The following is a 123,006-nucleotide window of genomic DNA, read 5'->3' as shown; positions in this document are numbered from 1 at the left end:
TCTTTAATCTTTTTTAAACAGGAAAAGAAGCTGCCACACCAGCAAATATTCCTGTTTAGAGGCAAAAGAGGATCCTTGTTTTCTCTGTTTCCTTGATTTTAGTTCATTAATAAATAAAATGAAAAGTACCACAAACCAATAATTTAGATAGAGAAAGATAATTTTAACAATGAAGTTTAAGATAAGGGAAAATAAAAGCATAACATGAGAGAGACTTAAGGCTCTGCATTCAGCTCATAACCATTACAGCTGGAAATTTACCCCTTCTGGTTCTGTATAGTATGGAACATATATTTATTTACTGGATTTATAAGGCTGCCCAATGCAAACAATCTGACTCTTCTAGAGAAGGGAAAAGGGTGAAAAAAGCAAATGGGATGGAAACTGAAGTTAAGATGTGGCAAGATGTGGACAAAAATGTATCTTGGCTTTTGACAGCACAGGACATGCTAGTTGAAATGGAAGCCTATTTGATAGAGCCAGTGAAGTCCCCAAGTTCTTTGATGAAGCTTCTGGAACTCCTGTAATTGTGTGTTTTTAGCACGTTGATATGTTACAAAAATTCAAAAACAATGACTGCAAAGACTCCATGGTTTGAATCGGAAATTCACTGGTCTAAGAAGTTTTGAAAGTTCAACCTTGTTGATAATGTGCTATTCTGTTATTTCTTGCCAGCCCTTGGAACTCCAAGAGGGTGCTAATTAAGTGTAGAAAGGTGTCAAAATGCCTTTCTTCTGAGGATTTGATTTTTCCACTGGGAGAGCTCCGGCACAAGGATACGGACAACTGCTTGAAAGCTGGATTGTTTTATTTTTCAGGAAGGTGGTGGACAGCGAGAAGTCTGTGTTCCTGGGCTAGCTGGCTTCTTATGGTAAGTCCCTGGTTTTTATACCATTTTCTCCCTTTGTGAGTTGATTTCGTGTGAATGTTCGTATTTGTGCTTAATGTTTCAAATCCTGTTTGAGTTTGTCTTTATTCCCGCCAGAGGGCCAACTCCGCGGGGTGGTTAGATTGTATTATTGGGTTTTCCTAATCTCTTTTAGGTTTGTAATGGTTTTTTTCATATTTGTTTTGTGGCCATCTCCTGTCTGTCTCTTTTGTAATTTATATTTTTTTGTGTCTTTTGTCTGTTTGTTTTGCTTATTTTTGTATGTCCTGTGTTTGTACGGGTTTCCTTTTCTTATTTGTCTAGTTTTCTTAATTACTTAGGCTTTTGTCTATAGGGATTCTTTAATACCTTTTATTTGATTCCTTTTCCTATGTAAGTTTGTTTTATGGCTGGCCTGATGTTCCTCTTGGGCTTTTCCTGTTTGAGTGACACTACTGTCTGCGTGAAGTTCCCTTTCCACATAAGGAATGCACTTCACAAAAGCCAGAGGTACCTTGCAATTTTCCTTCTAGATAATATGCCCTTCTCTCTCTGCTAAGAAAAAGAAAGGGATGGGAAGTGTTTTCAGACTGATTTAGTGTGTGTAGTTTCACACAGAAAGAATGCTAGAACAGTGACCCTGATTATATTTTTAGAATGTGTAACAGAAAATGTTTGCTGCCAGTTTGATTTAGAAGAGTAGCTAAAGAGCACACAATGAATATTAATAGTGGAAAAATACAAATAACAGTGAATGATGATAAGATAAAGAAACAGGAGGATAGGTTCCAGGATGACAAAGTGGAGAAGACACTTGAAAACATATTTATATTTTCAGGGTTCCCTGCTTTTCCCATTGGATCTGATAATTTTTCATAGTAAATTACTTATCATAATTTTATTAGGGTTCTTTCAGACTAAACAAGTCAGCTCCAGTGGGGAAAATAATTGAAGGTTGCAACCAAGTTTGAGTATGAAATGACTGATTTCTTCTCAAGTGTACATTCAGAAAGGAAAAAAAATGGTAGTGAAGATTTAAAACCTAAAAATCATGCAATTTCATTTTTCTTCACCAAATCCTAATTGTAACAGGAGAGACAGGAAGCAACAATAATTGTGACCAGTGATGTTTGCTTCTGTTTTTTAAAAAGCAACCTCTGTGAGTGCAATGATGACACAATGATGTAAATTGGAAGGGGCAGGACCAAACATTTTGTTGCATAATCTATTTTTTTGTGGACATAATGTACCATTTGTTTCTTATTGGATGTGTATGTAGGGGGTGGGGAGACTGCCAACATTTAATAAAATATTCTAGGCGCTCCAGTAGCCATAAATAAGATTTGGGAATGAAGTATGCTCAGTGGGCTATGAGCTGCCACATGAAAAGCAAGAGGTCTTTAAGTTAGACTTATTTTTATCACGTGAAGTGTTGGTACCACTTTATAATGCCTTGGTATAAGACCATGCTTGGAAAACTACATCTGGGTTTGGTCACCAAGATGTTAAAAAGAAGCTGAGGTTCTAGAAAAGGTGCAGAGAAGAGCAACAAAGATGATTAGGAAACTGGAAGATGAAGCATACAACGAATGGTAGCGGGAACCGGATTTATCTAGTCTAACAAAGAGAAAGACTGGATAGCAGTCTTCCAATATTTGAGGGGCTGCTACAGTGAGGAGAAGTTGACCTATTCTCCAAAGCACACGAGGGTCAAACAAAAAATAATGATTGGAAACATATCAAAAAGAGACCCAATCTAGAACTAAGGAGAAATTTCCTGATAGTAAGAACTATTAATTAGTGGAATGCCTTGGCTTCAGAAGTTGTGAATGCTCCATTACTGGAGGTTTTGGACAGGTATTTGTACAGAATGGTATAAAATCTCCTGCTTCAGCAGGAAGGTGGACTAGTAGGCCTCCAAATCCCTTCCAACTCTGTTGTACTGTTACATACATGCATGCATATCTCAGTGTGTATATACGTATATTTGTTTGATATATTTTGCAGATACATACATACATATATATATGTAATAGTGTATGTATGTATGTATGTATGTATGTATGTATGTATGTATGTATGTAAATGTCAGGCTTCCAAGTGATGAAATCCATTTAAAAAGAAAAGAGCAAAGTCCGTTTTCCAAAACTGTTTCTTCTATTTAGGAAAGCATCAAATTGGCAAAGTCTGTTGTAATTCCGGATCTGACACAACCCGGAATTACACCACATAATATGTATGTAGTGTAAGTATGTATGTATATATTGTAAATTGTCCAGAGTCACTTGATAGACTCTTCATTTATTAGCTAGTTGTTTGATCATTTTAGGATATGTAGTATTTTCCATTTTGTGACTAGGTACCCACATTTGGCATGGACATTGCAAGTTCAGATGGTTCTCTGTGGTGCTAGTATCATTGTCTCCATTTTGAACTCGGGGCAAAATTGTCCTGCAGTTTAAGCTGCTTGCGTTCCATGCTGCTCAGGCTACTTCTTAAGCCAAACTTGAGAATCTCAGTGTATGTTGCAGTGGATAGGAAGGGAACTAGGCTTGTGGTAACACCGGGCTCCAGCTAAAACTAGATCTGATTGGTAATTCCATTGCTTCTTGCCCTTCCCGTCCATGTAGAAAAGCCTTGAGTCCTGTGTGCAGTAGTGGTCTACTACTGCTGTCTTTTCCTTTCAGGGATTGTTGCCTCCTCACTAATCCCCATGTATTTCTTTTGTTTTCCCCAAACAAAAAGAAAGTTTGTATGGATGGATGTCTTCAGCCTACTAACCAGTGGTGGGATTCAAAATTATTTATGAATGGTTCTGTGGGCATGGCTTGGTGGGCGTGGCATGGCTTGGTGGGCATGACAGGGGAAGGATACTGAAAAATCTCCATTCCCTACTCACCCCACTAACCTGCTTTCCAGCTCCATTCTCCTGTGCAGGGCAACAAAAGAAGACCAAGCCAATCAGCTGAGACTTGGGAGGGAGAATAGATGGGGGCGGGGCCTGTCAGAGGTGGTATTTGCTGGTTCTCCGAACTATTCAAAATTTGGGCTACCGGTTCTCTAGAACTGGTCAGAATACCACCTCTGCTACTAATCCCTCTTTCTATATTATATTCTTTGATATTAACACAAAACTTTCTTTTTTCCTCTTTCGGTATCATTGGTAGCTCCAATGCTACAGTAGTTAAAACAATAAAGGAGTAGAATTCCCCAACTGTTCTGGCTTTGCGGACCAGCAAGGGGTGGTGTGAAAAGGGGATGGTTCTACAGTAGTGGCTGGCAAGTTGCATGCATGCACACAGTTCCATTTGCGCGAGCAGAGGGCACACACGCCTGCCACTCACACAAATGGAATGTGCATGCACACGCTTGCCTACCTGCCCCTTCCATGGTCTGGTTTCGAATGGCTCATGGCCCAGTAGTGGTCTGTGGTCTAAGGCGGTTAGGCATCCCTGCAGAACCGAGGTTTTCTGATTTGGCCTACCTTAAAGGGCAGATACAGTTGCAGACAGGGCAGCTACCGGGATGTGCTGGAGAAGTTTTTGAATTGAACCTAGAAGAGTGGATATGAAATGCATTTCCAATGGGATGGGAGTGAGTGGAGTCAACGTCATCTGTTTCTGCACTTGGCAAGGAGGAAGTGGCCATATTTGTGACAGCCAAGCAAAATGTGCAGATCTATCCTCAGTTTCAGAATCTAAGTAATATTTGAAATGAGTTTCAGGACATGCATATGAAGTACAGAATAAACTTTGTTTTTTTTCTTATATTTTGTTTGATATATTTTGAAGTTATTGGGGATTTGGTCAAATAGATAAAACTCTAGAGGAAATGCTCTGTGCTTTCTCGTCCTTTCATTTACTTCCAGTACCAGTGTGAGAAGCTCAACACATATTCTAACAGCAAAGGACCACAATACGGATTTTCTGCAGGGCTGTCCTATGACATTTCTAGCCAGATGGTTTTAATCTTCTGTTCAGTCCTTTGTGCTGTGTAGGAGGTCTTTGTTCATCTCCAGTACAGCCAACTTTTTCCTCTTTTTTCCTTTTCCCATTCTGAATAGATGTGTGACTTAACTCCCCATTTTTTAATCTGCAGAGGGAAAAAAAATGTTTTCGGTCTATTTTGAAAGATCCATTTTTTTATTTGCCATGTTTAATAACGGGGCCAGCACTTTTCAGGCAAACAAGTTGGTGCCATAAAAAATAATGTAACAGTTAATTCTGGGCCATTTGTTTTTTTTCTTCCAATTATCTGAAATCATTGAATATTATGAGTTGCATTAATAATTGCTGCCTTTCCCAATTCTATATTATCCTCTAAGTTTCCTGTCTGTCAGCTCTAAATAGTTTGACTTCGGGTTCCCAGCCTGACTTGTTAGCTTGGAAGAGATCCAGTGTTAATTCCTCAATATCTTTTGGATTCTTGTAAATTGGACAGAGCAGGTGACTTTTTGGTGACCTCTCAGAGGGCAAAGCACTGAGTAAAAAGAAAATTGGAAGGGAAATGATGTTTTTGATCTTACAAAATCTTAATGGGTGTATATGAGATTTCAATAAAATTCAAGCTGGTTGAGTTAGAAATGTTATTGTTGACAGTTATATCATCCAGGCCAGTTTACCTCATTTGTAATCAATGTGTGTACCCTTTACTCTGAATTATTTATTTCTCAACTAACGTTTGTTGACACTGAGATTTATTTTCATAATTCAGAAAACTGGTTTAGATCAGAAAAGTGATTTAAAAGTGAAATCTGCTGTGATCTATAGAACCCCTTGATTTTCTGTTTTTTGAGAGACTACAGACCTTTTCATCAGGTGGATTTAATTTCTCCCAAAAGTACGGTACCCTGGGAAGATATTTGAGAAATTGTTGCTGTAACAAGAGAAGAAAAGGCATGTGATTGCTTAGACCTAGTCATTCTCAGGAGGTTGTTCCACCACAATTTATTTAACTGTCTACCTGCTTAATTCTCATCTCTATTTTCCTTTTTGGCTCTGGCATTTGCTATTTGGTTTACATAAATGCTCTGAATCAGCATCTGACACTGATTAGTTTGAATTTTAATCTACATTGGATAGAGGTAGAACTGCTGGTGTGGAAAGATGAAACCAGTTTGTCTTAGTTGGCTAGAACTCAGAGATTCAGAGTTGTGGTCTAGAGGTATCCTTGATCTGCCTTTGGTACTGTTGGGTGCTATATAATTTTAGCCATTCAGTTCCTTTGCCCTTCTTAGCTTGGTACAATAGCATATCATTTCAAGAAATTCTGTGGTCCCCTGTGACCAAAGTAGGTAATAGCTGTGTAGAACAGTATTGTTCATGGGCAGTGCTTAGAACAGCTGCTCAATATCTTTCTCTCCGCTCTCTTTTAATATATAATTCAAGCCATGTATGATGTGACATCATAGCACATTGTGCAATTCCCCCACCCTGACATCTTATATCACTTACGGTTTCAATCTCAGTCTCTTATCTAAGCTGACCTTTTATTAGCACAACAGTGTCCAGAGGAAGAAGCTTCATACAGAGTATTCCAAAACTAAAATCTCAGTAAATCCTGCTTAATTGTGGAGCTTTCAAAACTTGAGTGAAGCGAGCCATCCAATGGTCCTTTGGGATTGGGGTGGGTTATACATGTTGTTAAATAAATGACTAAATAAACAGTAATAACAAACGAGTCATTTTCATGGCTGCCTATTATTACAATGAGTGTGTAGATGTATAAAGCACTGGTAGCACCTGGTGTAGCATTGCTATAAGTCAGTGGAGAGTGCTTTCTTACATGCAGTAATCTGAAAATTGTTCCTTGTTGTTTTACCCCTAAGCTCACTGATCATAGCAAAGAAAAAAATGCTTGAGAAAGTTTTCTTTAAAAAGGGCAGATTAGAACAACAATATCAGTGCTGATCTGTAGCATGACATGGATGCTTACGTAATTGGGCCAGTTCATTGCAACTGTAGTTCATTAGTAGTTTGAGCTTGGGTTGTATCTGTGAACAACTTGAGAAGTAGAAGCAGGAAAGTATGTCCAAAGTTTAGACTCTTGTCCACTCCCTGGAGTTGGGCTTTTTTTTTGGTGTTGGATTTTGTATTCATTTTAGTGAAAATCTAAACAAAGCCATAATTAAAGTGGTTGCAGAGAAATGCTGGATGAGTTTAAAAGTGGGGCTTTCATAAATGGGCATTTCTCCAAAGTATAGGACAATCTTGAGTTTCCCTCTAGTGTCTGTATTATTAACAGCATCCATCTTAATAAAGAATGATATTTTTAAAGGTTTCGTTTGCATATTTTTATAGATCTCAAAATCACTTTTTCTCTGTCTTAACTCTCTGTTCATAATAAAAAGAATTATAACCCATTTTGCAGCTACCCAGAAAAACGAATATCTGAATACTTACTACATTAAATGTATGATTAATATTTTAGATTATTTATATATTTATTAACACAATTTATGATGTTCTTCATTAGAGAAGAATCAGTCTCTTCTAAGTTAATAGACTTTCGTAACTGAAATACTTGTGTTTTTTTTTTACTAATATTAGAAAATCTAGAATTAGTTTTGTTTGTCTGAGACACACAGTTGTTCCCAACAAAGGATGGTGGGGAATGGATCCAGTCAGAGCTGAAGAAGCTTCTTGGATGAGAAGCAAAATGCCTTCAAAGAAAAAACAGAAAGTCTAGTTGCCGCTTGAAAAAGCAGTTTTGGGACAACCATGACTTGCACGATTGAGAGTCTCCATAGACATATAGAAGAATGACTTCCTCAAGTTCAGTTTTTGAATTCTTAATGGGTATCCACTGGATTTAACAGAGGCCAAAATCTTAAGGGAAGTTACTCTAAACCACAAAAGGGATAGAACGATTTTGGGATAGAGAGATCTTTTGTTTTATTACTTACATCATTTCTGTTCAACTAATTTGTCAAGGTGTTTTGTGACCTATCCAGCTAGTATATCTAGTTCCAGATTTTAACTTTTATACAATTAGTAATGATCAGTGAATTAATTGCTTATACTTCCACCTGTTATTCAGCTTTGAGAAGGAGATCCCCATGCTTCCCAGATGTATTTGTGTAACATAATTCTTCCTCAATTAATCTCTCCTAGCTGTGATATGACTGGTTCTATATTCCTTATTTTATTTACTATTATCACTGAAAAAATTAATACAATATGTTCCAAAGCAACAAAATTACAGGAAGGTTCTTTCAGACAGCTTTCACAAATTGTAAGAAGTGTGTCCTCTTCATTTCCACTTTTTAAAAAATGTTTTCTATCACTACTGTTGTTGGTTGTTGTCTTGCATGCATAGAAATCTCAGATTTTTTTTAAAGTCAGCATCTTATTTAAAACTAGACAAGTTTCCAAAATATTCTTGGCTAAGAATAAAAGCAGTTATGTTGCTATGATCTTGCTGCTAGAACTTTAGAAAGTGGGAATGAAAAGAGATAAATATCCCATTAAGTATCCTAACAAAGATATCTTTAATTCTGTCCTGTGTTCCAGTGTTACTTGAGATGGTGTACATGGAAGGAAGTGAATCCTTGTCAGTAGAATTTAAAGAACTTTGCATACACACACACACAAAAACACAATATGTATTTTGTTAGCATGAAATAGCTTCATTCGTTCAATTTTATACAACTAGTGACGCTGGATAGTGAACAAAATTATTATTATTACAATTTTTTTTTCAAAAACAGATCTTTAACCACTTATGAAAAGACAGCAGAGTCAAGGCCGTCCTGATTTCGGGAGGGAGAATATTCTATAAGGCAGGTGCTATGGCAGAAAACGCATATCTTCTAGGCTCCACCCAACCAGTATTCCTTAGTCAACAGGGCCTGAAGTTTGCCCGCTCTGCCTTACTGGATTAGATGGGTTGAAACAACTGACTTACCTCTCTGTGGAGAAAAAAGTCATTTTACTAAGAGTGGATAAGCACATCTGTCTTCTTTGTATTTTAAATTATACCCTGCACTCTCATTTTCCATGCAGCAAATATAATGTTGGCCTGTTTTCATTATATAGACATTTGGATCTCTGCATTTTGAGAAGAGAGCCAGCTTGGTTAGTAGTTAAGGAACCAGGCTAGAGACCATGAATTCTAGTCCTTTCTTAGGCATGAAGTCAGATGGTGACCTTGGGCCAGTCAGCCTGGGGAAGTAAGTAGTGGCAATCCCAAATATCTTTCCAAGGAAACTACGGGGATTAGTCCTGGCAGTCACCAGAAGTCAACACTAATTTGAAGACACACACACACATGCACGCACGCCAGGGGAGGAGGGAGGGAGGGAGGGAGAGAGAAAGTTTTGCGGAAAACTACTAGGAATGATAACGCTTTGTCAAACTCAAAATGAGGCAAAGGATCTAAAAGAGTTATATTTGGTTCCAGTTTCCAACAGTATAATTGCTGATTAATATTGATTTTAAGCACTTCTTAACTGCCTATTGACTTAGGATAGCTGGTAGCCTGAGCAGCAATAAAAAGAAGGGAGAGAGGGAGGGAGGGAGGACTGCCTTGTGAAGGGCTAATAGCCAAGATGAAGTCTGACAGGTCCACACAAGTGTGTTGCTTTTCCAGTTGGGAGTTTACCAGGTCTTGCCTGATATGGTCACTTCTACTTACTGGCAGAAATGAAAACCAGATCCAGCTTTCCCAGCAGCAGCTGCCACTGCCAAAGCTTTGCATAACTCTTGCTCCTTTGTCCCTCCGTAGGGAGCTCTGTAAAATAAACAGATTCATTACATACGGATTTCCTCTTTCTCCCCCTGGTTAAGCAAAGTTCCTGTTAGAAACAGAAACAAACACATAGACTCAAAGGGGTACTACATTCATAGGCAAAAGAAGTGACGTGTAGGTAACTATGGAACCATGAAAATATTCATAATGGTGTAGGAATGCAGACAGGTATGAAAATGTTGAAGATTATCGTTCTGGGCACATTGTGATATACTTGTCTCTTAAAGAAAAAGTGGTTATAACTTCATTCCAGATGTGATGGCAGAATACATTTGGCTCAGAGTCTCCAGTAACTGAAAAGTTTGTCTTTCTCTTCTTCTGACCACTGAGCTTTATGGTTAGTAGATTCCCACCCTGTTTCTCTTGTTACTTAACACAGAGCTTTGTTAGATTGTAAATAATCACAGAACCCCTTAGAAACCTGCTCATTATGGCGGACAAAATGGCAGGAGGGCAGCATCTTGGTTTGCTTGGCTCAGAGCAATGGCATGATCACAGAGATGAAAAAAGAAGCAACCAGTTGAATGCTGGATTCCTTAAAAAAAGCAGAGAAGCAATATGACTGTGACAAAGTTTATCTGTGTGGTCTTAAAACAAATTGACATTGCTGCTTGGAATTCAGAGTTCACTCAGTGCTTTTGACACATTCTGGTTAACCAGGAACCCTAATCAGTTCCTGCCAGTTTTGTCCCTGTGAGTTTGCCTCATGGTGAAGAGATGGTTTGGCCCCACTGGAAGAGGATGAGGTTGTTTTCCTGGGAAAAATGTGGAGCTGACTACGTTTGGTTGTCTACAAGATCCAGCTTTTTCTTTCCCACAACTGTTCTCTCCAATCTGTGGATGCTGAATATCAGTTTTGAAATTGATTCTCCATCTCCAACAACTTTTCAATTTTCAGCTAGAAGACAGAAGTATTACTGGATACTGAATGATGATTGTGCTGTGCTGCTTGGTTGATAAGATCAGATTGATTAAATCTGTAGAGAAAATGGTGACTGAAATTCTTCTCTATCTTAACAAGTAGAAAGCAGGGACACCTTTTATTATATTTATCTCTCTCTCTCTCTCTCTCTCTCTCATTTGATTATTCTTAAAATATGTAAAAAGAGTATTTGCAGTTAGTACATTTTCTACAGCTAGCCATATTTAATATCCATCTATAAAATGAAAGAGGAGCATGGTGGCTCAACAATTAAAGACACCGAGTTTGTCAGCTCGAAAGCTGACAACCTGGGTTTGAGATGCGAATGCCACTCGATCGGGTAAGCTCCTCTTGCCCACCTAGCAGTTCAAAAGCATGACAATGCAGGCACCACTTTGGTGTGAAGGTAACAGCGTTCTGTGCACTCCTGTCAAATCTTACTTGAGTTTGGTCAATCAAAGTAGCATCATTCTGTTCTGGATTACTGACCAATAATTGAAAATCTAGTATGTTTCCACAAACTCTGTTCTTACCTTTCTTCTGCTTTCAGATATCTTGATTTGCTATTAAAATGCAGCTTTAAATCTTCACAGGAAATTCTGATAATTGTCAAATAAGGGTTCATTGCCTTCAGTGAGAGGTGCAGCTTATTTGGCTGTCCTTCAGTCAGCAGACTCAGAACAAAATATCACTTTGAAGCAATATGGAGAAAATCCTGCTGGCTGACTTGCCATAAATAATTTGCACTGAGTTGTGAAAGTCAGAAGTTGACCTTGTGCTCTCCTGAACTTCTCTGATGAGCTTTTATGAGTGTGCAGAAATATAGGTTGGGCTATTGGTTCTTAAACAAAGTAAGCTTTGTCCCAAATGGTGTGTGAATTTTACCACGGCATTGTTATTTGTATATCCTTTTGCTCATTGGAGCTTCCATAAGTTGTTCTTAGGATGGTGGAGTGCCTCGTAGATCTGATGTGCATTCAAAGGCAAGGTTCAATGCCTATTTGTATAGAAAATAATGAGGCTTTCAAAACTGATTTAAGCTCAGTAAATAGAAACTACAAGAATAACTAGAACTCTCCTTATTGTTAGAGGATGATAACAGAATTTTGAAAGCCTGATGGAGATCCTGTTTCTCTTCTCTTATATTAAAGAGATTCAAGGCTGAGCAATTTTTAGTTTCTTATTTATTCCAGTCTCTCTTTCCAGGCTAAGCTGATGTTTATATAAAACCTCTTGAGTACCTTCTTCAGTAGTCCTCTGCTGTATGCCAAAGATATCTTGCTAGAAAAGGCAGAGAGCTGGGAACCTTCTTGAGACAACCTGCTCCCAGTCTCTCACTAATGCTTTTTGCTGAGAATATGATTAGCTGAGTTGTCTATGGTTTTATTTATTTTTTGGATTGTGAGCTTCCTGGAGGCATTTACTCATGGAGAAAAAGCATACTGGAACAGATAGGCTTTTGATTTGCTCCAGCAAAGTTCTTCTAATGGTCTGAATCCTGATGTCAGAGTTGTATAGCTTTTCTTCTCCATCTGTATTTATACTGTAGTTGTCTGTGATTACACAAGTATACATGCTACTAAAGCTAAAGTGCAGCAATGTGGCTTGTGGGTGGACTATATCATGAATTTGTCTGATAAAGGGCGGCCTACTCTAGTGTGATCATTTTCCTTGTCATTAATTCTAGTATCTCACAGCTTTTAAGGGATAAAGAGAGTTGAAAGCTAGTCACAAGTCAGTTTAGCTAAATGAGTAGTTAGTTAATTCTCAAGAAATTATTTCAGAATGTTGAAGGATTGTGTTGGTAAGTTTACCTGGAAATCCAGGACTCCAGTAGGGTTACATTATTTAGACATATTTACTAGTGACCACTAAACTTTTAAAGTGGATCACATGATTTTTTGGGCTTAGATTATGTGTATACAGTAATTGTTTTAGTTAAATGTTAGTTATGGTATTACAGTAATCTGTCACATCTTTTTTAAATTAATGGCTAATTCTATTATTTTTGTAAACAAAATATTTTCTCTTTTTAAATCCACCCCAGCTTAATACATACCAAAAACAGATGTGCTAGTTTAGCATTGTAATGAGCTTGTGGAAAATGAAAAAAAACACCACATTTTTTTTACACTCACAAGACACTCATTATGGAGCGAGGAAACCATCCATCAGTTGGAGTACTGTGACTGGAATGAGGAAGATCTGACTTCAGGACTCCGTTTGCCTTCTTTAAGCTTTCTACTCTCAAGCCCATTTGATATCTCCCAAGTTTAAAATAATGTGAAATACAGAGTCATAGGGAGAAGGTGATAGGACAGAAATAGCACAGAGAGGAGGGAGGGAGTCCTTGCCCTGGGTCTACAATGAACTAAGCCTTGAGGTGGGAGACTAGCTGCTGAGCACCCACTCTTTATCCTCATCAGAGTAAGTACCAAATGAGTCCAAACATTCCTCCTCTTCTTCCTGAAATTAAATGGCAGAAGCCACCTCCTCTTTCTCTCCAGCTTGACTAAAGCCCAGAGGAAGCTGGTCTCAAAAACAAAAGAGTGGGGAGGTGAGAAATATATAAAGGGACAGAAGTGGCTGAGTTGGAGGCTGGTTAGAAACCACACAGGAAGGAGTGTGCCCTCACTTTCCAGCATGCACAAAACATTTCACGCCCACTATTGGTCATTTGACTGAACTTCAAACAGTCACATCATCAACAACTTGCTATTTTTCTAGGTTCTTCTCTCAGACTGAACAATTCCAGATGAGTGACTTTTGAGAACCCAGGAGGGCCAACAGGTTTTGTTGTGGGTTGGCCTTCTTTGTGGTCCCTATACAGTCAAAGGCACTTCTCCTTGAAGTTTAGGAAGGGCCAACTTTACATTCTTTCTTTGTCTCAGGAAGAACCCTTATCTTCAGCCAGGCCTTGTCTGCGTGGCTGCTGGATGAATGGGTTTTTGGCCTCCTTCCCCAGTTTTTTTTAATGAGTCCGGGTTTCATATGGCTTTAATTTATTTTATTATTTGTATGATATTTTGTAAACCACTTCAAGATGCATATACTGTGTCACATGATTTAATGTAATAACTATGTTAAAGAAATAAAATGCTTGCTGGCTTGTCATTGGCTGTTTGTTACTTGGATCTATCCTGATTCTAGATCCTGTCAAGACTAGGAAAGGTAGATTCCTTCCCAGGATAAGCAGCGGTCAGTTGTGCTGTGACTCTACTTTTTCTTTTTCTTTTCTTGGGTGGTGAAAAGAAGTTGGATTTATAATATCTAATTTCTTGGTTTGGGGAAAAAAAGGTTTTAAGACACTACACATGCACACATACACATCTATATAAAGGGGTGCAATTATATAAAAATTATGAACTAGGGGAGTTTAATTTTTTTAAAAAAAAACATGCTGGGAAGTGGTGATTTTCTTCTTTTATAGAACTGGCTGTAGGGAAAGGAAAATCTTTGCAAGCAACAAGTCAGGATACGGATTTTTTTTTTAATGCATTCACAACCAACTGATCATTTATCAATACCATGCTATGTAAATTGGAAGAAACTTGGTAACTTTGGTATGGGTGTGGTGAGCGACAGCAAAATGTACCCATGAAATCAAGTCACAGTATTTTTATCCAAGAAGACTCAGGAAACCATTGTCAACTTTTATTTTCTGCCAGCGGTGATGCTGCCATTGGTGATGCTGTACTAACGTTAAGGAACAACCTGAGAAAATTAAAAGATCTTTGTTTCATACTAGAAAGACAGGATGCCACCATTGGCCAGGCCTTCTGCCTCATAACTTATCCTTAGTGACATTGATGTGAGGTAAGGAGAAAAAAGCCTTTAATAACAATCTCAAAATTCAGACCAGAGTACAGATAAAGAGAAGGCTTTGTTTGATCATCTTATCTTAAATCCAGCAAATATTTTAATAACGTTTTTGCTTTGATACACATTGAACATATATATTTAAAGATGTTTTCTGCATTATATTTACCATTGGTTGAACCTTACCAGAGTTGCTTCATTTAAAACTAAACAGATAACAGATAATCAGAGTCGGAAGGGACCTTGTAGGTCATTTAGTACAGCGGTTGCCAACCGGTGGGCCACGGCCCACTGGTGGGCTGTGAGAAAATTTTGGTGGGCGCAGAGAAATCTCACACCCAGAGCACCCCCACAAAGCAATTAATCCAGGCTGTGCAAAAACACAAGACTGCGCCGCCCACAAGGCCCACAGGATTTTGTAAGCAAATTCAGTGCAGACTCACGGCAAGCAAATTTGAGAGACTGAGCTAATGGCAGATAGATAGATCACTGAATGATTCTGTGAGCAACTCAACCTGCAACTCAATCTGATATTAGGTAAAAGTTGCTCTTTTTTTTATAAAAAAATCAATATTTACATGCATGGTGTGTTGTGAGTTAATTTTGTGAGTTTGCTTGCTAGCAAATTTTATGAGTGTGCTTGCAAGCAAATTTTATGTGACAGTCTGAACTAGCCAATGGCAGATAGATAGATCTCCAAATGAATCTGTGATTCTGTGAGCAACTCAGCCTGCCTGCTTTGCCTGATTTTGGGTAAAAGTTGCTCTTTTTTTACAAAAAAAATCAATATTTATATAAATATTTATAATGTTTACATACAAGCTATACCCAGCCAGTCACATGATCACTAAGCCACACCCACAAATTAGGCCATGCCCACAGAACCAGTTAGTGGTCCCTGGGATCTAAAATTATGAGTTTGGTGGTCCCTGAGGTCCAAAAGGTTGGCGACCCTGATCTAGTCCAACTCCCTGCCCAAGCAGGAGACCCTACACCATTTCTGACAAATGGCAGTCCAATCTCTTCTTGAAAGTCTCAAGTGATGGTGCTCCCACAACTTCTGAGGGCAAGTTGTTCCATTGGTTGATTGTTCTTACTATCAGAAAGTTTCTCCTTATTTCCAGGTTAAATCTCTCCTTGTTCAGTTTCCATCCATTATTCCTTGTTTGGCCTACAGGCACTTTAGAAAATAGCTTGACCTTTTCCTCCCTGTGGCAGCCCCTCAAATACTGGAAGACCATTATCATGTCTCCCCTGGTTCTTCTCTTTACTAGACTAGCCAGTTCCTGCAACTGTTCATTGTGTGATTTAGCCTCCAGTCCCCTAATTATATTGGTTGCTCTTTTCTGTACTTTTTGTAGAGTCTCAACATCTTTTTTGTAATGTGGTGAACAAAACTGGATGCAGTACTCTAGGTGTGGTCTTACTAAGGCTTGATAGAGTGGTATTAGTACTTCCCTTGATCTTGATTGTATCCCTCTGTTAATACAACTTAGGATTGTATTAGCCTTTTTGGCTGCTGCTGCATACTGCTGGCTCATATTAAGACTCCAAGATCCTTCTCATAGTAACTGCTATTGAGCCTGGTTTCACCCAGTCTATATGTGTACTTTTGGTTATTCTTGCCTAAGTGTAGGACTTTACTTTTCTCTACATTGAATTTCATTTTGTTAGATATGGCCCGGTGTCTGTCAATATTCATCTGGATCTTGAGCCTATATTCTTGGGTGTTAGCTATTCCTGCCAGCTTCGTATCATCTGCAAATTTGGTAAGTTCCCCTTCTATTCCCTCATCTAAGTCATTAATGAAGATATTGAAAAGTACTGGGCCTAAGACGGAACCTTGTGGCACCCCACTGCTTACTTCCCTCCATGTAGACTTAGACCCATTAAGGACTACTTGTTGAGTACGGTTTGCCAGCCAGTTGCGAGTCCATCTAGTGGTGGTGCTATCTATTCCACTTTTTTCCAGCTTACTAAGAAGTAGGTTGTGGTCTACTTTTTTGAATGCCTTGCTGAAATCTAAATATATTATGTCCACAGTATTTTGCTGGTCTACTAATTTAGTCACTGTGTTGAAGAATGAAATAAGATTGGTTTGGCATGATTTGTTCTTAACAAACCTGTGCTGACTGCTAGTTATTACTTTACTTGTTTCTACTTGTTTGCAGATCTTTTTTTTTACTATCTTTTCCAGTATCTTCCTGGGTATTGATGTTAGTTTGATTGGTCTATAGTTTGCTGGGTCTGTTCTTTTTCCTTTTTTGAAGATAGGATCCACATCAGCTCTTTTCCAGTCCTCTGGTAGTTCCCCGGTGCTCTAGGATTTTTGAAAGATACGGTGCAGTGGTTTTGAGATGACCTCTGCCAGCTCCTTTAAAACCCTGGGATGTAATCCATTAGGCCCCGGCAATTTGTTTTCATCAAGATCAGACAGGTGTTCTCTTACTATTTTTTTGCTTATTTTAATTTTTATTTCTGGTCTGTCTTTTATAGTTATGTTTTTGATGGGTTGAGCTATAGTTTCTTTTTGCGTGAAGACCGATGCAAAGAATGAGTTAAGCAGTTCTGCTTTCTTTCTGGTTCTATGTCTGCTGTTCTTCAGAGCTACCGGTTCGACAGAGGTGGACAGAACTGGTAGAAACCCACCCTTGGGCACTCACTATTAAATGCTTGATTTTGGCATCAAGGTTGATAATCTTACCTGCACAAACATCTATTTTGCATGCACTGGTATCCTTATTAGTTTTAGGTTGCTGGGGATAGAAATGTTCTGAATCCATTAATTCTCCGTCCCCGCTGTTCAGTTTAAATGTTTATCCGGGAAATCTGTGAATTTAATGCCAAGTAACTCAGTCCCTTTCTTTGATGGATGCAAACCAACTCTTTTGTACAGTTTTTCATTGGACCAGCTGCAGGCACCATGACTAATAAAACCAAAGCCTTCCCTTTTACACCACTCCTTTAGCCACACATTAAACTCTGCTACATGCTGCCCTTTTGTATACTGGTAGAACCTCTGAAAAGATAAGCCTACAGCCCATATTACTAAGTTCATACCCCAAGCTCTGGAAGTCTTTCTGAACAGAGAGTACATCCTTCTGGGACAGGTCATTTGTACCAAGATGTATAATAGCATCAACATCAACAGCCCTTGCTGGCATTCTTGACTATCTTAAGAATACGCTTCTTGTCTCTGCTGGCAGTAGCACTTGGTAGACACCTGACCTCTTTCAAAATCTCAGTATCCTTTCCTAAATTTACATCCCTTATAATTGAGTCCCCAACCAGAAGGTGGCTTCTCTTTTTGGATGCCTTGCTCTTCTCGTGTGACTGGTGCGTAATACCTGATTCACACTTTCTCCTTTCCAAAGTAAGTTCTTCTTCTAGGACCATGATCCCCAGCTTACTTGAGTTATCATTATCACAACTACCTTGACCTGTCACTTTAGTCTCCCTATTAAGGTCAGCAAGGGCATTGTATCTGTTATGCTGGGACACAGCAAAAGCTTTGTGTTTATGGTCCACAGCTCCCACCCTGCCAGATCCCACGGTTATCCATACTGCCCTTTTCCTGTAGGATCTTTGTGGTAGTGAGTGCTGGTAGCACAGCAGCTCAATAGATGGCTGGATTGGGCACCTAATTTCTGCTTGGAGAGCACAGATCAGAGGTTCTAGATAGGTAATCAGTCAATGTAGACTGGTATTTTTTTTTTTACAAAGAGGACAGTATCTAAGTTTGAAAAGAGTACTGCAAAAGACAGCTGTAAAACAAGTATTACACTGAACTAATTAAGCTGGTCATTTTGAAATAAAATAAAATCATGATCTCAAGCGCACTTACCCTAAATGTATTATTGCTATTCTTGGTTTATAGTTATATGATTCGCATGCTGTTAGGCATGTGGGCCTCTATCTTTCTCCTTTCTACTTACCCTCTGCTTCCTTCACAAGCAGCCAGCAGCTCTTCCCACAACCTCTGGGAATTTGAAATGCAATGGAAGCAATTCAAACTGCCTCTCTCTTTTCTACTCACCCTTGGCTTCCTTCACAAGCAGCCAGCAGCTCCTCCCACAATCTCTGGGAATTTGAAATGCAAACCTTTTCTTTATACCATCGACTTGGATCTGGCACCAATATTTTCCTTTGCCACAATTCTATTACATTACAACTGAACCCGCAATAAATCTACTTGGTTCCTGGATACAGATGATGTTGTGAGATTAGATGGCATGGAAGATACTTAGCAATATAAAACCACTATATACTGTTTCCAGCTAGTTAATTGACATATTAATTCAAATGAATGACTTTTTGATGTACAGTATATAATAATTACTCATATGTCACGATAAAAACATTTTTTATTGCTCATAATGCTACAAAACTTGTAAAACTCTATAAAGTAAATAATTGAGTTGAATTAATTAAAATGTCCAAAGGCAGCCAGGATGTTGCAAGAATGTTATGTAGTAGTTTCCATGGGCATTTCTGCTGATTCATTTCAATGATTCAATACTTTATGTTTGTTTTCCTGCAAATCCATCCAGAATGGTGGAACAAGACAGAGGGCAGTCAAGTAACAGAGGTGCAATTTTCTGATTGAACTGATTGACATGTCGCTTCTCATCCAAGAAGCTTCTTCAATCAAAACTGAAGAAGCTTCTTGGAAGAGAAGTGAAACATCTTCAAGAAAAAAACAAGTACAGTTGTCTTTGGAAGGAGCATCTTTGGGACTACCATGACCTGGATAACCGAGAATCTCCATAGACATGAAAACAGACAAATTTTTAGAAAATGGTTTGGGGTTGATTGTTCACTGCCAACTTGCCATCTTCCTGGAAATCTCCTCAAACAGTTTTATCTCTGCTCAAAAGTATCTGCAGCAAACCATGATGATGTTACAATGTCAATCTACATGCTGTCATCATGCGTGTACTATGCTTAAATGCTTGCATTCAGCCACATGAGGAAGGTACATTAAATTGTGGATTTTGCATGATGACTTTTGTCACCCATGTTTCATCATTGCCTCCATCCACCTTTCCATCCAAATTTAAAAAGAGCTGAAAGAGTACAGAGTTCAGGACTATTTCCAGTACTATGTAAATTTATCTTTTTGTGGGTGGGTGGGGTGGGTGGGTATAGGTCAAAGCCAAACATTGGACATTAATCACCCATCTCTTTTTATTTTCATAATTACTGAAGCCCATATGAGAATGAGAATGCGTTCTCAGAAATAAAAATGCTGCTGCAGGCTAATGGTTTGTTTCAATCTTCTTATTTCATTTTGTTTGTGATAATTTTCATTTTTGTTTGTGATAATTCTTTTTAAAGAAATACATTTATTGATTGAATTATTAAAACATTGGACACGGTGTGATCGTCCTGGCATTTTTGCCATGCATACTACAGTATATGATACATATCTTATATACATTTATACAGTTAACTTATATCCATTGTCTTATCCGTCATATTCTATTATACTTATTTATATAACCTCAATTATCCATTCTACAAATCCTACTCATTTTTTTTATTCTGGATCTCTTCTTTCTGTTCCCTGTGATCATTGTTAAAAATAAAGTCCAATGAAGAGGAAGATGTTATTGACAACATTATCATTTATTTATCAGATCAGGAGATATTGTTTTTGATACAATATGTATCATGTTTATCACTTCTTCCATGCATTCTCCATTTCACTGCTGTCCTAGTGATTTACTTTTGATGTGCTAGTTTTCTGCTTAATGTTTTAATAGTTCAAATAGTTTTTAAGCAAAAATTGAACCAGGCAGGGCAGGAGTGGCACCATTTGGAGGATGCAAACTTTACACAAAACAACAGGTACAGTTGTAGTTCATAGTAATTATTGTACTAGTATAGGATTTTTGACTATTGAACAATGTTAAAAAGCCTTTTAAATAAAAGTGCCAAAAACAGTGATAATTCAAAAAAGTAATCTGTTTACACTATTGCAAATTCACCAAAGGAGACAAGTTCTATCCTGATCATCTTGAATGTGTTGCTCATGTGGTCTCTTTGATTATGTTTTCTACTGTTTGCAGTCTGTTTTTCAGTGCAAATGGAAGTGCAGAGATTATTTTACAAAATCTTGACAGATGTGATCTTTTCTCATGCATGGTAATACAAGATAATGATGAATCATTTTAGTTCTGAAGGTGCCTAGAGCCAAGCTAAACACAGAAAGTACACAGGAAAAAGAACAAGGTTTTAAGACTATATAGAGTAGGGAGGCAAACTCCTTTCTTATCCATCATCTTTAGCATCTTAACAATTAGATTAACTGGATTAAAAGTATTCTTATTTTAACAGTTTGCAAGATCTTCTTTTGTTTTCATCACCTTAACTTGTGTCATATAACCACACCTGTTTTTAACTTATATCGCTACCTCGTTGTTATGTATTGATACTTTTCTTTTATGCCTTATAATATATTATTTATCTTTGGTCAATCCAATTATACCAACAATTCCAGCTGTCATAGTATAGTGAAGTGTCTTTGTTTTTTAGCGCCAAAGTCAATTTATCCATTTCTGCGCATTTTAAGATTTTTTCAATAATCATTTCTTCTGATGGAATTTGGTGTTGTTTCCAATGTTGAGCGAAGGCTAATCTGGCCGCTGTTAAAATGTGTATTGTTATGTATTTGGTTTTTTTGGAAATTTGCTTATCAAAAATCCCTAGTAGGAAGGACTCTGGTTTGTATTCGATCTGCTCTTTGGTGATTTCTTCCAACCAAGTTTTGATTTTCTTCCAATACTTTTGGGTTTCTGCACAGGACCACCACATATGGAAAAAGGTTCCTTCTTTTTTCCTACACTTCCAGCAATGCGGACTCATGTTGGGGTGCATCTTCGCTAACCTCGAAGGGGGAGATGCCATCTATAGAACATTTTATAAAGATTTTCCTTGTATGCTGCCGATTTGGTAATCTTATTGTTTCTGCCCCAAACTTTCTCCCATTCCGCTAATGTGATGCTGCGCCCTACATTCTTACTCCAAGCAATCATATTTCCTTTTACGATTTCTTCTTCTAGTTCTGTTTCTAATAAGTAGTTATAAAATTTTGTTATGTTTTTTTTATTTGATCCTAATAAAATTTTATCTAACTGTTGCAGTTTGTTATTAATTCCGAATTCTTTTTTGTCTTGTTTATATCTGCTTTGAATCTGAAGATAAACCCATTGATCAATTTTATGTCCTTGCTCTTGAAGATCCAGCCTCGGTTTCAAATTTCCTTGTGGGTCTAATAAGTCTTTGTATTTAATCATTTTGGTAAGCTCCAAATTGTTTGGGTGAATCATTGCCTCCATTGTTGTAACCTCTTTCTTTCTTTCTTTTCTTAAAATTCTTTCCCTCTCTTCCTCTTCTCTTTTCTTTCTTTTCTTTCTTTCTTTCTTTTGCTTATTTGTGTATGTATTGTGACTGGTTTTAATTGTAAAAATTAATAAACTATATTTAAAAAAAAACACAATTAGATTAACTGTACACAAATCTTAGCAGGATAAATAGAGGAAAAAAGTTTTAAATGCACACATCTTTAGGGAGGAGGCAGCTATATTGCTGGCACTGTGCTGAAGAAAATGTGGAATTGACACCAATGTGGAGATTAATACTGTCAAACACATTTCTCATGAGTGAAGGGAAATCTGGTTTCAGTATTTCCGGAACTAAATTTCCAAAGCTCAAGTCAGGAAGGAACGTCAGTGGAGATTCTCAGTCACCCAGATTATAGTTGTGTCAGAGGTGCTTTTTTCTTCAAAGCCAACTGGACTGATTTTTTTTTTCTTGAGGAAGAAGAAGATAACATTTTGCTTCTCATCTAAGAAGCTTCATCAGTTCTGATGCCAGGGGGATGGAAGGATAGTTTCTGATAGGATGGTGATGATGGGGGGAACGGAAGGATTACAATAACTGTCAGTACCAGAGGTGGTATTCTGCAGGTTCTGACCAGTTCTGGAGAACCAGTAGCGGAAATTTTGAGTAGTTCAGAGAACCAGCAAATACCAGCTCTGACTGGAGATTTTACAGTATCCTTCCCCTGCCAGGCTCCCCAAGCCACACCCACAGAACCGGTAGTAAAAAAAAAATGAATCCCACCACTGGCCAGTACCTATCCTTTCATCTTCCTGCTATCAGAACTGATGAAGCTTCTTAGATGAGAAGTGAAATGTTTTCTTCTTCTTCCTCAAGGAAAAAAAATCAGTCCAGTTGCCTTTTGAAGAAAAATGCACCTTTGAGACAAGTCATGAAGGAGTTGCCTACAATTATAATACATGGTTATTCCATTCAGTCCCATTTCAAGGTGCTTTTCTGTGTCCAAATTTTTACATTGTTCCTTTACCTGCAGGAGTCAAGACTGACTCAAAGGCAAAATAATAAAATTAAATTAAAAAAACAAGATCAACATTAATTTGAGGAATACAGTACAGTAGTTGATAAATATTGTGCCAAACTGTTCAGATTTCTAATCTTTATGTTCTATTTTATTCTTGTTTATCTTGTCCATAGCTATATTTTTTTCAGATTTATGACCCCCAAATTATAATGATTAATGAAAACAAGATGGAAGCTGTAACTCAGTGACATCTGGTAGTCTATGCCAGTGATGGCTAACCTATGACACGCATGTCACTCGTGACATGCCGAGGCACTTTGACTGACACGCCTGTTGGCGTGGGGAAAACCTGCACATTTAGAGGCTGCCTGTGCTCTGCTCCAATCCCTGCTCCCTGCTTGTTGCGTGGAGGCGTGGTGTCACCGCTGCCGCAAGATCTTTGAAGCAGAGAACCAGTTTTAACTGCCATAAACTGAGGTTTGTCAGTTTCATTACCTCAGGAACGCTACAGGAGGAAAGGAGATCCATGAGGTTCACAACCCTGTAAGGTGGCCTTCCGATCCCCACATCCTGCACCTGCAGCCCTGAGACCAGGGAGACGAGTTTCACAGCCCTGTGTGATCACCCCAGCCCAGTCCGTCATAAACCAAATTATTGATATTTCTTGAAGTGACACACGACCCGAGGAAGGCTACCCTTTTTCCCGATTTTCGACACACCAAGCTGAAAAGGTTAGCCATCACTGGTCTATGCTTTCTCTCCAGTTGTAGGTGAATGAATATTTCAGTACTTAAACATAATACCATCCTTTTGAAGATTATTTTCCCTATATGTAAAGATTACTTGTTATAGATTGCTAAAGGTTTTTAAGTGCTTGGAGTTTTGGAATATAGCAAATAAAGCTGAAAGAATTTAATTGGTGACTACTGATGTTTGTGGTCAAAGATTCCAGGAACAGCAATTCTTGGAAGATGTTCAAAAACTACTGGAGTCTGGACTCATTTGTCACTCCAGTCACAAGTACTAGTTGCCTTGTGGTTGTTAAGCTTCTGTTTCAAATAAGGCTCTGGTAAACCAAAGGATGACATTGTAGTAATATTAGCTTTCCAGAAAACGTCATAGAATATAATTAACAAATTACTTGTAAATACATGAGTAAATGCGGAGGTGGGGGGAAGCCCTACCATCAAGATACTTGCATTGAATAATTGGAAAGAGGTCATTAGCAACAATGATTCCATCCAAATGATTCCTAGAAGTTTTTAAAAACTAATTTTCCGCAGCTAGCCTAACCATAATTGCTTTTAGGCATCCAGGAATGAAACAAAATTTAACTAGTCCTTCACCAAAATAGCTTTTCCTAACTTGATACTCTCTAGATGTTGGAAATCCTAGGTAGGAAGTTGCATTTCCAATGAATCTGAAGGAGGATAGCATTGGAAAAATTGCATTAGTTCGGAGCAGAATTATGGTATATAGTACCCAAAAAAATTGGCCATTGCAAGAAAACTGCATAGACAAAAATTTTCCCTTTATAGTTGCCAATTTTATTTCATTTTCCTTGCAAAGAAAACTTCTTTATTTTCTGTTTCTGAGAAGTTTTATATGCTACTTGTTTTTCTAGATACCTAGTTTTCCAAATATATAGAAAGAAACCTCCTTTTTCCTACTTAATACAAGGTGTTTCCGATGTACATGCTTTTTCCAACTCGAGCCCAGTTAAGTTGCTTGGTTACATATATGCAAACATTTTAAGATGCAGATACCTGAAAGTGTACTATGTAGTTGTTATGTAAAATAATGCTGTAGTATCAATCAAGAATCAATACAACTCTGTGACTAAGGGTGCTTCATAAAAGGATTCTGCAGACAGTGTTCTTTCAGAAAATCCTTTAGGTGAGCTCCCCATAGAGGAATGGTTCATTCCAAGGTCTTTCAATTTCAACAATCCAAGTAACTGAGAAAATGGGAAAGGAATAGTCTTGTGTATCAGGAGAGAAGGGAGAAGAAGGTCATTTTCCTTGCCCAAAGTTCTATATTGATCCTGGCAGTCTCACAGTAGCAGTCCCTCTATTTTTCAAGCTTGGCTGCAACCTTTGAAATCCAGTATAATTCATCATCTATATACATATAAAAGCCAAGTACCACTCACTCATCACAAAATCTCTAGAACCGTAAAGCGTACAAACTTGAAATTTGGCATGCATGTTCCTCTTGGTTTCTAGATCCTCACTAAGAAAGGATTTTTAGAAATAACCATCAGATCATTACTATTTCTTAATACAGTAATTAACATGCTCTGATGCTAAGGAGTTCTATTCCCCTCCTCACCTGAAAAGAACTCGGTTCCAACTGCCAGTTGCCTTCTATTAACATGCTCTGATGCTAAGGAGATAGACCTTCTATTCCCCCTCCCCACCTGAAAAGAACTCTGTTCTAACTGCCAGTTGCCTCACAAGGTTGCAGAACAGCAGTAGATAGCATTCTTCACCATCACGCTCCATTATCCTGTAGATGTAAAAGTCAGCAGAAGACACGATCTTCTTGAGAGGACCCTTGGTCTTTGTGTCATACTGAGGTATATTGATATAATAGCCATCTTCTCTACAGCAGAATATCAGAGGGTCTGGGGCTCCTTACAGTACTAAATGTCAGTACCTCGCCAAAATGTCTATGCCTTCCACCTATGGAACTGCTTCCGGACTCAAGGTGGTGGGAGCAATATTCTCTTTGTGTTTCAATCACTGACCACTACTGAGCCAACTGATTGTGAACTGGATTTCTTCTGCCTAGCCCAATCACATAGTGTCATTGCGAAGCACGGGTATTCAGTTAGTAAAAGTATATTTTAGAACTCCAGATCTTAGCAGTGGTTTGCAAAGATCACATCTATGTGCCAACTCTGAAGTGAACGTGGCTGATGCCATCTTTTGCTACCTCATAGTTGCCACGAACCCTAAGAGGAGGGAAGTAGAGGGACTGTTTAACCATCAAAACAAAAAGTTTTCCTGTGGGAACCAAGGCCATCTTAACAGGTGCTGTGAGAGGAGGAGAGGAGTGATCAAGCAGCCTGCCAGCTACTTCCATTGGACAATGTGACTGGTGACAACTGGGAGGGGGAAATTTTGCTCTTTTAATTAGGTGGAAACAATGGGAATTTTTAGAGTTGGTTTTCACCGGCTGTGCCAATATGATGTATCCAATAAACATGTTCTTTGAGGAATCTACTTGCCGCAGAGTTCTGTTTTCAATGGGTGCGTTAATTGGAACGCTGACACAATGGAGATTCTCAATCATCCAGGTCAAAAAGCACCTTTGGGACAAAGATCACACCTACGACTGTCCTCCTTCCAAACTAGCTAGTATAGTCAAAGAGCATTCACAGTTTGTCTGCCATCTCTGTCTGCCCAATCACGATCAGAATGCCTTGCTCATGTTTTCACCATCTATCTAAGAAACTTGTCTAAGGAAACCAATAGGGGTCTGATCTGAAGGATTGCTCTGATTCGAGGAGTAAATCAAATCCTCTATTTTCTTCCCTTCTCCACCAGATGCTTCAATAGAAGTGCCAAAAGTTTTCCTTCTTTTAGGTGTAGTCATGGTGGTGCTGTTGTTTACACCATGCTGGAACTCTCAAACAACAAATTGGAATAGAATTTCATGGGACGTGTTGAATAAAGTCTGATATATTAGCTTTTTCTGCTCCACCTTGGGTACAAGACAATCTATTTGGAAAGATCACAAGTTTGGAAACTACAGAAACACAGCTCTAATTTGATTTCAAAAGTCAGGGTGTTTTTCTCCATTAAATTAATTTTTATGCAGGAAAAACAGGCTTCACCTCATGGAGTTTGATAATCAGTCACGTATTAAATTTTAAGAGATTAGCTGTGCAATCTTAAAATGGGTGGGGAAGAGAACTGTCATAACTTCTCTACCACTTTGCCAGTTTCTTCTGGCCAGAGCCTCTGAACAAGGAGGAGATGTACTTTCCCCCCTTTTCCCCTGATTGTTATTTTTTTTAAACAAAAATTATCTCGTGTCTTTTGTTAAGGCTAAAAATAAATCTGTGTCAGGTAAAAATTCACAAGGAATCTGAAGAACTTTGAATCCAGTGGTTCCAGAACTCCTTTCGCTTATTTTGACATTTGTTTCATACTACTAAAGCGCCTGTAGGCCGGACAAGGAACAATGGATGGAAACTGAACAAGGAGAGATTTAACCTGGAAATAAGGAGAAACTTTCTGATAGTGAGAACAATCAACCAATGGAACAACTTGCCCTCAGAAGTTGTGGGAGAACCTCACTTAAGACTTTCAAGAAGAGATTGGACTGCCATTTGTCAGAAATGGTGTAGGGTCTCCCGCTTGGGCGGTGGGTTGGACTAGATGACCTATAAGGTCCCTTCCAATTCCGATTATCTGTTATCTGTTACTGAGAGGAAGAAATTTGGATGTATTACATTAACCTCTAGTTCAGGGGTTGCCAACCTTTTGGACCTCAGGGACGACCAAACTCATAATTTTAAATCTCGCGGGCCAGATACCCTGGGAAAATCCCCAAAAAGTCTGCAGGAAAATTCCCCACTCCGTTTTCTTACTGATTGATCATTCTTTATTTCGAATTACAGGATAGCGTCTCCAGCTCCATTCTCAGGGAGGGGAGAGAGAGAGAGAGAGACTTTTGGCTTCATACAAGGAAAGCAGCAGAATCAGCAGAAGTCTTTCATTCTCTCCCCCAATTTCCACAACAAATGAGTCTTCGTGAGACTTGTCACACTGGCACAGCTTCTTGGAGCAGGATGCCTTGTAGGATCCCAAAAACTCATTTCTGGTAGAATTTGGAAAAGAGAAAGAAAGACTTTTGCTGCTTTCCTTTGTCTGCAACCAAAAGCAGAAGAAGAAAGAAGTGGAAAGAAGCAGCCCAGTGGCCAGGCGAGGCACATGGGGTGATTGGGGCAAGTTGCTCCCCTCCGCCCTTTCTCCCCTCCCCTCACTACTTCATGTTGTTCGCAATGCAAGCGACGCAAGCCTTGTGTTTCCACGGGCCATGTGGGCGGCACATCCTTGTGTTCCCACGCAGCCTGGATTAATTGTTTTTGGGGGTGACATTTCTCTGCAGACCACCAACATTTTCTCATGGACCACCAGTGGTCCACGGCCCACTGGTTGCTGACCACTGCTCTAGTTTATGAATAGCTAGCTTGGACCCTCATAGAACTGAATTAAATTTTAAATTTAATTTTAAAAAGAATTGATTATTTTTAAGTAATTCCTTTTAAAACAATATCAGACTTCCTATTTAATATTTTACCTGTACATTGTTTCAGTGGTGAATATCAAGCTAATTAATAATCTAGAGAGATTGGGAAGGCTATGGAAAACTCATTTATGACCTTTTATGTCAAGCTTTGTCATGCAGCTTTGATAGAAAGAGGATGCAATTGCAATGATAAAGTTCAAGTGCCATATGTTCTTTGACAGATAACTTCTATTATGTTTTGCCAAATACAACAATACACAGGATGATTACTGTATATTACAAATGTGTCTGATGTGTAAGCCTTTCTGGCGAACTGTGATGCATATAAACACATTACTAACATTATTTCCAGTTTTATTCAGTGCTTTTTGAAAAAATGGGAAAATATTTTGAAAGATAGAAATCAAGATATCATATACTGGGCTACTTGTGCTACATTGGGGATGGAAGTCCAACTTATCTTTGCCAAGTTTAGCCTTATTTTATTTTATTTTATTTATTATTTTATTTTATTAAATGTATGTGCCATCCATTTCCTTATACATTAATGCGGATTTTGTATTTTCACTTGTATTTGGATCTTTGCCTCAACACGATGTTCTTATGAAACAAATACAGTAGAGCAAGATTTGTAATTTAATCTCCTCCTAGTGCCTTATAAATTTCATTTGCTTGATTGGATGCAGAACTAAGCCAACTTGGTAAATTTGCCTGTATAGTATTGCCAGATGTCTATCTTATAGGACAAGTAGACTCCTGTGGCTGAGTACAAACTGGACCAATAAAAAGCATGGGACATTTCTATAAGCTCAATATTATTTCCATTAGTGAATTAAAAAAACCAATATTATGATGCACAAAGTGGCCTAATTGGGTTTATGAAGCTTTTGAGAGAAGAGGAGAAAAAGGTCTAAAGCAGTGGTCGCCAACCGGGGGCCCGTGGCCCACTGGTGGGCCGTGAGAAAATTTTGGTGGGCCACAGAGAAATCTCACCCCCAGAGCACCGCCATAAAGCAATTAATCCCAGCTGCGCAGTAACACAAGGCTGCGCCGCCCACATGGCCTGCAGGAACCCTCCCCACTCACTCACTCCTTACCTGGTAAACTTGCCTGCTAAATTGCTATTTTTCCTTTTTCCGACCATCAGCTGTTCTGCTGTGCCGGGAGATTTAGATTAGCTAGGAAGCAGGAAATGGTTGGATTTCTTGCTTTCTAGCTAGTCTTTAGATCTTCAGCTCAGCACAGCTGAACCTCCCTTAGGACTGAAGGTTTGCTTGCAAGCAATTTCAGTGCAGACTCTTGGCAAGCAAATTTGAGAGACTGAGTTGATGGCAGATAGATAGATCACTGAATGATTCTGTGAGCAACTCAGTCTGCCTGCTTTGCCTGATTTTGGGTAAAAGTTGCTCTTTTTTATACAAAATTCAATATTTACGTGCAAGGTCTGTTGTGAGTTAATTTTATGAGTTTGCTTGCAAGCAAATTTTATGTGACAGTCTGAACTAGCCAATGGCAGATAGATAGATCTCCGAATGAATCTGTGATTCTGTGAGCAACTCAGCCTGCCTGCTTTGCCTGATTTTGGGTAAAAGTTGCTCTTTTTTTGTAAAAATTCAATATTTATATAAATATTTATAATATTTACATACAAGCCATACCCAGCCAGTCAGATGACCACCAAGCCACACCCACAAATTAGGCCATGCCCACAGAAACCGGTTAGTGGTCCCTGGGATCTAAAATTATGAGTTTGGTGGTCCCTGAGGTCCAAAAGGTTGGTGACTCCTAGTCTAAAGAACCTGGGGAAAACATTGACAGTATTCTACCTTCTTCATTGGATTTGCAGCAACAACAATGGGATGAAACCGTCAAAAACATATGGTGATGGAATGACTGTATCAGTATTGCTACTTAAAGGCTCTATTTGGAATCAAACTTTGATTCCAATGCTTATAAATTTAATAAATGAATAAAATGAAACCACTCATGCCCCTAGGGTCAAAGTAATGTGGTGACATAACAATTTCTTTTTTTAAAAAAAAGTTTTTTATTTTATTCACATTTCAAAAACATCTTTTCTTAGTGAAAAGCATGATTGCAGGTTTTCACATTTCCATACAAACATCACCTTGATTACATTTTCCTCTTTCACATTTAGTTTCATATCTTATCATTATTTTACATATTTTCTATTAATTTTCTCAAATGTTTTCCTCAAACTTATTTTATATATTTTCAATTCATTTCTTAACCTATTTTTTTAACTTTAAATAATTCTCATATCTTCATATTCATTGTACTTTATACTTTTATCTGTTAGGTTTGCAATTTCATTGCATATTCTTATTTCATCATTTCAAAAACTCCATCTCAATTCAAACATTTCAAAAAAGTTTTCCCCACAATTACTAATTAGAGTATGCCAACCCTATACCTTGTATATCATTTGGCTAGTTCCTCTTTAATTCCTAATAATCATTTAACTTTTTAATTATCATCTTAAGAATTAATAACAATAATTTCCTAACAACTGCATAACACATATATTTTTTAAGTCAGATTCTGCATGGCACTTTCCCCTTCAATTACATCAAATCATTTATAATTTCAAAATGAAAAATTAGTCTATTCAATTAATCATAAAAACTGATATTAATCTCATTACAGCAATCCTCATAATTCATTTCAACTATATTTTTACATTCATTAAACATAGTTAATAAACTTATCATAGGTTCTCTTTTCTACATTTATTCCATTTATCTCTATATAGTTTAGTAAAAAACAAGTATTCTAATAATAAGAAGGTATCAGTTCCAATCTGTCCATTTTAAAATCTATATTTTCCTATTTTCTAAATAGTTTATTACTTCGAATACTTTTATACTACACCACATCACCTTGCAGAATCCCCTTTCTTAATCCTTATCTAACCATTATCTCTATGTCTTTTAAATAGACAATTTCTTTTCATTTTTTTTGATTTCCATATTTCTTTATTTCCTGGTTCTTTTTCTTATTACTTCTTTTTTCCTTCATTTTTTCCTCCTTTTCTTACTCCAGTTTTTATCCCCCTCCCTCTTTAAAACTTCCTTCTGCAATTCCCTTTTCTGCTGTTTCCTTTTACTTTGTTTGATTTTCAAAACATTCCCCTTCTCGAATCTCCAGGTTTTAATTCCCATTCTTTCCCCCCCTCACTTTAATATTTGTTGCTCCAACTGTTTGTTGAAGATGGCCTCTTCTTTAATCAGCTCCTTCTCTTCTGGTACTCCTTGTTGTTCTTCATACTCCAAAATCGCCATTTCTAAGAATTGTAAGGCAGAACCAAACGATTTGCCTCTATCATGACATAACAATTTCAGTGTATTCATGAACCAAAGAGACAGTGAATGCGTGGCATATAAGATAGTACTCATTTGAAATTATGAGGGTGCTGGATACTTGTGATGGACCATCATAGTTGCAGCCATTGCAGTGATCCCACGGTCTCATGATTGTGATTCAGGAGCTTGGTGTCCAGCCTGCAGTTATGAGATTGCAAAATCCCATGGTCATGTGATCACCATTTGCAGCCTTCACTGATGGCTTCTGACAAGCCAAGTCAATGTGGAAGTTGATAGGATGTCACAAGTGGCACTCAGGTGATCATGCGATGCTGCGACCAGGTAAGATTTACCTAACAATGGTAACAGACAACTGGAACTACAATCGTAATTGGCATGATGATGGCCATCCTGCCTTATGACTTGTGTTGCTTAACAATGGAGTTCCTTGAAAGTCTTCCCCATCCTTATGTAAACCCTGGGAATCTGGCTGGATAGTAACCAAGTTCCGGTATTCATCTCAATGCATGGGGCTTGAAAAGAGACAATGAATATGGTGTGCAAACTGTTCTTGGTCCTGCCCTTGGCTCATGTCCATTCATTCAAAATGGAAGGTCTAAAGAAAACCTATGCTCATATTCACTTGAACGTAATACAATTCACGTATAATTTAGGACTTATATTAGTATGTAAGGTCCTTTGGATCATGGTACTTAGTTTCAAGTGAATGTAATACACTTATCATCATACTTCATATTTAGAGAAATGGAGGGGGGGGCATCACCAGATAAAGATTAGGGGGAAAACTAATTATTAAGTATTATTAAGTTTAAAATTAATATTACCTGATTTAATACTGGTAAATCTGAGGACAACTTAACAGTACCACAGGGGTAGGTTGTGGTTCAAGTGAAGTCAACATCATGGAGACCCAATATGTTGCCTGGGGCATGTTTGACCTACGGTTAGATGCAAGAGAGACAAAGCTCAATTGTGAAAGAAACTGACTGCAGCCACAGGGAAGTTGGGGGAGAGATCTATTCAAATCTCTTTGGTTGCTCAGTAATCACTGTCCCAATAGTGATGAAGCCTGAATAAGGAATTACTATGCCCTGAAACATTTTACTACCGGGAGATGTGGTAAGAAAGCGGAGGGTGGAGGCATCAATTTGATACTAGTCATACTTTTATATATATTTATAAAATGAACATGATGAATAAATAAAGGCCATCTTCCCAAATGCGGATGGTTTGGTTCCTTTAGGTTCATTCTACTCTCCTGTGTGGCTTGGCTAGACACCCTGCTATTTCCAAAAGCTGTCATGACACACATGAAATCTTACGTCTGCAGCCGTAATAACTCCAAACCGGGTAAATGGTTGACTCATGTCTGGAAACATACGTGAAAAATAGCCTTGCTCCAACTCGGAACAAGCTGCATGTAAACGTGCTTCCAGGCCACACACACCCTGCATTTTGAATGGCAGAGAGAGTTCTCGGAAGCAGAAGTTGGAACTTCCTTTGTTTCTGAGACAGATGAGAAAGTTGAATGTCAGTGCATGATGAAAAGGATTTGCTGGGGTTTTCCATGAGTGAGCTGTGGATTACAGACTATAAGTTTGGGTAATCAGTGAGAGGTAGAAAAAAATTGTGGGAAATAAGCCAGGCTAAAGAAAAAACTGAGAGACTGACTCTGGAAGTTGGAAAATGAAAGTGATCTGGTTCCTGTTGTCTGTAGAACTATAAACAAAACTTAATAGGATATGTATGAAATATCCTATTTCCACACACAGCTATGGAATTAGCAGAAAAAGTGCTGATTTAGGGTGGGGAGATATTTAAAAGTTTTGGGGAATTTCAAGATATATCATGAAATGTTTGGAGGTTTTGGGGGAGTGGGGAAAAATCAATCTCCTCTCCACAAAACAAACAAAAACAAAAATAGCCCCCTCTTACACCCATAGCAATACAAAACAAAACCTTACAATCAGGGGTGGGATTCTACCAGTTCGCACCTATTTGCTAGAACTGATTGTTAACATTCTAAGCAGTTCGGAGAACCGGTTGTTAGTAGAAATTACTGGCCTAATCCTGTAAGGAAGGCAGGAAGGAAACATTCTGGTGTTGCTTACAGAAACTGCCTCTCCGTTAACCCTTATTACATTCTTGGCAGGACTAGATTTCTTGTCTCTGGAACGTCTCTGGAGTTTTGTTCCCCTCCTTTGCTCGTACTTTCCTTGTGTGGAGTGACTATTCAAAGTTACAGTGGCACTGAAAAAAGTGATTTATGACCATTTTTCACACTTACGACTGTTGCAGCATCCCCACAGTCATGAGAGGCCAGGCAAGGAGATGCATGCCTCGATGGGAGTGATATTGAGTTGGCCACACCCAGCCAATAACATGACCACCAAGCCATTCCCACCTAGTCACATGACCACCAAGCCATGCCTACCACCTAAGCCATGCCCACAGAACCGGTTGTTAAAAATTTTGAATCTCACCCCTGCTTACAATAGATCCATTTAGCCTAGCAGAGAGCATAGACATTTCATAGGTATGGAATGTGTGAATGAAGGTAGCTTCTGAACAGATATTTTTCTCATGCCTGGGGGAAAATATCCAGTAATGCCTAAACATTAGGGGAAAAAAAGTAAATTTATAAAAGACAGGATAGTAGGGTAGGTATGAGGAGGAACAAAAGTTACTACTATTTCATTACTAGTTACAATGAATTTTCAAAGCCAATGAAATATTTGTTGAAGATTCTATCAGTCTTTGCTATTCTATTAAAATGTCTTCAGAGTAACAAATACCATTTGTTCTTTCTGTTTTCACTGCATTGAATCTTGCTTATAGCTTGCTGCAAAATTCATACTTGTGGGAATGGAACTTTCTGGAGGATATTGAAATTTTCCTTCCAATATGTGTCCAACCGGACATTTATTTAGTAGCTTTCCAAAAGTAAAACTTCAAGAACAGGAAGTGGTTTATAATGTTCTGGTCATGCTCTGACACATTCTGCGGGGAAAAAAAGTGATAGTTCTGGTGTTCCTTGAAAAAGTGCATGAACTTTGCCCATTCTTGTGTATTATAACTTAGATCTGTTTTTATCAAGAGTACTTAAGAGATTTCAGTCATCCGCATGCAATGCAATCCCTTCCTTCAGAAGGTATCCAATAATTCCACAGTATAGCCTTATGGCACAACATTAAGTGTATCTATTCATATGTGAAATTGTATTAAGTAGACATGTCAAAGTAAATATGCATAGTTCTGTGTGAGGTTTTCTGATGTAGGACATCTTCTGAACTCAATGTGTTTTATTCCCAGGCTGTGGCTTTAGTCCTTCAATCTTCAACACAGATAAAAGATTCCTTTTTATTTGAATCATGCTGTTCCTTTAAACCAGGGGTGTCAAACTCAAGGCCCGAGGGCCAGATCCGGCCCAGGGGGTGCTTAGATTTGTCCTGCGGAGCTGCCCTGGAAACAGAGAAGGACTGGCCCATGGTGCCTCTGCCAGTGAAAATGGAGCACGGGAGGGCCACAGGTGGCCCTCCTGAGCTTTGTTTTCGTTGGCAGAGTGTTGCAGGAGGCCGTTGCAGCAAAAAATGGAGCTTGGGAGTCTGTTTTTGCTGGCAGAGCTCTTAGGCCACCACAGGCATCCTCAACACAAATGACATCGAGCTGGCCATGCCCACCCTGGCCACGCCCCCGCCTCCTGAGGTCAAACACAACCCTGATGCAGCCCTCAATGAAATTGAGTTTGACACCCCTGCTCTAAATGGTCTCAAGCGACCATTTTGTGAGTTATGTGACTAGGGAGTGATTGACATTATACACATGGAGGCTGCCAAAATGTCTTTCCCTTAGCAACTTTGCAGTGTAGTAAATTTCCAGGAAGCAGTTTGGAGAAATAATATATAATGAAAGCATTAAGGACACCTTTTGCTTTGTTTATGGAGTTTCTCAATCATTCAGGTCATGGTTGTCCCAAAGGTGCTTTTTCAAGAGGCAACTGGACTTTCTGGTTTTTCTTTGAAGACGTTTCACTTCTCATCCAGCTTCTTGGATGAGAAATGAAACATCTTCAAAGAAAAACCAGAAAGTCCAGTTGCCTCTTGAAAAAAGCACCTTTGGGACTTTGCTCTGTTGTTCCCATATTCCAATTGCCTTCCATCTGGTCATAAGATAGAGAGGTAGAGAGAGAAACAGATGTAATTTGTACTTAATTCCATGTTTTCTTAATGTTCTGGTTAAGGATGGGATCTTTCAGAATACCATCCTTTCTTTCCTCCCAATCCTAGTAAATCCAGTTTAAATCTCACATGAGGTTGATTCAGCAGAATACTATAAACACAAGGTTGTGATCAGTTTAGAGCTCACACAGAACCAATAATTTGTCAGGAGCTGAATTTAGAAGACTGTCAGTCAACCAGGGCTTAGTTGGTGGCCAGTAACTCAATGCCTTCCTCTTCACAAAAGTAAAAGAGACCAAATAGCTAGACTTTCTTCACATTAGCAATAAAGCTCCATTATTTTCCAAATTCTTCTTAGATACTTCTAGAAACTCCACAAACTAAGGCTTTCTACTTCATACAGGAAACCGCTATGCTGCTGGAATTGGTCGATTGTCTTGAAAGATGGATAGAGCCACAAATTTAGCCATCTCTGAAAACTCATTGTGGGTTTTTCCAATACTTTTTCTGGGTAAGACTTTTATGAGCTTGTCCAGACAAAGTAGGAATAAGTTTTGACATGTTCTTGTTTTGCCTGGTAAGCTTGATCATAATTTTAAAAATGATGTTGATACCTTATTAGTTGCTTATTATTCTCTGGGGAATTGCAGCTCACAGTTCAATTCTGGCATAGCCCCATCACTTATTTTAGTAGCAATAACTGTTCTTTATTACGCCTTTAAAAAAAATCTGTATGCATAAGTTCAAAAATAAATAGCATTTTCTACTCAGAGGTGATTCTTAAAAATGGGCAGTTTGTAACTGTCCATTTTAATTAAAAATTAAATTAAACCAATATTTAAACCAATGCCCTTGTCAAAAAAGTTATACAATTCCAAGCCTGATATAAAAGCACTGAAACTGAAATCCCGGTTGAATGTTTTGGAGTTTATTTAATATAATAAAGGATTACATATTTTTGTTAGTGTCAATCACTGGAGAAGGAATGGTTACATAAGCAGTAATATCATCATTTTCGTATTACTTGTTGAATATTATCTTGTGACTTGAAAATTTTGAGTCCTTGGCACAATTTTATTTGGAAAGGAAAGGAGAAAAAATGCTCTCTGTGACCTCCTTTGCAATTTCTTTGCTCCACTTGAAAACTATAATGCTCAAAATGATTCTTATTTTATGGACAGAATGGGGTTTTCCTGAATATTATTATAGTGCTGAATTTTAAAACTATTCAAAGTCACAAAATTGATTTACTGCAGGCTCAGATTTTTGCTCCTTCATTCAATATCACGTAACTCTTTCATATCAATTGTATTCTTTCATATACCCAAGTGAAGAAAATTAGGTCTGCTAAATTGGGTCTTCTTGTAATCATACACATTTCATACCCTACTATAGTCTTCATTGATCTGGTGATTTCTGGACACGTTCAACTTCAACTTCTTAATTTTAAGATAATTCTTTCTAGAATGTATGGAAATTAATACCCCAAAAACTTCCGGAGGGAAACCTCCAGGTTGAAGGAAAGCTTGCTCAGGGGACCAGTTTTCCCAAGTAGCATTTTGTTTGAAGAAACATGGAGGAAATCTCTGTGGCATATCAGTCTGTGGAACTTTGTATATTATCCATTTGATTTGACACTTCAAAAGGAGAATAAAGTTCATCCAGTTGGAAACATTCCCCTCACCTAATGCAATCCAGATATAGAATTGAATCCTACAGTTCCACATGTGTGTTTCTGCAGTACTCCCTTTGGATGGACTCAAAGACGGGTGCTGTCATTTATCATCTTGGAACTTTTGTCAGCTTCAGCTATGATGATTAACCAATGAAATTTTGGGAGAGGCCTTTTTGACTGCCATCCTGAATTGTTTGTTTGTTAATAATAAAAGATCTATGCCATAATTTCCTTTCCTTCATCTAACCCAATGAATACATTGAAAACAGCTAACAAAAACAGACCAATGTTCCTGCAAACAATTAAAATATAGCAGGACTGCAAAAGAACAAACTATGCTAAAAAGGCAACACAATGCACATAAGCACACACACAAAGAATGATCCAGCAAGCAGGAAATCCAAAAGTTTGTTAAAAAGAATAACTTTCAGATATTAATAAAACTTGGATTGATCATAATTATTCCTTAAGTAGATCAGCTTGAGCTCTAAGGTATAATTCTAAGTGGATAGTTTTACTGAAATACATTTAACTGTAGACACTGGGACATACTAGCAAATAAATGAATCTGTGGCATGATTGTAAACCAGAATATTTCAAGGAAACCAGACTGAGGAAGGATGCCTTCTGGTTAACAAGCAGAAGGACATCAGAGTCTCAAAATGAGGGGACTGTTACCAAGATAGCTTTCTTCCTTGGATATATAGCAAGAAGTGTTGTGTCTGCAACTGTACTGCCATATTGGATTTCTGAGGACACTTTGTTATTGTGTATTTGTGAGGTTTGCTATGGGATGGTCATAAGAGGAGTCTCAGTGTAGGGTTGATAGGGGCAGGAAAGTATATTGATAAGAAAAATGCCTATGAAACAGTTATATCTTCTCTCCCAAGTTTGAAACATGCCTATTAAAACTTGTTTTGTTGATTATATTTTGTATCCAATACAGGAAATAGGGACAACTTGCTTCACCAGAGTCAATGTACAAAAGTAGGTTCTGTGTGGATGATGATGGGAATATGAAGGAAAAGTCATGAGAGAAGCAGACATACTGCTCCTGTAGTTGACCAGCTTTTCTCGGTCTGAGGGAGGCCTCCTCCCAAACAATAGTTTGCCTGTGAATAAGATCTGAGTATCATCAATTGATAGGAAAATTTACCACCTATTGCAAAACACAAATGTGTGTTTTGGTTTACCTTGGGCTTTGCTGGAGCTGTGCAAATGAGTCTCATGCAGTGGTTTTTTTTTTTTTAAAAAAGTTCAGACCACAGACACATCATGTCTTAATGTCCCATTGGATAAAATCAGTATAAGATTCTTAGCTTCCAATAGAAGAGAAGTGCCGTCACGAAACTCGGTTATTGAGCATAATAAGAGAGGAAGGGTGGCATACAAGTTCAGCAGAGCTTTTGGTTTTCAGTCCCAATGGAATTATTGACTTCTTGGAATCAGTACACCAGTCATGGCACTGTAATCAGTACACCAGTCATGGCACTGTAAGCAGGTTGTGCATATTAGCTGCAGAAGAAAAAGAAGCCAGGCGGGAATGTGCCCTTTCCCTCTGACTGAGGCCGGGCCTTCTTCTCATGTAGTCAGTCAGTGACAAGTAAATAGAATAGATCACTTCACACAGAGATGGATTATTTCTAAATTTTTGGAAGGCTAGAAAAAAATGAGAGGAAGAAGTATCCATAGGATTTTCAAGATATCCTACCGCCTTCAAATGTAACACACTGTCCTGGATGAGGAAACTATGCCCTTCCAAATTTTGCTCAATGCCATTCCCAGATAATTTTATTATTAGTCATGCTGACTGAGGATCCTGGGATTTGTAGTGAATCAACATTTGGAAGACCACAACTTCCTATTCCTGCATTTTCCTAATACAGAGGGCAAGCTGGTATAAAAACCAATCCATACCCTAGTTTGCCTGTGGATGGCCATCTAGATGGTTATATAAATGTATTAGAAATAAATATGTACTTGAACAATAATTGTATTAAATAAGTATATATATATAAGTATAATAGTATATATAACTATTTAATGTTAAAATGATATACTATTTTCTCTTTGTTGTATTTTTTTCACTAATTCTTTGCTGCTTGAGAACTCAACGGCTAGTGCCCGAGAATGCTCTTATCTGACACTTCAACTACAACCAGAAAAATCAGCATGTTGATAATCATTAGGCTTACTTATTAAATTTATATGCTGCCCATCTCACCATGTGAAGCCCGTCTGAGTGGCTTACAATGTAATCTGAGTGTCCTGCAATGTAATAGAATAGCACATTACAAGAAATGTGGTCATGGACATTATTTTGGGCAGTGCATTTCAGAAGACTAATAGAGTACAGTATTTTCTCCTCTCTGTAGATGTGGTAAGAGCATAGTTCCCACAATTCCCAGTCAATAGACTGTTTTTTACACTTTAACACCATGTGCCAGCCAGGGAACTTGAATACACTACAATCAGGGGTGGGATTCAAATTTTTTAACAACTGGTTTTGTGGGCGTGGCTTAGTTGGTGGACGTGGCTTGGTGATCATGTTATTGGCTGGGCATGGCCAACTCAACAACACTCCCATCGAGGCATGCATCTCCTCGCCTGGCCTCTCATGACTGTGGGGATGCTGCAAAAGTTGTAAGTGTGAAAAATGATCATAAGTCACTTTTTTCAGTGCCATTGTAACTTTGAATGGTCACTCCACACAAGCAAAGTACGAGCAAAGGAGGGGAACAAAACTCCAGAGACATTCCTGAGACAGGAAGTCTAGTCCTGCCAAGAATGTAATAAGGGTTAACGGAAAGGCAATTTTTGTAAGCAACACCAGAATGTTTCCTTCCTGCCTTCCTTACAGGATTGGGACAGTAATTTCTTCTAACAACCGGTTCTCCAAACTGCTTAGAAAGTTAACAACCGGCTCTAGAGAATAGGTGCGAACTGGTAGAATCCCACGCCTGACTACAATATATCTGATCAAATTTTCTATTCAATATTTCGTTCTCCAGTGGCCAAAGGGATGGACTTTTAAAATTTAAAATGTATCATTATGTGGAAAGTGTTGTAATAGTAGTCTTGTGTGATTTTATTTTTTTAAAATGACACAAGCAGTGCTTATAAGTCAGGGGTATTTTATCCATAATATGAAAACCTATACTGCACATTGGAAACAGGAACTTGACTAAAGTCACCCAAGTAAATAATAAGTGGGAGAATTCTTGTTTTATAGGCTCATGTTTTTAACCACTCTATTTGCCATTCAGGTACTGCTTTGATTGCTTAGAAGTAAAGAAAATGGGGATATTAATCCAATCTGTTCTTAGAGTCTTGTTTGAGATTGAGCAGCATATAATTTGCAGAAATAAAAAATTGTTACTAGGCTGGAGGCCACATAAATGTAAATAGAAGCAATTAAAAACAAATAAATTCCATTTCTCAAATAATGGGGCCAGGAGAACAATTAAATATGATTTCATTTCTTTGACATCTGAAATGTAAATAGAATATAGTATAGTAAACATTCTCCCATCATACATTTAGTTGCTCATTTTTACATTGAGAATTACAATTGGACAATATATTTTGGAGGCAGGAATCTCCCTCTCTCTGTTTATATGAGAGTATGTTTCCAGGCTTAATGAAGCTATGGAAAGGAAACATTCCACCACAGAAATGACCAGCTGTGTAATAACTAGGGGTGTGGAAAAAAATGGTGACATGTTCCTGCTGGAGAGGAAAACAGATAAATATAAATGAAAGGACTCCAAAAGGCTATTGGAATGCATGCCCAAATAGGAAGGAGATGAGGGCAGGGAACCCCTGACAAAGCAAGATCTTGGGGTGTTTGTTTAGAAGAGGTCCTAGATATTCAAAGTATCAACATTAATAAGACATTTTTACTGAATGGCATTTGGCCTCTCTTTGCTGAAAAATTACCTCAGCAGAATGTACTACTATAAATAACAAGCTGTCTCTTTCTGCCTCTCTTTTTTTTTGGAATAAAAATTCCAGGAAGTCTAGATTGATCTGAAAGCCCGCATCTGACAGAAAGAAAAAGGAAGGAATCTAATTTCACATAGGAATATCATGGACCTTTTCTTCCCAATGATCTCCTAAATTATCTTTTGCCAATCTGCTACTCTCCAGATTCATTAATTAAATTAAACCAAACTCTCATCCTCCCAACTAGTAATGGCCAATGGAAAATGAAATACACATACTGTACACTCCCACCCCCAGAGTATAATTTTTTATTAGTAACCTAGATGAACTTATGCCAATGTTCTTTCTTGTTCTTAACTGTAGTGATTAAAAGCACATTAAAAAGAATTATTTTTAAAATGATAAATTATAGCATTTGTCATCTCGCAATGATCGGAGGAAACTATGACACCTCCACCTGAAAAATGCTATAAGATTTTTCTGATTTCAGGAAGGCTCCTTCTGGCTCATTCTTCAGAAACATCATGCCATGGATTTTGTCAACTGCATACTAGTCAGGAAAGTGAGAGTTGAACCCTGCCTGACATTTTTATGCCTTTTACAACTAAGAAGAGAACAAGCTCATTGCCTGCTCCAGTCAGACAAAGGCCAGGGGAAATGCCCAAGCTGGAGTTGGCAGCTGGGTTCATTTGTGTGTGAAAAACTGCAGCTTGTGGAAGTAGGAGAGCAAATAGGCATTAAAGGGGTGGAGTGGGATGATGTCGTTGTAGTTACTGAGTACCAATATTCAGACAGAGATCAAGGTAGAACGAAGAGCATGGTGTAAATAGGAATGGTGCTTGCATCATTGCTTTAACCGGATATCCTCCCAGCCCTTCTCAAATATGTGTGTAACGAAGATAGGATCAACTTAATTTTTTACAGGTTAATTGACTCTGTGACTCTTGATGCCCTGACTAGATGACAGAGGATGACAAAATAGCGATGAATAAATCCAGGATGTGACTCAGACTGATATATCACAAACAAATTTCATCAAGGTCTAGTTATCAGCACACCATTGTCTAAACCAAATGGTGAACCATTTTATGGGTGAATCATATCTTAATCTGTGATCTGCAGCAGCAACTGCCTCAGCTCATTTTTCATCAGGCCAAGCCCACTCCAGGTAGTAAGACAAAATGGTACTACTAGTTTTGTAATACTACAGTAAAGCTCAAATGTGGGATTTTCTGGCTCCATATAAAGGATGTGGGAGGTGAATGGGAGATCTCTTCCACAGCAGGATCCAAACACACTTACAAAACTCAATGAACTTATTGCCTATAAAAGAAGAAGTGAAATCAAGAAAGAAGATAGGGATGGAGAATGAAAGTATTCAGCCTTATCGACTCTAGAGAAGATCTACCAAAAAACAACAACACAGTTCATGTAACAATCTATGAGGAAGAGGTTGCCTTGCTCAAACTTGCTGGATGATATAAAAAGATTATATAAAAGCAATTACAAAATAATATAATTATGAAAGGAATATAAAAAGATTACAAGAATTCTGACAGAGTGGCACAGTGGTTAGAATGCAATATTGCAGGCTAATTCTGCCAAGTGCCGGAGTTCCTTCCTGACCGGCTCAAGGTTGACTCAGCCTTCCATCCTTCTGAGGTTGTTAAAATGAGGATCCAGATTGTTGGGTGCAATATGCTGACTCTGTAAAATGCTTTGAGAGGGCTGTAAAGCACTATAAAGCCGTATATAAATCTAAGTGCTATTGCTGTATAATGTCTCAGTTTTTAGAACAGTGAGAAAAATATATTACAATTTTAAAAAATGACGAAGATCTCAAACAGAGAAAGCATAGCAAATGAAGTTAGTTAGTTTTCATTCATAGTTATAAATCACCTGAAGGTACATAAGGTTGATAGGGGGTATAGAAATTTTATAAATAAATTAATAAACACACATTGGAATTTGTGCTCTAGCAGGACAAACAGATCTAAATTTGTAATACTAAAATACTGCTCTATGAATGTTGAAAAGCGCTAGGTTGCTATAACATACAATGTGCTGGAGCTGGAGCTATTTAAATCCCTGGCAATAGTTGAGCTGTAATTATATGTTAGTATAATATAATGTGAAAGATTCCCCCCCCAAAAAAATTAACTTCCACAATTCAATTATCTAAAATAAATGCACACTATGCTAAACATATAATAATTACAGATTTGTAACTTCCGTATTTGATTTGGATATTTGATTTCAATATTGCTACATTTGCAACATCTGCTAGCTACATACAATTGATAAACTGATATTTTTTGAGATGCCTGCCAGAACCAATGCACCAGCAAAGCCAAACTGTTCACATTCTGAATTTTAAAGTAGCATTTTACATTCAGAATTTTTGCCTTAAATGATCTGAAATTTTGCATTCAAAATCTTCATGTTAAAATGGAGAATGTTAAAAAGAAATTTTTATATCAATGTTTTATCTGAACACTTCAAAGGCTGTTTAATAAGGTTAAAATACCACGGAACTGGAGTCACTTTGCAAACCCAAACAATGAGCAGAAATTGAATATGTTGATGATATTCAGTCATCCTCAACAGGCAGTCAGATTTTGTCAATTATAATTCCACGGAGAATTTCTGTAGCTTTTGCAACCGTAAGTTCCAACCCAAGAATGGCTTTTTTAGAAGTTCTGCCAAGTTGTGATATTTTGGAGAAGGCACAAGAAAATAACAGATCAGTTATTTTATGCCAGTGCTGTTTGCACCCATTTCTTCTTTAGATTAGCAAAACCTGGGACCAGACACCCTTGGCAAGTGGGATGCTTTCAATGTTTGTGTACATTTTTATAAACAGAAAAATTGAGCACTTGGTTGGCTGATGGTTCTCTCCAACCTCTAGATCAGCCTTCATCAAATGGTTTCTGCGAGAAGTCACTAAGGGTACCATCAGTAGTGGGATTCAATTTTTTTTACTACTAGTTCTTTGGGTGTGGCTTGGTGGGTGTGGTGTGCCTTGGTGGGCATTGCTTGGTAGGCAGGGGAAAGATACTGTAAAATCTCCATTCCCTCCTCACTCCTGGGGGAAGGTTACTGCAAATTCTCATTCCCTCCCCACCCCACTAACCTGCTTTCCAGCTCCATTCTCCTGTGCAGGGCAACTAAAGAAGGCTCGGCTGATTAACTGGGACTCGGGAGGCAGCGAATAGATGGGGGCAGGGCCAATCAGAGGTGGTATTTGCTGATTCTCCGAACTACTCAAAATTTCTGTTACTGGTTCTCCAGAACTGGTCAGAACCTGCTGAATACCATCTCTGGGTACCATCAGAGATTACGAATGAAAAAAAAATAAACTTCATTTTTTGGATATAGTATGCCGTGTAATGTCAGCACCTGCAGTGGTGGGAATTTTTAAGTTTCAAGGGTCAGCTGCTAGTCTGCTGGTATAATAGCAAAAGCACTTAGACTTATATACCGCTTCACAGTGCTTTTACAGCCCTCTCTAAGTGGTTTACAGAGTTAGCATATTGCCCCCCAACAATCTGAGTCCTCATTTTACCAACCTCAGAAGATGGAAGGCTGAATCAATCTTGAATCTGGTGAGATTTGAACTGCGAAATTGTAGGCAGTCGGCAGTCAATAGAAGTAGCCTGCAGTACTTCATTCTAACCACTGCACCACCAGGGCTCATAATGTTATAATATGTGGATTGTGTAGGTTAAAAGCAAAATGTATTGTAAAGTGTTCATGTTTTGTGATTTTTTTAAATACAGCATTTCCCTGAAATGTGAAAATTATTTCAAGGGTGAATGGACCTTCTCTAGACTGCCAACATAAAAACAAGGCCACATTCAAAGTCTTGATCGGTGGATAAATCTACAAAAAGTCATATCAATCTGGATCAATCTCAGGATTTATGGGAACTGGAAGGTGTGAAAGACCTCTCGTCATAAAAAGGAAGACAAAGCAACTCCACTTCAAGAGAAATTGTATTGTACTGTATTGTACTGGGGCTTCCCAATGCAACCAAGCAATGTTGCACTACATCAGGAATGAAATTAACTGTCACTAGAAGTACAATAGTTTAATATGCTATATGATTAAAATGGTATAGGCTTCTAACTTTTCTTGTATGGTTAGCTACATTTTTCCATTTCTTTGTATATTATTTTTCTAATAAGTGTGCAAATGAATGAATTATTTCTCAGTGTGTGTATGAGAGAGAGATGTTGGTGGTGAAAAACCTAAATATATGATTGAAATTCATTTAGTTAATTTCAGTATGATTGACAGGGCAGTCCCTCCCATTCTATTAAGAAGTCTGAGATACTACCCAGATTTCAGAATATAGTTTGTATCTTGGCCAGAAGTAATTCAACCATGATGGCAACCTTTCTACTCTGGCACCCACCATACTTACTAAATCTGCAGTTTCTAGGATGTTAACAATTATTATCTGTTTGCCAAATAGTTGGCAGCATATAGTGACTTGGATAATTGTAAAAGGAAGCTGCTTCAGGTCTAGTTGCCTCTTGGGATGAAAGATTGCCAGGCAAACTCCCAATATGGCTAGATTGGGTCACTGGGGGAAAAAATTCTACAAAAAAGCAAATCACTTCCTTTTGGTTTCCAGGACAATTATGTGGACATTTTCATGAAGTAACTAATAATTGAGCTCATCTGACTTTATATTTTTATAAGTTCAATTATTTGGAGGGCACCAGGTTGGGGAAACATGCTTTATTATAAGTCTTCCTTGCTAAGCTAGTTGCGTAGGTCTTTAAGGGGAAAGCTCCTCATTCCATCTGAATAGGAATATCAATTGAAAACAAAGTGGCAGTGTCCTCATTTGCATGATACAGGATCAGTAGACATGCTCCTTGCTGGGTGGAAATTTAGTACAGTAATAGCCTGCTGTGCATGACAAACAGGAGGACTGGGCCCCTTGATGCTGGGGCAGATTCTTGATGAGAGATTAACAGGACACCAGAAAAATGGCCACTCTGTGTGTGAGTTTCAAGGCTTTTAACAAGGTGGATACCTTAAGAAGCTAAGTGCCTCCTCATTAAGGGAGCAAGATTTCAAAGGGGTCTCACTTTTTTCTCCCACCCAGCCCTGGATTCAATAATAGTAAAAATGAAGGGCAATTATATGTTTTGTCTGCATGTTCCTTAGAAATTCCTTTTACTGACAAGAGGCAGAAAGCATTCAATATGCAATTTAGACAGAGAATATCAAGGTTTTTTTTTAGATCAATGTTTTTCAAACTTGGCAACTTTAAGGTGTGTGCACTTTTCCTCCCAGAATTTCCCAGGAAACATGGAGAGTTGAAACATGCAGATTTAGACTGACCCTTTGGAGTTAGCTATGAAGCATCAATTGTAGGATTTGATCATACTGGAAGGAAGGTGGCAAGGCTGATTCTGGTTCATTCCACGCCTGGTTTCTGATAATGCAGCAGTCCTGCTCTGCACTCTGACCCTGCTTAGTTTACCATTCCCTTGGTTCTTGAAAGTTTTCATTTATATTTCAAAATAATCCCTGTTCTGTGGAAATATTGAGAAATTCTGTTGGATTAAAAAATGGATTTGTTTCAGCACAATCACAAGGGACTCCCTCGGACACATTACAAGCATAAAAAACAAGTAGAAAGCCAGGTATGAGGAATGAGGGATAGATTCCTGTAGCAGTTTTAGGGCTGTGTAGTGAGCTATTTTAAGTATTTATCTGCTGGTCAACTCTATACATCACCCATCTCACTATCTAAGTGACTCTGAGCAGTTGACAAATAAAAGCTATGGCAACATACCACAATGATAGCACCGGGGTAGAAGCAATACATCCTGTGGAAGGAAAATGGAGATGTGGCCTCATTAAGTAACATTCATATTGTGACTAGACACGGTAAACAAAGCAGCTGCCAGACAGAAAAGCCAGACACTGTAGCTCTGGATCATCTTAGAGAAACCAGACAATAACAGGAGCCACACACTTATACAGGATATAAGGTAAAAGGCAATGCTCAGGATCATTCAGATCCAGCTTTTGTTGACAAAACCTCAGGGTATGGTTGCTGTGACACATTTCTCATGTAAAGTACATTGGGATGCATTGCCTGTGCTGGAGGGTGGGGGGTCTCCAATGTATAGATCTTCCCATCCTCCCTTCCTCTGTTGGACATTTAACTAGGGGATGAGTAAAGTCTCACAGTTGGATATCTACATTGGACAAAAGTAGCAACAGATGTATTATTTTAGGGGGGGTTGCATCGTTTCTGTTGTATGGAGGCATGCAATTTAGCTTTCATTACAAGATTATATCATGTTACAGAAAAATGCTAGCCAACATTTTTGATTGTTTCTTTTGAACGGTATATAAACCATAGTGTTAAAAGAGCCGTGGTGGCACAGTGGTTAGAATGCAGCACTGAAAGCTACTTCTGCTGCCTGCCTGCTATTTTGCAGTTCAAATCTCACCAGGCTCAAGGTTGATTCAGCCTTTCATCTTCTGAGGTTGGTAAAATGAGGACCCATATTGTTGGGGGCAATATGCTGACTCTGTAAACCGCTTAGAGAGGGCTGTAAAGCACTGTGAAGTGGTATATAAGTCTAAGTGCTATTGCTATGCTATTGCTAAACATTGTTTTTTTTTTAAAACAATTTTATTGGTTTTTTTAAAAACAAACAAAACAAACAAAGCATAAAAACATCAGCTCTCTTCCATACATATATACAAGCAGTGTGTCAGTTGGTTCATCAGTTTTGTGCATTCATTTCGTAGTCTCAATTACGGTTATATTACATAATAACTTGTTTTATCAACCCAAACTTATATGTCCTCATATCATTATTAAAAAATCATTTGACTATGATTTTATTCATTCATACTTTATGAGATAACTATAATTTAGGTAGTTTATTCTATAACAAATCATATAATCATACCAAATCTATCCTAAAAAACACTTTATAGATATGATGTCAAATAACAAAAGGAAAAGAAAAAACAAAGATATTCCTTATTATCTAACATTCTAAATATTCTATTATTGTATTTTATCATCCAACCATTGATAGAAAAGGTCCCAAATTTTATAAAATTGTCTATCCTCTTGCTCTCTAATTTCAAATGTCAATCTACTCATCTCAGCACATTCCAAAATTTTCTTAATAATTTCTTCCTGCAATGGAATTTTCTCATTTTTCCAATTTTTAGCAAATACAATCCTAGCTGCAGTTAATACATTTACAATCAGATATTTCAAGTCTTTACTGTATGCATCTGGTAAGATTCCCAATAAAAAAACTCCGGTTTCAAATCTGTTTCTTTGTCATTTTTTCCAACCACATGCGGATTTTAGTCCAATATTTTCTAGCATCCTCACAGGTCCACCACATATGGTAGTATGAGCCAGGTATCTGATGACATTTCCAGCATTTTTCAGATTTATTCTTGAACATTCTTGCTATCCTTGTCGGGGGAAAGTGCCACCTGTAAAACATCTTATACAGATTTTCTTTATAAGCTGTTGACATTGTCATTTTATAATTTTGCGACCATAGTTTTTGCCATTTCTCTAAATCAATCCCATATCCAAAATTCCTCCCCCAAGCAATCATAGTTTCTTTAACTTGTTCTTCCTCTAGCTTAATTCCCAGTAAATAACCATATAGTTTTTTAATCACCTTTTCATCAGTACCTGTCAAAATCTTATCTAAATCAGTCTGTTTATCATAAAATCCCTCTGTTTTAGAATCTTCATCATACCTTGAGTGTATTTGCACATATGAAAACCAATTCATCTTTATACCTTGTTCCTCTAGATTTTGTATCGATTTAAGTTCACCCTTTTCATCCAATAATTCCCCATATCTAACTGTTTGTTCCTTCTTATAGATTATAGGATAGGAAAATGCTTCAATAGTCGATAACCAAACTGGAATTTTCAGATAACATTGTTTTTTTATCTTCTCCCAGTTTAACTACAAAGACTCCCGTATATAATGTCTTCTAAAGTAACCCTGTGTTTTAGTTCCCTTATACCATAAAAAAGCGTGCCAACCCAACAGCAAATCATGACCTTCTAGTGTCAACAATCTGGTCTTTCTTAATGTTATCCATTCCTTGACCCACATCAAATTTGCAGCTTGGTAGTTCAACTCCCAATTAGGCAGGCCAAAACCTCCTCTAATTCTAGCATCTTGCAAGAGCTTTAGCTTTATCCTTGCTTTCTTACCTTACCATATATACTTCAACACAATTTTATTTAAGTCCTCAAAATAGTCTTTTCCGAGCCTAATTGGTATTGCTAAACATTGTTTATCTCTATTTGCCTGTTGATTGTCTGAGTGCCAAGCTTTCAGGAATTCTCTAGCATTTTTGGATTTAGCTAACCAATAACCAAGGACTCCATAGTTCAATCGTGAGGTACAAACATTCTCTTCTAGATCTGGAGTTCTGGGAATGGTTATTTTTAACTAACTAAGTTGGAAACTCCTGAACTAGAGAAGCTTTGGAGCCTCTGGAGCAATGTACCAAAATGAATGTTTAAAAGTTAGATTAGTAAAATTAATTGGTGGGTTGAAAAAGTATAAAGCAGTGTTTTTGAACCAATGAGCTTTCAGATGGGCTAAGACATAACTATATCCTGGAAATGCTAGAGATGATGTTTTAACATACCCTTATAACCAGAGGTAGTATTCAGCAGATTCTGACCAGTTCTGGAGAACCAGTAGTGACCATTTTGAGTAGTTCAGAGAACTGGCAAATACCACCTCTGACTGGCCCTGCCCCCATCTATTCTCTTCCTCCTGAGTCCCAGTTGATTGGCTGGGTCTTCTTTTGTTGCCTTGCACAGGAGAATAGAGCTGGAAAGCAGGTTAGTGGGTGGGGAGAGAATGTGATTTTGTAAGAATCTTCGCCCCAGGAGTGGGGAGGGAATGGGGATTTTACAGTATTCTTCCACTGCCACGCCCACCAAGCTACGCCCACAGAACTGTTAGTAAAAATCTTTGAATCCCACCACTGCCTATAACAGGCCATGTTAATGAAAGCTGCCTGCTGGCCAGGGAATTCTGGGAGTTGATACCCATGGATGTTAATATTGCCAAGGTGTAGAGCAATAGCTTGGGAGAAGCAACTTTAGATAATGTTTTTGTTCTAATCTGTTCTCCTATACAGTGTTTCAGTTGTGGGGAAGAAAGCTCAGATAGCAGGCCTGATGGTCTGAGTTCACTCCATTTGGGAGTGGGACAATCTATAAGCATCGGGACCAAATGTACTTTTCTGATGATGAACTTTTCTGATGTGACCCAGCTCAAGTATTTATTTTTGGCTAAGTGTGCCTGAACCAATGGGTGTCCTTGATTCTTTGCCCATTCATGCGGGGTGGTGCAAGAGTTTAAAGGGGAAGCCCTGACCATAGCTTGAGGAAATCCCCTTTGCTGAAAGACGTATTGCTGCAAAAATGTTCCTTTTTTCCAGGAAAAAGCCATTCTGTACATGGAAAGGAACAGCAATCTTTGGAGGGAGAAGGAAGGTCAGGAGAAACTTGAAGTCAGCTTGACTTGGTCAGGAATCATGGATTTGGCTCTCAGCAAAAGCCCCAACCATTAATATGACTGGCTGCCCGAGGCACCGTGAACTGGACCTCAAATGAGGCTGATTCTCATTCCCTTTCAAAAAGATCTCCCGTGGCTATCCTACACAGGGTTTGAACAGGATCCAAGTCTTTCCATTTTATCAAGGTTATTATTCTTTAATAACATTCTCTCATTCATTTCTAAGGCTTTGTGTAGGTTGAGGGGTCTGGGAATTCATTTCCTTTTCTCTGTCTATTCTGAGCAAATTCCAAGCCAAGTCAGTTTTCCAGTGGGACAGGGGGAACTTAAAGGCGCATCACAATAGTGGAGGCTGAGGTCAGGACACCAGTCAGGAGTGGATTAAGCAACGGGAGAGGGGCTTTCTGCTCTGGCAGACTCCAGAGCCTTACATTTCTCTGAAAAAGATATAATAACAGTCTTAAGGAAACTCTTATGCTAGCTGTCACATGAAGAGCTGAATCCTTCATTGTCTTACAAAGGCAGAGTTTTCCAGCCAGTATTATAAATTCTTTCCTGTTGTGGGAGATTGGTTATTTTTCCTTACGAAATGATACAAAATTTGGTAACTTCCCCATCTTGATTATTGAAATATACTCCATGTGTGGCTGTGGTTGAAATAATAGTTGAAGCTACCAATTTTAACTGATCTGGAAGATCTATACAAGGGTTTGATTTCGGAAATAGCCAGTAAATGGCAGGATGAAAAGTGAACATATCTGATTTTTTTTAAAAAAAAGAATGTCAAATTCAAAATTTAAATTCAATATAAATTAAAAATGTTGATTTGGATTTCATCTTATAATTGTTACATTTGTATTATTTTCATGAATACAGGATATTTGGCTGGCTTCAATACTACATTGAAAGTCATCTAGTGATTTTGGTTTGGCTGGACACAAGTTGAATGTTCAACCATGTCTTTTAAAAAGTAAATTAGAGTTTCTATAGTCTTATAAGAGAGCTACCTGGAGAAAGAAGCCACATGTATCAAAAGCACACCAAGAAGCAGATTCTCATCTCATCTAAATTATGGCACTCATCTCTTGTAATTGCTCTTTTGTAGGCGACACAGTAAGTGACTTAAAATTACCTGCATGAATGATATTTCTTTGTTATATTACCTAAAACACAATTCAATATAAAAACTATCACAGTTCTACATTTAAGTGCACTCTAATGTCACTGCTGCTATTTTTGTACAGAAACTTCAATACAGTTTGAAAGTTGTAGTTCCCCAAAAGCTACTGTACATTATACATGTCACTTTGCTGCTTCTCTTCCAAATTTGGACAACCAACAAGTGAAAGAGTCACTCAAAGAGGATTGAAGCTTCATTGTGACACCAAAAGGTCATCATGTACTATTTTGACTACCACTAGGCTCTTTGGGCTTCTTCCCAAATCATTTTGTTGATTTCCAATAAGAGAAACCAAGACGATACGTCATTTACAATAACCTGAAGGAGAAGCCACACTGCCCTAAGCAGAAAATTACCAGGCATGCTTTCGAACCCACCAACCGCTAAGGGGGGGGGGAGGGGAAACGTAGTTGAAATATGCACTATAGCTGAGTTACTAAATAGAAACCACTTTTGTTTTTTTAAAAAAGGGTCTACATCTCGCCAAGTCCAAGAAGCTTAAAACAAGACTTGACAGGCAAACCACAATTTTCATGATTTTGGGATGGAAGAAGTTGGGAAATTCTTCAATTTTGCCAGTCGAGAAGTGAAATGAGGACACATACTGAGTTCTAAAATCCCAGGAGCAGGACAGGATGCTATGATGTGTTCCTTTTCAGGATTCTTCTGTCCTATTAAGCAACAAAAACAGAAGCCTTTGGATCCAAGGTATACAAAGAGGTGAAAGGAACTATGGGGTTATTTTGCTTCCCAGGTAGGGTAATCGTGGTACCAAGGGCAGACTGTCATCTGAAATGACTGGGTTTCAAGCCACTAGACAATAAGAGACTGTCTTTTTCAAGAGGTGTGTTGCTTGGAACTCAGCCTTGGCACGGGAAGCCACAAGGAAAGTCATCCTTAACAATGGTGCCCTTATCCTTCTCGTTCATAGATTTTGACTTAATTAAATGACACAATATATTCTTCTCTTTTCTTCAGTCGCAAGGGAGAAAAAAGAATGTTAAATAGTATTCATTAAAAACATAGGATGATATATTGCAGGGATCTTCACAATCTAATTCCCAGATAATGCTGATGCATGTCCTCTGGGGACAAAAGGATGGAAAAAAGCACTCATGATATTGAATCAGCCATAGTATCGAGACAAATTGGCAGACTACTTGTTAGTTTTTGAAGGATGCCACAGATCTATGACTAGAGTATGATATGCTTTGCGAATGGAAGAACAGCTGCTAGTTTCTGTTCCCTCCACAGTTCTGATGGCTCTCAAGGCCAGGTCCAGTTTTGGAGGAAGGAGGAATCCACTGGATTGTTTTCCTAACATTCCGTGAAATGCTTTTTTGTTTTACAAAATCCTATTTTTTTTTTTACCCATTCATCCCTTCTCTCATCAAACCTGTATTTCCTAGCGCTAGAAAAAAAATCTTAATAATGGAGAACTGATAGGTAAAGGAGAAACAGCAGTGTTTCCATCCATTGTTTCTTGTCTTGCCCTCAGCGTCTTTTTGGTTGACACTCAATGCTTTGGAGAATAGCTTGATTCCCTCTTCTTTGTAACAACCCCTGAGATAAAAAGGTGACCAAAGGAAATGAGATGCCTGTGGAAACATTCATGTCTTCATAGCTTTTCTAAAGGCAAGAACTTGGGAGTTGATGGCTTTTAACATGTGAAATGGGTGCTTTAAACACTGGAATTACCCAAGACACCATTTCACTGCTTAACACTTCTGAATTTCCTTCCCAATAGAAGTCCTAAGTGAGAGAGTAGATGCGTAAATCTAATGATGGCTTTAAGAAAGTTTAATTAGGAAGACTAAAAATGACTTTGGTTGTTATCCTTTATTTCACTTGAATGAAAAAAAACAAAACATGAAAAAAGGTATGCAGTAGTCTTGGAGCAAACAAACAAACTGAATCCAAGGCTGGTGCTACAGTCAGACAAAAGAAACTGTTATCAAGACTGCAGCATTTCAGATGGAAACAGTTTTATCCCAGCAGCTATGCGTATTAAAAGTACATTAATTGAAATTATCAGACTGGAACATCATAATAACCAGGTTGTGTTTCCACAGCATATTTGCAGAAATGACTAAATTAATTAAACTAAATCTAGAACATTGGTTTGAATGGGAAAATATTTATTTCTTGAGCATGCTCAACAATCTGGGTCCTCATTTTATCAGCCTTGGAAGGATGGAAGACGGAGTCAACCTTGAGCGTCGTCAGGATCAAACGCCAGGCTGTGGGCAGAGTTTGCTTGCATTACAACATTCTAAGCACTTTACCACCAGGCACCTTATAGGATGCTGTCCTCTCTCCTGTTTTTCCTTCACTGTTGGGATGGAGGAGGAGAGGAAAAGAGCAGCCAATAGCAATCACCTGAGGAAATCACCCTCATCTTCAAAGCTCTGTTTCCATTCCTGTTACTGCTAGCTGAGACAAAGGCTGACTCAGGAATGAAGTTGAAATAACAGTAGCAGCAACAGCAGTGCTGGCAATTCTTTCCCCCTCCAGTTTCCTTCACTACTCTTCCACTATGACTGGTGTCACACTCCATGCTTGGGACAGTTCTTTGTGCTGCAAAAATCCCAAGAACCCTTACAAAACAGCAAAGATTTTGAGTTTTCTGGATCGCCATCCCTTCCTACAATGATCATACCAATTTTCTAGCTCTATTCTACACAGTGAGGTTTCTTGAGTATTTGAGTCAAGGAATGGCACTGTGCCTATAGACCACAGGTTGTCTGCTTCCCCTGCCTTCACTATATTTACACTGATTCATTGATATCTTTTTCAAACTCTAGACATCCTTATGTGATCTCATGCATTGGCATAGGGGCTCCTATTAATTTTCAATAAATTGCCTGAAATCTTGTGAGTGCATTAAGACATATTATACAGTACATGATTTGATACACTTGCATATTATATTGTGAAAGAACTAGTGAGATTTCAATATTCTTGCCTAAAATCTCATAAAATCACCAATAAAAATGCTAACACTGTATATTTAGTTGTCTTACAAAAAACTTTTTTTTTTAAGAAAGAGAATAAAAATACTTAATTGTGAGAATCTGGACATGGTACAGGACCTGTTTTTGATTTATTAGTTGGCTTTGCATAGAATGCTAACTAGCAATTTAGAATTATTAGTGCCCATAAATCAATACTAAAAATATTGGTTTATGATATATTCTCTCTCTCTCTCTCTCTCCCTCCCTCCCTCCCTCCCTCCCTCCCTCCCTCCCTCTCTCTCTCTCTCTCTCTCTCTCCACTTGCATATCCATGTGTACATAATATGGACACATGGACGTGCAGAATACTGTCTTCATGATTAATCAAAATAGTGTACCATCTGCCCTTTTACATAGATACCAACAGTGCTTCTATAAAACAAAATAGAGTTAGGCTCATTGCTTTGGGTGTCAGCACTTATAATGTACTGATTTAAATAAGCATATTGTTATGTCTGTCTTGGAATAATGTATACATGTGGATTTTAGTACCAAGCACTGCTGAGAAATATTTTTTTTTCTAAAATTCATGCAGTCCTCAGTCTGAAAACAGCCAGATAATCTCTTTTGACTATAAAATCCATGTCTTGTAAAAGACAAAAAAGCAACAAGTTTTAAATAGTCTAGCAGTCAGAAATTCCCTTGGGATGAATGAAAAGAGACAGCAAAGTTTAAATCCAGTGTAACATTTTTTTTTCTCACACACAATTCCCTTCCTCAGTAGTTTTTGAGATGGTTGCAGTAGCTCTGAGAACAGAAGAAAAAATAAATAAATAGAAAATACATACCCTTTTCTTGTGCCTACTGTTACATAATGATTTGTATGACTTACGGAACTGTACATAAAGGTGTTTCCAAAAAGGCTACTTGTAGATGAACTGGCACCTTGAGCACCAATTCTGAGCACCAACAATCCCTTTGCTTATCCTGTTCCCCAATTACCCTTAACAAAGTGGCATAACTTAATTTAATAATTGGTTCTTCCTTTTTCAAGAACTGGATCAGGCCAAAAGCTCATTCCCGGTCAGCCTGTCTAGAAATTTGGAAGCAGAATGATCTGAATCACAAGAATATCTTCCTACTCATGTTTCTCACTAATTGATAAAGTCTCTGATGCTAGAGGTAATGTATTTTGCCTTCAAGACTAATAGCCAGTGGTGGGATTCAAATTTTTTTATTACTGGTTCTGTGGGCGTGGCTTGGTGGGCGTGGCAGGGGAAGGATACTGTAAAATCTCCGGCCAGAGTTGGTATTTGCCGGTTCTCTGAACTGCTCAAAATTTCCGCTACCGGTTCTCCAGAACTGGTCAGAACCTGCTGAATACCACCTCTGCTAATAGCCATTGATGCAGGTCCATTGTTTTTCTAAAGCCATTCAAAGTGCTTGTGGTTACATGTTGGGGTAACCCATTCTATGGTTTAATAATGTGCAATGTTTCTTTTATTGCGGTTGCTGACATGGAAAAAAATTGAGAGGGCTCATTCATGACAATGCCAAGAAGTGTACTTTAAAGCAGTTAGCTAGGCGGAAAAAGGCCGTGTCTTTAACTGTCTCCATCTTAAAGTCCTACACATTGTTAAAATATATTGGCCACAAAATCAAATCCCATCATTTGTAAGGTTACCAGGGCTGAGCTACAGAAATCCAGACAATCTAATAATGAGCTTTCTGTATCTTTATGCTGCCATCTTGCAACTCAGATCTCATACGTTATTGCTAATCAATAAGTTTTAATGTGGTGTTCCTTTCATCCTTCCTTGATAAAACACTGATGAAATCTCATTTTACTCTGATATGACAGTCGCAAGTGAACTAAGCAACTCTTTGGGGCATAAATTCAGACACTCACTGAATTGTCATTGCCTGTATTTCATTTCCCTCCCTCCCCTGTCCCAGCTCCATGTACCTATAGCCAGGGATAATATTTCCTGCATATCAAGTAGTGGATTTAGAGTGTGATCAATGCCTGCCATAAATTAATGTGTGCGTTTTTAAGGTGCTTTTTGTTCTGTTCCTGAAGCACAGCTGCCCCTCTGAAAAGAACTAGAGACACATTTCTTTTCGGAATCCTCCCCCCGCCCCAACTATGATGTCATTTAGGTTTGGCTGTGAGAATGGACAAAGGAAAACTGTTGTTTGAGCAAGAGCCAAGGGAATATCAAGAGAGGGCCGAGCCATGATTAGTTTTGAGAGCAACTAGGGAGGTAAAAGTCTCTTTCTCAAGGTGAGACCTCTTCCCAAGCTCAGTTATTATAAAATGCAGCAAAGCTGGGATATTTAGAAATGCTGGAAATCTCTAATAACCCCCTCAAAGGAAATCAAATCCAGGTATATACACTACATCAACCGCACGGCTTGTGGAACTGGGAAGCAGACTGGCTGGAGTCAAGCTCAATTCGAAGATGTTAGCTTTTATTCCTTGGTTCGGCTTGCCCTAAGGAGTTCAGCCATGGCCTTTCTAGGAACAGCAGTGCAGTGCCGGACACCTCCCCCCTCGCTTCCACAATGATAGGTGACAAGGTCCATCATACAACGGAGGGTCTGTGTGGCACATTTGCTCCCAATAGGGTTGCTATAGGAAAGGGCAGAAGCTGGGGGGAATGCAGAGGGCCTATTCACACCCCAGCCCTAATTCAAAGGTAATGTTTGAGTGGGGGTTGGGGAGGATCTCACAAGGGATTAGAGAAATATTTGCTTTGAATGGGGGGGGGTGACTTTAAGAGATGGGGAGGACAAAGGCAACTGTTTGAAAGAGAGACAAGATGAGGCTGCGTGGAAAAATCACCCACTTCTATTCATTGCAACTGAGGGCTAGAATGTAGCTTTCACCTTTGCTGTCAAAGAGGAAGAGGAGACAAATCAAGCAAGCGATTTCTGCAACTTATCCTGCTCCTGTTCTCAGACAAGACAATGTCAAAAAAGGCAAGACAGATGAATATCTCTGAAATTATGAGTGAGAGGATGCTGTGAGTGTATATTATAATTCCAGGAGTCATCTGAATTTTGGGACAGTGATTATGCGTTAAACCTAATGCACTAAGAAACCGTGCTGCATATAGTGCAGATAGCCCTCGACTTGTAGCAGTTCATTTAGTGATCGTTCTAAGTTACAATGGCACTGAAAAAAGTGCCTTATGACCATTTTCACACTCGTGGCTGTTGCAGCATCCCCAGGGCCATGTGATTTAATTTCAAATGCTTGACAACTGGTTCATATTTGTGATGGTTGCAATGTCCAGGAGCCATGTGACTACCTTGTACAATCTTCTGACAGGCAAAGTCAATGGGGAAAGCCAGATTCACTGCATAGCCATGTTACTAATTTAACAACTGCAGTGATTTACTTAACAGATGTGGCAAGAAAAGTCGTAAAATGGGGCAAAACCCACTTAACAAATTTCTCACTTAGCAACATAAATTCTGGGCTCAATTGTGGTCATAAATTGAGGACCATCTGTACCTGACTCAGCTTTTGCTGCTACGGTGAGGCTGTAAAGGAAGTATTTCTGTTCCTGTAGGGCTAGCGCCAAATAGATTCCTTTGTGCTTTGGGTTCAGCTTTAACAAGATCTTTTTCTGTTAAATCTTGACAGAGCAGACTAGTACAGCTGTTGGTAATTGAAATCACTTATTTGCAAATTTATATTTAGTTTCTTGGCAGAAGTTGTAATCTGGATACAGGGGGATTTCTGAGGAAAAAAAATAAGTAAATAGTCAGCTTAGATTGTCCTTCAGCACGATGCTATGATATATGCTTGAATCCAACACATCTTGGAATTCAGGACTACATGATGGGAAAGGCTTGGAACCTGTTATCATCTTAGCATATAATAACCCCACTGAGACATTCAAACAGCAAGAGCTCATTAACTAATCACTCTAGTTAAGCTCTGACCCTCACCATTATCAGTCAAATTATCCCAAGTCTTTGGAAGTACTTGTAGGACCACTGGGGCTGTTTACAGAGACAAAGACGGGTGTTGTGCAAGTATAATATGAAGGCCTTCCTTCTGCAGACCTATGACAGCAATTCAGTGGGAGGGAGCAGTTATCTGGTACATTTGGCTCCCAACTATTCTGGTTCTTGAAGATATGAACGTTAATGAAGAAAGCCCATTCACCTTAGAGAAGTACTTCCTGAAAACTCAGTAAGCTTTTAGTTTTGAGATACACTTTGAGTTTTTGATTTAGAGATGGGAACCCAATAGCTATTAACTCCAGGGGTCCTTATTAAATGAAGATAGCACCAAGTCATTTATATCATTCCTGGCTTTGTACAGCTGCAGTTAAAGAACAACCACCCTCAACATCCTTTCATATAGACTGCTGAGCCTAATTCAGTAGGCTCTAGTTCTAGTTCTAGTAATTCTAGTAGGCTCCAATTCCCCAGCCTCATATTTTCAGAACAGTCCAAGAAATTGGGCTTTTCATGAAACACAATTATACTACCTTCTGACTAAGATAAATATTCCCCTCAAAGGCTAAATGAGAGGAAAAAAGAGGTATATGGGCTTAAATCTCCTGATTCTTTAATTTGGGGACAATATAAAGAATTAGGACCCAACCCCAGGAGGGCCTGACCTAAATCAGATTAAAGTTTTGGGTGTGTGGAGATAATCCTTCTCTTCTACCTTCATAGCCCAATTTTTCCTTTCTTGTTAGAGAAATTATGCCTTAGTTATAGATTTATCCAGCAGAGCAGCAGACTTGGTGATTCCTAGGGCAACTAGTAGGTGAGGAAATAGCACTGATTAGATTCTTCATACTTCAGTGCTTTTTTTCTGATGTAGTATCTTTACTAGTGTTGTGTATGCATCACATAGGAGAAATGAGAATAACCACTTAAGCAATGTTTACACAGAAAAGAGCATTCTAATTATCCTCCTTTTGAGGGATTAAGGATGATGAGAAATGTGGTTGATAGCCCGGTTGAATAATGCAGCTAATTCATAGATAATTTCACCAGAGTTTGGAAACGGCCTTAGCTTTTTGCATCTACCATCTCACTGTATAAATAGAAAGACCCTTTCCCCCACACTATTCTCTTGGGAAGTTCTGGACGATGGTACAGGCAGGGTCATAGGGGACACAGCTCCCATTCAGTTTGCCTGAGAAAGTCAAACTGCATGTTAATGCTACATGTTTTGTCATATCTTTCCATTTGATGGAAAGGCATTAGGTTTTTCCTTCCTTTTATTAAAATACGTTCCTAAAGTCCATGTTTAACGCCCTGTTGATTGATGGAACTTACACCTCCTTTAGAAACAACTATTGGCCAAGGAAATTAGGTTTGATTTTTTTTATTTATCTGCTAGATACAGTTCTTTGGATCTAGCTGAAACCTTTGGTTTCAACCTCTGTCTGGTATAGATCCATCAAGAGAGACCCTTGCCAAATTTGCCATGTCCCTGTCACAGGGCACATGGGATTTCCCATACATTAGCTCCCTTAAAATGTGATTGTAGCAAGAGAAAATTGCGATCCAGCACAATAGTAGATAGTCCATGGTATTTTCATGGGAATGTGAGTGATAGGGATAGTTTTCCTCACTACTGAAAGAGATCTCCACCTCAATCTGGAAAAGCACTTTGAAAGCCAGGCAAAAGTGGGAACAGGCAAATTATTTCAGCAAACAGTGAAGACATTTAGACACATTTTTTTTCCCCCTAAGAACAGCATATTATCAATTCAGTGTCTCAGCCAGTAATGGAAAGACTTCAAAATGTCTCCCTGACTCTCGCCAAAAAGCTATAGTGTATTGGGCAAGACAGAACTTTACTTCAAGGACTTCTTAATAAATAATATTAACTGAAGGCCCTTGGCTCATGTTGTGTGAGAGATAAGATGATGTGAAGCCATTCCTTCTGGCATTACGATCCAAGATTTATGAACTGTTGCTATTACTGTTGTATAGCATAGGTTCCAGGAACTCTATTCAGAATGAGAGGACAGTATCAGTGTCCATTTTCTATTCTGCTTTATCCTCAAAGAAAATATTACGAAGAGAAAGGTGGGAAAAATATTGGGCTGACCATGGCTAGAGTGATATTAAATGTGGTGGCACTCAACCCATGTTTTTGAACCACTGTATATTGGGAAATGTGATAAGAAATCATAGATGTTCCTCCAACTCTGATTATCTGTTATCTGAAATATCTGTTTTTTTATTTATGCATATAAATCATCCCTTGTTAACAAAACCTTGCAAATATATAAGAAGTAAAAGAAGATGGAGATTATGACATGTGGGCAAAACATTTCCCTTTTCCAGAAGCTAGGAACAGCTTCAAGAAAGCTCACCTTGGTGCCATTCCTCTTCCTTGTCATTCTTAAGAATTGAGCAGGGATTCCATTCTTTCAGTGGCTTTACTCTCCTGTCCCTGGTGTTTCAGTTGCTTTATCTGTGTTGCAGTCCAAGTCCGATACTGTGGAATACCCCCAACCAGTTTGGAAGTTACTTCAATTAGGAAGTTCCATAAGAAGGCTCTATCCCAGAAGGGCCTTATGTATTACAATGGCCAATACATTCATATTAAAGAATACATTCATTTTACTTCTAATATAGAATTCAGAGTGGCAAATGTGAATTTTCTATGTGGTTTCTCTCATCTATTCTTTGACCAGGAGGCTCAGACCTGAGCATAGTGGTGGCATCATGTCTTGAATTCTCCAATATTGCAACTAAGATCCCTGCCGTCTATGCAGCCAGTGGGCAGGTTCTTCTGGAAGAAAATAGTCTTTCAATTGCCCTTGAAGAACAACAAAGCAGAGTATCTTTGTATGGGAAATGTCTGCTGCCTTAGTTTGAATTTACTGCATTTTTATCAGTTAGGCTAAATATATTCCAAACAGAAAATCATGGACTTAAAATAAGTTTCCAAAATATTTCCTGGACACCAAAGACTACTTCCCAGCCATGATCAGAGGCCCTGAGAAATCTGTTGTGCAAGAATCTCTAAAAGCATCAGTTCTCCCCTTCTTTTGACTTTTGGCAATTTTTCCTTGAGGCTTCTGGCTCCAACTATCCGTGGCTCTTTACATTTAATCTATCATTGTTATTATCTTTCCCTCCCTTCAGACATTAGGAGTTTTTTCCTCTAGGTTTTTATTTCAATGTAAATGTTTTACGAAAGAACATCAGGCCCCAGAACTGAAGGATGGCAGTTTCTGTTCCAGGCAACTGGACAGAGATGTCCTTATGGTACAGTCAGAAAAGGCATGATGGCAGCTGTAATGATGCAATTGAAGCTCTGCCCGTTCTGTAAAACACAGGATGGATGGAGCTTTGATTGCACAGTGGCGTCTACTATCTTACTTTTTTTTTGACCAAATCTTGTGGACACCCCAGTAAACGGGGATGCCACTTAGGTGGACTACCATAGCAAGCAGACCCCAAAAGAAGCTTCTGCAGATAGTTTGCTTCCCTCCTACGGTTCTATGAAATATAAAGCAACTGTGACCCAAAGGAATGTTACTTTCCCTTCTCCCTCCAAGTTGTTATAGTTTATAGATTGTGTCCTTCTTTGGTTGAACTTTAAAGCAAAAATGGTTCTCCTAAATATTTTAGGGGGTTCTCATCTTGTAGTACATCTGTAGAGAAAAGGTGATTGTGGCTTATTATTCTGTTTGCTTATTTTATGTTTCTTGTGTAAAGGCTGCCCTTCTATCTATTTTTCCATACGTTTAAATGTTACAAAGAGGATATCACACTAGCCCCAGGGTTGATCCATCTCCAGGGTTTAAAAGTACGTTGTAGTCTTCCACTGATATCTCATTGGGATCTGGCACCACAGTCTTGTTTCTGCCTCAGGTAAGCAGGCTTAGTTTTTCAAGAGCACCATAAACTGGGTTTGGATGATTGCCTGTGCTATTAGTATTATGCTAGAGGACAAGGAATCAGCTTTGGTGGGACCTGCTTAGGTACCATATATATCCTCGGCAATATCCCAGTATTTCAGATATTTTAGATGCTAGGTTATATGAAGAATATAGAGAGCTGTAGGACAGTTTTAAATCTTTTATTTGTAACATCTTCCTCTTCAAATCACTGGGAAATGTTCAAAGTGGTATTTGCAAATAGAAACTGTTTAAAAATCAGGCAAGAGTCTATACACAAATGATTTATTCTAGTTGTTTCTACAATCTCTGTCTCCTTCTGGCATTGTCTGTATTATAGTGCTGAGAATGTTCCTGATAGTTGATTTCACCAATTCTGTGTAATTGATCTAATCTACTTTACCTGTAAACTACCACAGCAATTTCATTGAGTGCCATCAATATTGTTACAAGAAACACTACAGCTTGAATTTGCAGAACTGAAACAGGTCGAAATGAATTTGCTCGACGTCTAAATAATAAGAACTGATCTAACGTCTTGATATAATTATCTTTCCATTGTACTTCTCTGAATTTTGCAGTTCTGTTCTTTGATATAAAGCACATATAGAAATGTGCACATGAGTAAAAACAGGCACATTAAGAGGAATATATTAGGAAAATGTTTGGAAATAATGTGCATATTAAAGGAAAGTGCTTATGAATTTCATACATAACTAAATGTGCTACAAAACAAATATGAATTTTCATATGGACTTTTAAAAAACGTTGTAAACATATGTTGTCATGGGCTGGAGTAAATTTATATTTGGAAAAAATTCAAACATTAGAAAATTCAAAACAGAGAGAATCATCAACTTCCAGTTCATAAAATTACCTTCAGTATTTTGTCACAAAGTTGATACCGTATGAAATTTCATGCAAACACTGTTTGTGTTTATAAGAGCCCTTAATTAATCTGCCACCACAGCAGGTAGAACTATTGATCCCAAATCATTTCCCACAGACTGTCAGCCAACTCTGAAGGCCTCTATCCAAATACCACCCTCTCAGTGTCACAACTCTTTAAAATGTTGGTTTAAACCACAATCATTAACAAGCCCATAAAAACAAATCTCGGGAGTTGAGAAGTTGCCTTTGTCATTTCTAATGAATGAGAGAACCAAGATAGAATGGATGAACTTGTTTTTATGAATGAATGGGATGACCAGCCTTTAAGAAGAATCCCTTCACAAATCTGCAGTCTGGCAGATATGTCATTCTCTTGGATGTTTGACAGCAAGACCCTCTTTTCATTGCTGGGATCAAGAGACAAATGACAGATGCCGGTGCACATTCTGCTTTCCAGGCAGCCAGCAGAGGTCATTGTATCTCTGACAAAACCCAGTGCCATCTTTATAATTTTGGCTGAAGCCTTATGCTAAGTACGTTGCCACTGTTTGACTGCCTTCCAAATAACTTCCTAGAAATGGTTAACAAAACTTCCATCAGTCAATCAACGCTGGTCTTTTCACTGGCTTTGAATTACTTACTTTCCTTTTTGAAAAAGCCAGGGGAGAGCAAGGAGAGAGTTATTAATGTTTTAGAGGAACTGATTTTAAAGGCAGGTTATAGCAACGGATTTTGCTCTGCAGCTAGACAGTAGGGCTCCAGAAAATCATACTATTTGAAGCCAGAAGTCCATCTTGTATGGACAGAAAATAAATTCTGCAAGCTGTGTGCAAGTGCGCCCACAAACACATGCACACACAATACTACATTTTTATTATTTGTATTCATTACCTTTTTTTGCAGGAAGTTTTATACATTGAGATTCTGCAATGAATACATACAAAGGAGGCATGTAATTTAGGAAATATTGAGACCCCATGTTTATAAATATAAATTGCATGTACCACAGTATAATGTGTGACTGACAAGATTTCTAGATGAGAAGGAGGAAGGAAGATTTGAAACTATTTGACCCTCCTTCCTATGTCTAGAAGTCTCTCTGTCCTAAACAAAGAAGAAGAAGAAGAAAAAGAGAGGATCATTTCCAGTGAAAGAGGCTGCCATATTGCCAAGCAAATTTGTTCCCCACAATGCAAGTGGATAATCTCTGCAAATGCTGTCCCAGTCACAAAATGAAAGGAATCACCCTTCCTCCCGGTGATAAGGTTCATTGCATAGGCAATGAATTTCAAACTTTTCCCAGCTCCAAAATTCTCTTATTTTTATATTTTCTTCTAACAAAGAGATGTGAAATTATCTTCCATCATAGAATAAGCGTGCACATGTTGGAGTTAACATGAAAGCAAAATTGGTTGCAGTGCAGTGCTTGGGATCCAAAAGGTTTCACGACCTTATGCTTAGATGGACAAAGTATTTGAAAGGAAAAGACCTCCGTCTGAAATCCTAGGAGCTGATCCTGGACTAGGTGGAAGCAAGATATGAAAGCAGGCCAGCATATTCAGGTGCTCAAAGGGGGATATGAATGGCAAGAATGCTACTTATAAGAAATGTAGTGGCATTCAGCATCAACAAATCAATTTACTGTACAATGTATTTACTTCATCACGTGCATTTCTAGGAATTACTGATTGCACGCATTTATGCTTTGAACATTAGGTGCATTTAGGGGCTATGGAAGAGTAAGTAAGGGCTTAGTATTAAAAGGGAGGGAAAAAGCCAATTTCTTTGTTGGAGTTTTTAAAGAAAGAGTCAACTATATCAAACATTGTAAGAAAAATGCTCATAGCAGAAGAACTATTGTATAGATTCTATGCTAAATGGGTAGCATAAAGTCCTACTTGAGGATGGAAGATAGTCACATATGATGTTTGTTATGAAGCATACAAGTAACGTTCCCCTTCCTGCCGTGTCCCATTTAATTGTTTCAACCTCCTGACACACTAAAGCGAAAATGATACAATAATCCAACCAACCAAGCATTTTGCATGTGTAATTTTACGTCATAAACCCATTTCAATCATGCTATCATCCTAACTGCCAGAATAAAGTGGAATCTGTTACTTGTACTGTATACTGAACACAAATATTTGGAACTGGAAGACATACGAAACTGGAATTAAATTTTCAGGGAGAAACAGCTTCTGATGGGCTGATGATTTCACTTTGGTGGCTAGAAGCAAGAAGACTAGGAATCATTTGTTGAAGGTTAAAGAAGACAGCACAAAAGCTGGCTTGCTGCTCAGTATTAAAAAAAACAACCCAAGGTTGTGTCAATAGAATATGCAAAAACCAATGACAAGGGGCAGAGAAAAAAGTTTCCTGTACTCAAAAATTAACAGGGATACCAATTATAATAATGAAATGAAGAGATATCTGCTACTTGCGAATAAAAAATCAGGAACAACCTGGTAGCATCTCCTCTGACTAACAAATTACTTGGGAGAAAATATGATAGATCTAGGCAAAATGTTAACATGAAGGGACCGGTCACTGTCATTGATGACACATGCACTAGGCACTAAGAATTCAACGAAGCAGTTACTGACAGGCAATTCTGATGAAATGAGGTCCATCAGGCCATGGAGAGTCAGAAGCAATTGAAGGCTGAACAGCAGCAGCAGCAGCAGCAGCAACACAATCAAATCGGGCTGACCTCCCCCTTCAAATGGCGCTCTTGGAGTGCCCTTCTAGTCCTTCTCCTTATTCAATTATTATCAGTTGAGGGAAGCGGTGGAAATGCACTCTCAATTTTATGTGAATTGCGCAATCACACTCCCATCATGAACTGAGAATGAGATGAGGGAGAACCTGTTGGTGTGGCATAGACTTGTCAGCTGACTTGAGTGGGGAATCCAGATTCCATCCCAGATGGAAGAAGGGTTTCCTGGTTGAAACTGGCTAATTGCATGAGAGATGTGGCCAGGCATTCCCTGCTGCCTTCTCTCATGACTTTTGTGGGTTTGCATTAAGCTTGTAGTGAAGGCAGTCTGTCTGTGCTCACAGTGCCTCATTCTTTTGGAAATAAATGGCGATCATATAATTATCATAATCGGCAGAAACACAAAAAGGGTGTGGTATAACTTGGGAGAACAAAAGGAATGTATAGAGTATTTTGTTAATATAAATAAAGCTGGAGTCAATGGTGGCTGATGACATACAGCCCCAGGTGCTACAGGAAATAGCTGAAAAAATTTCAGAGGTATTAAGGAATGCAGACTACTCAGAGAAGTTAAAGGGAATTAGAAAAAGAAGTCTCAGTAACTAATAAAGAAATGAGATATCAAATACGATGATAGTTTTCATCTTTCATATTGGGTGATCTATAACAGCACAGATCCATCATACTATTTTGAATTAATCCAATATATCTATGGTGCAAACAAAACAAATCATAATAATAAAGTCATGAGAAATTAAATGTAGTTCTTTATTAATTGTAGACAAATTTTATTCAGTTCACATTTTAATACAAACTTTAAAAATCTTGCATTTTTTTAAAATTGAAAAATAAAAATAGCCTATTCTTTAGTACTCACTACTATGAATTTTTCCAAGTTCCCTATAAAAATGTGAATATTAGTAAAACTTTTCCAGAAGAATCTAACATATTCATGAAGTGGAATATATTGGATAAAATGTCAGAATCAAATATTTAAAATAAGCATACATAAAGCTTTTCTCAAAAGATCATGGAAACATGGAAAAACAAACAGAAAAATGAGGAAAAAATGAGAAATTACAGGTAATCTATGTCACAAGTATACAGAGTGGTTGTTGGCTTTGTACCTAGCTAGATTGGCTCAAAGCATTTTCCATATGGGTTCTTCCCATAAATATTATCATACTTTTGGCAAGGAAATGACACTTCCCTTCTTCTACAGTTATGAAAGTATCACAAAAATTGCATCATCATCATCAAAGCTAAACTGGGAACCTGAAGTTTTTAAAAGACTGTTTGTTTGTTTGATTGATTCATTCATTCATTCCTATAATACTTTGCAAATATAATATTTTGCACTTCTGTCATCAATGTGAAAGCTGCATAAATTTTCTTAAGAAATTTAGAAGGAAATTGGTGCTTTCCTTAAGGAGATTTGAAATAGTTGCTGTCAGCTAATTGAAAAGATGGTTTTAGGTGGTTTAGAAGAATATCTTTTAATTTCCACTGAGAGATGTTTACCAAATTTTGTCATGGGGCAAATGTACAGACTTAGATTGAGTAAAACAAACTCGCTGAATGTAAACACTCTAGGGAAATCACATGGGACATGGAAGATCTGTAGCTGAATCAGCAAATAGTAATAGCAATAGCACTTAGACTTATGTACTGCACATAGTGCTTTACAGCCCTTTCTAAGTGGTTTACAATGTCAGCCTATTGTCCCCAACAATTTGGGTCCTCATTTTACTCACCTCAGAAGGCTGGAAGGCTGAGCCAACCTTGATTTGCTCAGGATCGAACTCCTGGCTGTGGGCAGAAGTAGCCTGCAATATTGCATTGTAACCACTGCACCACCATGTTTCCAATAGCTAAGGCTATTTAGAATAAAATAACTAAATAAAATTAAGTAGACAAAGAGAGCTACAACTTGATTGGAACAAAGCTGATAGGAAGGAAGGCAAAGTTGTTGCATTTTTTTTTCTTATGAGAGCTACTATAGTGGTAGGAAAAAGAAATTTGCCTGGATGACAAAAGTGCTGCTGCGATCAAATTTGGAGCTACTATGCTTATAATAAAGAAGAGAATGAATGCTCATAGACCTCCCAGGCCTCATATTCTTTGGATTTCAACCCGCATAATTAGGACCCAAGCAATTATTTATCCAAGACTAATAGTCAAACCGGGGTTTCCATCTTGTTTCCTTTCCCATATGTCCCATCACTTTAGCTACCCAACCAACTGGTTTCCAATGATACAGATGATTTTATTAAATTGATATGGGTAGCACTTATATTCACACTGATGCTTTTTAAACCACTTCTATACTATACAGGAAGTTGATTTTGAGGTGCAAAATGGCTATTCCTCTATATGACCTGACTCTCTCTATATTTGAATTAGTGGATAGAGACATCATCTTTGTCATTAGAATGATATTCTGAAACCATCTTTCAAAAATGCCTTCCCTAATTAAGCTTTTTAAGCAGTTAAGATGGGATTGGCATGAAGCAAAAAAAAAATCATTGAGACATAAAATGGTTCCTAAGTGCTTTGCTGGATAGATCAACTGAAACTCTATTTACTTCAGTAACCGATTTTTAATGGCTTCTGAAGACTGAGAAGATGCTTCCGGTAATGTACAGGGAGGAGAAATTAGGGAAGACCAAATAAAACAGTAGAGGTAGAAATCATATTGAAAATGTTTAGAAGCTTGATTATGTTGTGGTTAGCCGGCAGCAGGTGCAGATGGCTGAGGAGAGCGAGGACTCTGATGAGGGGCCAGGACTATCAGGAAGTGGATTGCTGCCTTCAGAGATTGTGGTGGCTGGCAGCAGTGATGAGGAGGTTCCTGAGGAGCCTATGCCAAGTGCATGTGCATGAAGGATTGCTCGGAGGAAAGAACAATTACAGCAGCACAGGTGACTCAGGAGTAAGGCTGCAAGGTAATGGCCCCTCCCTCAAGAGGATAAAAGCCAGGTTTGGAAAAGCGTTCTTTGCAGACAGCAAAGAAGCTCTGAAGCTCAACTAGTGGACATCTTAGTTTGTGTTTGGAGAATCTTGTAAATTAGTTCTTATCTCTGGTTTTTTGGCAGCATTGACAAACAACTTGGCAAGGCTCTTTCTTGTTGGAGCTAATTAGTGGAAAGCAGCCTTTTATCTGTAAAGGAACAGAATTAATTATTAAACCTTAAAAGGTGGGGGCTGCTGCCTTTCTCTGTGTTTGCTCTTTGGGAACCCGGTTGGGTCGGAACAGATTAATATGATTGCAGCTTCAGCTAAGGAACTCTGACTGACAGGGTTTAGAAAAAGAGCCTTCTCTGCTGTTGCCCCCACCCCATGGAATATTCTTCACCACACAGATGAGATGGACTCTCCTGGTCTTCTGAAAGGAAGTTAAAACATGGCTCTGTGGTCTTGTGTGGGGAGTCCAAAGGAAGATGCAGTTGTGGGGTTGGTTGGTTCCATGGCAGCTGTCACGTTGCTTTTGTCAACTGATTTTTATCAGGGTTTAATTATTCTTGCCATCTTATTTTTAATTTTTTTTTTTACAATTGAGGAGGGTGTCAAGCTAAAAGTGCCTGAAGGCCAGACAAGGAATAATGGATGGAAACTGAACAAGGAGAAATTCAGCCTGGAAATAAGGAAAAAATTTCTGACAGTGAGAACAATCAACCAATGGAACAGCTTTGCCTTTGGAAGTTGTAGGAGCTTCATCACTGGAAGCTTTCAAGAAGAGACCGGACTGCCATTTGTCAGAAATGGTGTAGGGCAGTGAAACGCACACATGCAAACCCACAGCGCATGCGCATACCCAAAATGCAATGCACAGGCCCCCTACAAATGTACGTACCCTGCATTCATGTGCGCACTGCATACATGCATGCATCCCATCCCCTGCACATGCGCAACAGAGACCCGCAGACGAGCTGGCTTGTGGGAGGCGCGCATGCATGTGTAGTAGAGCCTAACTGGGGCAACAGCGCCCGTGCCCATAGAGAGGGCTCTGCATGCCACCTGTGGCATACATGCCATAGGTTTACCACCACAGGTATAGGGGCTCCTGCTAGGTTGGGGTGTGTGTGTTGGACTAGATGACTTACAAGGTCCCTTCCAACTCTGTTAATCTGTCTGTCTAATTCTAAAAATGTAACATTTTAATTTTTATATACTGTTCTATATGTTGATGTTTAACTGTAGACTGTCCAGAGTCCCTCTTTGAGGGAGATAGGTGGCTTAGAAAAGTGACAGACAGACAGACAGACAGACAGAGATGATAGATAGATAGATAGATAGATAGATAGATAGATAGATAGATAGATAGATAGATAGATAGATAGATAGATAGATAGATAATCGATCAGAGGTGGTATTTAACAGCCTCTGACCAGAACTGGAGAACCAGTACTGGAAATTTTGAGTAGTTCAGAGAACTGGCAAATGCCACCTCTGACTGGCCCCGCCCCCTTCTATTCGCTGCCTCCTGAGTCCCAGCTGATTGGCTGGGCCTTCTTTTGTTGCCCTGCACTGGAGAACGGAGCTGGAAAGCAGGTTAGTGGGGTGGGGAGGGAATGGGGATTTTGCAGTATCTTTTTCTTGCCAGATACACCAAGCCATGCCCACAGAACTGGTAGTAATTTTTTTGAATCCCACCACTGTGATAGCTAGCTAGTTAGGTGATAGCTAGATATGATATAGAGGGACTTCATATTTGTGACATTATCTCTGACAAAGTTGTGTCCTGAACCAAACCTCAATTAGATAGGAGCATCTTTATCAGAATTTGAGATGATAAATGTACTCAAACATGGTTTTGGAGCATATAGTTGCAAGCATATTAAAAGGAACTGTTGATTGATGTGATTTTAGTCTAATAAGTAAAAGGAAATGAAAAAGGATCAGCAAGGTCTGTTCCTAATAAGATAAAATCTGCTGACAAAACTATTGTGAAGAATTTCTAAATAAAAAATATCAGTCAAGCTTGTACTGAATTTTCCAGCTTGGAAACTATTTCCATAAGGACGCAATAGTTTACACAAATTCTGATAATTCAGACAGCATCTGCTCTCATATCTTTTGTCGTAAGTACATGAGTCCAGGAGTATTTCATTCATCAATCACCCAGTAATAATGAATTGGAGCCAAATGAATAATGTTTACTTTCTACACAAATGATGTTGATAAATGCTGATATGCACTAGAGATTCATAGGCATTCCCTAGTAGATTGCTCTCCTTAGGAGTTAATGCCCAACAAAATCACAATCCTTGAGAATTATTGAGTATCCTCTGAACTGGTGAGACGTTTAGCACTGTAAATAGATTTTATGGCTAGATGTATATTTTGGCATTGGATAGGGTCTGGGACACAATTGTGCAATTGTTATAAAGTAGCTGATGCAACTGAACTTTGCATAACCTGATGCAACATGCCCATAAAATTGCAAACTGGATTCTTCATTCATACAGTACATGTATACACATAAGGGAAGCCAGGGTGATTAATTTATAGAATTGCCCCAGGTGCTCTAGCTTCCTTATAATTATTCTCAGTTCTTAAATTGTTGAATGGGTCTGTTACTTATGGTAAAACTTGAGGTTCACTGGCAAGAAGGTTAGCAAAATAGAGATAGCATCAGGGGAAACCCTGGTAATTTTGGAGCTTCTAACTAATGGTTAAGGCACCGAGTTAGAAACTAGGAGATTGTGAGTTCTAGTCCCACTTTAGGAATGAAAGCCGGCTGGGTAACTTTGGGACAGTCACTATTTGTTCAGCTCACCTCACCTCACAAGGTTGTCGTTGTGGAAACAATAGGAGGAGAAAGTATTAAGTATGTTTGCTGTTTTGAGCTATTTATAACAATAATAAAAATGGGATAAAAATAGATAAATCCTGATAGGCAATTTCCTATCCAGAGGAACTATGTGTCACTTACTATAAGGGTTAATTCTTGGTCAATATTTTCTTTTGAACTTACTGTCTAGAAATTTCCTTACATTTCCTTAGATAGTTTGGCTGGAAACCTAGGTAGGTACATTTGAGTGGGAACAATTCAAATAGATTGTGACATTCCTTTAAAGACAATTATTTATAAAAAAAATATTGGCTCATGACTATATTGAAAATAGGGAAGAGAGGAGAAGGGAACGGAAAGTAAGTTTCAAACACTGCTGCCAATCACATTTCTGTGGAGGCAAAATGGAATTCTGGTTAGCACTGTTTTCCCAAAGGAGAATCAATGTGCAATCTCTTCCCTCCTTTCCCTCCAGAGTGTGTGTGCGTGTGTGTGTGCGTGCGTCTGTCTGCTACTTTGGAATGTTATATATAAACATTAGGTCGCCATTTTAAGGTGTTATCTTGTTCTGCCTTTCTTCCAGGAGCCTTAGGTAGAACTGTCTCTTCCAATTTTTCCCATAACAAGAACTCTGGAAGTAAAGCGTATTTTTACATTCGACCATGAACGTAAAGATGTCAGAATCACAGAAAGAGTATGAAAGATTAAAAATATCACTTTACCGAGCTTGACAGGACATAAAAATATGTTCATAGACTGTGTATAGACTTTTCCCCACCTTACAACCATAATAGAGCCAGCCCATCACAGTTGTAAGTTATGATGGCCATAAAATGGGCAGGTCACATGAATGACCCAATTTATGACCTTTCTTGTGGTGGTCATTAAACAAATGCAGCTTTTGTAAAATGGCTGCCATGGTCATTATGCAAACACCATAGGTATTAAGGGTTGACTCTTAAATTGATTTCACTGAGCCTTTCTTAGAATCTTAACTGTATGCAGGGGTGGGATGCTACCGGTTCTGCCCAGCTCTATAGAACTGCTAGCTCTGAAGAGTAGCAAACACTGAACCAGTTCTGTGTTTGCTGCTGTTTGGCCCACCCACCTGCCCGGGCTCTTACCTGACCTTTATTTCCTGCTTTTTCAACCTCAGCTGCTTTGCCCTGCAAATGCTGTGCACCTGCGCGCTGCGCTTTTCAGCTCTCTGGGTGGCACAGCTCAAGGTTTATTACATGTGCACGCAGCAAAACATAGTCACTGAACCCATAGTAACACCGGTTGAATCCCACCCCTGACTGTATGCAAAGATGGCACTTTTGTGTCTTGGAACTGGTAGCATATGAGGAATTTTTAAAAGAATCTTAAACATGAGTGGAAATCCCATTAACTAATATTGTACATTATGCTCTTCACACAGTATTTCTCATGATGACTATCAAACATTATATTGGAGGATAATGCTGTTCCAGGGCCAGTTCTGCACCCCTTTGATGTCTTTTGGCAGCCAAGAAACAATTAATGTTAGTTCAGTTCTGGTGTATGAGGAAGTGCTCAGGGGCTGATTTACGGCTGGGGAAATTCAGGAACTCTGCAGACCTTGGAGGCAGGCCATTGCTCCATGGGAAAGAATTTTGGCCACACCCATCTTGTTACATTTCAGACACTCTGTCTGGTCGTCCTCAAATCAGAAAAAGAGTCCAGTGGCACAAGCTCATGCCAGTAAAAGGCATGAGCTTGTGTTGAGCTGTAGCTCATGTCATTAGATGCATAGAGTGGATTTACTGATGTAAGACTGAAATTGGTATTAGGCAATGGGAGGCAGGGAAGACCAAGCGGATTACCTGTAAGACAGATCAAAAGCACCTTATCAATTAACAATGGTAATGGGCAAAAAATTGTGTACTGCGAGACCATTTGAAATAGTCTAAAACAGCAGGTCCACAATAGTGGGGTGGGGGGGCATTTTGGTGTGAGCACCTGCCACTCGTGCAAGTAATGCGGTGTGCGTGCACACACTCACCCACAGTTCATGTGGCCAGGTTCCGAGTGGGTCATGACGGTCCGGTGAGTGGAGGAGGGGATGGTTCAGTGTGAGCACCCACACTCACACATATGTACCACTCTAGCCCGCTACTGGTGTGGCCCAGTTCCAAACAGGCCATGGCCTGGCAGTAGGCCACAGCCTGGAGGTTGGGGACACCTGATCTCTGTATGAGTTCAGCAACCTCTCACTCAATGTTAGGGTTGAAGTCTAATTTTCCTGAATGGTCACTTTGAGAACTGCAATGAAGTATCTTGGAAGTCTGAAATTGTCTGATACGGGATGCAACTAATGTGAGTTCAAATAATAAGTAAATCAAATGTGAGTTGTAAAATGATACAAGGTCACATTTCATGCCACCCAAAATTTGCTTCATGTGAGGATAATGAATGCTTCATTGAGGTTAATACACACACAGTTGTGGTTGTGCTTTTAGATGCTGCTAAATTTTCATGTATGCAAAATGAAGAAAAGGAAGATTTCATCAGAGGAAAATATTTTTTTTTAAAAAAAATGAGGCTCAATAATTAATTTAGAGCAAAGTTTTGGGTAATTGAGCAACATCAAACATGGTCATAGCAACTCTAAAATAGGATGAAATGTTGGAAAGCCTGAATCTAAGGTAGAGTTTTTGTGCTTTTATTTTGTGTTTTGTAACTCCACAGTGACGTTGTTAAGCATAGATTTAAATAAGCATATTCTCTTTATCCTATATTGTAATATTTTACTAATACATATGCCAAAATTTATGTTTGCAATTTTTCATTGCCTATTTCTGCTGAGCTGCAGTCAATTACCCTTTGAAGGAGATGGGTGGTTCAGAAATGCGAAAAATAAATATAACAAATAAATAACATTTTCCATAGAAATATAATTTCAATTAGTGCCAACTTGAATAATGTGTCCATTTTGTGGGATTCATTTCCTGCACTTGAGCCCCACCCCATTCCTTTGTCCTTGTTTTGAGTGCTGATGTCAAATTTGTGTCCATTAATCCTTTTGAGCAAAGTATGTCCTATTTGTCCTCCATAGAATCCCGAGATGCATTGCTGGCAGATGATGGATAGATCATATCAGAAGAAGAGCAATGAAAGTGCATACATTATATATGTGCTTATCATATTCTGTTGGTATAGGTGTAGGGCAAAATAACCTTGTTGCAGGGAGTTGGTTCCCCTTAGTCATTTTGGGCCACCAAGAGCCATTTTGTACAGTGAGATGTGGGGGAGGGCATATAAATTAAATAAATAAATAGTATCATTATCCTGTTGTTTCCTGTTGCTTGTTAGAATCTATTTGAGCTTGGGTTGGGTGGTAGTTTGTATGTAACTATTGGCCTGACACTCAGTACTTAGAAAGTATAGTGTCACTGTCCAGTATAGATTATAACTTATAACATTTAATAATAGATCCAAATTAATAACATTTTCTACCATAAACTAATTCAGCTGTCCTCCTATAAAGTCTACTACCAGGTCTACTACCAGAGAAGAGAAACCAGGATGATTAGGGGACTGGAAGCTAAAACATACAATGAACGGTTGCAGGAACTGGGCTTGGCTAGTCTAGTAAAGAGAAGGACCAAGGGAGTCATGATAGCATGACTAAAACCAATGGCAGTCTTCCAATATTTGCAGGGCTGCCACAGAGAGCAATGGGTCAAGCTATTTTCTAAAGCCAGACAAGGAATAATGAATGGAAACCGAACAAGGAGAGATTTAACCTGGAAATAAGGAGAAACTTTCTGACAGTGAGAACAATCAACCAATGGAACCGCTTGCCCTCAGAAGTTGTGGGAGTGCCATCAGTTGAGACTTTCAAGAAGAGATTCGACTGCCATTTGTCAGAAATGGTGTAGGGTCTCCTGCTTGGGGGTGGGTGGGTGGGGACTAGATGACCTATAAGGTCCCTTTCAACTCTGACTATCTGTATCTCTATCTGTCCTGTAAGTGAAAATTTGGCTTGAGAACTTCCACTTAATAACAGAAGCAGGTATGGATGAAATCAACAAGATCCTGTTAATTTCACATTTTTCTGGGCAGGAGACTAAACAGCTACAAAATACTAAAAATCTGTTTTGGTTGTTAATATTTTTCTCTTCTTTTTGGACATGGAGGGCTGAAAGATTTTTCTTAGTGTGGAACGTGTATCAATGATTTTTTTAAATAATTTTTAATCTTTTTAATTCAAACTGCTTTTGACAATTGGGGAATGGAAAGGACGGTGGTTCAGAAGTGTTCAGAACAGATGGAATAAAAGCCTTCCAACAGAGCTTTCACCCAGCCAGACAAAAATGGACAACTTCTAACAGACCTTTAAAAAGGCTTCTCTGTTATCATTGTTGAAGAGCAGGAGGATAAGATAGGACCTAGACACGTATTAGGGCGGGCATGAGATGCAAATTTTGCACTCAGAATAAACTGACTTATTTCCACTGGGGACAAGAATAATGTAGTTTGTCAAGTCCAGCTGTGAAATGACCAAAGGGAGCTTTTTCTTCACTATAATGCTCCATCAAACTTTGAAAAACTAGAACGACTTATCTGTGAAGAGAAAGAAGATGTTTTCCAATGTTTTCTCAAAAGTAGGTGCTTCCCTTGATAGTGTTAACTGCATGATTGTTAAGCAAACTGTCGTGGCAAGAATTCCTTCTTGACATCTTACTTGGGAATTTAATAGAAGGGTGAGAGGCCAGAGAGGCTGATCAAGAAAGATTTGTGTAGCGAATGATGGGTCAACCCTTCTCTTCACCCAACATCTAAGCACCATACTTAGAATCTCTCCAAAATGGGTTTTGTTTTTTTTTAGTGCAGTAGCACTAGAATTTTAAACATGTGCATACAAGCACACCCAGAGGTTGTGAGGACTTAGCAGCATTCCCCTGGAGCTGGCTGTTATTTCTGTCACTCTTTCCGAATGTAAACATCTATCTTTTTGCACTACTCAAACCCGCTCCACTTTAGCCATAATTTATTACATGTAACCTGTCCACAAGGGCAAAATGGGGTGGAGTCTCTTGAAGGAAAGACGGCTCATGTTGCAGGGCATCTTGTTATTTCTAGTTAGTTCTCAGATTCTTGATACCTGATGAGTTGAAGCGGGAAGGAGGCTTCACAATGACTCAGTACATATCTCTTGGGTATGACCTTTCTAAAACCAATGGCAGAGGCCAAGGATAAATTCTTGGAATACACCAGTATCAGGGGCGATAGGCTATTTAAAGCAAGATCAGGTTGAGTTCACTCACACACCCAGCCTGCTGAAGGAAAGCCTGGAGCAAAAATTTTAATAGAGAAAGTTGGCCAGGGGCCTTTCACAAGGGTTAGGTGAAGTCACGGCGATATGCAGAATTTAATATTTAGCATGTGTCAGCAATGGGCTTGACCTTGGCTTAAGTGTGTCCAGAAGTAAATTCAGTATTTGGCAGCTATTCCACTTGAGCGGCTTATCAGAATCAGGCGAAAGTAGAGGCTGACCTGGTTCACACCTAAGGCTAAATCATGATGTGATGATTTGCCTGGTTTTGGTTTGGGGGTTGCATGAAGTCACCCATTATGCTTAGTGATATGTATTAAGCCAATACGGCCTGCTCAGTGAGCCATAGTTAAAAATATGCTGGTTTGTTTGATATTTATATTCTGCTTTTATTATGTTTTTATAAACAATCCAAGGTGGCAAATGTATCTAATACTCCTTCTTCCTCCCATTTTCCTCACAACAACCCTGTGAGGTGAATTGGGTTGAGAGAGAGTGACTGGGTTTCATGGCTGAGGTGGGGCTAGAACTCACAGTCTTCCAGTTTCTAGTCTGGTGTATATTCTATATAAATGCAAAAATTACCTTTTCTAGAATTTTATATATGACCTTGGCATCCCTTGTCACTGCATGAACTAGCTTTGCAAACTTTTGGAAAAGAACATTAAAGAACAGGTCAGACTACCAAAATTGCTACCACCAACCCCATCATTTCTTTGTGCACTCAGATGCAAATGTTTGCGTTATGTTGTATAACCTTTTCCTTTTTTCTGGGGTTTGTTTTGGTCTTGGCATAGACTGGACAACTGAAGTCTGAATGCAGAATGCTTTAACAAGGAACCAAATATCTGTATCTTCTAAAGAAAAAGACATAAAGGAGCTGATGACACACATTTTAGAGCATTTTAGAGCAGAGAAGTGTAACCTGACTATCCTGGGTGTGTAGCCAGAAGCATGAATATATTTTCTTTCAAACATGATGCAACAGTCCAAGTGAATTTCGTTCTTTCGTTAAATTTTTTTTATTGGTTTTTAAAACAAACATAAACAAACAAAACATAAAACATCAAATCATCTTCCATATATGTACATACAGTGTGTTGGTTGGTTTACAAATTGTTTTGTGCTTCCATTTCGTAGTCTTCAATTACAATTACATTGTATATAATCTCGTATTTTCAATCAAATATTAAATACATTAATATCATTGTTAATCAGTCATTTGACTATACTTTTATACATTCATGTTTTATGAAATAATCATATTTTACTTAATTTGTTTTATGACAGTTCATATTATCACCCCAAATCTATCCTAGAATCATTTTGTAGATATAATAAGAAAAGAATACATCTTTATATATTTAGTGTTTTCTAAAAGTGTACATATTTCATTACTATATTTTATTGTCTAACCATTGATAGAATAGATTCCAAATTTTATAAAATTGTTTATCATCTTGTTCTCTAATTTCAAATGTCAAGTCCAAGTGAATTTCTATACACCTATAGAAATGCAGCCAGGCAGATGCAAGGCCAGGAGGCAAGTTGCATGAGCAATTCCTGACAAAACAAATAAGGAAGGACTGCCACTTAATCCATTAACCACACCCTTGTTTAAGGAGATTCCTCAGAATAGCAAACTTTACAATAGTATTTTCCAATCTGGGTGCAATTCTGACCATTTATAAAGGTTAAGGCACCAGGCTAGAAAGCAGGAGACATGAAAGTCAGCTGGGTGACCTCGGGCCAGTCACTCTTTCTTACTCCAACTCATCATAGGGTGGTTGTTGTGGAAAAAAATAGGAGGAGGTGGGCATGTTGGATATGTTTGCTCCCTTGAGTTATTTATACAAATAATAAAGGTGTGATGCAAATAAATAAATAGATGCCAAACAGAATTATGGGAGTTATGCTCACAGAACTTGGGATAATGCTAGACTGAGAGATGATCTCCTATAATATATCACAATGTCCTGTCTTACTCTTTTTGTTTTCTCCCGAGGAGAAATGAGAATTTAAAATTCCTTCTACCACGACGATAAGAGATTTGAATCCCATTTTCTCTATCTTTCTAATCAGTTGCACTACACTGCAAACTCATCTTAAATGTGAATTCGCTCATGTTAAAAGAGTGGCCTAGGACTGCTTTTATATTAAAAATTCTTTAAATTTGCTTGCTTATTTATTTATTTGCATCATTTATACACTGCCATTGCAATACGCTAAATATACTGTATTTACTGCTATGTGGACTTGCTCACTTTGCTTCTAGGACCTTTTTTTTTTTTTTTAAGTTTCCTTGCAGCCATGAGCTTTTGTTGTTTAAAAAAACCCACATCCACAAATAAACTCAACTAAAACACTTTGGGAGACGAAAAATAGCTTCAGGAAGAAGCCTCAACCCATCTAGGAGTATGATATGAAGAATAGCAATAGCACTTAGACTTATATACCGCTTTACAGGGCTTTACAGCCCCCTTTAAGTGGTTTACAGGGTCAGCCTATTGCCCCCAACAATCTGGGTCCTCATTTTACTGACCTCGGAAGGATGGACACTGAGTCAACCTTGAGCCTGGTGAGATTCAATCTGCGAAATTGCAGGCAGCTGGCAGTCAGCAGAAGTAGCCTGCAGTACTGCATCCTAACCACTGTGCCACCAAAATGCAAAGCTTATCATAAAATAAGAGGTTAAGAAATGTCAGTACAGGTGTTTATGGAGATTCTCAGTCATCCAGGCCATGGTTGTCCCAAAGGTGCTTTTTTTTCAAGAGGCAACTGGACTTTTCTTTGAAGATGTTTCGCTGAAGAAGCTTCTTGGATGAGAAGCAAAACATCTTCAGAGAAAAACAAAGAAAAACCAGAAAGTCCGGTTGCCTTTTGAAAACAAAGCACCTTTGGGCCATGTCAATATTTACAATAGTTCATTCAGTGACCGTGACTTATGACCATTTTTCATAGTTACGACCTTTGCAGCATTCCCATGATCATGTGATCAAAATTCAGGCGCTTGGCGACTGGTTCATATTTATGTCCTTTGCTATATCCCAGGGTCACATGATCAAATTTTGCATCCTCTGTCAAGCAAAGACAATGAGGAAACCAGATTCAATTAACAATCCAGTTACTGATTTATCAATTGCGGTGATTCACTTAACATTGATAGCAAGAAAAATTGTAAAATGGGACAAAACTCACTGAACAAATGTCTCACTTAACAATAGAAATTTTGGACTCTATTGCGGTCGTAAGTCGAGGACTACCTGCATTGCTTTTTGGTGAGACAAAAACTAGGAAAATCAAATGCAAAAACCTACGCTGTGCTTTAGGGAAAGTGATTAATTTTGCATAATGCAGTGATATATATATGAGTGTGTGCGATACTTGTTTTTTACTGTAGAAGTAGTCAGCTGTCCCTGTCTGTGTACAGCATTGATTGCTACATCTATTCCAGATCATTTGCATGCGAACTTCTGAAGAATTTTTCTGCACCTTAATATAAACGTATCGGAGTCTAGACACGCTAATAGTTCTGAGATGATGCCAGTGGTTAAACTAAAATCAGCTGATGCATGAAGTGGGGAAGGAATTGTGTCAGTGGTGGGATTCAAATTTTTTTACCACCAGTTCTGTGGGCGTGGCTTGGTGGGCATGGCAGGGGAAGGATACTGCAAAATCCCGATTCCCTCCCCACCCCACTAACCTGCTTTCCAGCTCTGTTCTCCTGTGCAGGGCAACCAAAGAAGAGCCAACCAATCAGGTGGGAGAGGCAGAGAAGAGATGGGGCAGGGCCAGCCAGAGGTGGTATTTGGCAGTTCTCCAAACTACTCAAAATTTCCGCTACCAGTTCTCCAGAACTGGTCGGAACCTGCTGAATACCACCTCTGAATTGTGTTATTATCATATGACTTTTGAGTTGATGCTTCCCAGCATTGAATTTTCCCAGATGCTCGTATTTTTGTATGCAGTTGGGAGCTAATGAATATTTCCAGACTATAGCAAATGGTGTAAATTTCTTCTTTGTGCCACAATGGATGCCACATTGCTCCATCACACTATTTCACTTAAAATGAAGTCTGTGGTGAATTTCCTTTACAGCTCTCATTTTGACATGTGGCTTTGGAAGATTGAATATATCCCTACGCGATCCATTTCTTCCCCTTCTCTTATGGTTTTCCAGCAGTACCTCATTTCTCCTGCCTTTTCTGGGAATGGAATCAAAAGATGAACAGAGTTGTTTGTTATTATGTTAACAAACATAGTTATTATGTAAGTTTTGTACAAGCTGAAGTTCCAGGTACAAATTGTGCGAAAAAAATGGACAGTGTTCAGAGGAGCATGTAATTTTCCCAGGGGGGGGGCCAGCTTTGTAGTACAAGGTGAAATCATTGCTTTGGAAGGACATCAAAGTTCATGGAGTGGTCTGCTCCTTTCTATGAGCAAGATATCTCTTTTGATTTACGTTATTGGAGTATTGAATGGAGTAGATGACTATAACTAAAATTTTAGATAAGAATGAACAGAGATTGCAGAAGAACATTAACCTTGAATGGGTGAAACAGGGATTACCAACTTTTTGGATACACAAGACATGTTTTGAGGTTCTGAAAACATATTATGAATTCATTTACATAGTGCTATTGTGAGACGGTTGGCTGAGCACAAAATATGTATTTATCAACACAAACTAATCACATTACACTTTGTTTTCTAACCCCTTGTGGATGCTGTCTAGCATCTCAATATCCCTCTGTTTTTCTCTTGACCGATGAGAATATTTCCTGGTGAAATTTTGGATATCAGATCCTATCATTTAATTTAATCCGGTGGCCTGCTGGATTGGATTGTTGGCCCATCTAGTCTTTCAGTTTGTTCTTACATAGCCAACCAACTGCACAAGGAAGCCCACCAGTTTCCCAGCAAATTTCCTTGGGAGATAATCACATTGCCATCGAGGGTAATAGCCATTAAGTGCCTGTGAGAAATATATCAGGGCTTGAAAGCATGAATGAATCAATGAACGATAAGAACACAATTGCTTTACTTCAATCATCTAGTACTTCACCCATTCTCCACAGGTAACAAGTATTCAGCAATTCTTCCAATTTCTTAGAACATAAGTCACCTTGTCCTTGAGGTATAAATTCATTCAAGGTCAGTAGGTATTCCTTAAGATTTCATTGTCCTGCTGTCAGTTCTTCATTGGGTGAAATTTTCTTCTCAGGGAAGACTGGACAAAGAATGACTGCAGGGTGTTTTTTTGGCTATCCTTTGTTTTCTTTACTGACCGCATAGTTGTGAATTTTTTTCTCTTCTTTTTATTTTGACATACATGGAAAAAAACCTTTGAATGGTTTTTCTTTTAGCATTTTTTGCTAACTGTGACTCATTCTGAGGTTTCACTTACCTTACACCAGGCCAACAAATTTGGATGGCCTTTATGTATGTACTTTACATCAGAGCTGAAAAAGTTTCTTGGATGAGAAGTGAAACATCTTCAAAGAAAAACAAAAAAGTCCAGTTGCCTCCTGAAAAAGCACATTTGGGACATAAAGCTTTATGGTTTGTTTATTGTCTACAATAGAATCCTGGAGATTACAATTCCTAGCGAAGTGACCTGTTCGCTGGATGTAAATGTTTTAAACTGTACAGTATTAATCAGATTAAAAGGAACCACATGTGATGGATGAAAACATGCCTAAATTGTGGGGAAGAAGTAATGAATGAAAATAAATATTGCATTAATGTTGCATTAATTGCATTAATCTGTCAACCAGAACTACAAAAGAAAATATATATATATATTTGCAAACATTGCTGAAAGTTGCAAAAATCTGCAAGATCATTTGAAGCCTTTGTATCTCCACTTCATTTTCATACAGTGGGCACATAGTGCAAAAGCCTATTGATACCTCAAAATGCTTTTATGGGTCTTAGGTTTGCTAATGTTTCACTCTGTGTCCTTGGAGTGGATCAGGGATGGAATTTCTGAGCCAAGAAGGAAGGGGTCAGGCAGGGATACATGTTTCAAAGAAAGGTGTGGCTGCTTTAAGAGTTGCACAATCATTAATGAATAGATTCCTCAAAACAACGGCATCTTTTTCCAGGTTTATATAGAAGCCTGATTTTGTTTGTTTATTATATTTTTTTTTTTTGCCACCTTCTCCTGGGGCTGTAAGGGACTCCAAGAAAAAGGAACCCAAACTATCGTAATATAATATTAGAACAACATCACAACCCATATAAGCAGTGGTAGCTGAAGGGGTGGGTGGGTGATGTTGAGAATGATAAATTCAGCCTTACCCCTTTCGTACATGCATTGTCATGTCTCAGACATGTACAGAATAAGTTAAGCAAGTGGTATGATGTGGCTTTCAGCATTTGGACAAAGGCAGAACATTTCTGTGGATGCTGATGCTACAAGATCCATAAAGTGAAACATAGGCACGTTGCATGGCCCCAGTCTTCAAATATTTTCCTCTAGTCCCGTGATGGCGAACCTATGGCATATGTGCCAGAAGTGGCACGCAGAGACATCTCTGCCATCATGTGAACCATTGCCCCAGCTCAGTTCCACTGCGCATGCCTGTGCACCTCCTGCCAGCCAGCTGATTGTCGGGTACCTGTCGTGCAGATGTGGGGGGCATGCAGGAAACACATGCGCATGTGCAGGGGGGCAGGGGGAGCATGAGGGGTCATGTGCACATGCGCAGGGAAGGAGGGGGAGCACAGGAGTTGCATGTGCATACGCAGGGGGTGGGGAGCCCAGGAGGGTTGTGCATGCATTGCATCATGGGTGCAGGCACGTGCGTGGACATGCACATTTTTGGCACGCGACGATGAAAAGGTTAGCCATCACTGCTCTATTTATACACTAATTCAGCAGTTTCCACTAAAGAATACCCCTAACTCTGAAGGCCCTCTGAAATAGTGTGATGACCCAGTGTGGGATACAAAATAAACACAGTCACAAAAAACAGGTGAAGCCCCTTTTATTCCTTCACTTTGCTTCCAAGCTCCAAATATCCTTGACTGGAGACAAGCAGTTACAAGAAGGAGGAAATGCCGTTTAAATTATAAAGAGTAAAAAATCACACAAACCAAGCAAGATAAGGGCTTGAAGACATCCACAGATATCTGAACACACACTGGGAAGGATGCCAAACTCAGAGAGGCACAATAAACTAGAGATCTTTCCACGCTTTGTTTCCAGCACTCGTCCGTATGCATGTCCATCCTCTTATCCAGTTGTCACAGCTGCAGCCCATAAAAAGGATCAAGGTTCTCTCCTCTCCAGTAGATCACGTCTCTCCCTTATCCTCTCCTCCCTGCGTGCTCTAGGATGGAGAGGGGATGGGCCTGGGTCCTCCTCTGACTGCCCAGCCGGCCTCTGCCCTTCCCCAGCCTCCTCCACAACCTCTGGAGCCACACTTCTACTCCCTGTTGGCTGTTCCTCCCCTCCCTCAGAGTTAGTCTCTACCAGGGGCATGACAAATAGGCTGGCCTTGAATATTTTTGGAAGGGCAATGTGACAAGGACTATACTCCTCTTAGGAGGCAACATCAAGGAGGCCACCAAGGAAGACTTGATTCGTGACCCCTCCTCTGTTTGATTGCTCCCAGGAGAGAGGTTCTCAGCCAGCCTATGTGATCTTTCAGACACTGTCTGGGTTAGATGGTCCAGGAGCTAATGAGGATCTAAGCCAAATAGGGCTTTGTAGTAAATACCCACCACTTTGAACTGGACGCTGAAGAATATTAGTAGTCAGTCTTTCTTCAGCAAAATTGGAATTCATTTATTGTGCTAATATTGCCAGTTAGCAAGTAAGCAACTATATTCAGGGCTAATGGAACCTTCTGAATTGCCTAGTAGGGAAACCTTATGGAGAATGAATTGCAGTAATCCAGGCAAGTATCAACAAGTTGCCAATGTTTTTTGATACCGAAAAGACTGTCACTGGCACCTTGACCAAAATTGGGCTATGTCTCTCCATGCTATGGTCTCCACCTTATGTATGTGTACCCAGATACAGGTTTTTCTCTTTCAGGAATAGTGCCACCCAATTAAAGATAGAGTGTTCTGAAACCAGAATGCTTCTTGACAAATAGCACTTCCATTTTTCTGGGAGTCATCCTAAGGATGCTCTGTTCTGATCAACCTCTCAGCCTCCAGGAAATACATCTCCTGCTGAGCCTGTGGTGTAGAAGTGAAACTGGGCATTATCAGAATATTGATGATACTTGTGTGCCCTTTGAGGTAGGCCAGATTGGGAAATTACAGGCATGTTGATTAATTGTTGATGGATATAATAATAGAATCTTGAAAGCCTGCCAGAGTTCCTATACCAAAGAGACTCAGGGCGGAGTTATTTTGAGTTTCTTTCTTACGCCTTCTCCTTTCCCAGGACAGAGTTCTCTCTTACTTTGCCTTAACCATTCCTACATTCTTTCTCTGAGGTTATTCAAGCCTTCCTCTTTGTCTCAAATTAACAGATGATCCCAGGGATCACTGATGGTCACTGGCTTCAAAATGGTGGGAGAGGCCAGAAAATCAAAGTTTTGCACTTCAGGAGAGGTGGAATTTTGATCAATCAATCATATCCACCATTTTGAAGCCAGTGATTATTATGGTAGATGCCACTGGGATGAAGTTTCCCAGCTGCTTCAAGCAGATATTAAACAAAGTTGGAGGTGAGGTTTGAGCCCTGATGTATTTCACACCGAAGGGCCCAAGATCTATTCCTCCTCTAACACCAGATGGAACTACTCACTTAGGAAGGTGCAGAGTTACCATGAAGGAGTATCCCCAACTCCTAACCCTCACAGATGGTACAAAAGGATACCATTGTTGATGGTGATGAACACCACTTAGACTTCAAACAGATCAATATAATCTCCATCTAAATCCCACTATAGATTATCTGCAAGATCAACCAATGGTTTCCATCTCATTCCAGCAATTAAATGCAGACTGAAGGGGTCCAGATAATCTCTTTCAACAAAAGTTGCTTATAATTGCTGCTCCTCTTATTCCCTGGTTGGTAGTTGTCCAAAATATCTGGGTGGATTGAGGGCTGGTGGCAATCACACAAGGTCCAAATTAACTTTCAAATGTGAAGTTTCCTAATCGCCAGCAAAAGAGATTGTAGATTGTATTACACTACTATAAATTGGCGGTAGAGCTATGAACAAGTGGATTTTATTACAAATAAATCTTTATTACAGTCAAGGGCCAGAAACAGTGGAACATTTTACTTTTCAATGCTTCCTTCAGTTAAAGAACAGACAAAAAGAATTATTGCAGATGACAACAGGAAAAACAATGACCCCAAGCTAAAGAAGGTTCTAACCCCGTTTTTACCTAATATTTTGGTTTGCAGGGATTTTTGGGATAGCAGCTATGCTTTAATGTACCAAACCTGGCAATTCTTATAACAAAAGATAAAATGACAATTTGAACTGCGCTTTAAAGCAGAATTGTATTGGCTGGAATTTTTAATCAGCACAGCTAGGTTTTTCGTATCATTCCAGTGGTTCTTACAACTGGGCCTTATTTATTTCCAGATAAAGGCAAAGGTATTGTGGTTATCTTCCTGAAATGCTTGATAAATGAACCAGACAGATGTACATATCTAAATTGCAAGAGAAATCAGATTCCGTATCCCTGGAACTGGTTTATATTTGCACTGTCATTTGTAAAGCTACGATTTCATATTCTAATCCAGCAATTCCTTTTATTACTCTTTACTTGGAGCAGAATTGTTTGCATCTTGGCAGATAATTAAAAAAATGTTTGGATTGGCTGGCATAAAGGTGAGCAAAACCAACATATCTCTGCTTGCCAAGAAAGACTTTACAGTAGGTATGACTTTAGACCTCAGGCATTTAACTGTTTATTTGTTGGTAAGTTTTAACGCTAAAAAGTTAAAGTGATCAAAATCTTCGTTTGAATCTGGGGCTAACACGGTTTAGACAGGCAGAGGCTACCCACAACACTTACCTTTAGAGCTCTAAAATGCTTTGGGGCCCAAATAGCTGAAGGAGAGCCAGTTTCTGTACCAGCTTGTCTATATCCGAAGATCTGCCAACGTTCTGCTCCAAATACTTTTCTTATTGGAAGCGCCCTCAATAACTGCAAAGGAGAGGAAACTCAATAATGACAATTTAGTTATGGAATGCACTCTCAGAAAAAGTATGCCTGGCAGCACCTGTACAGGCTTGGGGGCGCCACTTTGAGATGTTTGCATCCACTTAATTTGTATATACCTCAGTAAACAAATAAATGCTTAAAAACCACTCAAAGCTTATTGTGGCAAGAGCTGTCATGCCCCACAATTCACTTTATCAGATGTGATGCACTGAAGGCAAGGATATGTATGCACATGGGTACATTAAATAAGAAATTAAAAAAAAAATTACTAAGCATTTATAGCATGGGAAGGGAAAATGAAGACTGTGACAATTATGCAAAAGTTTTGACATACATGTAAAATAAGTGTAGAGGGCATTAAAACAACAGGACTGATAAATATGCAGCTATCTTGGTCTTTGCAGAAAGTTGTTGTTTTTAAATGGTTCTTAATTTCCTTATACTTAAACTCTAACAAACACTGCAGTTGAAAGTGAAGCGCTTCTGGTCGTCTGCCATTGTGCTTATCCATATCTTTACATTTAATGAAATTATCTTTGCTTCTGTCATGTCCATACATTTCAGTAACAAATATGAGCCAACAGTGTGCAGCCGCTGCCAAAAAAGCCAATTCAATCCTAAACTGTATTAATAGAGGGATAGAATCAAGATCAAGGCAACTCTGAGTGCTTTACAAAGCCTTAATATTGGGCTCCAACACACTTGGAATATTGCATCCCGTTCTGGTCACCAGAGCATAGAAAAGATGTTGAGACTCTGGAAGACTGCAGAGAAGAGCAACAAGCATGACAAAGGGGTTGGAGGCTAAAACATATGAAGAACAATTCCAGGAACTGGGTATGTCTAATCTAGTGAAACAAAGGACTAGGGGAGACATGATAGCAGTGTTCCATTATTTGAGGGGCTGCCACAAAGATGGGGGGTGGGGGGTGTATCCTATTTTCCAAAGCACCAGAAGGCAAGACAAGGAACAATGAATGGAAACTCATCAAGGAGAGATAGCAATCTAAAACTAAGGACAAATTTCCTATTGGTGAGAGTGGAATGGCTTGCATTCAGGTGCTGTGATTGCCCTATCACTGGAAGCTTTCACCAAGAGACTGGATAGCCACTTGTCTGAAATGGTATAGGGTCTGTTGCTTGAGCATGGGGGTTGGGCTAGATGACCTCCAAGGTCCCTTCCAATTCTGTTAGGCTATGTTCTATGTTCAGTCCATGTTGCATTACATCAGATAGCTTTTAAGTTGCTGCTCCCAACTTGGCTTTTGCTGTCCAGTTGTTGGTGGCCCCCAGGGTGTTGCATTCTTTCCCCCACTCCTCTCCTTCCTTGCCTCATTTGACTCTCTTTTTCCCTTTTGTGCAACTGCTTCCCTCCGCTGCTTGTTCTGCTTGGCTTTTGACTTCGGTGACGTTGTCATTCTGCTTGGGTAGCCATTCTGTCTTCTGACTATGGCACTGAAGACCTAAGCTCCCCGCTCCCCCTTCCAAAGTTAGCAAGAAGTGAGCCTGGCAGATTCCTTTGCCTTGGCCTGCCATTCCCCTTCTGCTGACAGAGGAGGGAGAGTCACTGACCTCCCAACAGGGAGTGACACAGGAAACCTGTAATTACATGCTTGTGACAGCAACCTTTCCTCATCTTAATCATGTATAGCTGCCACAACAAAGATGTTGCTTGATGGTGGGGATTAAGAAAAACACAAACGTTGACGCAGGGACAGTTGCCGTGTTAGAGAATTTCTCTGCTCCATCGGAAAATGTGTTTTTGGTTCTAGTCTAAATCCTTAAGTCACATGAATCACTGACTGTTCTGCTGGAGATGGCACCTCCTAGCTGTCCCTTCTGATCTGAGTCTACATCCCCACTCCCATTACAGTATTCCAAAAGGGAACAGGTCCAATCAAGGTGCTACAATAACATCAAAGCATAACCAACAAAAGAGTACAAATCTGACATATTCCCAAGATCTCCATAAACAAATTCTAGGTTCCCTTTTTAGAATATTGCCTGAAGGAGAAACAAATAAATTAACTACCTTGGTTGTAAACTTGTTGAATCTCCTAACACATTGGTTTTTTAAAAATATATTACATATCGGGATCACCAACATTTTGGACCTCAGGGACCACCAAACTCATAATTTTAAATCCCGTGGACCAGAGACCCTGGGAAAAATCGCCCCCAAAAAGTCTGCAGAAAAATTCCCCACTCCATTTTCCTACCGATCGATCATTCTTTACTTGGGATCGCAGGATACCGTCTCCAGCTCCATTCTCAGGGAGGGAGGGAGAGAGAGAGAGAGAGAGATTGAGAGAGACTTTTGTTTTCATGCAAGGAAAGCAGCAGAAGTCTTTCATTCTCTCCCCCAAATTCCACCAGAAATGAGTCTCAACTTATTGCACCAGTGCAGCCTGTTGGAGCAGGATACATTACAGGGTCCCAAAGATTCATTTCTGGCAGAGTTTGGGGGAGAGAAAGAAAGACTTTTGCTGCTTTCCTTGCATGCAGCCAAAAGGAGAATAAGAACGAAGTGGAAAGAAGTAGCGCAGTGGCCAGGTGAGGCGCATGGGATGAGCAGGGCAAGTCCCCCCACCCTTTCCCCCCTCCCTTCATTATGTGTTGTTTACAATGCAAGCAACGCAAGCCTTGTGCTCCCATGGGCCATATGGGTGGCACAGCCTTGTGTTCCCACACAGCCTGGATTAATTGCTTTGGGAGGGGGATGCTTTGGGGGTGACATTTCTCAGTGGACCATCAAAATTTTCCCATGGACCACCAGTTGGTGACCACTGTTATATACTGAGAGCATTTTATCCTGTTCTTTAGTCAAATAATAATAAGGATAATAATGCATCCAGATTTATTTATGAAGCCTATTGGCATTATAGCCCTGATCTTAGGCACACAGCCTAAAAGACATGATATGTAAAGAAAAATGGAGGGAGAAGGAGGAATACAGACTCATTATTCAATGAGAGAGTGGGATGCTCCTCTTGTACACTTTAATAATTATTGATGAGATTTATTTGTAAAAATAATGAGGTTCTCAACTTGTGTTGAACTCAACTTTTACAGACTACATAGGTGCACTTCCATGTAATTTGCCTAGTAACAATACAGAAATGGCTTGATGTTGTTTTTGTCCAGGATGTTCATACAGGGTCACCAGTGTGTTGCTATTGGCTGACATTCTCTAGACCATCCAGGTATATAACGTGGTAGATAAATATCCAGATATCCAGATATGTAACATGGTAGGTAAGTGCGTAGGCAGATTGATTGACAACATGGCTACTGAAGGAGATCAGATGTGGGATATGATAATGTCACTAACAATAGTATCATTGGAGCAACCTTACAGGGCAAAGGCACGCCTGGCTCATTACAGCTGAAGGAATAAAGAAATGAATATGATTATCATTGTCAGTAGAGGTCTCAGTCAAGTGCACTATTGTTCACTAGAAAAAAAAATGAACTTACTATGAACACATAAACACCTAACCAATGTCAAAGTTAAAGCCAGAATTTACAGAATAAAGCTGATAAGACAACTTCTTTTAATGGGTTAGAGTAGGAGGCAGTATTTACTCAATCTGGCCAATCTTGAAAAGGCCAAGGAAGGATGGATCTGAGAAGTATTTAGTTGGAAGACCGTTAGAAAAACACAGGGTCTGTGGATGTTTTATCAGCATGTGGAAGGAGGCAGTTGCAAACTACTTTTGTATTCATCTGGAGAAAACTACATACAGGTGAAACTCGAAAAATTAGAATATTGTGCAAAAGTTCATTTATTTCAGTAATGCAACTTAAAAGGTTAAACTAATATATGAGATAGACTCATTACATGCAAAGCAAGATTGTTCAAGCCGTGATTTGTCATAATTGAGGTGATTATGGCTTACAGCTCATGAAAACCCCAAATCCACAATCTCAGAAAATTAGAATATTGTGAAAAGGTTCAATATTCTAGGCTCAAAGTGTCCTACTCTAATCAGGTAATGAAGCCATAACACCTGCAAAGGATTTCTGAGCCTTTAAATGGTCTCTCAGCCTGGTTCAGTAGGAAGCACAATCATGGGAAAGACTGCTGACCTGACAGTTGTGCAGAAAACCATCATTGACACCCTCCATAAGGAGGGAAAGCCTCAAAAGGTAATTGCAAAAGAAATTGGATGTTCCCAAAGTGCTGTATCAAAGCACATTAATAGAAAGTTATGTGGAAGGGAAAAGTGTGGAAGAAAAAGGTGCACAAACAGCAGGGATGACCGCAGCCTGGAAAGGATTGTCAGGAAAAGGCCATTCAAAAGTGTTGGGGACTTTCACAAGGAGTGGACTGAGATTGGAGTCAGTGCATCAAGAGTCACCACACACAGACGGATCCTGGACATGGACTTCAAATGTCGTATTCCTCTTGTCAAGCTGCTCCTGAACAACAAACAACGTCAGAAGCATCTTACCTGGGCTAAAGAAAAACAGAACTGGTCTGTTGCTCAGTGGTCCAAAGTCCGCTTTTCTGATGAGAGCAACTTTTGCATCTTATTTGGAAACCAAGGACCCAGAGTCTGGAGGAAGAATGGAGAAGCACACACTGCAAGATGTTTGAAGTCCAGTGTGAAGTTTCCACAGTCTGTGTTGATTTGGGGAGCCATGTCATCTGCTGGTGTTGGTCCACTGTGCTTCATTAAATCCAGGGTTAACACAGCTGTCTACCAGGAGGTTTGGGAGCACTTCATGCTTCCTTCTACAGATGAGCTTTATGAGGATGCTGACTTCATTTTCCAGCAGGACTTGGCACCTGCCCACACTGCCAAAAACACCAAACCCTGGTTCAATGACCATGGGATTACTGTGCTTGATTGGCCAGCAAACCCACCTGACCTGTACCCCATAGAGAATCTATGGGGCATTGCCAGGAGAAAGGTGGTCTTCCATATCACCTCAGCAGTGCCACAGGCTGATAGCTTCCATGCCACACCACATTGAGGCAGTAATTGCTGCAAAAGGGGCCCAAACCAAGTACTGAGTACATATGCATGCTTATGCTTTTGAGAGGTCTGATATTGTTCAAGGTACAATCCTTGTTTTATTGATTGCATGTAATATTCTAATTTTCTGAGATTGTGGATTTGGGGTTTTCATGAGCTGTAAACCATAATCATCGCAATTATGACAAATCACAGCTTGAACTATCTTGCTTTGCATGTAATGAGTCTATCTCATATATTGGTTTCACCTTTTAAGTTGCATTACCGAAATAAATGAACTTTTGCACCATATTCTAATTTTTCGAGTTTCACCTGTTGACGTGGACATAATAGTTATTACATACAAAATAAGATGCTTTGACTAGGAGGGTAGTTGAACAGAAACTATGCTTGGACAAGCTGCCCTTTCTCTATTCTCACTTTTACTCATCATTTGGCATTATCCCCTTGGCGATGAGACCCAAAGCATGTGTGCAATTCAGGGCTAGAGTTTCCTCCCTGTTTTGTTGGTTGGTGGGTCTCAAAAAGAAAGTATTTGGTCAATGACTGTAGATGAAGACTAGAAGGAGATATTTAAAAGAGTCTGAATAGGGAAGATCAGAACTTCAGATACGTTGGACTAACTCCCATAATTCTATGAAGCAGGGGTTCTGGGAATTATGGGGGTTATATTCATTGCACCAGGAGGGCAATATATTGGGTAAGATAATTGTATCCAGTGGTCAGAATCAAACAGCACCTCTTGGCCACTGAGCGATAATGTAAAATGTGGGAATAGGAGGGTTTTGGGGTCTGGAGAATATAGTTAATTCTTTGCTTATTGTTGTTAACTGTAGGCCTGGAAGGGACAAGTCTGGTGAAGTGATGAAGACACGTGGGAGGCAAATATTTCCAGGGTTCTTTGAGGTAGGAATTTACTGATTTTTAAAGGGCAAATTGGGTTTGGAAAAAACAGAAAAAATAATAACTGGGCTGGAAGTCTGAGTATTGCTCCTGAATTTTGCTGGCATTTATGATCTGTCTGTGAATGTGTTACCTGTTGAATGTTACCTATTGAATGATTACCTATTGAAGATGGACTGCTGCCTGCTGCCTACACTTTTTCCTAATGTTTAAAAAGCTGCACATGGCCCATTTGAGAGATCCTACAACTGAAGCTTGTTCTTTGATCCTCCTAATTTTACACAAGTCCTTGGACCTCCCATCCTTATTATTGTATATAGTCAGAGGCTGACCTTGAGATGTTTTGCTTTAGATCCAAGTTCTGTCTCAGTATTTCTTCAGTAAGACAGAAGACATCAGTACTTACGATGAATAGTACTTATAGATGAATCTGAAAACCTAATTAAAAAGGACAGATAGAGCAAAGGATAGAATGACCAGTCATCCTGGTTCTTATTTCTGGCACTGGGTATACCCTCCCAAACCAAGAAAATGCCCTGGAGTACGGCTATTGTATCTAGACTGCAAATATAGAGACAACTGCTAGATTGTAGTAAAGAGAAAGAGGAACCTTAACTCTTGGCTACCAGCTAATGGTCTTCTGTATTTTGTACTCCTGATAGGGTTGTTGTTTCCAGAGGGCCTGGGTTTTCTTCTATTCATCAAATTTGGGTGCCATGGAAAACGAAATCTATTTTGTGCTCCATTTTATGACTGATAAGTAGAGGTTACAGTTTGTAACATAAAGGCATTACTGAGAATGGGAAGTATTTGACATTATTGGACTGCAAACTTCTTCAGTACAAAGGAACTCTTCCAAACAACAGTTTTCTCTTTTTCTTCCCTGTTCTTTTTAGATTTTTTGCTGTGCCTCTTGGGAGATAGAACTATGGATTAACATTAATATACATTTATGCAGATTTATATGTTCTACTTTTTTTGTCTTGGGAATCTGTTCACCTGAGCAAAGAAGCAAAGGAAAGGGAACAGATCAAGCTCCAGTTCCTATGGAATTGCTTTCCTTAAATGAGTCTGCTGCAAGCTGTGATCTTAGACAAACAACCCAAATTTTGCGCTCCCTTCTTAATGAAATCCTTCTCTGACTATTGTTTTTGGCCTGAGAAGGACTTTATGGTTTCCTGCCATGTGATGGTAACATGCCTGATATGGCTCTCCTGTGCCCTTTGCTCAGTGATAAGCAAGATGCCTGATGTAACAGAAACTTCCTCTCACTTTTCTAGACTGGTTTAGTATGATTTCAGGTAGTTCTTGACTTATCACCACAATTGGGCACCACAATTTGTGTCTTAGATCATTAGAGTTGTTAAGCAAGTGCCCTTGTGATGGCTTCGCTCAATGACTGCAATCCCAGCTTCCTCACTGTGGGGAGACCCTGAGAGGCCTAATGCCCACCAGTATGGGAATTTTATTTATTTATTTACTTGATTTGTCAATCACTTTAGATAATAGAGATAAAGAATAAGAATGTACAGGGAATAGGTACAAATAATTGGGGACAATAGAACACGGATGGTAGGCACGATTGTGTGCTTATGCTCGCCCCATAGATACCTCTTAGGAACGGGGTGAGGTCAATAGTGGTTAGTTTGAGGGAAAAGAAGTGTGGGTTTGAGGAAGTAACAACAGAGTTAGGTAGTATGTTCCAGGCATTGACCACTCTGTTGCTGAAGTTGTACTTTCTGCCATCAAGTTTGTATCTGTTGTGTGCTCACTGGTTAGGCCCACCAGGTTGCAGAAACCTGCTGTGGCCTGGCAGGCCTTGACTGGCTAGGCCCGCCAGGAAGCGGAGCTTCTTCCCACACCACCACTCTTCCAGAAGTCATGGCCTTTCTTCTTGCTAAACTTCCTGACTCCACTTTTTATCTTCCTTTTCTATGCAGCTGCTGAGAAACATGCCCAGCTGATGCAAAATGCAGCTACTGTAAAAAAAACAACACCCAGCCAACCCGATGTTTCTGAAGATAAACATTGCAAGGAATGGTGCTTGCCTCATGATGTTTCTGAGGTTCTTTTTAGCCACCAAAAAACCCCACCGTGCTCTCCATTTTCCTTATCAAGAATAAGGAAGTATAAAGTGACTCATACAATGCTCAACATCCCCTCTGACATTTCTACTTGGATGTTAATAGAAACATAGTAGAATACTGCTCAACATGTTATTTAAAGGGCACGTTGAGTCCAAACTTAAATGGCAAGAACAAAAGCAGACGGTATGAAAAAAATCCAAGCAATTGTTTGATGGAAATCATGTATATGGAAATAATTCTATGATATTATTCCATAGGTCAAAGTGGCCAGATGTGATGGCGCTGTTTTGAAACATGAAGAATGATAAGGAGGCCACTAACTGATGATCTCTCTCCTTCTCTCTCTCTCTCTCCCCATATCTCCTCCTCTGTGTGTGATTGTTTGCACGTACATGTTCAGTGTGGGTAGGAGGATGTAAACTCACACCTCACCAGGGCATCATGAAAACTGCTTTGGTGTGGCTGGACTTCTTGTTGCTATTACATTAGTAAACAAAATCTGCATCAGCTGGATGATCCCCATGCCTGCTTCTCAAGCCACCATAATCAATATCATTATATAAGCTTAGTGCTTATGACAGAGCAAGCAATGTGACATCTAGCTTAGATAAGAGATTGCCAACTTAATTCTTGGGAGATGATCCCATTCCCTAAATGGAAGAGGGTAATCTTTTTCCTGTTGGTCACACTTCAGATCTGTGTTCTGCCTTGAGCCCCAAGAAATGAAGTCAGAGAAGATATGAAGATCCAAGAGTGGGCAGAGTTGAATGATTTATTTTTTTATTTTGGAACCATGGCAGGTTTTTTTATTTGATGAAATTGGTCAGGTTTTGTCACTTAAACCTCCTCAGATGCGAAAAGTGGATCCTGTGGGTTTTCTGGGTTTTTAAGAAGTGCTTTTGACGCTGCAGATTTCTGCAAGTCTTGGGGCATCCATTGTGTCCCCCTAAACAGATTTCCAAATGAGTAAAGGTCCATAATTTTCAGCCTTGTCCAGTTTGGTGGATTTGGGGGACCATAAATCAAGTGCTGCCAGGCTGTGTATTCTTGGCTTACCCACTCTTGGTCTAAAAAGTTACGTAGGGACCCAAAATGTCTTGATCTCATTCTACTCATCAATAGTGATACTCTATGGGGATATCAGAATCATCTATAACCAGAAATTTACAGTCATACTATATGGATCCAGGAGCCAGAATCTTAAAACCAAAAGAAGTGCTATTAAAAGAAAGGTCATAATATTTTATGGATCAAAGCAAGCTAATAATTTTAGATCTTCCTTTTTTACTCCCTTACATGCACATGAACAATCACGAATGCTTAAATAAAATTGTATAAGTTGTCTGGAATCATATTAGACGGGACAGATTAGATCAGAATTAAGGAGAGAGAACCATGTTTTAGAAAGCTTCCCCAATTTCATGTTCTACAAATGCATTGATATTAAAATTTTCAGAATTCCCAGGTTGAAGATGAAGGTTCTAAGATACTGTATCAGTTAAGTTCATGGACTGGTGCAGGGCAGTTATTCTTTAGGAATGTCATTATTGTATAAAACTCTGGGTTTGCATGTATAATCTAGGCTGAAGAACCAGGCTCCCCAAGTAAAATAGTCTTCTAACAAATTATACATATGAAATCGGCCTGTGAGAGATTAATTGTGAAGATAAACATTAAAAGGCTTCATAGAAAAAGACAATTAATCAACTTTAATTGTATTATGTACACATCTCTCTCATTCTCTTTCTTTTTTTCCTGTGTTTACTAGGAGCTACTAAGAGCTAGAAGAAGATATTTTATTCAAGTAAAACTTTCCTTGTTATTGTCTCTGAGGAATGGGAATATTACTAAACTTCAAATCCCTGCAATCTCTGCTTCAGCATGATTTGTGTCATGATCTAATAGAAATTATATGAGCTAGAAGTTATAGTTTATCAACCTCTGGAATATACCATTTCTATCATGCCAACCATTAACATCTCTTTTCCCCATGCAAGTATTTTTCTTTTTTAAAAAACCCAACCTTCTTGAAATTCCACAGCTCTCTTAGTACCTATTGTTGATACTAACCATGTGATAGAAACATGCCTGTCATGACTCTCCTGCTTCCTTTGTTCAGTGACAAGCAAGGCATCTGATGCAGTAAAACAGTCTTCAAATTTGACAACTTTAAGACTTATAGACTTCAACTCCCAGAATTCCTACTCCAGTCATGTTAGCTCAAGAATTCTGGGAGTTGAAGTCCACAAGTCTTAAACTTGCCAAGTTTGAAGACCCTTGCAGTAGAACCTTCCCCTCAGTTTTCTAGACTGGGTCAGTTCTGGCTATTATAAACAAGATAAGACATGAACACCACCATTAGGATTGCTCCTCCCCCTCTTCTTCCTCCCTTTCCTTTAGAAAAATAACAATAGGTGTGAGTGACTTGATATTATTTCATTTGAGATTCCTACAACAACATCTCAGATGATCTTATTTCCAGAAAGAAAGCTCCCATTTATACCAAAGCTTCTAAAGTTCCCATTTTTAATTTAAGAAAATGTGGGAAAGTGTGAAAACTGAGGAGAAATTGCTTTTTTCTTTTCAGAAACAGACAATAAGTTTCTTCTTAGTTTGAGTCAACTCTTGAAGTTCTCTCTGGAAGTGAAAAAAGCTGTATCCAGACCTTCACTTTGCCAATCCCTGCTTTTTTTTTTCCTTTGGTTTCTTCAATAGAGTCAGTTCCTTGTAAATAAAAATAGTTTTTAATAACAGTCATGCATGTGAGCAAATGAAAGGAATCCAAATGCAAACTCACCAGTTAGGTGAATTGATGCTGGGTGTTTCTGACAGGCTCTCCTATCAGTAAACACAGATACTTCACATACTTCAGGAAAACAGCAACTGGAGTGAGTGATTTAATTCAGGGGAACCAGTGTCACATGTGGGGAGAGTTAAGATTCTCTTCCATCCTGCATCTGGCAGCTTGTGTCTGATTTGAGGTCTACAAAAACAAGAGAACTGAACAGGGTATGGTCAATCAAGTCCAGATGATGGCCACAATGATGCAATTAAAGATTTGTCTGTTTTTTAAATGTATGTTGCATGTGCTTCACAGGAAGTTTGTCCCTAAGGAATTAATGGATGAGTTTCATTTCCACCTGCATTCTGTGCTGCAAATGAGACAACACCTCCAGTTTCAATAAACAGCCTCACCTGATCCGATAATGGTGGTTACAGACTGATGTTTATAAATTCCAGATGCACAAATCCTGCAAAGAATTTCTGCTTCTCTGATTGATCTAACTGAGGCCTAGGGTGTTTTTCCATAAGCAAGGCTTCCATCATGCTGGGTATAGCATCTGCAGGATGACAAAGTCTGAAGCTTGGGTAGCTGCTGACCAGCTTTCTTGCAGTCAGAGATTGGTGGTGTCTTAAAGCTACAGCTTGTTTACCCCCCCTCCCCCAGTTACTCCTGGGTGCAAGAAGTTGCAAATATTTCCCATGGTAGCATCAAATTCTGTGGCTGGGAAATGGCATTTCTGGTTCTCAAAAGGCTGAGGTTAACTGCCACCATAATGTGATTTGTGAGGGATCTACCTCTAAAAACAAGGCATACGTAATGATTGGTGGGCATATCCCCAACTACAAAATAGATGCAAAAAGGATATAGAAAATTTTGCAATATACTCGGAACTATAACAATTGGATAAAATTTTAACAGGCCCAGATGAAAAAATGTCACAAAATTTATAAATATTTGTTAGAGGTAGAATTAGAAGAAGTTGTTAAGGGATGTATGATAGCTTGGGCTCAAAACATAAGACATAATATAAATTTGACAGAGTGGGAAAGTATTTGCAACCTAAATTATAAACTGACAAAATCGGCATCATACCAAGAGAATATTTATAAGATTTTTACAGATGGTATTTACCCCCCCGCCATGAGATTGGTGAAGATATATCCCAACATGAAGCCGGCATGTTGGAAATGTAGAAAGAAAGAGGGTACCTTCTACCACATGTGGTGGTCCTGTTTAGTAACTCAGAAATATTGGCTAAAAATTAAACAATGGCAAGAAATTCTTAAGGAACAAGTAGAATTGGAACCAGAGCTATTTCTGTTGCATCGCGGGAAAGAGACTCAGGACCCAGTTGACTTTTTCTACTCTTTATTTTCTTCTAGGATTGAGTGCCTGGAGAAACCGTGGCAGCCTTTCTTATAGCTGGCTGCTCACAGCTTGCGGCCAATGATGGCTCTTCAAATCTCCCACCGCCATAGACCAACCCATCATAAGTAAGTATGCAAATATATAACACCCCCCCCTATGTGGTCCAGTCTAACCAATCCATGCCCTGCCTACGTTACATAGTCAAGTAGGTAGGCGGGGCTCTTATGGCTCCTACTGGACCTGCACAACTCAGTCATGAGTTCACCTCTGGCCTGTTCGGATGGGGTTGCTGTTTCTCCCGTCCTTTTTTGTGGAACCTCCTGGAAGGTAGAGTCAGCTATGCCGCTCCCACCAGGCCTTTCCTGGCTGGTTGAGTCGGCTCAGCTGCTCCTGCCAGGAGTGGCTTCCTGATGGTTCTTTGAAGCCTGCTCCAGTCTCCCTGAGTTGTTTTTTTCTATGGTCTCAGGTACGTTGTTTGCGAATTCTGATTGGGGTTAATGTTAGTATTGGTTGTTGTGTAGTTGTTAGGGTTTGTTTTGTAAATTCTTTTATTTGCAGAGAGTCCCCTCCTCCCCTTCTGTTTGTGTTTGAGGGGTCTCCCCCCTCTCTGGTTGGGTTGTTTTTGCTTGAGGTTTGTGGAGGGTCTCCCCCTCCCATTCTGCTTGTGTTTGAGGGGTCTCCCCCTTCTTCTTCGTGATTGTTTGTGTTTCTCAATGTGGTTCTTGATCTGAGTTGGTCTATGTGTCTACTCCAGTTCCTCCCATCCTCAGTGTCTACCCTGTATGACAGGGCCCAGTTATTTGGGTTATTTTTGCTGGTATCCACAATAGTTCCCCGTGAGGTTCTTTGCATAAACTAGGTCCCCTGTTTTGAATGTGCAGCACTTACTGGAGGAATCTGCTGGCTTTTCTGGGCTATATGTGGGGTGCAGTCTATCTAGGTTTGATCTTAGTTTCCTTCCCATTAATAATTCTGCTGGGCTTTTATTTGTTGTGGTGTTGGGTGTCATGTGTTGTATACTTAGTAGTTTGTCTATCTTTTCTTGTATATCTCCAGGTCCCAATTTGTGTAGTGTTTCCTTTGTGTAGTGGACCATGTGTTCCACCCGTCCGTTCGTGGCCGGATGTCCCAGTGCTGTTAGTGCATGCCTTATCCCTTGTTCTGCCAGGAACCCCTCAAATGTTATTGCTATGAATTGTGGTCCATTGTCAGATACAACTAAATCCGGCAATCCATGTGTTGCAAAAAGTTTCCTTAGTTGTCTAATTACAGCTTCTGTTGTGGTTGAGTGCATGATGCTTACCTCTAGCCAATTTGAGTAAGCATCTATGACATTAAGAATGTGTGTCCTTTAGTTGGTCCTGCAAAATCAATGTGTATTCTAGACCATGGTCCCCTAGGTGTTTCCCATTCATGTATAGATGCAGGGGGGCAGGGGGTGTAGGTCTAGATTCCTGGCAGCATTTGCACATTGCTACCCATTCCCCAATATCCTTATCCAACCCTGGCCACCATACATAACTCTTAGCCAGGGACTTCATTCTGACAATACCCAGGTGACCGAGTATGTAATAATTCAAGTATTTGTTTCCTTAATTTGTTCGGTATGACTACCCTATCCTTCCATAGTATACATCCCCTTAAAATTGATAGTTCTGTTTGCCTATTTTGAAATGATTTGACAGTCTCGTTGTTTGCAGTCTCTGGCCACCCTTTACCTACCCAATTTAAAATTCGCGCCAGGTTTCTGTCTCTTGCGGTTTCCATAGCAATGTCTGTTGCTGTTATGAGTAGGTTTGCCAATGTCTCGATTTGAAGGGTTGATATGGTTGGTGCAGAATCAGCATCTAAGTCGGGTAGGGGGCAACGACTCAGAGCATCAGCATGTGTTATGTTCTTTCCTGGTCAGTAGATTAAGTTGTAGTTATAGGCAGCTAGGAATTCGGATCACCTCGTCATTCGTGGTGACAGTATCCTGGAATTTTTTTATCAGGTCCTCTTCCCAGTCTGTCTCGGTAATGTTTATTCCGGTTACTTCGATTCCTAATGGTGCAAACCATTCAAGTCCCAATAGGGGGACTATTGTTAGTGGGAGGACTTTAGTGTGTTTTTTGAATTTAACTTTGAAATGTCCGGGCTACAGGAATTCTGCTTCCCTGGTAGTCCTTTAGTGTGAGCTTTTGTATTTTGAGTTCTCCCTTGTTTATATCAGGTATTAGTCCTTTTATGGTATTCCACGATACCATTGATAAATACAAGCCTGAGTCCACTTCCATCTTGCATGGTTGGCCTTCTATGGTGACTTGTACATGTACCTTTTTTGCATTGGTTGTATTTGAGTGCCCAATAGTCACTGTTTGGTGTATTTCCTCTTTTCTGTTGTTTATTTTTTTTCCTCACCTGTTTCTGTTCTCTTGACTCCAATGGCTCCCTGTTTGCTTTTCCCTCTCTCTGGGGGTGGTGTTCTATCTTTGCCTAGGGCCATAGTTATTTCTTGTTCGGCATGCCCCAGCTATATGTCCTCGCCGTTCACAATATCTGAAAATAGCATCAAAGAAATGGCATTCGGAATGTGGATGGTTTCCTCCACACCTGACACAATGAAATTCTGACCTTTTTTCATTCTGCTCCCGTCTACCCTTTTCCGAAAGGAGTTGATTTATCTCTTCTTCTTCCTCTTCGTCTTCTGATGGGGATTCAATGTCCTCATGGTATGTTGTGGTGGTGGCTTTTTGAGTTTCCGTTGGTATCTTATTGTGCATTTTATTGGTGGATTTTTGGGTTTCCGTTGGAATTTTATTCATTTGTTGCATGGTAGCTGCCGATTTCTGTGTGGCTTCAGCTGCGGTGGCTTCTTCTATCGCCTCCTTTATTGTTATCTTAGGTCGTGTTAGTAATCGGCTCTGTAGTGTAAGATCCTTTAATCCCAGGACCACTCAGTCCCTCATGGCTTCATCCATATTTAGAAAGTCACATGCTCCGCCAATGTCTCTTAGTGCTGCAACAAATTCTCCAATACTCTCATCTTCTTTTTGATTGTGCTGATAAAATTCATGTCTTTTGATGAGTCATGAAACGGTTGGTGTGTAGTGAGCTCACAGTAATTTCTCTAGGTCTGTCCACACCATCGTCTTTACATCGGTGGGTGCTGCTAATGCCTTTGCCATTTTGAATACTGCGGGACTGCAATGCGTGAGGAAAATGTCTCTCTTTCTATTTTCGGATATTTCGTGGAGGTCACTCCCTTCTAGGAACATGAGGAATTGGTCGATATATGATTCCCAGTCTTCGGTTGTTGGGTTGAATGGTGCGAGTGGCGAGTTGTTTCCAGCCATTTCATCTCACTCGGTCTTCATTGCCACGTACTCAACTGGGTTCCTTTGTCTCAGTATCCCAGCTTTGTCGCCAGTGTTGCGTCAAGGGAAAGAGACTTGGGACCTAGTTGACTTTTTCTACTCTTTCTTTTCTTCTAGGATTGAACGCCTGGTGAAATCGCAGCAGCCTTTCTTATGGCCGGCTGCTCCCGGCTCGTAGCCAATGCCGGGTCTTCAAATCTCCCACTGCCACGGACCAACCCATCATAAGTAAATATGCAAATATATAACAATTTCTGTTAGGGATATTTAAAAAGAAATGTGGGGAAAAATATAAAATATATTGTATTATACATCTTAATGGCTGCTAGAATAGCTTATGCTCAATGCTGGAAGCATAACTGTATATCCTCAAATGAACTGGTTATTCAAAAAAATAATGGCATGGGCTGAAATGGACAAATTGACCTTAATGGTACAAGAGAAAGAGGAGTCTGAATACTATAGAATTTGGGGAAAATGGTGTAATTGGATCGAACTAAGACAGATAGAAAAAGAAGGAATTAAAGATAAGCAACTAATAGATTAAATGTACAGTATATATTCGCACAAAATTGTATATATTTGTAAATATGCACAAAAGAGAAAGGGATGGATGTCACAAAACTGTTAATGTCATGGACTTCCGGTTTGCAAGGCTTCGGCAGCAGCAGGGATTTGCAATTCCGCGCGATCCCTGCTGCGCTCGCTGCTGAGGTGCCCCCGATCCGGGTGGATTTGGGGGATATAGCTGCCCCGTAGAGGCAGGTGAAGACAGGGGGGATCCGGACAGGGTTTTGGTGTTGCAGACCCCCTCCCCAGCCGGCAAAACCCCCTTTTCCCAAGGCAGTGGAGTGGCGGTCAGCAATGGTCGCCACAAAGCAGCTGGATAAGAAAGTGCAGGAGGAAGAAAGTGAAAGTTTTTTCTTTGGCTGTGCCAGGACAAAGAGGAGCCCTTAAAACCTGGAATTTGCCTTTCTATTGCTACATTGTTCCCAGAAAGACTGTGTAAGCGGCAGAAGAAAGTGAAAGGGAAAGTTATTTCTTTTCACTCTCCTTCCCTACGGAAGTAGCTGATGGAAATCTGGAAAACCTGCTTGGGCTAAGAAGGTAAATAGACCTAAAAATTAAAGCCAAGGGGATAAAAGATTTTGGAACATTGGAATTAAAAATTAAAAGTTTATTGCTATAAGTGGGAAGGAAGAGGTAAAAAAATTTATCCTAAGACTTTATTGAAGAAGACTGCTTGAAGTTTATAAGATTAGAAATTAATGACAACAAGGCTTCTAAAAAATTATTTTGAAATGGTCTAATTGAATTTCACCCCAGGAGGAAGGGGAAAAAAAAAGAAGAAGAAGAAGAAAGTGGTAATGGAACAGTCTGCTTTGTTTTGGATTACAAATAATAATAATATTACAAATAATAATAATAATAATAATAATAATAATAATAATAATAATAATAATAATAATATTAATAATGGCATTATCTGTGCAAGAATTACAAATGGAATTTCAAAAGCTACAAGATAAATAAGAAGGCAAGGACTCTCTCAGATCTGTCTTTCGTTTTTTGGAAATGGTGATTTCTACTTATCAAGAAATACAAGAATAAGAGGATTGGGATGAAGAAGGAGAAGTCATCTTTAATGGACAATACATTCAAGAGGAAGTATTTAATGGACAAAAAATCATAGCTGAAAAGAATAAGGGGGGAAAGAAAATGCAGAATTCAGAACCTAAAAAAGCAACCAAGAAAGGGGAAAATAAGATGAAAAATCGATACAATGCCAGAAAGCAACAGAAAAGAGAAACACTACAGAGAGGGAAAATCAAAAAAGTGGTATTTGAGAGATGGGGGTGGGGGTAAAAAGACTAGAATTGATAAGAAAGGAAGGGAAAAAGGGAAGAGAAACCATAAAGATTTAAAACAAGATATTAAAAAAAAGTTTTTTTTCAGAGACAAAGGGTAAATTATAATTTAATATATGATTCTGCAAAAGTATATAAGATTGTATTGTGGATATTAGTATTTGAAATTGAGTTAGAAAATTGAAATATTATGAGTTAATAATGTATTAAAGGGAATATACAAAATGTTTTAAAGTAAGAGTTTATTTCTCTATGGAATATTGTTTTGATTATACTATAAATTCAATCCCTTTTTATTGTTGTTTCATTATTTCAAAATGTAGTACTTTGTGCTAAGCAGAATCAGTATGGAAAGTATGTATTATTTCAAGTGTCAAATTTAGGGGAAAGATAAAAAGTTGTCATACTTCAACCAGTGATTACAGGAGAAATATTGTATTAGACAGAAAAGATAAATAGATAATTGAAGAGAACAGACAAAAGATACAAGTATAATTATTTAAAATGAGATGAAATAAATATAATAGAATTATGAGAGTGAATAGTGGAGAGAAAATATATAGAAAACACAGAATGTTAATTAAGATATGAAACAGTATATTAAGTGAATATGAATTTGATTTATGTCTGCATAACAAGAGGTAACCTGGGGTAAGCAGCTTTCCAAAAGAAGTTTTAGGTATTTATGTTTTGTGTTTTGTACGTCTATGTTTGAATTAATAAAATTTTAGAAGAATGTAAGAAGAATGTTGGAAAAGAATAATGAAACTGTAAATAAGACAGATGGATATAAAAAATGTATACAATCTAAAGTAAAAGAAATATAATTTGAATAAATAGAAGGAAAGGGAGTAATAAGGAGAAGTTGGGATAAGATATGAAGTTGAACAGATAAGGTAAATATATATATTAAATTGTGTTTATATGGAAATGTGATAATTTGGAATTATTCTGTCTTTAAATAGGATGTCTTATTGTTTTTTTCAGAAAAAGATCTCTTATGTTATTATATCCTATGCTTTGTTTGTCTGTATATTGTTTTGTAAAATTAATAAAATTTGTTTAAAAAAAACTGTTAATATCATATTTATTTTATATTTTATTTTTAAAATACACAAAAGACTAATAAAGTTTATTTTTTAAAAATGATTTGTGAGGGCTCTATTGGAGCTTCCGTCATTCTGAGGAAAGACATTAGCACCACTGTCATAGATGACAGCTGGACATAAACAACAACGTCATGGCTAATCCACCCCGTGAAATTTCAATGGAATAATTGAAAAGAGGAAAAACAGCCTTCAAGTAACTTGTACACACCCAAGTAAATAGCTGTAGAAATTGTAGTTCTTATAGTCCAACAAAGCTAGAATGTACCAGAGTGAGAAAGAGTATATTTAGTTATCTAATGTCTTGGAAAAAATGCCTGAAAATGACCTCTTCTTGTCTGCAGGTATGCTCAGATTTATTTGCTTTATGCCCACATTCTAATCCAGTCATGGAATACAAATATCCATAGCTAATTTGTTTTAAATAGCAAACAACTTTTCTCACTCTGCTCAGCAAAGGTGTCACATTTCTATTGTTCTGCTTGATCAGGGTTAAAAAGATGAATGTTATGCTTTGTTATGAAGCTGCTTATATGTATAATACTAAATGCCAAGGCTGTACTGGCTATAAGGAACCCTATACGGGAGCACCAAGGACTTGAGTGCTGCCCCCACAGGTAGGAATGGATTCCATGAAAATCCTGGCCTGAGTTATGGTTCTTGCAGGCAATGCAGAAGGTAGCAAAGACCACCAAGAAGTCTAAGAAGGCAAAGAGGAGTGCTTTTCTCTGAGTAGGCCTCAATGAGGTCATCAGCTAGAACCATCCATGTGGACATGAATACATGCAGACGTGTGTGTGTGTGTGTGTTATATGTGTGTATGTTTGTGTATTTGGATGAATCCCAATCTACTGTTGTTTAGAAGAACCATGAAGATCTAGCTCTTCATCCAGGTCTTCAATTAGAGAGAGTGAGGCCTCTTATTTAATTGCGCTTGCCATCTTTTTTCTTTATTTTGTTTTAATGATTAATTGTAATTTGTTGTGAGCCATCTTTGAGAATCATGTGGGATACAAAATTTATATACAGTATTTATAAGTATATAAAACTTATATCCTGCCCAACTCTGTGTATGCATATATAATATTTATAGACCAAAGCAATCATATACTGATTCTCAGTGTCTCACAATATAAACCAAGACAGCAATTTTATAACATTACACCAACTGCCAAAATAAACTAACCTAAACTTCAAAAGGCGTCTGGTGTCACCCAAGGACACCTAAGTCATGGACAAACTCTTTTATGGGGAACACTACTTCATCAAGAGACAATACAGGGGGCATAGAAGAACTCTGATATGCAAACAGTAGTCTAGGGTTCCCTTTAAGTTCTCTTCCATCTAGTTTGTATCAGTTCCAGGTACTAGGACAAAATGTCTACAGCATCTTCAGTAGACCCCAGGCTCACACTGTACATGCTGATGATAGGGAACCCTGAACAACTGGATAATTTTTCCTTGTGGCTATAACTGTGAAATAAGAGGAAAGAGAACACTGACCCCTATGGCACCCCATAAAGAGCAACCAAGGGGCCAATCACTCCTCCCGAGTTACCAATTATTGGAACTGGCCACCAAAGTAGGAATGGAACCACCCAGTTTCCAGCCTTGTAGCTCGTTGTATCAGGATTCAAAGGTCAATGATATCAAAAGCCACAGAGTGGTCTAAAAGCCCCCATCTTGATTTTTGACACAAGTCTTCAGCCACAGAGATCAAATGCTCTCCCTCTCTTTCATATCCAGACCTGAACTCTGACTAATAAGGGTCAAAGTAATCCACTTCATTTAGGGACCTGAGCCATCATTTCCACAACCTCTACAAAAAAGAAAAGTCAAGAGTTGGAAAAATAGAAAAATGGAAAGTTGGTAGTTGTCTAGTTCCAGGGAGGGCTCCTTCAAGAATGGATGAACCAAACAACTGTAATAAACACAAAATATACTTGTGATTATGTAATAAAAATGAATGTATAAATGAAAACTAGGGGACAGGGATAAACATGGCATATTCAGGATGCATGACTACAAATCATGATCCCAATTTGAGCACCTGTCAAATACCCCCCCCAAGAGTCAAATTGGCCCTCTCCCATGTCCTTCCTAACATCACCACACACCTTACCAACATTAATTGCCATGTGCAGTATACTTCTAACAGTCTAGCTTGGTATTATCCACCCAATCACTTATTCATCTAATACTAACTACTTAATCTAACTAATCATCTGAAGCAATTCATTTATATTAACATACTCCAATTTTTCCTGATGTTTTTCTGTGCCCTTTCATACATACCATAACACTAGTATGCATTAAATTACAAGGTTCTCCCAATAGTGATGTCCTGTCCCTGCAGGAGAAATACTCTCCCGTATCCTTATTGGTGGTCACTTGGAAAATGTGCTCTTGTAAGTTGCACTCAGTCTGATTAGATCTTTTCCAGCTCATCTAATTTTGCAGATCAGCTCCAAAAAGTCTTCTGGAGTAGCTAGCGCCAAGGATCAATGATTGATACCTCCCCTGATATTTATTTTATTTTTTATTTGATTTATTTGATTTGTCAATAGCTTACAAAATAATAGGTATAAGTATAAACATGAGTAAGAATACAGAGAATAGATACGATTAAATGGGGACAATAGGACAGGGGCAGGAGGCACGATGGTGCACTTATGCACACCCTTACAGACCTCTTAGGAATGGGGTGAGGTCAATAGTGGATAGTTTGAGGTTAAAGGATTGGGGGTTTGAGGATGTAACAACAGAGTCAGGTAGTGCATTCCAGGCATTGACCACTCTGTTGTTGAAGTCGTACTTTCTGCAATCAAGTTTGGAGCAGTTAACATTGAGTTGTATCTATTGTGTGCTCTTGTATTGTTGCAGTTGAAGCTGAAGTAATCATTGACTGGTGTCCCTGACAAAACACCAAATTCTTTTTGTTCCATTATCATGCATGTTGAGTACTTCCTTTCATGCTTCCAAATCTGGTTCCTCAGTTATCCTGGCTGCCCTGCCAAAGTGGCTCATATCTAATCAATCAATCAATCACTCCTGAGCTTTCAGGAAAAGCCATTCTGTCCCCAGTGGCTCACAGGCAAGTCTAGGGATGAATCCAAGAGCAGACCCCCTCAACCTTACCCAATTCTCACTAATTTATCCAACACCATCTAACTTCACTGTCTGATAACATCTATTACGAGAATGAGCTACAGAAAGCAGAACAAATCAGATCAAAAATAGTCATCTCCATCAAGAACCATCCATAATTTGCATCCTTTTATTCAGTTGTATTTTCTTTTTCCTGTTTTTTTTACTACTAGTTAAAAAAAAAATACTAAAATTTTCCTCTTCCTATCACAAACTATCTTCCAAAGATAAAAACCTGCATTAACATTCCTAACATTCCACCTAATATTGGAGCTGGCAACTAAACAACTGGTCTATACCCCCCACCCTACCCTCCCAAAAATGTTAAACCAGTGACTGGCTTTCATTTCTGGTGTCACAAGGAGAGTGAAATGGAAGAATGGCAAAAGGAGATTGAAATGCTTTGGGGGGTGGGAGGAATGCTAGGACTAAAAGATGCTATAGACTTGAGAATACAGGCCTGTTCTTGACTAATTTAGGGACAAATATAAAGAATCAATATAATCAGCTCAAACTGCAATTGATGGTTAAGCTTCCCACACCAACCACACCAATTTACCTTTCAGGATAAGTCTTAGTTTTAAGACAGACAGACAGACAGATGATAGATCACTGATGATAGATAGATAGATAGATAGATAGATAGATAGATAGATAGATAGATAGATAGATGATAGATAGATAGATAGATAGATGTTAGATAATTGCAATTTTTGCATTGGTTAGTTTATACTGGTCAGTGACTGCAATCAAGTTATGTCATGTAATATCAGGAGAAGGAAGGAAGCATAGAGGTTATTTAGATGATAAGCGGACCCACAACAGGTTAGACAAAAAACTCCACCTAATACTTTATTGTGCCTGATACTTTCTCCAAACAGGGCAATGCTTTTGGCCCAGTTGGATGAGATTAGTTACCAGTCATTGTGTTCTGACTTAGCCATGCAATCAAGTTCCCTAGGCTTTGACTTATTCAGACTCTTTATATTCCTTGCTTTCCTTCAAAGGTTTTGGCCCATGTTGGGGATTTTGTGCAATTTGGTTGCTCCTTAAGTTATTTCAAGCCATTGGGCAGAATGGCTGCCAAGCTCTAGGCTGAGCGCCAAGATGAGCTCTGAGTAGGGGCTGCCGAATGTCAGACTGAGCTCTCAAGGCAAACTCAAAGCAGAGATCAGACAGATTTTTAACTGCTTAACTGGATGCTAAAACTCTGTTTTCCCCCCAGTTCCCGTTTAACGGTTTCTGGAGAGCACTTTCCAGTTCCTTATTTGTTGGCAGATTTTTCTTCTCTTACCCTCTTGCTCACCTACACCCCGCGCATACCTTCAAGGGTTAGCTTTTTTTCTTATGTATGTTAAGAAATAAGAAATATAAATCAATAAATACAATGCTGAAAATGTGAACAAGCATCTGTGTACATCAGCACACAATAACAGACAACCTCCTTCATAATATAGCTAGTAAGAATGGGAAAAGTAGAATAAGTTTACATGGAGAAGTGAGAGCATTCCAACAATCAGTCTCAGTATCTTACTCCTGCACAAATACAATACAATGAATTTAGGTGCTCCTCAACTTACGACCACAGTTTTGTCCAACATTTCTGTTGCGAAGTCACTTTTTTTTAGTGCTGTTGTAACTTTGAATGGTCATTAAATGAACTGTTGTAAGTCAAGGACTACCTGTATTAAACCCATGTTAATTGCTACTGGAATAGGTGAATGGGTTTGGAAAGAGGAGAAAATCTCTCTCTATAAAAATGGCTGTGTGTGTGTATATATATATATTTTCCAGCATAACTCTGGAACACCTCGAGAAATTTCAATCAAACTTGGTACACAGACAACTTACTCTCAGGAAACAAATACTGTGGGGATAAGACACCCCTAGCACCCCTCAGGGTGTGTGTTCTGGTGTGTGTTCTGTGATGATACAACCTATAGCACAGTGAAGTTGCCATCACAGTTGCTTCACGGTACTCCAGAAGGGGGCGTTCCATCGTCTCTTCAGGAATTGTGGAGACGTTAATGGAAGGAGGGAGGCCTGTTTAATACAGGATTGGGATAAATAAATACCTGGGCAACTCCAGGTTATCTGCTAGTATACATAAAAAAACCCTTGGTCAATTCTACTGTTCCAGTCAAGATCATCCAGTGCCCTGTTTATGAGCAGATCCAGCCCACTAATTTTATTAAGCACACCACAGCAACTGAGCTTGAATGCAACAGAATTTGTACAATTGCTGGTACTTAGACATGGCATGCTGTTTGTGTAGTCTATCGTAATTTTTGCAATTCTGTGAACATGAATGTCTGCCTATGGGACATCCTCAAGGGCAGCCATGTCACAGGGATATTTTTTTTTCAGCCTGATGATGTCTAAGCAATGATGGACCCCTATTCTACAAAGTACCTGAAGGCAGGAGGAGAAGCAATGGATGGAAACTGATCAGGGAGAGAAGCAACTTAGAACTAAGGAGAAACTCCCTGAGAGTGAGAGCAATTAATCAGTGGAACAACTTGCCTCCAGAAGTTGTGTGTGCTCCATCGTTGGAGGATTTTAAGAAGACATTGGGCAGTCATTTGTCTGGAATAGTATAGGGAGGAGTGGACTTAAGATTTGTGGACTTCAACTCCCAGAATTCACCAGGCAGCAAGGGTTGCTGGGGAACTCTGGGAATTGAGGTCCAGGAGCCTTAAAGTTCCAAAGTCGGATAACCTGGTGGGTCTCCTGCTCAAGCAGGCGGTTGGACTAGAAGACCTCCAAGGTCCCTATTCTATGTGCTAACACTTGTATACATGTAGAGAGCTCTTGGGAAGCTGAACCACTTCTTGGTGAGCACTATTATATTGAGGTAATCTAGATAAAGCATTCACCATGAAGTTCTTCCCCCCTGGAATGTACTTCAATGAAAAATTAAAGCGCTTAACGTACTGCGCCCAGCGAACTTGCTTGGGAGACAGCTTCCGAGGTATTTTCAAAGCCTCCCAATTTTTATGATCCGTCCACACCTCAAATGGGTGTTTTGCCCCTTCTAAGAAATGCCTCCAGATTAATTTTCTCAGATTCAGAATAATGTCAGCTGGTGCTCCATTCAAAATCCAAGAAAGAAATACTTAGACTCCATTAATCAGAGAAAAGATATCTTTTACTGGAAATCAAGTGGTAGCAACAAAAGAATTCTGAATCTGAGAAAATGGGTGTGTAAATCACATATACAAAGTGATGGCAACGTTCCCACCCCCAATAGTTCAATTGGCTCATCCAAATAAAGTTGAGTATATCATCATGTGGGCATCTCCAGGTGGTGATAAGGGCTCTGTCCGTTGACCTTGACATATTTTGATAAAGAGTTGCAGCTGCGCATAGCATAGGATAGAAGCCTAAGCAAGAACCTTCCCCTCCAACTTATACAGTTCTGTTTTGTAATACCTCCAGTTCACTTCCCATAACCATATCCCCACTCCTCCCCCATTACTTATGACAGCCGAAAGACTTTGAGCCAATCACCCGGAGATGGGAGTTCTAGTGAAAAATAATAACATTCTCAGCATTTATTGCAGAATGTTCCAAGTGTTCTGAGCGCTTCATAAACACTAGCTTGTCAAAGCTAATGAGCCATTATCTTAGTAATTCTTGCAATATTCCAGGCTCCTAGGCAGGAAAGAATATAATGTTAATTCACTACTCTGAATACGAGAAAAGGTCTTATTTCTTTTCCATCCTGCACTCCTTTCTCCACCAAGCTGTTTATTTATATTACATTTATATCCCACCGCAAAATAGCAATGCAACCTTAGATAAGAATATCTACATATTTTCCAAAATACTGCCTAGCCCTGGTGGTTATCTGCCCCTAATAGAATAAGAGAGTTGGATGGGACTTTTGGAGATCTTCTTGTTCATCTGCATGATCAAGCAGGAGACTCAATATCATTCTTTCCTTTTTGACTTGTTGATTGTCTCTTTTACATGGCATGTAGATATTGTTTTTGTCTATGTGTCTATTGATGGCTAATTTGTGCCAGGGTTCCAGAAATTCCCCAGCGTTTTTGGACATGGGTTGGTCGAGGATAGTCACAGTTTCCAAGCTGTTGAAAATGGCCTAAAAAACAGCTTGAAAACGGATCAAAAATGCCCCCAAAATAGGCATGCACACACTGGCCAGCTGGTCTTCAGGTGTCCGGTGCTCCGGTGCACGTACTTACATGCACATGAACACACATTCTGGTTTGGTCATTCGGTGCTGAAACGGTTCACCATCACATCCTATACCATTTCAGACAAATGGTTGTCCAATCTCTTAAAAACTTCCAGTGTTGGAGCATTCACAACTTCTGAAGGCAAGTTGTTGCACTGATTAATTATTCTAACTGTCAGGAAATTTCTTCTTAGTTCTAAGTTGCTTTTCTCCTTGCCTACATATGTCTGTACCTACAGATATGAGAATTGTACAGGCAATGGTTTTCCCTGTGACCCTGGACTTGGAGGAAGCAGGAGAGTGTTAATACTTTGGAAATTTGATGTTGGAGAAGAATCCTGAGAGTATCACAGTTAGCTACAACACTCAGCAAATGGATCATAGAGCAAAGTCCCGAGTTTAACCTGGGCACAAATGACCTGACTTAAATTATTATATTTTGGATTCATTTAGTGAAAATCTAGTTCTATTGTACTGTTGTGAGAATGGAAGGGCCACGTTGAGAGGATTTCTAAGATTTGTTGCCTGTGTTGTCAGCACATAGAGAAATTGCTCACCATTGGTTAGGGAAGCTTAACTATAGATAAGAAACTCTTAGACCAAGGACAGTAACTATCTACAATGCAAAATAATGTTTTAACAGGAATCCAGTGTTTTATCTTATCTTTTTTTCAGGTGATGTCTTACAAGTTACCTTCCTGCAAGGCAATTTAACATATTGCATGTTCTTTCACTGCGGCTCAATTAGTTCAGTCACTTAGTAGGATATATTGACATTCCAACAGCTGTGATAACTAGATCGTTTTTGTCTGCCTTCCACAAGCAAGAAAGACAAGAATGAGGATGTTTGCATGAAGGTCATGTGAAACAGAAATTTGTGCTGCTGAATGATTTTTAAACAGCTCTGGCAGAACCATAAGCTTTAAGCCACACAATGCAAAAGCTAAGGATGCTTGGAATCCAAATAATCCTAGAAACTATGCCACAAAGCTCATTGTATTTCACAACTCACTCCACACATCATCACATGCTACTGTATTGGCGGTCACATATGCATCATATATAACTTCCAGATAATTGGATGCTCAATAATTATTCTTCCCTATGGCTCAGTTTTTAAAGAGTAACTTGTGTATATAAAATTTGAGGGCCTGCCATCTAGATAGCGCCTTTCCTCCACTTCTATCCCTGACTTAGTAATCTGAGTGTTTTCAGTGAAATGTGATTGTGCAGAGAACTGGAAAGAATTGTATTTTTCTACAAGGATATTGATCCATAAGATGATGATAGACATTACAGTCATCGTAAAATGGAAGACTGATTTTTTTTTGCCGGGGGGGAAATAAGTTTACACAATCCTCCTCCTCCTCTTCCTCCTCTTCCGTCCTCGTCCTCATTCTAGCCATTGTCTACCCACTGCAGGATGAAGGCCTCTTTCACATGTTTCCAATCAATATGGTCCTGAGCTTTCTTTTGCCAATTGGGCCCACCGTACTTACTGATGTTGTTGCTCCATCTTATTTTAGGTCTGTTTTGTGAACACTTTTTTTTTTATCAAGTGGGATCCATTCTATGACTGCCTTGATCCACCTACCCTCAGTTCTTCTTGCTATGTGACCAGCCCATTTCCATTTCCATTTTTTAAACTCTCTTGAGTAGAGAGTTTCGTTTGTTCTCTAATCCACGTGCAGGTCTTTCTATCTTGTCTTGTAATGCTGAGCATGTATTTTTCCATGGCTCTTTGCACCACTCTTAGTTTTTGTATCAATTGTGAGGTTAATGTTCATGTTTCACTGGTATATGTTAGAGCAGGTAGCACACACCAGTCAAAAACTTTTCTCTTCAGGCACAGGGGGAGGTTGTTCTTGAAAACTATGATTAGCTTGCTGAATGCCTGCCAACTACATTTAATGCAATTTCCTTTACTGTATCACCTTCCACTGAGATCTGTTGGCCAAGGTATATGTAGTAGTCTACCACTATCTAGTTCTCCAGATATAAAACGGCTTGCCTTCAGAAGTTGTGGATGATCATCACTGGAAGTTTTAAAGAAGGATTGGATAACCATTTAACTGACATGATATAGGGTCTCCTGTTTGAGGGGGCTTGGACAAGAAGATATCCAGGGTTCCTTCCAACTCTGTTATGCTGTATTCTGTTAGGGGCAGATAGCTACCAGGGCTATACAGTATTTTGGAAATAAATAAAAAATGTGATTTGGAGCACACAGGAGAGCAACTTGATATAACGCTTTAAGGCAGCTATGTTTTTTTGTGGAAACATGGGGCTAAATCATGATCCCATTTGGCTTCACATGTGCTCCAAAGCAGCTTTTTGGAACTATTCAAAACATTTCACAACAACTACGGGAAGACTGAGTTGCGGACTGCCAGGGGCCTGTTGAAGCTAGCCTCAACCTTAAATGAAATTAGGCCATGTACTGCACATGATCCTTGTCTATTTGTGTCTAAATTCATTTTTGACAGACTTAAATCCATGGTTCTTTATTTATTTTTCTCATGAGAGTATTTGCTAATGTTTCCACAATACAGCTTATGGTCAGAGCTCAGATGCTCCCAATGGGAAATGGCAGCCTACCAGAGACCATGTCTTCTAACAAACTTGATAAAGATCCAAAGGATTTCTGCAAGTGAATTCCCTGGATCAGTTTTGGAGTTCCAGCTTATTAGCAGTCATCTTCTGCAGTGCAGTCCTGGGCGGTTTTAGACATGGGCTTTGCGTGCTTTATGCTGCCTGAAAGCGCCGATAAAAGCTCAGCCTCCCCTTTATAGGCACTTTATAAATTATCAGAAGGCTTTAATCCCCTTTTTCATGAGATAAATGGTAGCCTAAGCCTCCAACTCTAATTGACTGGATTTTTTAAAAAGTTTGTTTCTGAAGGAAAGCAGACCCTTCACCCTGCAAAATGCTTTTCACTCTGATTAGTCCTGCAATCAAATACCGAGGGTAGAGTTCAGAAAGAGACTTGAGGTAGGGCTTCCTTACTTTGTTTATAGGCTTTGAGAAATCTTCAAGTAGAGTAAGAAATGGGGTAGCAGTAGCTTCAGGTCATCGATTCGCTCAGTTGTAAAGACTGTGGAATATCTATCTGGTAATAAGCAGCCAATGAAAACAATTAGACCTCAGATAGATTTATTAAAACTTTATGCAAAGTTAATGTATTGGACAAAATATGTTGGGGTCTGAAGCTCTGAAAGATTTTTTATGGCTAAGGGATACACTTCACAACTTGGGGAGGGGGATACACTTAACATTGAAGGAGTAAGGTCTGTAAACATTCGTCCTCCTCCTCCATCCTCATCTTCATCCTCATCCTCATTCTAGCCATTGTCTATCCACTGCAGGATGAAGGGATCTTCCACATGTTTCCAACCAATATGGTCCTGAGCTTCCTTTTGCCAATTGGGCCCACCATACTTGCTGATGTTGTCGCTCCGTCTTATTTTATGTCTGATGTGTGGACACTTTTTATCAAGTGGGATTCATTCTATGACTGCTTTGGTCCACCTGCCATCAGTTGTCTCACTATGTGACCAGCCCATTTCAATTTCAATTCTTTTACTCTTTTGATGATATTGTATACTTTCATTTGTTCTCTAATCTATGTGCAGGTCTTTCTATCTTGTCTTTTGAGGCCAAACATGTATCTTTCCATGCTGCTTTGTGCCAGTTGTAGCTTTTGTATCAATTGTGAGGTTAGTGTCCATGTTTCGTTAGCATATGTTAGAACAAGGTGCACACACTAATTGAAAACTTTTTTCTTTGGGCATAGGGGGTGGTTGTTCTTGAAAATTATGCTTAGCTTGCCAAATGCCTGTAAATGCCTATCAACCACATTTAACATTTTCCATTCATATCACATTCCATTGAGAACTGTTGGCCAAAGTTTATTATGTCTAGTTCTTCTCTGTAGTATGTAATAGTAAAGCAATAACACAAAATGGTTGGGTCAATGCCATTTATGTAGACAGGACCAGTAGAATTATCTGTGTATGTATGTATTGCTTTTTGATCATATTATGTTTATTTTAGGATTTACTCCTCATAACAGCAAACAGTATTATTATTTTTCAGGAATTGCAACCAGGTCAAACCTCAAGGGTTGGAAAAACAGGCTGCATGTCCCCTCTGCTCCAAATTAAATATGAAATGAGACCCTTTTCTTCACCAACAATATACTTTTGAGCATTGACTGGATAAACCTCTTCTAACCAGGAAATGGGGAAAATGTATTCACTTTGCATTTTAATGTGAACAGATTTGCAATAAAAAATAATAACATTCCTTTGAAATTTGCACTTCTTGAAATGTTACTGTATTGTCTTCCAGCTATAAAACAAAATCTGTTTATGGGGACATATACTTCCAAATATGCATGGTTGTGAAAATAAATCACAAAAGATGTTTTGTATTAGGAAAAGATATGTACAGAACATGCATTGCATGAGACAAAATGTATATGTTTAAATATGGGCATTTAAAAACAAACCTCCAACCATTAATGAAAATAAAGGAGAAACAAAGGAATTGCTTGTTGAAATGTAACTTTAGGTAATATGCACTTTTTAAAAGATCTCAAACTCAGTCAGATGAGGAATGCACCAAATTTAAGATTAGAATTAAGAAAATTAGATTTTTGCTAATTTCTCTTTCCCCTTCCAGATTGAGGATTCATTTTATTTTCCATCTCTTATTTTCTCTCTTATTTTCATGCTTTCAACCATGTCTTCCTATAATGTTGAGGCCACTCCTTATATTCTTTTTCACTTTTGTTTCCCAACCTCCTCTCCCAGTTCTCTGGATAATCAGTAATATAAAACTTGGTGTGACACTAAAGAAGAAAAATCCCTTTTTCCTAATCCCCACAGGTCTCGGATTTCATGGCAAAACAGCTCTACAAACAAGACTGCTTAAATGAGGAAAGTCATTCAAACATGGCACACACAGAGTCACGCTTCCCAGCTCACTAGTTATATTTCTTAAAGAAGTATGCACAACCGGCATCCTAACATATTGTCCTAAGTTTGATGTGAATATATCTTGCTAAATTTTCTTTAAGGATATGTCCTCATGTCTCAACCTTTCTTTCATCCCCAAGGCTGCCCAACTTTGGTTTTCTCAAATGGAGTGTGGAAGTTGTGTTTTCCATCCTCTCCTAACTGAAGCCATGCTGTATGCAGGCTTTGTGTTGCTTCATTGGTAGTAACCTTGGCAGAAACGGGAGTGTCCAGGTCTTATTGGCTGATCTTCACTGCTATAGTCACAAACCTTCTCTCTGGTTACTGCAAATTTCTATTTTGGGTTGTGCTGCTGGGTTAATAGACTCAGTATGATTCAGATCACTTGTGTACTGTAAGTAAGTAAGTAAGTAAGTAAGTAAATCTGCTTTTCAAAGAGGTCCTGGTATACCTCTTTCTCCAACAATCTTGTTTTTACTGTACTTTAGTGATGGCAGGTATGTCAGGGCCTCTCTAGTTACTAAAGCAAAAAGTAAGAGTATTTTAAAATGTCCTCTTTCGGGCTTAATTTTCTAATTTCTGAAGAATTTTTTCCCCTCTCTCCTGAATTTCTCACCATTCAGCTTCATCAGGTGAGGAAGGAAGATACATTTCTCCCTGTGTGCACTGGTATCAAGATTACAGATTCTTTCACGATCAAAATTTAGTGAAAGAAGAATTACTAAAAGATCCCATATCATATTAGGCCATAAGAGTATTTCTTTGCCTAACATGTAAAGCAACCACTCTGGTTTGCAAACCAAGGTTTATAATTTAGTGTGATGTGTGAACCCAGTCTATTGTAAGGCTTTCTCCATCCACCCCAAATTGTGACTGATCTATAAATTGAATACATAATTTATGATAGCTGAGTGTTTCAAGAGGTGATGAGTAAGTGAGAGGAGTTTCGTTGATGTAATAGATGTACAGTGCTGCCTAACTCATACGGTGTGATGAGTTGCTGAAAGTTTCTCCAGGACATCTCCAAAGCTTCCCACAAATAACAAAAACATGTCATCTATGCAAAAATGGACAATGGGAAAGAGTATTATAAATTCCAGTTGGGAAAGATTGTCAAAACTCAATGCATAGTTGCTGTTGAATGTTCTTTGACTCTTATGGTGATTGAGAGAATAGAATAAAGTTTATATTGCTTATACTATAAACAGTTACTAGAGTGATTGGGAAGAGAAGATTACTGATTAAATTTTGGGGCCATGCAATTGACACTTAAGATTTAGCCTATTTAGGTTTTTTGGCACTAAAAATCTCAGTTTCATTAAGAACATGATAGAACTATGGAAAATAGGTCTTCCCTTTGTATACAGGATGTGTTGTGCCCAAATGTACATGACCCAAATTCTCTGAACCTAAAGCAAATCACTCGGGGGAAGGGTGGGATTCCTTTTAAATTATTCTAGTAAAATTTTGAAATCTTGTTTCTCTGTAGGTATTTCTACCAATGTTTTGTTGTACTTTGCTCATGAACTAGATTTTTTCAAACTCTCCAACATATTGATTTGTAGAACTTTGCTTTATATTGTAAGCGTGGAACATCTTTTTCTTGAAAAAGGTATTTGCAAATATTTATGGAGTTCTTGCCAATTCTAAACAAGTGCCATCTTCAGTTAGGAATTTTTTGAAGGTGGGTCCAAGGCTTCTAGGAAAGTTATTTAGTCCATGAGCAATCTTGAGAAATATTATTTTGTAAAAACAGAGTTTATAAGATCTGTGGAGCAATCTTTTCCAACTCAGCCACTGTCATAATCATATTATAGCATTAATATTCATATTCAGATAAATCATACAAGAACCTTGAACTGGAGCTCATTTTCTATGTATACCATATGTTGCTGGTATAAAATTGGGGACCATGCTGTAAACATGACTCTGGATTTTAGCAGCCCCTGTTGAAGACAAAGAATAAAAAAGGTAGAAGGTCAGCAAAATGTCTGGTTTTTTTCAGAGTCCCCTGAAGATACTAGGTGGAAGCAAGTACAGCAAATCTTGCATACGCTGCACCTTTATCCTACTTGGGACAAAATGCGTCAGCTACAAAGTTTCTGATGGAAATTAGAATTTTTCTGCTCAAGGGAGGAGTAAGGGAGGGATCTGGAAGAAAATATTGACTTCGCACAAATCTGTCATTGTTGGGCTTTGTTGGAGTTTGTGATGGTTTCATCGGGGCAGGTATTAATGCAGAGGTTGGTAAAAATACAGAGGTAGACCTGCCATTTATTATTAGAAGTTTTTCCTTAACTCCTCCCTGTGACTTTGCCATTTCCCCCCTTTGCATCTAGACAGGTATCTAAATTCCCAATGACATTTAAAATTCAATAAATTCCACAGAATGAATACCTATTATATACAAGAAAGGATGCCCTCTCTCTCCATACTAGCCTGAGGAATGTCTGAATAACATATCACAATGAATAAAAACTTGAAAGCTTTCCATTTGTACATTGCAACACAGAACACAATAGCTAAATTTGGTAGCAATCTGTTGTAATAATCAACAAGGAATGAAGCTGTAATTTGTTGTACAATCAAAAGAATTGTAGCTGTAGTATATCTTGGAAAGTCAGTTTTAAAGAATTCACATTTATTGCATTTACTCAAAAGTAATAGTTTACCAGTAATAGGGTTGATGTTCTTGATGTTCTGCAAATGCACACCTTCATTTTCTCAAGGATATTATTGAAACAGTGCTGGATACCTACCTAGATAGCCTTGTGGGATTGGATCCATGCCTCCGATTGTATAGATACAATTCTGCAAATAAGTCTATTATATCCGCATAAGAGAGCCAGTTTGGTGTAGAGGTTAAGGTAGCAGGTTACAAACTGGGAGGCTGTGTGTTCTGCTCCCACTTTAGGCATAAAGCCAATTGGATGACCTTGGGCCAGTCAATCTCTCTCAGTCCTGGAAAAGAGGCAATGGCAAACCACTTCTGAAAATCTTCCCATGAAAACCCAGGGACTTGTCTTGGCACTTGCCAGGACTTAATACTGACTTGAAGACACAGGGAGAAAAAAAGGGTGGGAAAGCAATATGAACCTTTGTGTGCATTTATAATAAGAATCATCTTGTGGTCATTATCCATTTTTATCTTTGAATAAGCCTCTGCTAAATCTGCTTGCTGAAATGTTGCCTCACAGCAAAAGTAGTAAAAATGCATTCACTGGGCATTGCTAGTCTGCAGCAATGGATTAACGGTAATTTTAAAATCATTACAGGTTCAGCCAAACTTGCTGGGTTCAGGTAGCTTTTAAAATTCTGCAGCATGTGCTATGAAGGATGTTGTTTGTGAATAAGGAGAACTGAACCAGCTTTGATACCGAATGTTCTTCTACTGCAAAATTGAACTGAAGGCATTTGTGGGACAGTTAAGCTTCCTAATAAACATGATTTATTTCTCAGAACACTAAATAGAACAAGCAGATTTGTCCAGCAACTCTCTCAATTGTCTCAAAATATTGTTCACGTCTCTCTAGATACTACCCATCTGTGCTGTTATCAAACACATTAATTTTCTCAATAAAATTAGCCAACTGCTCGTTTCTCCTTGTTTTTACTGCTTACAACTGATCTAGTTTGTTTTACTGGCTGCCTCCAATTTCTTTTTTAAAAGGTCCCACATCACTGCCACCATTCTGTCCTTCTGCCAAACAAACCATAGAAACAGTGCCAGGTGTTGGGTTTTTTGTTGTTGTTGTGGTGATGTTGCCAAAAGTAGAGCCTGCAAGAGTCACAATGTATTTATGAGCTCAGGATAATGAAGTAACAGTACCACAGTCAGTGATAACCCAATAATCTAATATGCTGTCTACTTTTCCATCATTCTGAAGCCTCTTTCAGTGCTCATTCTTCCTAGGCTAAAATTGGTCCATGGCGTTTTTCTGTGTGTCCATGTGTATTGCAGTGTGAGAGGGAGCACCGATCCACTGAACTCCCCCAGAATTGCAGAAATAATAACAAATCAAATTCTCAGTCTTGGAAATGAGGATTTTGATAAAAAGTGCTTTTTAATGTACTATACATAGCATTCATTTTCATCACATTCTTCACTGGGAAATTTGGGGTTTTGCAATTTCACTAAAAACAAACCTGTGATTTCTCATGTGCATATAGTACTGCTGTTGTAAATAAATAAGCAGATAGATAGATAAATAAATCTGAATATTTATTTAGTAGCATTCTACCCGTAGTATATCAGCACAGCCAATTATTGCAGTAATAATAAGAATAATAATTTTTAAAAAAGAAAGCAAAGATAGTACTAATGATAATAGGGGCCTTGGTTTAGGGTGTAATCCCAAAACAACTGGAGCACCATTGGCATTGACAAAATCACTATCAGTCAATTGCAAAAGGCAACTTTAGTCAGAACAGTTTACATCTTGTGGATCTTACACATCAAAGATCCTGTGACAATAATACCTTTAACATATCAAATAACAACATCTGCCTATCTCAGATCCTTGGAAAGGACATGATATGTTGATAAAAAATGCCAAATCCCATCTGAATATCTGGCTACTATGTAACAAACCATAATATTACAGCTTTGCAGGGGGAAAACAAAAAAGAAGGCATATTATCAGTTATAATA

The 123,006-nt window shown here is 38.8% G+C and overlaps 2 long non-coding RNA genes across 5 annotated transcripts; one reads left to right on the top strand and one right to left on the bottom strand.

The window, feature by feature from the left end:
- Positions 1–8,536: 8,536 nt before the first annotated feature.
- Positions 8,537–12,803, bottom strand: LOC148127638 (uncharacterized). Its single transcript, XR_015740985.1, has 3 exons — positions 12,677–12,803; positions 9,503–9,598; positions 8,537–8,777 (listed from the first exon to the last, which is right to left on the bottom strand). It is a non-coding gene; the product is annotated as an uncharacterized LOC148127638 (long non-coding RNA).
- Positions 9,665–117,678, top strand: LOC148127637 (uncharacterized). 4 transcript variants are annotated; one of them, XR_015740980.1, is made up of 5 exons: positions 9,665–9,730; positions 93,392–93,461; positions 99,713–99,823; positions 103,172–103,282; positions 117,472–117,678. It is a non-coding gene; the product is annotated as an uncharacterized LOC148127637 (long non-coding RNA). The 4 variants fall into 4 exon arrangements; XR_015740979.1 differs by having other exon boundaries at positions 9,665–9,734; XR_015740978.1 differs by having other exon boundaries at positions 9,677–9,784.
- Positions 117,679–123,006: the final 5,328 nt, after the last annotated feature.

The sequence above is a fragment of the Pseudonaja textilis genome, chromosome 1 (genome assembly GCF_049901715.1).
Source record: "Pseudonaja textilis isolate UNSWEBS1 chromosome 1, rPseTex1.2, whole genome shotgun sequence".
Lineage (NCBI taxonomy): Eukaryota > Metazoa > Chordata > Lepidosauria > Squamata > Elapidae > Pseudonaja > Pseudonaja textilis.
Note: the sequence above shows the minus strand (reverse complement) of the source record. Positions and strands in the feature narration are given on the sequence as shown.